At 45.6% G+C, this 144,179-nt stretch overlaps 1 protein-coding gene across 3 annotated transcripts; it reads right to left on the bottom strand.

The window, feature by feature from the left end:
- Positions 1-57,824: 57,824 nt before the first annotated feature.
- SENP5 (SUMO specific peptidase 5) lies at positions 57,825-100,170 on the bottom strand. Of its 3 annotated transcripts, none has more exons than XM_057400395.1 (10): positions 99,316-100,170; positions 91,152-92,721; positions 87,638-87,743; positions 87,339-87,486; positions 86,657-86,704; positions 84,681-84,758; positions 81,241-81,378; positions 79,468-79,551; positions 78,024-78,074; positions 57,825-58,299 (listed from the first exon to the last, which is right to left on the bottom strand). In XM_057400395.1, the coding sequence occupies exons 2-10, from the start codon at positions 92,104-92,106 to the stop codon at positions 58,261-58,263; spliced, it is 1,647 nt and encodes a 548-aa protein (XP_057256378.1). In that variant the 5' UTR covers positions 92,107-92,721; positions 99,316-100,170; the 3' UTR covers positions 57,825-58,260. The 3 variants fall into 3 exon arrangements, with proteins under 3 accessions (XP_057256378.1, XP_057256376.1, XP_057256377.1); XM_057400393.1 differs by lacking the exons at positions 57,825-58,299; positions 99,316-100,170 and adding exons at positions 76,833-77,933; positions 98,870-98,995; XM_057400394.1 differs by lacking the exons at positions 57,825-58,299; positions 86,657-86,704 and adding an exon at positions 76,833-77,933 and having other exon boundaries at positions 99,316-100,169.
- Positions 100,171-144,179: the final 44,009 nt, after the last annotated feature.

Below are 144,179 nucleotides of genomic sequence, written 5' to 3' on the forward strand. Positions count from 1 at the left end.
GGGATGCTACCACATGATGTTCAGCTCAGGAATGGGCTGCAGATAACAGTGTTATCCAGAGCTAACAGTGTGACTGTCAGAGCTATCCTGTGCAGACAACTTGGCTGCACCAGGGCACCCTAGTGCATGCATAGGTGGGTATCAGAAAAATGCTGGGTGCTGGGCAATGCAGGGGGATGAGGGAAGGTGCTGCACCACACTGGGAACCTCAGCTTGTGTCATAAGGCGTCATGTGTGGGACTAGGATGTGTCGGCTGCATGGTACTGAGTTACCAGCTGGGTCTAAACCATGACAAATGCTGGGAGCACTGCCAGCCTGGGAAGCCATGAAGTGAAGTCAGGGTCCCAGCAGCATGGAGGGCACAGCTCATGGCCTGAGTTTGTCCATGCTCCGTGGGTATTCCCGATGCAATGGTACAGTGTCACCTCTGATCACCGCAGCTCAGGGAAGGATGGTGCTCAGCCTTGCCTGCTGCTGAAGACCCATGCTGATACTTCAAGACCAACCTATGGGATGTCTACAAGAAAACACCAGCCAGTGAGCTGGGAAACCCTGACAGCAGGACATGCTGTGCTCAGTGTGCTGAAATGTCCCCAATGATGAGCACAGCTGGTCACAGGCTGAGGGGAGCCACAAGCATCTCCCAGCTCCCACCTCACAAGGCTGGGCTCAGTTTTGCTGGAGAAGCTCACATCCAATCTGGTTTCACCCACTTCTACTTCTTAAATTGGATTAAAATTGCATTTTCAAGAAGGGGAAAATGGATGATCCGGGGAATTACAGACCAGTCAGTCTCACCTCTGTGCCTGGCAAAATCTTGGAGCAGATTCTCCTGGAAGGCATGCTAAGGCACATGAGAAACAAGGTGCTTGGTGACAGCCAGCATGGCTTCACTAAGGGGAAATCCCGCCTGACCAATTTGGTGGCCTTCTATGATGGGGCTACAGAACTGATGGACAGGGGTAGAACAGTTGATGTCATCTACCTGGACTTGTGTAAAGTGTTCGACACTGTCCCACACGACATCCTTGTCTCTAAATTGGAGAGACATCAATTTGATGGATGGACCACTCGGTGGATAAAGAACTGGCTGGATGGCTGCACACAGAGAGTTGTGGTCAATGGCTCAATGTCCAGCTGGAGACCAGTAACGAGTGGTGTCCCTCAGGGATCGGTGTTGGGACCAGTCTTGTTTAACATCTTCGTCACTGACATGGACAGTGGGATTGAGTGCACCCTCAGCAAGTTTTCCGATGACACCAAGCTGTGTGGTTCGGTTGATACCCTGGAGGGAAGGAATGCCATCCAGAGGGGCCCTGACACACTTGTGAGGTGGGCAGATGCCAACCTCATGAAGTTTAACCATGCCAAGTGCAAGGTCCTACATCTGGGTCGGAGCAATCCCAGGCACAGCTACAGGTTGGGCAAACAAGAGATTCAGAGCAGCCCTGTGGAGAAGGACTTGGGGGTGCTGGTCATGAGAAAATTAACATGAGCCGGCAGTGTGTGCTCGCAGCCCAGAAAGCCAACGTATCCTGGGCTGCATCAAAAGGAGCGTGACCAGCAGGTTGAAGGAGGTGATCCTGCCCCTCTACTCTGCTCTTGTGAGACCTCACCTGGAGTATTGTGTGTAGTTCTGGTGTCCTCAACATAAAAGGGACATGGAACTGTTGGAACAAGTCCAGAGAAGGGCCATGAGGATGATCAGGGGACTGGAGCACCTCCCATATGAAGACAGGCAGAGAAAGTTGGGGCTGTTCAGCCTGGAGAGGAGAAGGCTGCATGGAGACCTCATAGCAGCCTTCCAGTATCTGAAGGGGGCTTATAAGGATGCTGGGGAGGGACTCTTCATTAGGGACTGTAGTGATAGGACAAGGGGTAATGGGATGAAACTTAAACAGGGGAAGTTTAGATTGGATATAAGGAAGAAGTTCTTTACTGTAAGGGTGGTGAGGCACTGGAATGGGTTGCCCAAGGAAGTTGTGAATGCTCCATCCCTGGCAGTGTTCAAAGCCAGGTTGGACAGAGTCTTAGGTGAGATGGTTTAGTGGGAGGTGTTCCTTCCCATGGCAGGGGGGTTGGAACCTTGAGGTCCTTTCCAACCCCAACTATTCTATGATTCTAAAAGGACAAAGAGCATGAAGAGCAGAACAGTGTACAAGGGGTAAACTAATCCTGGGAAAGTATCCCAGTGATCTCGTGGTGGGACGGTCCCCAGTTTCCATCTCCATGGCAGCACTGGTTTATCTGGCAGTGTGCCACATCCTTCCCCACAGGCGCAGGGATGCTCCTGAGTGGTTTGCAGCCACTGTTACTCCTATGGATTAGCGTTTTGGCATTGTCTCCAGCCAGCCTGACCCTGGTCCCCACAGAGGGGCTCCTGGTCCCCCAGGCATGACTTCAGCCACTGGCCGTGGGCAACAAGCGACCAAGAAGCCAGCACCTGCGCTCACCATGCACCCAGCCACCCCAGCCACTGCAAGCTCTTTCCAGGACATAAACCCTGGTTTTCAAGGCTGTTTTCTCACTAGATGAATGAAATAAACCAATGATTAAAAGGAAAAGTAGGAAAATAAATTGCACCATGTGCAGTCGTTTGGACACCCCAGATGGCTTGTCAGCAGGGTTTGACTTTCAGGTCTACAGCACAGATGGCTACCTCTGAAGCTGGGGGAAGAGCTGTTACCCGCCATACGCAGCAGCCCCAGGCCCTCATGGTGCTTCTCCTTGGAGGCTGGGGGCCATGGGTCAGCCCCACGCAAGCACTGGGGCCTCTTGTGTCCCACCACGGTGCACTCAGCCGTTCACTCAACATTCATGTGGCTGCTGCACTGTATGGGTACGTTTGTGCACTGCCTCTCATGCACCTATTTGCACTGAGTGGTGCCAAAATATTTTGAGAAGCCACTTAGTCAGGATCCATTTCAAGGGCAGGATGCAAGGGCTGACCTCAGGCAGGGAGCATGGTCCTGATGGGGAGATATGATGCTGGGGGAAGGCCACGGCAGGTTGGGGCAGCTCAGTGGTCACCTCTGTCTCCTACACAGCAATGACGCTGACAGCCTGCCTCTCCTCCAGGAGTCCACAACCCTCAGAGCTCCCTTCTTGCTTCTCCTCACAGATATATGGTCTAATTTGGAGCAGCAGCTCCCTAGAGCAAAGGCTGCATCAGTTTCTTCCTGGAACTTCCAGACACATCGGCATGGTGGCATTGGCACAAGAGAGTAGCAATAACCATTAGCACCGGGACCGAGAGGACCCTGTGCTGGCAGTGATGTAGCATTTCCATTAGGAGCCTCACACTGCTGTATTACTATGGCATTAGCAGAGGTGCTGCCATTGTGGCAGCAGCTGTGGAAGCAGGAGAGTATGGGGCTACGGTGGAGCTGCAGCTCCCCAGCAAACCTCCCTGCTGTTACCAGCCAGGATGTAGTGACAATGCTCATGGTATTACCCAGGGGTGGGGGGGCTGTCCCCTACCACACAGAGGGGTCTGACCTGATAGTTTGGCATTTGCTTTTGTTTCCTTTTCCTTTTTTACCCTCAGCTTTCTGGTTTTTACTGTAACACTCCAAACTTTCCCCTCCACTTCCCTGCTTGCAACGATTCCAACCCTCCCCTCCTCAGAGACTCCTGAAGGCTCCAGGAAGAGGGAGGTTTGCGATAAACAGATGGGAAATAGGGAAAACAGTCAAACAAAGAGAGGAATGAGAAGAAGAAGAGAACAAGGTGCAGATTCCTGGCCACTGGGGCGGGAGGGGGAAGCAGGAGGATTATTACGTTAGGAGCAGCTTCAAACTCCCAATTCGCAGGGCACGAAACCTGCACAATTTAAAGTAGTCAAAACAAACCCTTTGCCGCTATTTATACTTGAGCTGCCTGCAGGCGGCAAAACCTTGACTCCATATTCCAGGCCTAATAGATTCCAGGTGTTTTCCAATAAACTCCCCTCCTCCAGCGAAAAGCCTGAATAAGCTCCTGGCACCTTTTGGTCCCTCATCCCCCTCGGAGTGGCCAGAGGGAAGAGGCCGGCCCCTGGGGTGACCATCCTGGCCCCCACAGCGGGGAATCTCCTGCTCCCAACTTCCACTGCAGGGCTGGATACACAGGCTGCAAGCCAGGGCTGCGGCTGCAAAGGGGGCTGTTCCAATTGAGAGCTGCAGGGCAGCTATGGGTGTTACCCCTGGAGCCAGGCTGGCTGCTGGGGGTGACAGCCACAAGTGCCGGTGGGGAAGGGGTATTGCCTGGGACCAGCTTGGGGTGGGAGAGAGGGTTTGCAGAAGAGGGGCTGTTTGTGCCAACTACATCCCCATCTCCCCCTCCCCATGTCGTTATGATGACCATGAGAGGTCTGCTGTCTCTGGCTTTTGAGAGGGTCCAGCCCTGCTGCAATGCTGCATGATGCAGCCCTCGAGGGTGGCTCTGGCACTTTCAGCCACCAATGGTCACGGCCAAAGGCAATGTCTCACCATGGTGCTGAGCATGGAGCAGCCTGGAGAGCACGAGGGTAGCAGGGGGAGAGAATGTCCATCTGCACCTCTGCCTGCAGTCCAAGCTCCTGAAGGATGCTTAGCTCCTGTGGAGCTGGAAACTCCCTTTTTTAAAGCAGCCAGGGAGAAGAAGCAGTAAGACATGCTCAGTATCAGGCAGCGAAACCTGTGGCAGGGCTCAAGTACAGGCTGCATGTTCCCCTCTGCTTCCCTGCTGCTCTCCCAAAGATGGGCACAGCCAGGCTTTATCCCCAGCATGACTCCCGAGGCCTCCCAGCCAGCCACATTTTACAGATTGGCTGCTATTCCCCGTGAGCTGAGGGAAGTTCTTTTGCAGCTCCCCAGGAAAAGGAGGAGACCTGGCTAAAAACAAGGCATGCTTCAGAAATGACTTGTATGAGAGAGATAAAGTCTAACCCCGTGTGCCTTATCAGATTTACCCAGCTGTCTGGCAGGAGGGTACTGGGACAGAGGTGTGAGCAGGCTGAGCCACAGAGACACCCTGAAAACCCTGCTCTCACCCCCTCCATGTCCAAAGAAGTGTGCGTGAAAGATCTGAGAGCTGGTTTTGTTTTATTCATGTCTCAGAGCCAGAGGAGACCACAGACATTAGCACTGCATTGCATGTGGCAGAGAAAACTCCCTGTCAGTTCCTTTGACATGTGTAGGAAGTTAGACTTCAGCATCTGAGCAATGCCCACAGATTTAAGGACCCCATACTTGAAGGACCCACGGCATCCCCTTGCTTCAGCAGTTGATTTCTGTCCCAAATAGATATTTGTGCCTGAATTAATTTTTCTTTCCTCCTTTGAAATCCCCAGCTGTGGCATCCTGCTTTACCTGCTAAGCTGGAGAAGCCTCTGCTATCAGATATCTTTCCCTGGTGCAGCTCAGGTCTCCTCTCCTTTGATCAACCGATTGGGATCCTTAAATTTCTCACACTAAGCAGGTCTTGCAGCTCAGCCACACCATGTATCTCAGCCTGTTTCTGATCTTGTTACTGTTTTCCCATATCCTTTGTAGGAATAAGGTCACCAAAACTGGACCCCAGCTGCTCTCACCCTTACACCTTACATCCACTGCATCCACGCTGCACCCCAGCCCAGGCAGCATACATAGCACAGCTGCTGGCATTGCCATCATCTCTGCGAGATCCCATGGCTGCACAGCATCCCCCATGCTCAAAGACAAGCAAAACACAAACCAGGGCTGGAGCAGAAGCCTTGCCACCCTGCAGCAACACTCCTATGGGCAAGGGGGTGTGCCCACTCCTGCAACAACCACTTGGTTTTGCATTTGTGGTCGGGTTTGACTTTGCTCTTTTTACATGTCAAATTAGCAGGTTTGCAGAGAAGCAGAGCCACCAGCATCCAGGGCTGCTTGTAAGGGACAGGAGAGGGTCAGCACTTAGGGCTGTGAAACTGCCCTCTCCCAAGCAGGAAAAGGGGAAGAGCTGAGCCCTCTGGAGTAATTTAAAATGAAACAAATAAAAGAAAGTGTGGCTGTAAAGACAAATAGTTTTCAGCACTGTGTTGGCATTTTGGCCTAATGACTGATTAATCTAAAGTGGAGTCTCGTTACGGATTCAGGGGTGTCGATTAGATCAGATCTTTAATTCCAGCATCCACTGGCTGTGATTAGAAATCCAAAGCGGCAGAGCCTGCGGGGGAAGGATTAAAGGCTCAGGCCAGGAGGAGGGAGTGAAACAGTGGGAAATAGGAAGGCACAGTCAGGGAAGGCATTGTCTCTACAATGAAGGGAATGCAGTGTGGCCACTGAAACAGCTGGTCCCACTGAAACCTGCCATGGTTCCAGGACTGATTTTCTCTGCAGGGATGGGAAAGCATCTTCCCACTGGGAATGAATACTGACAAACACAAGTCCAGGATATTTCGACTATATCCCAGCCAGGCTGGTTGACCATTCTGAAAGGAGGACTCTGATGTGACCGGCAGGAAACATCACCCATTGCCACCAGCAAACCTCCTGGAGTCCCCAGGGAGACACCTGGTAGGTGTCAAGTGCCTTTTAACCAAAATGCTGACAGGACCATGCGTCTTACATCCACCACTCAAGGAGGGTATGAAGGGTCCTCATGGCAAGAGCAAGCTCAGCTGTATGCTGTCTTGTCTGCGAGCCAACCAGGCTGTGTGGTGTAAATTAATGCTCTCCTGTTCTTCAGGAGCTTAACCCATGGTCTCAAGCATCCCTCTGTGCAATGGGGCAGTTCCCATGACACCTCTGGCAGGGTCACTTCCACCTCCCATGGGCTGTTAGAAAACAGAGGAGAAAGCAGCAGACCCATGTTGGGGCCAGGCTGAGTGACGGCAGCAGTGGACAGACTCAGAGCGGCCCCTAGCTCTAAACCAGAGGCAGAGGTGCTTGGCTGGGTCCAGCACTGCCAGCCGGAGGAGACACAGCCCCGGAGCAATTGCCATCCACTGTTCAGCTGTCGGATGTCAACTGATTAATTTTGCCTGGGATTAATTACAGAGCAGCCAGTGACTGCTGTGCCGGCAGAGGGGCCCACGGTGACCTCCCCGCGGCAGGCAGCAGTGGGAAGCTGGGGTCAGTGACCTCCTCCATGGACACAGCCACTGCTGGGCTGGGCTCTGACCCCGGCGGAGCACTGCGATGTTGGCCTGGCGGCTGCCTGGGGTCACATTTCAGCCTGTGGAGACGTGGTGCCAGGGCCGGTGTCACTGCCACGCTGCACCCAGCTACCTCTTATGGGTTTTCCTCCACCTTGGTACTGGTTTTATGGCATGTATTCTGCAAGGCTCTGTGGCAGCAGGCTCTGCTGCTCAGCCTGGATGGCTGTGAGGATGCAGGCAGGTCACGCCAGCTGAGCCAAGCTTGCCACTGGTCCGCATAGCTGGCTTTTAAGCAGGCGCAGCACTGCCTCCCTGGCAGATCAGTTGCCAAGTGATTGCCTAGTTCAGGAGCTGAGAGCGCTGAACAGATATATTTTGGGGAATAAAAGCACTGAGGTTTAGGCAGACTCGGTGGAAACCTGCAGGCAGAGGAGGCAGGAGGTAACCAGTTGAACAAAAGCTGTGCGAAAGTGTCTCCTGGGAGAAGCACATGTGAAACTCTGCGTGTTCAGTGCTTCTGTGTTGGCTTGCCACGTTCAGCTGTTCACCTCCTGGCCCCCATTGGAGGACACATCCCCTCCATGAGGAGCAGCAGGTACCAGTGGGATAGAGGTGTTTGCTCCTGCTGCAAGGGGTCCAGATGGCTAATGGTAGCCAGCCCAGAGACCATGCTGCATGGCATTGCCAGATTCACTCTTCCCATGGGTGCTGCCAGCCCAGCCAGGAGTGGCCCAGCCTGCTACTCAACCTCAGTGCCCCAGCTAGGAGGGAGTGGATAATAACAGCCCTCTGTTCCACATAAACACCTGAGGGACATCAACTGGAAGATGAATCATCCTGAAAGCCAGTTCTACTGTCCCCAGGAGAAGCTGAGCTCCTGGGAGGTTTCACAGGCACAGGAGGTTCAAGTGACCATTAAGCAGGAATGTGAGATGCACCTTTGCCAAGGTCCCAGCAAAGGCATCCTCGCACCTAGAGACAGCTAACCCACCCTGTGCCTCCCTCTCTGCCGACGCTAGAAAGCATGAGGGGCTCTTTTCTCTCCACTGCAAAGGACTGGAGGCTGTAGCAGCAAACCTAGGCCGCTACAGCTTCATCCCCTGCAGCCTTCCAGGGCACCTTGCACTCCTGTTTCTCTCCTGGAACCAGCCTGCTGAGCAGCCTTCCTCACTGCCCACAGCAATCCCAGGTGAGACCCTTCTTCATCTGGGAAAACCTCCCAGCAGAACAGTAGAAGTCAGAGCAAAGGCAAAGGAAGGAGATGGCTTCCCAGGCACCCAGTACTCAGTCTCAAGAGATGTACATTAAAAGCTCTTGCAGGGAAATGAGCCAAGCTGTAGACGCTTGGGGACCACTCTGGCAGCACTGTGCACGTGAGTACAATTCAGTGGAGCCCTCCATCCCTGTGGTAGCTGCTCTGGCAAACTGCAACGGTTCTGCGCTGCTTCCAGCACCAGAGACAAAGATCCAATCCCCCTTCGCCTCCCAGGTGCTCTGTGCCCAGCTGCAAGGGGACAGCAGCCACTGTACATCAGTCCCTGTAGCAGGTAAGGGGTTGAGGGCCCATGCTTCTGGTGGTCCCCAGGCTGGCAGGCAGACCTGCACAGGGCGGCAGCAGAGGTATCACTTACAGGAGGCAGGCAAGCAGGGCTGCTTGGGGCTCACCATCCTCTGCAGAGCCACCACTGTATGGAAAGAAAAAGAGGAAAAGAGGGCAAAGAAAAGAAAAAAAAGATTCCCACCACAAGGAAGATTTGCTCCGACTCCCCAGCTGGGGCATTACCACCGCTATTGCAGGACATCCTGTCAGAGTTTCACAAAGAAAAACTACCAGGAGAAATACATAACCTTTTCTTAACATTGGCAGCTCAATTAACTAATGACAGCAAAGCATTCTCCAGTGTTACCAGCCCCACTCGCCGTGAGGAGGTGGGGCAAGGGGGCCACTGCGTATTTATACAGCTGCACCTGGCCTTTGGCTGGGGCTGGCTACTTACTCTTTATCTCTGGCGGGATCTCTCCTGACTTTCGCACGCATGCGTGCTCACATGCTTTCTGGAAGTGAGCTCCACTCTGCATGAGAAGGTTAACAAATACCAGACTGCCTCTAAAAATACCTCCCCAATCGATGCTGAGCATAAGCCAGCCCAGAGTGCCAAAAGCTGCGAGAAAAGCCATTTGTTCCTCGTAGGATCACCCCTTTCCGTCTCCTCTCCATGCTCTCTGGGAGCTCTGGATCTGTCCTAGACGATCATCGGCTTGTCCCCACCTAGCTGTCTCTAAAAAGCTGGTCCCTCTCTTCCACTTTGGCAAAAGCCTACATATTAACTCATTTGTCTGTGTCAATTGATTCAATATTGAGATGCGACTTGTAGCCACTTGTATCTAAATAGAATCTAAATTGTTATTACGGCTCCATAGTTGCAGCTTCTTCAGCATCGCCCCTCATCTTGCCAGCTCCACTCTGTTCTAATTGCCTTCAGTGCACTGAAAACATGAACGTGTACAATTTGCAGGAAAGAAATTATCATCGCATCTCCTTTCAGATCTTACTAAATGCTGTTGTGTTTATTCATTCACCCAGCGATTGCTCCCAGGGCAGATAGCAGCAGGCAGGCTAATAACAGGCAGATAGTGTGCACTTCTGATCAGAGGCCAAGAGGAACATTAGAAAAGGGGGAAACCCATTGCTGCACGTGCTACAGAGACAGACGCTGGCTGCTGGTGACTGCAGCGATCCTGGAGCACGGGCTAGCTCCATCCCACCCACTGCGCACTGGGGATGGCTGCTCCAGTGGCACCAGAGGTTTCCCTCAAGCTGGGCCGGGTATTGCACCAGCCATGATGGTCTCTGGGTTCTGTGAAGCTTGGGAGACTACAACTCATCTAGAAATGGGGAAACTGAGGCAGAGAAGACTGTGAAGGAGGCTGGGGTGAGAGCTTTGGTGTGGGGAGTCCTGCTCTTGAGGTATCTCTGCAGGGCGAGTTATTACCCAGGGCTGAACCAGGTCAGCAGTGGCACCAGCCACAGCCAGAACAGCCATTTCTGGGGGAAGGCAGCAGAAATGCTGGAGGCATCACCTCCGGGGAGCAGCCTACTGGCATGCTGTCCCTCCTGCCAGCACTTGGCAGGCGCCTGCTGCACTGGGTACCTCTGTCAGCAGCCCCAGGAAGAGGATGCAGGCCCAGGCTGGCCATAAATCTCCTGCTGCATGTGTGTCCCTTGGCTCTGACCTCGATGGGGCCAAGATTAATGGACTATCCGTTTAACCTCACTAGCCCTTAACTAGCCGTGAAGCGAAGGAACAGCTCAGCAACAGCACCAGTGGGAACAGTCCCGCTCTGTGGGTGGCTGGGATGAAGAGCATGAAGAGCCCCTCTTCTTTGGAGGAAAGCTGCCTGGGAAAGTCATTCTCTCCAAGCAGGGGGGAGCTGCCCTGCCACTTCTCCCCTGTGCAGGACATTTTTCATAATTACAAGGAAGATCTCAGCCACAACAGCTCCATACAGCTGCAATTAATACCCAGCCCCCTGTGGCTTTTGCAGTCAGTCCCTGCTTTACCTTCCATTAGGGAGAGGAACAGAGGCAAGGGCATTTCCATGGGGCACTGTTTCTCACACTTGCAGCACTAGCTATGTGCCAGGAGCCACGGCAGATGGGTGGTGCCAGCCTCTCCAGAGGGTCCCATGCAAAGCCCCACATGCTGTGGTGAAGGCATCCAGCTTTCATGGGCACAATGAGAAGCAAATTTGCATGGCTTCATCCCCACACCCCAGCAGCGAAGGGCAGCTTGCCCTCTCATCACCCTGTCCTCTCCTGATGGCTGCTCATCTGCTGCTGTCCAACACCAGAGTGAGTGAGTTTGGGGTTTCCCACCAGTTTCCCTCCTGGCCTCTCTGCAGCCTGGCTCTGGTCTTAGCACCACCCAGTCGTAAGATGCCTTTGCACCAGAGAAGAAGGCTTTGCAGCAGAATAAAACCCCGAAGGCAGAGCCAAGATGCCTTTGCAATTGCTGGCCCTAACAGCAGTGGGTCAAAGCCTCAGCTGCAGCACCGGTGTTCAGACCCTCCCAGCTGAACCTGCCACCATCATGCATTTTACAGAAGCAAAAAGGGTGGGGGATCGAACTGTTGTGTCCTCAGGCTTCCTCTCCAGTCCTGTGTAAGTTCACACCATAAGCCCCTGGGGCAGGGGACCAGGATCCTGGCTCTGTGTTGCAGCACAGTCCCCTTAAACAATGAGCTGCTCTGCCTTCTCAGGCCCCCAGTTCCTTCCACCATCAATTTGCCCTGCACACTCATCCATCCATGTCAATAGCCCTAGCCATGAGGGATACCAGAATCCCAGGGCAGAGTACTAAGGCATTTTGCCCATTTGCAGCCAGTCTCCTCTGGCTCAGCTCACAGTCCTCTTACACCACCTGTAACTCTTTTTGGGTTTCGAGACAACTGCTTTTTGGCTGCAAACACTGCAGGAGGTGAATGCAGCATTCTCATCAACAGCAGGACCCAGGTCCTGCTCCTGGAGAACAGGAAGGCAGAAGTGCTGTACTTCGTGCTCAGCTCCACTTTCTTCCCCAGCCTCGGGAAGACCTGAAGGTTGATGGTCACTCAACAGCACAGCATCACTGAGACCTGCAGGTGCCAGCTCCCCTTTGTGTGAGCTGGGCAGAGAACGCATGTGGGAGCCAGATGTCCCCAAAACTCAGTGCTCACTCTTTCAATATTGTCATATGGGATAATGGAGAGTAAATATAAATGAATTCACTATTAACTGTGTAAGATAGGATGCCGTATACTCACATGGTTAAGTAAAAGGAAGTAAATGGAAATCTTTATCACTATAGACTGCTGAATATTAATAGTTATTGTTTGAGTCGCTGCAGCGTGGAAAAGTCAATTATAAGCTAAGTATAAAACCATCCTGAATTATAGATAAACTAAGCAAGGAAAGAGACGAATCTTCACCACACAATACGAAAACCATGATAAAAGAAGAAATAAATGTGATAAGAACTTTAAAACAGTAGCTGTCAGAATGCAGCAAATGGTTCTTTATATTAGTTAATGTTATGTATAAACTGAAATCTTGAAAGGGTTAAACACCTGCACATTAAACTGCTTTATTTCTGCAGCCTACACAGACACACGGGTAACAGAAGGGAACTAACATGTTTTCATCTTCATTGAGAAAGCCTGAATTTTCCAAATAGCTCAACCACCACACTGGGGCTGAGGTTTTCCAGCACTCTTTCCAAGACCTTTTCCAATTGTCAGGTTTCCCACTCTTTTAAGAACTGTGAGCTGAGAATGCAAGGACATGTGCCTTGGTGGTGGCCGGCGGGCCCTAATTACCTGAGGAGACCTTTGCCTTGGTCTTTGCCAGGAGCAGATCATTGTCCCTCTGCTCTTACTAAAGGCAGAAGCTGCCTTTGGGATACTGCAGGTCACTGACTGCCAGCCTGGGAGGTGAAACAGCTGCTGCAGCCTTGGTCTCTCCTCACAGTCACACTTGTGACATTGCTTCTGGCAGCAAGAAATTAAGATACATGCCACGAGTACATTCCAGGAGACCCCACGGAGGCCTGGAAGGGGCTTGCTGCACCTCACCTTCCTTCTTGACCAGGAAGTGACCCACATTTCTTGCAATTAATTCCAGGAGAGATGGATCTCCCTGGGAGATGACTCTGCTCCCTTTGTGGACAGCCTCAAGCTGGTTGAAGTCTGCCAAGGGAATGGTGGGACATGGAGCTCTGCACAGTGTAGCAGGGGAGAGGGACTGTCATTCCCCAGCCATTCACTGCTGCAGATGTGTAGGAGAGTGATCCCTTGAAAGGTGTTGTAATTTTCCATTATAATTCCTGGCAACGGGCAGGCACGGGAGGAGGTCACACCTTCTTCAAGTCCCTCTGGGTCTCCCATCATCCCAGTTTGACCCACTGATAGCAATGGTCCTGGCTGGTATCCTCCAGCCCTGCAGCCATGTTACTCAGCCACATGTCCCACCTGAATTTCCACAGCCATAAGCAAGGCTTTTGCTGGACTAGTGGCCTAAGAAGCTCAGATTCCTTTGTGGCAGGAGAGAAGATGAGCCAGGTGATCCCTAGCCCCTTGAAGGGCCAGCATCCCTTTACTGCCCCAAATGGAAGTTTCTAAATCACATTAGCTCCACATGTCATTACTCCCAGGTGGTGCCAAGTGAACTGTTATAGCAGGAATAATTACACCAGATTTCCAGAACGAGGAGGTTTGACCCAACACCAGAGGTGATGTGTTTCCTCTTCAGTGACTAATCCATCCTGCTCCCACCCCTGGGTAACACCGCATGATTATTTTGCAATCTGGCTCCTTCAAACAAGTATCTCTTCAGTTCAGCAGTTCTCATCGGCATCGTTTATCCCTGGAAAGCAGCACTGGAGTTTATCCTATTGCCATTCACAGCTGAGAACTTCTTCCCTGGAGGAGAAGAGAGGAGAGGAGAGAAGAGAGGCAGGCTGCCAGCCCGCTCTCCCCTGCCTCTGCCCAGGGCTGGAGCTGAGCAGGGCAAGCCATGCTGTCTTCATGCTGGTACTTGCCCCTCCTTATCCCAGTGGGAAATTACAGCTTCTCCCAGCTCCCCTGTCCAGAGGTGCTGGGTGCCTGACTGCATATCCTGTGGCAGTGATGAGGGACTTGAAGCCATCTATATTCTTGTCCGAGGCAGAAACAAAGTGAAGCCCCAGCTCCGGATGGAGTGAGCCAGAGCTGCGGCTGGTGGAATTGAGGAACATTCCCCTTGCTGGCCCTAGCCCTGCTTTCTGAGACCCTCCTGTGAGTGAGCAGCCAAGGCCACCAAGCCCTCACTGTCCTCCTGTCACCATCCTCAGCTCAGATCTGCCTACACATACCAAACCCTCCTTCTGAGGTTGCACAACTATCTCCATTAGAAGCCATAATTAAGGTCAAAAACTATTTCTATTATAGCCCTGCTTTACTCACTTACAGCTTCCTGAAAAAATTCTCCTTTTGTTTTAATTTTTTCCATGCCCTGAGCCTAGAGGCAAATTGGGAGTTAATGTTTAAATTAAGCCTATTGAGGAGCATCTGAGAGACATGAGAAGCACACTGTCCTGCTCCTGCCATCACTCCGGAAACAGGCTGCATCCCCAAATGAGTACCACATCTCACTCTGGAGTGGGGGCTATGCTAGATCTGAGTGGAGGAGAAAGCTGATTAATATTAAGCTGATTAATATGGGACCATTGTTTAGAGATACCCCACGGAGTATTTATATTAATTCCACACTAGCACCGTGCTGTGACCCTGCACACCATGCCCCGTGCAGATATTAGTGCAGCATGGATATTAAAACCATTTCAAAATAATGAAATATTGGCCACAGCCAAGATCAGAGCAGCAGCAACTCACAGACCAAGTCTCTTGGCCACGCAGTGAGCTGACGTCTTTGATCAGCCCGGTTAACCATCCACAGCCGAAAGATGAACCAGCACAGGAACAATTTGGCCTCTAAGCAGCCATAAGTGTTTTGGTCTGGCAGATCACTCATTGTGGGTCCTTCAGTGCTGTGGTACAGGAGAAGAGTTGTAGGAAGGTTACTGTCATCAGGAACAGATATCTGGGGAGATCCTATCACATCTGCTCTCTGCAGGGACACAGGGGTTGTTGCAATTAGTGTAATTTCCTTTAGGAATCTAAGAAAACACCAGTTCTCCAAATCTGCTGAAATTCCTACCCTTCCAGAAAGGCAAGTTAGCAGCAGCCAGCCGGCACCTCCAAACCACCTCTGCTCTCAGACAGAATTTGTGACTCATTAAGGCAACAAATATGAACAAGATCAATATCAATATCTTGAACAACTCCAGGTACTATTGGCACAGAGAAAATCATCTGATCCAAGCTGTGGGAGGGGAAAAACATACCTGGGGCAAGATCCTGCAGGTATTCTGCTGGTACTAGGCAGTGAGGTGTAAAGGTGTAAGGGTGCTTTTTGCAGGAGGTCTCTATTCCAAGGGTAGTTTCTCCTTGCAGAGGGGCTGCTCAGTGTTGTCAGGCTGTGTGCAGGGACCAGAAGCCGGGCAGCCTGGTCTTGTGTGCATTAATCGCCTCCGTCTGCTCACCATACGGGCTGCCGTGGCCGGCCCCGGCGGGGAGAGGAATGCTTTTGTTAGCCCAGCACACTTGGCAGCCGGGAGGGATCGCTGGAAAGCAAAGCGGGCACTTAACGATCCCTGTCCTTCCATTATAATTAAAGTGAGACCCAGAAATCAAAGCTATTATCTGCTTGCCCACACGACAGGCAAGATGCTGCCCTCTGTTGCTGCCAAGCTGGGGTCTGAGCTGGCCCATGGGCTTTCTGCCAGGGAATGGCTGTGGACATGGGCCAGGGCTGCTGGTGAACCCCTGGCCCCCTGCACCAGCTGGCTTAATTTACAGGTGACCCATCTCCAGTGTGGGAGAGTGGCTGCAGGGTGGAGAGAGAACTCCGACTGTCAGACATCAACAGTGACAAGTCCCTTTTTCCTCCCAGGTCTTTGGATGCTGCGTCACCTTCAGCCAGGAGAAAAGACACAGGTTTTGTCAGTGGTTCCCAAAATAAGAAGTGTAAGCCTGGCCACTCACATGCTGCCTCTTCACACCTCCGTGGTGGGAAGACAGGGTGAGCACAGGGGGTGTGGCTGAGCCTTTACCTTGCTGTGGATCAGCAACAGCAATCCAGTAGCTCAAGGGCAGTCTAGCAGCAAGTTTTCACCCCAGTTGCCCCAAAAGTTGCATGCAGAAGTATAAGGAGAGAAGAAAGCAGCATATACCCCACACCCAACATCCCAGGCCATCCCAGGGGCATCAGCACAGCATCCCCCTCTCCACCATGCTAGGACAGCTCCTCTGCAGAGAAGACCAAACTCTGTGGGACCTTTTTTGTTGGATCAACATCTATGGCCACTTTGGGGGGAACAGCAGAGCTGGGGACAGAGGGGTGAAAGGGCAATGACTGATTCATAAACCACCCAGTCACCAAAACAAAATTCCCCTTCTAACAAGGCATGGAGCAAACAAATTATCTTTGTTGTTAGGAAATCTGTAAGCACTTATCATTATAATTACCATCTGTGGTTTTGCCATTCAGGTAAAGTAGCAGCAGCAGCTCTGATACGGGTTAGGCTCAGCTCCGTGAGCTGCTAATCAAAACCAACCCGTTTGCCTTCAGGTTGAAGATGATGTCAAACTTGATTGAACGTCCACCTTTGATGGCTTTACCTGAGACCTAACAACATCTGTGTCCTACTCACAGTAGCTCTGAAAGGTGATACGTGTGGAAGAATGAAGCTGCTTGCCATCCATGCCCAGAAAGGGAGCAGCAAGCTCTGACCAAGACATCACAGCCTTGGAAATCAATAAAACACAATTTAAAAAAAAAAAAAAGAGTGTAAACAACAGAGACCAAAGCCCAAAGAACCGGTCAGAAGATTTATATGCAGCTTAGTTCAAATTTCTGTAATCTATTTAAATTAATAGCCATGTCCCGTGCTAAATTGCTTCCAGAGACCAACAGCTTCCAGGTTATTTCATTCTTTGCAAGGGAAGTGCAGAGGGGGACCTTGCTGTAGGCTCAGCAACATGGTGCAACTCCTCTTTTGAGTGCTAAAGTCTGGGTGTGCAAGGAACCTGCACATGGCAGAGAGCTGGATGGGTCCCTCTTAGCCGCTGCCCAGCACCTCCTGGTGGAGAAATGCCCTGTGAAGCAGGTTTGGGGTTGCTGAACCTCGCTGTTTGCTGAGTTCTGTCGGAGTGGAGATGGCAGCATCCTCCCACATCCAGACCCCATCTGTGTCATGCCTAGCTGACTGCAGCGGCCAATGGCATGAGGGAGCCAGATCAGGCTCTCCTCACCGTGCCAACCCCTCCAACACTATCCAGGCTTGCCCAGCATTTTCCATTTTAAGATTTTCCCTCAATTCCTCATAACTGTGACAGCATTTAGCTGGAGTTTTCAAAAATAAGACACACCCCCCCCCCCCTGCCCCCGAGCTGGGGGCACAGCCTGGGCCAGGAAGATTTCAGCCAACGTGCCGAAAGAGGTCCTGGAAAACAAAGATGGCCAAATTGGGAAATTCTTGCAGCCGCTTCAAGGAGAAGCTTGAATGCCTCCGCGCTTGTGGTGGATGGCTGAATGTCCCCGGGGTGCTGCAGCAATTTTCCCAGTGATAATTCTTCCAAGTTGTGCAATATCTTAAGCTTCTGAAACTCCTAGGTTTCCTGTGCCGAGCAAGAAGCTTGCGTTTGCTGACTGGCAACTCTGCAGGTTTATCCAAGCCCTAAACTGGGGACGCAGGAGGGAGGTGAGCTTCCTCTGTGCTTGCACCTTGCAGCAGCTGAGGGGTCTTGCATTGCCTCATGCAAACTCTGTCCTAGACAGGTAGAAAAAGGAGAGGAAAATTGCACAGGAGCAAAGGGAAAGGGAAAAACTTGCTGAAGCTGCGCCTGGGGTGGGCTTGGGCTCAGCAGGGAAGGTAGACAGGAGCAGAAGGAGTGCTGCAGAAGTGCTTGGGCTGGATCATGGAATCCTCAGCCTCCTTCTGTGAGAAGGCAAGGCCATTTGTCAAATTACACCTCTCATTTGTGCTAGAAAGAAATATTTAACTCCCTGGGGTGAAATGCCCTGTGTCAGGGTGTACAACTTGCATGAAATGGAGTAGCATCAGACTACCAAGATCAAAAACGGCACCCAACTTTCACCCTGTGCCTGTAAGCTCTCAGGAAGGATGATGCTCACAGAAGATGCTCACAAAAGAAACAATTTAGGAAGGCAGGAGTCTTCTCCTCCCTCTCTCTATCACACACTTGTTATCTCCATGTAAAACCCCACCTGAGCAAGGTTTGATTTTAACTCATTCTCTCTCTACCACATTCCACCACTGGCAGAAACCAAACCCTGGGAATGAGAGCCCCAAAAGCTGAAAGGAGGAAAATCTCCTGGAAACCATTACACAACCCAGCACTGTTGCGACATGTCTGAAGCATAATAAACAAGGTGCTCGGCATACCAGCAATACCATCTCTCTGCCCTGCGTCACTGCCACCCACTTGCAGGAGACTTTTCTTGTCTGTCCCCGAACCTCTTCTGAGCCTCAAGAGCCAGTCTGAAATCCTGCTCCAGTGTTATTCTGGCTGCCTGGCCCCAAGGAACCACCATCCTCAGAGGGAGGTAACAGCCCTGGGAAAATGGTGTTGTGTGGATTTGTGTTAAAGCACAACTGGCTCATCTGGGTGTGACGTCTGCTGAGGTTTCACTGATATAATTTCTGTCTGCAAGCATGATAACCACTCTTATTGCAAATGGTAAAAGACCTTTCCCTTGCCTTGTTCAGGGATCATGGAGCCACACACAGCACCTGCAAAATCCTATGTCCTACAGCATCCCTCTCCCTATGGCCTGGGAGCCAGCACCATGAGCACAAACCAACTTTTCACCGAGGACGGAGAGGTTACCCCCTCCCAGCACAGCTGATCTGTATAAACCATGCCCCACAGATTATCATCTGAGGGTAATAATTTAACCACAAACTATTATTAGTTATCCTTTATAGAGGCAGGCAGGTGCAGGAGGCACTGACTAATGACCGTGTTAAGTTGTGGCTGGGGAGGTCAAGGTGCTCAGTGGCACCAAGAAATGCTATTACTCTTCACTTCTGCGTCACCTGGAGATCTCTGGAGAACTGCCCCAGTCTCTCCTTGCTCCCCCCGCCCAGCCTTTTAACGAGCCTTTCTGCTAGGCACAGGTTCCCTCCAGCCCCAGTTATTTCACACCTCCAGTGGGCACCAGCATGGTGCTGATCACAGCTGCCCCCCCGGAAGGGTCAGCTCCCCATGTCCCTGATGGAACAGGCAGCTCACAGGCAGCAGCCTGGCAGCTTTGCAGTCCTCATTCAGGCACCACTATGCCTGGGGATGGGGGATGCTGCAAATGTCCCAGACTGAATGTGCACTGGGGAGGGTGGCCATGGGCCCCTGTGCCAGGCTGGAGGGGGAAAGCAGGTTCTGGTCACCTCAACTGAGGCAAAGTGGGGTAAGCAGATGCTTCGGCATCCTGGCCCATTGCTGTTACTGATTCACTGGGGGAAGGGAAGTTTTGGGTTCAGACTGACGGATGGATGGAGGGCATGGTCTGGCAGCCAGCCCCATGCTGGTCAGTACGCTCCCTCTTGCACACCCCCAGACACTGGCAAGTTTGTTCCTGGAAATATTTGTAAAATGTAGGCAACTCTTCTAATAACTCCCACATGACACGCTTAAAAAAAAAAAAAACAAACTGAAAAAACTCAACCAAAAACCCCAAACTGAAAAAACTCAACAAACCCAACAGTGTCAACATTCCTTCAAACTAGTCTCATATTAATGCCGAGCATCAGTGAGTAATAGAGGAAGGTGCATTTACAGCAGACACACAAAGTGAAGCACCAAAATATCCTGTGTTTTGGTCGCAGCTCTGCCACAGACTCGTCTGCGCTGGAGATGTTTGTGCTCACATCTCCACAGCACTGTGCCTCAGTTTCCCCAACCAAAACAGGAGGAGAAAAGAGGCCAGGAAGCATGTCCATACCTACCAAGATCTGGAGGAGAGGTCTGTGAGGAAAAAACATTATTGATGAACTATCCCACAATGTCTGCAAGCCCAAGCAAACGCTCCACTGGTAGCAAAGTGCCTGGGAAAGCCAATCCTGCCGTGCACAGAGCCTGTGATCAGTCAGGGTCTAGTGCTTTGTGGGGGGACGGCAGAGGCTGCAGAAAGCTGTCTCAAGGGATAATTCCCAGTGTCTGTGCCTGGCCAGGGAATGAGCAAGAGGAGCTATTTCAGTCTCATTTATCAGGCTGAAGAAATCACACGAACAGCAGGGTCCCATTCTCGGCTTCCCCAGCCTCATTACTGCTGTTTCTCCTGCAGCAGCCCCATGAGAATCAGCTCTGCCCCGTGCTTACCAATACACACAGCACTTCTTCCTGCCTCAGAGGAGCTGGGGACAGGGGAAAGATGACATTCCTCAGCCGAGTCACCCTGAGGGGCTTGGCCCTTTTCACAATGTTTGATCCACCGAGCAACCTGGGATAAGGTGCCATCCCCAAACAAGGCTCTCCAGAGAGCAACCAGAAAAAGGCTTATATGCTCTGAATGGCACTCTCCATGCCAGAGAGCATGTCTACTCAGCTAAGCCTCCGACGCTGGGTGTCAAAAATCCCACAGTGTAAGCACTGCCATCCCCTTTCTCCCCAGCCTGAGTTTTCACACCACACACCACACACCTTCCACCCTGGCAAGAGCTGCTTCATCCCTGTCACAGTTTAAGCGCAGCCAACAGGTCCAGGATGGTGCAAGATGGACTCACATCTTCCACAGCACTGGTCTCTCAGTTTTTACAGAGTTATGACAGTGCAGATCCAGGACAGCTGAGTTGCAGCCTGCCCTGATGGCTTTCACTGGCACAGGGAGCATTTACTGTGGGTAACACGAGCACTGTGCTGGGTTCCCAGACCCCAAGATTTGCATGATGACAATTTGCATTCAGGAGTGCTAATAACTTGATATTTCCAATAGTTTGGTACTGCAAAGCAAACACATCTGATGTGGAATTATTAATAGGTAATAAATGCAACCCCACCACAATGCATTGATAGCTGCTGTTTTTCAGAACAGAATGACTTTGCTGAACAAATTTTAAACCCAAAGAAGCTTTCTCCTGGAAGCTGCCAGAAACCAGGGGTTTAGGGGGTTTCACTAGCTTGAAAGACTTCAGGGGTGCCTTTGTCAAGGAGCTATCCACCTTCAAACCTCTACAAAGGCATGAGCAAGTCCTGCAGGGCACAACCAGCATGGCAGCAGCATGGTGGGGGCATGCAGGTGGGCAAGCTGGATAAAGGGGGTTCACCCCAGAGCCTTCTGGGTGGGCCAGTGGCCTTGCAAAAAGGGGTCCTGCAGCCCTAACCCAAATGGGTGGCAAATCCATCCACCTGGGGATCTGGGGGGATTGTGCTTGGGGTGTTGTTGCAGGGTTGGATTTTTATTCCTCGGTTGCTTATATTCTATTCCAGAGACCTGGTTTTAGTCTGCAGGCTGACACTGGTTTTCGGCACAGACATCAGGCAGCACAGCTCTTCCCGCATCAGCTCACACCTGCTTCGCAAAGCTGCTCTCCATCCAACACACACAGCCTGTTTGCAAGCTATGCATATGTTTGCGTAACCTCGGGTTTTTTTGGCCAGAAACCAGGCTTTTGGGAGGATTTCTCAGGCTTTCAAAACCCGTCGTGGTGCTGGGGCCATGAGTACGTGTGCTTTAACCACACAACGTGACGGGCAGGAGAAAGGAGCGACAGCCGTGGGAGAGAAAGTTGGATCCATTCAAGCTGCAAAAGCAGAGTTTTTGGGATCACACCTTGCTTTTTCCCCCCCTCCCCAGAGATACTTTTTTTTCAAACATCATAAAAAGTATTGGATATTCTTTCAAAGATGCCCAGGAGAACAAGTAGAGGGAAAGCCAGCCTGCACTGTGGCTCTGCGGATAACTGATTGCCTTGCTCATTTTGGTCTGACCTAGAACAAATACATTTCATTTTTCCAATGAGCTGGTAAAAAAGAAAAAATCCTCTTATTTCTAGTTTACTTAGAGCTTGGTTGGTTTGTTGGTTTTTTTTTTTCTTTATTTTATTCCCTTTTTAATGCAGGGCAATTTCAGAACAAAAGGCTAAATTAGTGACTTAAAAAAATCACTTTTTAGGTTTTCTTATTCTTGTCAATACAATTTGTCCCTCTCAGCCTGACTTGACAAACCATTTCAGTCACCTTGAAACACCTTTTTTTTAGCCCTTCCACTGCTCACCACTGTCATCCTGCCCAACTGTGGTCTCCAGCACACCCCAGCCAGGATACGGAGGCACCCCAGCCAGGATGCGGAGGCACCCCAGCATCTCCTGTGTAGGATGCAGCCAGCAGTGCTGTGCTCCCCTTGCCTCTGCACCAGGATTGTGCTGGCTGCTCAGCTCAATGCTGTTTCCCCAGTGAAAGACACTTCAGACTAAAGCTGAGATGTGGTTTGCCAAAATATTTGACAACATGAAGCGCTGCTTGGCCAGGCTCCAGGAGCCCCATTTGAAAAGTGAAATTCGGCATGCTCTAGCCCTGGGAGTTGTTCCCACGCAGCCAGAGAGGGTGATGGCAGTGCCCAGGGATGGGGATGGGGCAGAAGGCCCATCATCTCCTCATTTCACTTCTGGTGGAGGATGAGCATCCCCGGAACTGCGGGAGGCAAGCCACACCTTTCCTGCCCAAACAGTAGGGTCAGGATGTTGCTAGCACCCAAGCACGCTCTGGCAGAGCACCAAGAGCTTGCCCAAGACAGGGCATGACACCAGGGCAGCCTGCCTTCCTCCAGCACAACTCCCAGCTGCAAACTCACCCTGACATGGCTACTGCCCGCTGCCAGCTCCAGCACAGTTTGCAGCTGAGGTTCTGGGCTGGGTGAATGAGCCTTCATCAGATGCCAACATTTTCCCTCCACTTGCATGTGGCTTGGGAGGGCTGTGCCAGGCTGTCAAACGGTCCTGGCACTGCATTGTTTGCTGATCCCTGTTTGGGAGCTGTGCGCCATATGCCCTCCTCACCATGGCTTTCACGGGACACCTGCCTGCCAAAAGCGATGGCTCATGTGAGGAGCAGAGCATAGCAGGCAGCAAGGCTGCCATGGGGTAGGAAAACCCCCTCATGTTGCTAAGAAAGGTAGAAGCAGCTCAAAGCTGCTGTGGCATCAAGGCAGGAGGAAGGCTAGGACGCAGCCACACTGCATCTTCCATTTGTAACTCGGTCAGGATTTAATGCCGGGTAAATCTGTCGCATGGGCCTCATCTTTCTCCCCGCATTGTAAAGTGCTAAGCCCACATCAGTGCGCTTTACAGGGTGCTGTAAAACTAATTAATAATAAAAAATAAAGTCTTCCAGGTTAGAAGGCTAACATGTTATCCTCAGCACAGGAAAAAGTATGATACAGGTAATCAGGATATTTAGGAAGCATCCCTGCCGTACTTTCACATTCTTCTCCCGCCCTCACTGTGTAAGGTTTTTGGACACCTTGGGCTCTCTCCCACCTCTGTCCAGGCTGTTGTCTCTCCATCAGAGCTCTTATGGGATGCCCAGAGCAGCATGGAGAAATGCTGCCCACTTCCCTCCCACGCCCCCGCCCCCCCCACCCCAGCCTCTGCTCTCAGGGTGGCCAGGGTTTGTTTGTCTGCAACCCAAATGATCCAGCCTTCATTTGCATCACTTCGACTTTGCGCCAGAAAGAGAACAAAAAATTAAAGAGCAAAGCACCGCAGTAAATACAAATACAAAAACCGTGAGCAGCATCCCCGGCAGCAGTAACACATGTCCAAGAACTCCAAATCCCGGCACATGAAAATGGCGCTTCTGAAAAGAGGTAGCAGAGAAGAGTAAAGTCTTCTTCGAGATCCCTGAAACATAAATCCCTGATTTGAGCTATGAAGTAGAGCATTAAGGCGAGGAAAAAAAAAAACCCAACCCTCTGCCAGTATACTGATGCTCATGAAAAGAGTAAATATCTGGAAGAAGAGTGGCTGTTATTGCTGGAATAACACAATCACAAAGGAGCACACTGCAAAGAATTACACTGGAACTAAAAGGGATGGACGCTAGCTCTGTACGCAATTAGGCACAGCTATGAGTCAGGGAAACACATTTTTCTAGAAACACTGCAATTCTCCGTAGCACAGAAACCACCTCCTGGACAGCAGGACAAAGTTAAGTAAAAAAAAAAAAGAAAAAAAGAAAAGAAAAAGGGATCAGAAATCAGCAGTATCATAACAGAAATCGCAGATCAATGTGTTTGCCCTAGGAAGTGAACAGATACAAATCAGGACTTGGCAGCTAAAGGAGTCTCCCAAACAAAGCAGAAACAGCTTAAAAGGGAAAGAACAAAACCAAGAGGGAGAGGAAGGGAAGGGAAGAGGGAGCAGGCTCTGGAGCAGACACCATCAATCTGCACATGTGGAGAAGGAGTCAGCAGCAGTACCTGCCTCCTGACCAGCAAAGGCTGCACATGCGAAGAGAAAATACAGCCCTGAGAAAATACAGATGATCTGCTTCCAAGGGCTTTTTGTTGCCAAAATTTACAGGCCTGCAGTTCTCAGTTAATAGATGGAGCTCCCCTTAGAGCTTCTAATGGAAGAGGCTGAAATGAAAACCACCCGCTTCCCAAGGGAGAGGGGGGTCAGATGCAACAGCCTGTGCGAATGTGTTCTGCATCATCTCTGCTGGGACAGACCCCTGGACACCTCATCACACGCCCTGAGATAACGAGCTATGTGGAAGTGGGAATGCAGATTTTTAAATTAAAAAAGAAGAAGAAACTGCCTAGCACAAAGGGATCATCACCAGGAGAGCGTATGGGAAATCCCAGCCTCCCGGTGTGCCCCAGGAATGCGAGGGGGGGTTTGCTCCTTCTCCCTGGGACATCTCCTGCCTGACTGCTGGTGAATCCCACTGGGTTTCTGTGCCTCATGTGCCTGCAGGGTGGAGAAGATAAATCCATTAAATCCATGTAGGTTGGCTATGCAGGGGGATACCTCGCCACAATACAGAGTGGTGCATGCTGCAATTCACCTGAGGTTTCAGCCTTCCAGCTCCTCTCCGCAGCAAAGAGTTTTCACTGACTTTCTAAGAAGGGGGGGGGGGAAGGAATAAAACTATTGGCATGCAGAGCTGCTCACATTTCACTTTGGTTCCTGTTGACACAAGACAGGGAGGGCAGATCGCTTCCCCACTAGCTGGGCTCCCTAGGGGCCAGGGAACCTTCCCAGGACCAGGTCAGGCAGATGAGCTTGAGGACCAGCAAGCGCTGAGCCTGCTGCAGCTCGGCACATGCTCACCATCTGGAGCAGGCACCCATCACCAGCACCCAGCCAGCGGCTACTCCAAACATGCTGTAATCAATAACTCTGCTCAGATGGAGACACACTCCCAGACCTGCATAGGCTGGCAGGCAGCAAATGACACGATGGTACAAAGAGGGACCCCAACAGCTATTAAACACAAAAGGCAGCAAACGCCTCCATCGATATTCTGGACACACAACCTAACTCTTGCAATAAATCACCCCCGATAACACAGAGAATACAACCTTTGCAGAATTGGTGAAGTGTCACGCAGCTCCACAGGCAGTGTTAAATGCAAACTGTTTAATTAACGGTATTACATATTTGCAGTTCACCTGCATGTGCCCTGTGTTGTTAGCTTGTTCTCAAACATCTGATGTGTCTGAGCTCTGGCACTGATGGATGCAAAATGGTGATGGAAAAGCAAGGCACCATGGAAGAATGAGGAGACTGGAAGCAGAATAAAGCTCAACTGCCCCATCAGCCAGGCTGCAACACCAGTTTTAAAAAGTCTGCAAAAGGGATCCTGCCCTTTGCACACCCCCTATTTACACATTCATACCCTCCTGTTACCTACAGCCCTCCTAACTTGTGGCCAGTCATCTCTCCCCTGGCCCCTGATGGGCAGCCAAGCTGGAGAGGGGAAGGGGACCAGAACAGAGCAATCCCCATGCTCAGTTCCCAGGGAACAATGTGGCCACAAAGGTGATTTACCTCCTCGGCCAAACTCAGGTGAATAAACTCCCACTGAAGTGGGAATATACAGCACGGTGTCATCGGGAAAGACTGAGTGTAACCCAGGAATGAAACCAGCACACAGGACCTGAAGGCATGCCGTGCAGTAGAAAGGCATATGCAAGCATATATATATAGCATGGTGAGTGCATATTTAATGTATTTGCTTGGCAGATGGAATAACTTTGTTAACAGACTATTTAAATTCCTGAGGGGGTACCTGTAACTATTAGAAATTTATTTTATGAGCCTGTTATACAAACATTGCTCTTCAAGGTCTAAAGCATATTGAAATTCTTCCTGTTCTCTCTCAAACAGATGGTGCTAGGAATTTTTCTGAACCTACTCATATCCATAAATACTACCCACCAATCCCTCTTGCAAGACAGAAACGATCCTAATTAGAACGGTGAGCCCTCGCCATCTTTTCCTCATCACACAGTTACTATAAAAATGCTCCAGAATAAGATGGTTTTGGCAAAACTCTCCACAGGCAAGTGACTGTGAGTATTCCTCTCTGCTTGTCATGATTAGGCAGAATGAAAAGGGCTTAGATGCCATTCACAAGCCCTAGAAACAAGACAGAGTGAATGTGTGGAATAGTAGCAGGAGGTGGCACCCCAGGCTGTGGGTAATGGAGGGCTAGAGCAGGGTAAGGATGGGGATGTGATGCTGGAAAGGTCGTACCTCCAACCACAGGTTCAGTAACACTCCCAGGTCTTCAGAGTACACCAAATTGCAGAGAAAATAAGTGTGTGTATCTGTGCGTGTGTGTGCGTGTGGTTGTGTGCATGTGCATGTGTGTGTGACCTACAACAGATTAAAGGGCTTGAGGGATTGATTTCTAAGGAAAAATTAAAAGAGCTCAACCTGTCAAACTTGAGTAGACATCAGCCAGGAGCAGGTATCAGGGCGGGGGGAGCTCAGTGGGGAGCTGTGGTTGCCCAGGGTATTTGTACATCTCCAGGAACTGCCTCCCAGGGCATTATAAGCAGGAGCAAAGGGATCAGAGGCAGGTTAGCAGTGTAAATAGGGCTCTGAACTCCTCCAGGTACCACCCGCTTGTATCTGTGACTGGCTTGGTGGGTGTACAACCAGAAATGAAATTTTGCTCACTGAGAGATCTTTTGGGGGTGGCAACAGATTAATTTAATCAAGAAGCCAGATTTGTTGCAGGGTGAAATTAATTTTGTTCTGGGTAGAAGTGGAGGTAGTTGAGGGAGATGAGGGCTCCTATTGAGGGGAGAGAAATAATAATGTGGTGTGATAAGGTGCCCAGCCTCACAGCATGAATAGCAAACTCTGCAGCTCAGATAGGCTGCCGGATATATATTTTTACTATACTGCCATTCATGAACAACCCCGAGCTCAAATACCATCATAAAAAGCATTCACTGAATGGAAAAAGAATCATTAAAAATTGTGGTCTCTTCCTAGACAACTCAGTAACAGAAAGTGCCAGCTACATTTGTTGAATAAATTGCTCGCAGGGAATAGCTTTTACTAGCTCTAAATGGGATGAAATTAAGCATAGGGGAATGAATGCCAAGTACCACAAAGCTGTTCCTGGGTGTGAGAAGTATAGAGGCAGGGAACAGCCTCTCCGGGCAGACCCCAATGAAAAGCTGTGTCCAGACCACCAATACCCGGCTCTGCCCGGCACTCCATCGGTTTCGGACCGCTTGGTCTGAATTTGGCACTTCCAGGTCTCATCAGCAGAGGGCAGGGGCTGGCCACGGAGTTAGAGACTGGGGCCACTGGGCAAGAGAGTTTAGGGGCCCTTGGGTGCCCCTCAACAGCCTGGCAGCAGGTTTGGCAGGTATCTTCCTGCCAGTCCCAGCTTAGTGCGGAGATCGCAGTGGATTGCTGGGGCTTCCGAAGATGGGGGATCTCACGCACATCAGAGAGGAGCAGGGCTTGCAGGAATAAGTCCACTCTTATTCCTCTTTTGCCTGCTTAAAATCACAGTGTTTTCCCTGCTCCCCAGCTGCAGCAGCCATTCCCAGTCTCCCACCCTCACTTCATCCTCAGAGCTGCCTCCCAGCCTGTTTCCTGCCCTGAGTTGGAGGGTTACCTTGGGAAGCACCAAGAGCAGGAGCAGGCCTGATACCAACAACAGATGAAGCTTTCCAACCAGTTATTTTCTAGGACTTCAGTGGAGGGTAGAGGGTCTTATTATAGAAGAGAAAAAGCAAAAATCCCCAAATGATTCACTTATTACACCTACTGTCTTATCTGGTCAGCTCAAAGCAGGGGCTATTGCAGGCTGAGGGCTTGTACCTGGTAAGTGAACATACGTTCTGGTAAGGTTATTTTACAGACTCCATCCTCCATAGAGAGGGAGCAGGTTTTTCCCCCTTTAAGACCCATTAAGGCACAAAGCAGCTGAGGGCAGGATGACTGTAGACCCCAGCATAGCAGTAAGCCAGAGACTTTCCAGACTGTCCCTCTACTATTCACAGACAGACCTCAGCCCAATCTGCACCTCCAGGACAGGAACATGTTAAGGGAGATACCTACAGGGATTCCCCAAGCTTTGTCTACTGAGTGAAAGGCATCTGTGTGGCTTTCAGGGAGCAACCTGGTGAACAGAAGATCCTGCTGTGCCCCTGCGGCGATCATGCGTAGCAAATTGCCATAGACAGAAGAGTGTAATGCGACCCAGCAACAGCAAAGAAAGCCAGCATCGTTCTTGGCTGAATGCACAAATACATTGTGCCATGGAGCAGTGAGGTGACAAACCCTCCCTGGGCAGACTGGAGGTGACACAGAGGTCCTGGCACCCCCCTGCAGGGAAGGGAATCTCTAAAGGGGGCCAGGCAGCTCAGTTTAAAGGTCTCCCCAGGATCCAAGGGCAGGAGGAATACCAGCAGCGCTGGCCTAGTCCCACCCTGTTCTTCCCTGTCAGTTTGCAAGCACAGAAACTGGAGTCACTTGGGAAGCAGCTGGAGGAGGATGGGTGCAGATGAGGGTCAGAGGACCTTGAGGTGACAGCTCACCTTGAGCCATATGGGGCATTTTGACCCGACACAGGTCCTGGCAACCTCTCAGGGACATGGAGTAACTATCCTGGGGTCCAGGTAGAAGGTGCTCCCACACAGCCCTGCTAGCGGAAGCAAGGAATTAGACCGCTTGAAAGAGCATCTCAGATGTCCTTGAACCATGGACTTCAACGGCTTCATATCAAGAAACACCTCCCTTTCCAAAACCAGTTTACCACCAGCTGTATCACACCCTGCTGCCGTAACTAGATAAAAATCAAACTGAAACTGAGAGTCTCACCACCTACCCACAAATCTCATTCTTCCTTGGGGACGAAACCCTGCAGCAGGAAGTTCCTACATGTGGCCACCTTTAGATGCCTCTGAGCCAGAATCACCCCACAGATGGGGGACACGGATGGGAGGTGCTGTGCAAACCCAAGGTGAAAGCACTGCTCTGGATCCAAAAAGCTTCCCAGGAACTGGGGCTGTTGGCAGGGTGTATGCCACACAGGAGGTCATGGAGCTGAGAAAGTCACCCAGGCGTTTCCTCACCAGCTCTGCAGCACAGTGAGGTGAGCACTGAGCATTTCCATCACACTGCTACACAATTACAGAATAAGCCAAACAGTTAAAGAGGCTGGAAGGTTTGATTTAAATAAATAATAATAATTTAGCTTCCAAATTGCTCCCACATTGAGGTGCTTCAGGCTTTGTGCAACGCAATAAAAGCCATCTCTGAAAACAACAAAACAACAAAAAGCACACTAAAATGTTATCAGAAAAACACTACCCATTAAAATTACAATTAAAACAAATTGGAAAGGCTCTACCGACATAGAGGGTGAAGAAGAGCATCCAAACGAGGAAAAATGCCTGGCAATTTTTAGTCACTGATAAGTAAAATAATGGTCTCATTTAGTACTGATTGCCTAGAATTATTTAATTTTACTTCAAATTATTCAATTTTTGGTTGAAGTTACCTAGTAATTTTTAATTACTGATACATAATGCAGTGATGAATTACTCTTATTTACCCCTGTCTGCACAGAAGCGTGCAAGAAATCAATAGGCATTTCTGGCAAAATATTAAGCAACTTGATGCAATTATAGGAATGTTTTCCCATTAGTGGGAATTGTCAAGCCCCAGCCTAGGATGAGCACTGGGGCTGGACAAGGGAGGAGAAGCCAGAGCAGCTCTAAGTGGGGGGAGACCCAGGGCACTGGCCCAGAGAGGTGGCATTTGGGAGGTGATGGGCTTGGAGCTGGGAAAAGGCAGACCCACCCCACTGCTCTCAGGAAGGCGGCATTCGGTCCTTTTTTTAGCAGAAAGCAGGCTCAGCCACAGACTCTTGGCTGCCTCATTGATTTTTTTTCCTCCTAATGGAAACAACCTGCGGGACTGAAAATATTTGCAAACCTTTCAGGTCAAAAGAGGGAGCAGCAATAACAACAGGGGTGGAAGGGAGGCTCTTCCAGGGCAGAGGCGTGCTGTGCCCCTTTCCCAGCATCTCCAGGATGGTTTCTCTTCCCCGGGCACACTGCCTATATATATATATATATATGTGTGTGTATATATATATATATATGTATATATTTAATCCTTAAGCAAGAGCATTCCCTGGCAGCAGCCTTGTTAAAGAGATGAGGGCGGAAAGGGTCAGAGGAAGAGAAACCAGCTCTGTCCTTAAGCTGTCCATGTCTCTAAATAGCCAAAAATCACCTCTTATTCACCTGCTAGAGAACTCATTCCTTGTGTCAGAATCATGATGCTCAGACATAGCAGGATTAGAGCTCAAAATGATCTTGGTAAATCAGAGAGAGAGCCAGGAAAAACAAGAGGGTGTTTGCAAAGACAAGTGCAAGGTTCAACTGAGCAAATATGGGGCAGGGGGAGGAAGCCTAAATAAAAACAGGGAAAAGCTGGTAAGATAGCTGCTCTGCAAGAAAGAGCTGGGGGATATAACAGACTGCAGGCTGAACACCAGGTAGAAGTGTTGTACTGTGGCAAAAAAACCCAACGAACCAAACAATCAACCAAAGATCAAAAAAGGAGCATTGTTGGAAGATTATAAAAGAGCATCTTGCCTCCAGAACCCTACCCAGCTCTGCCACAATCTTCCCTGAGAATATGGCCAGTTTTGGCTGCCACCCTGTAATGGAGGTGGGAAATAAACAGTGAGAGCATGGCCAACAACAACAAGACCTGCCAAAGTTCTGCAAAGCCATTCAGAGTGATTGCCTGGCTGGGGTCAACAGCCCTCCAGGGAGGGAAGCGGGAGACAAGTACCCAGGCCCCTTGGGTAGAGAGATGCTGCAGGGAGGAAGGGAATTGTCTCTGCCGGCCACAAACAACAAACTAAAGCTGCAGGAAGGAGAAACTCTGTTTGGATGCAATGCTGTCATCTGCAAAGTCCTCTGGGAGTCTGTCTCCATCCCAGAGGGGCTGAGAAACCTCCAGCAAATGCAGTAGGGGATAAGCTGGTCCTGCCTCTGTGCTGGGCTGGAGGTCTGGCAGCTGCTGCTCCCCCACAGCAGCTAGGAAGGGGACAGGGTGCCTTTTCCCCCTTGCTGTCCCATGGTCACATCCAGACCCATCTTGCCCCACCCAGTGCTTGTGAGCAGAGCTCCGCAGCTGGAGTGTTTTCAGCAGTCACTCCTATTATTTTTCTTTTTTTTTTTTTTTAAATGAAAGAAATAGCTGTGAAACACATGATAAAAATCTATAGCTCTTCCCACCAGCTTGTGGATAGAGTCCCACGACTGTTCATATTGGAAATTCAATTCCAATCAGTGTATTGGCAGGAAAGGATTAGGGTCAGTGCCAAAACCATTCATCCTGGCCCCTGCTTTTCTGAGCCTCTGCATGCTTCACCAGTCACTCTTGTACCTGCTGAGGGTCTATCTCTGAAGCCAGATGCTGGAACAGGTCTTTATGGGGCTCTGCCCATGCCAGCACCCTGTGATGTGCCCCATGGAGGGTGTGGGCACATTCCTTGGTGATGTCTCCACATGCCCGGGCTGTGCCTGCCTCCCTCCTTCCCTGCAGTGCTCCCATTCTTGGCTGCACAGGGGGTCAGTGGGCCCCAAGGGAGCTACTCTGTTCCTCTACTGTACAAGCAATGGGACCTGGTGAGTAAAACTTCCAACACTTCCCCTAACACTCCTCCCCTGCGTCCTGCAATGAGCAGTCCCTATATCAAGGTCCATAAAGACCACCTAGCATGAAGTAATCAGGATTTCACATACAGTGGGGGTCTCCAGGACCTCCTTACAGCAGCTCAGGGGCACCAGATTGTGCCCACCACACGCCGTTCTACCAAGTTTCCCAGCAGCAGTTCAAGTTGCTCAAGACACCATGGTGTACAGCTTGGTGCTCAGCAGTGGCCACGGCACCGAGCTGCCCTTGGGCAAGTGATGGTGGGCCAGGGACCATTGCACTAGGTTAAAGCAACACAGCAGCTTGTGTCTCGTTGCGTGCAGGAGCCTCACTGCAAAGCAGATATTGGAAAGAGAGTCAGGAGTGAAGGATTTCAAGCCACTGTTTTTTTTAGGAGCCTGGAGATAAAGCTGAATAAAAATGAGTAAGGTAGAGGTATTACCCACAGGGTCTTATCTGATCTGGCATCCAAACCTGTTATTGCCTCCACTTCCCTATCTTCAGGAGTTTTTTTTAAATGCACACAGCTACAAATCACCCCCTTCCAGTTCAAGTGTCAAATTAAATCAAGACAAATGTTCCCCTGTTCCACATTTCCTTTGGTCCTTGGCTAAGCCCTGCAGCCCTCTCCCAAACCTCCACCTCCCACAACCTGGCACAACCCCAAGCCTTTGCCTTGGGAGACATCTTCAGCCTGAACTTCCCATCCCTCTGGCATGCAGAACTGCTGCACTGCCAGCCCCTCTTTTCAGCAAGAAAATTGCTGAAGACTTTTTGCAAGAAGAGGGTTGCTGTCGAGCCCTTCCAGTTACTGTCTTTAAGCCCATTGCCAGAAAACTTCAGGCAAAACCAGAGCTCATCTTGGCATCCAGCTCACTCTGCATCAGGGATGGACTCTCATGAATGCCACAGAGAAAGCTCTACCGGGACACACAGCTAAATCCAAAGGCAGAAAGTTTAAAACTGGTAAGAAACTCATTTTTACACCAACACATGATTAATGCGTGGAACTCATTGCCATAAGATACAAAAGAAGCAGAGAGTTTTGTAAGATTTTAAAGATCTGACATTTATGTGGCTAATAGAAGTTTCTGTAGCTCCATGAGTCAAGGTAGATAAAAGGAAGATGCCTGGAAGGGAGATAAGGCCATGTGCTTCAGAGCATAAGCTAATGACTAATAGCAAAGGACAAAGAAGAAAGCACCCCTGGGAGGCTGGGTTTTTCCTGTGTACCAGGTGTTTGCTTGTACCTTTTCTGAAGGTCCTGGCACGTTACTGCAAGATCGGATACGCGACGAGCTGCATCCCAGGCTTGCCTGAGGACAGCTACTCCCCTGCTCCTAAATTTCTACGTTGTGTTTTGGTTTTAAATTAGACCCAGATCTCTTAAAGCCTGAAGAAGCCTCTATCATCAATCCTCCTGACACACAACCTGGCCACATGCACTGGAAATCATTGCTCAGGGGTTGGCAGGGGTCCAGGCAGAGGGGACTGAATGCTGACTCACTGGGGCCCAAGGGATGCTGACACCACAGGTAGGCACTAATGATGCCACCTTAGCTGTGCCTGCTCAAGCCACCCTCTGTCCACTGCACTTAACTTACACTGCACTGTAAGATTTTGTCTGAGCAAGAGCATGGTGCTGCCTGGATTCTGCCAGCTGCTGAAAGGACAAAGGTGATGCTAGTGAGACAGGCAGGTGCATCACTGGCGGGGCTGGACCCCATATCCACAAAGGGATCACAGACCTTTCTGTGCTCAGGTACCTTCATTTTGGTGGTAGCTGCAAAGCACAATGCCAGCTTGCCACAGTTCAGCAGGTATGGCAGTGACTCAAGCCTCTCCTTCATACCAGAGTTAGGAAAAATATCATATCCCAGGCTGCAGCTGAACCATAGATGCAAATACACTCATACTGGGTATGACAGCTCCAGGGCTTTGTGTGCACTTACAGCCACATGCTCCTGCATTCCATCACCATGCCCTTCCACCATACAGCAGCATTGCTATACATCCACCTCCCGCCTCTGCTGCTTTGCAGCCTTCTCCTTTGAAAGCCCTTGTGTCTGTATAGACATTCAGAGCTGTGGTCGGCTGCCTGCTGGCACGTGCCTCATGCCTTGGTTCAACATCTTACTTTTGCATAGCTTACATGATCTCAGCCTAATTCTCTCACACTTGTCCGTGGGCTCTGACCTGCCTTCTGGCACACAGAGCTCTCTTTACAGCTAATGTCCTCCAAAGTGTGGATGCTTAAGTCCCAGGTCACACGTCCTTCCTCTCCATCCAACCACCACCCCAACACACAGCTCTGGCACCATTAATACCACCTGCGAACCTTACCTTGAGGTTCAGGGGCCCAAGTGCTCCTTATCTCCAGACTATCATTTGCACATAGATGTGGACCACGCCTCTGGAGTCAGCCCACTGGGCTTTGCCTGGCCCAGCTCTGCAGGAGACAGGGCTGCTCTGCCTGCACAGCTCCTGGTGCTTCTGGCCACAGGGAAGGTCCAGATGCAAGGTGGACATGGAGATCAGAGCACTGGAGACTGTTGGCTTCTTGTATTTTGGCTTGTAAATGCATACCCCCCCCCCCCCCCCAGCTTATTGCTCTCTAAAAACACCAAAGTCACTGTGCTTCTGCAAGCTGAGTTGTAAAGGACCCAAAGTGCCTTTTCCTTTCCACCCCACGATGCTTGCCACTGAGCCTCCCTGCTGGCAGACCTCCACCAAGCTCCACTCATCACTCACACACTTCCTCAGAAATACTCGTGGAGGGGCTCAGCTTTGGCCCTGCACAGGCCCTTGCACATCCCATCCCAGCTGCACCATGGCTTCATCCCGAATCTTGCCCTTCCCCATGGCAAAGCTACCAGAGCCTGTGCTGGCCTCATTACCCCCTCCTGTCCCTGCCTGCCCCTCTTCAGTTCTCTCCAAAACACCTGCTGCCAAGTGTCTTTGCTCAGACCCACCATGTTCCTTGCCCTCATTGTAAGCCCTAGCCACCTCTGCACACCCACTTTTCCACCATAGTGGGCTAATCCCCCCATTTCCCTGCAACCTCAAGGCTGAGGCCGCCTTTCTCATCTTGACCAGCTCTTCAAGAGTGCTACTCCCTGCCTCACACATCCCTGAGCCCCCCTGGGCAGGAGACAAGTTCAGCCACAGCACTTTTAGTCTAAACAAAAACATGCGTGCAGCACCCTGACCTCCTCCTCCCTCCTTGTGCTCACCCTGAATGCTTGTTTGTGCCTCTCACAGCAGTAGCCTGTCATTCACTGACAGCGCTTCAGCCTCCCTAACTTGGAGCCAAGAGATATCCAGGGGCATATCGGGAATATCGGTCTTGTTTTAATTGCATATTTACATGGCACCCAGCAGGCACACTCAGGGCACCCAAGCATGCACAACCCCCTCAGGAGCCAAGTGGGTACCAGGTTTAGCTCACGCTTGGCTCCATGCCATGTTGCACAGCTGCAGACCAGTGCTGAGTCCATCTTGCCAAGGGCTACAAGCACAAAAAAAAGACGAGACCCCAGAATAACTCCCTCTGCATGAAGCTGCTTGCAGCCAGAGCCATCGGGGAAACCCATCCCACCCTTCATTAGTCTTTAAAAAAGCTCAGCTGCAGCTCAGCAGAGAGGGACCAAGCTCGGAGGAGCTGATGAGCCTTTTAGTGTCCTGGCAGTTTTGCAGTGAATGGGTGTGATTTGCTCCATCCTGATCTCGCCGAAATTTCCGATCATGGGTAGTGCTCTGGCATTTGTTACAAAGCAACTCTCTGCTCCCCACCCTTTTGTTTTTTCTTAAAAGCAAAGTATTTGCTTCAGACAGCATTTAGTGGAGCTCTGTGGTATCTGCTGTCCCTCCGCTGTCTCCAGCCCCAGCTGTACGGTGCCCATGGCCTTGCTGCCATCTTCAGGGCATCTCCCACCGGCTTCTGCTCCCCCTGGGTTATGGCCAGCTCTGCGGGAGGGCGTTCCTTGCTGTGGCTCCTCTGAGACCAAAGGCGGGGGGGAAAAAAGCCAACAGGCAAGTTCTGGAGGACTTTCCACAGCACGATCCAACAATTAAAAAAGCTAAACAGATTTTACATATTAAGACTACAACCCTTCAGTGCAACATTAAAGACTATTTACTTAAGAGGCTGTGGCTGTTACGCTGGGAAGTTTTCCCTTCCACAGATGCTCCGAGCAACGATGGCAGAAGCCTGCAACTAGCAATTCGTGGTGTTTTATCACATAGTTGCTGCAGCCAAAAGTGCTTGTTATCCTCCAAAAGCGGAAGTTTGCCAGTGCTGTCACGATGAGCAGCCGGTCCCTGCATGTTGGCTGTGGATGCTTTGCTGGACCAAAATGGTGTGCTCAGGGCAGCCATAGGACCACCAACAGCAACTCACTGCCCTTATAGCTATTCACAGATGGAGGGCCAAGAGGCGACCTGGAAGAGCATCCATAAATCCTATCCTGTGCCATTATCCCAGTGTGGCATCACCCAACCCTTCCCTATTTCCCCTCAATTTCTCCCCTCAGGGTAACCCTTGGGAAAGATGGGGGAATTAGGCATTGACAGAGAAAAATATTTAACCTAATAAAAAAAAATATAATCAGAAGCACTAATTGTGAGCCCAATGGGCTTTAAAACTTCAAATTTAGCCTCCTGACTGCAGGGAGCTGTTCCCACTCCTCTGCTGGAGGGAAAAAGAGAGCTAATGCCGTCTGCTAAATCCAGATAACCCCATCCATCTTCCATGGTGGATCTCTACAGTTTTTACTGGAGAGGTGCCAAACACCTGGAAATCCAAGCCTCACCTCCAATCCGCTCTCGGGCCACCTGTACTCGTGCTGCATGGCCACGCCGGCCCTGCATCGCCTCCTGAGCCGTCCTGTGGTTTCCTCCCATCCCAGACAGTGTTCCTGGAGCTCTATCTCTGATTCATTATGCTAATTGGGAGGAACCGGAAAGCCAGACTCCGGGTCAGCAGATTTTTGCTGGGGGAAGATATAAAAAAGCTATGGTTTGGCTCTCTCCAGACGTGCTTCCTGCTGCAAGAAACTGTAAGAAACACCAGTGGGGCTAAAAGAGCCATTTTACCCCAAGTTTTTGATTGTTCTTCTCTGTACCCACCGTGGATCTGGTGATGTCTCCCATGGTTTTCAAAGTTACGACCACCTGAAATTGTGTTTGGATGAGAATAACAGCTTTCATTAATGTGCAACATGTCCCCTGTGTGCCCAAAATGTTCAGACAGCTGAAGAAAAATTAAAAGCCATAATGTATTTTTTTATTCTTATTGATTTTTAAGCCTATCTCATTTTGAGAACCTGGCCTGTAATTTTGGAGGGCTTGTGGGATAGTATAAGTTCCTGAGGCCTCACAGCAGGATTGTACAAAGACTTTTCCTTGTTTTTTATTTTCAGTAACCTCGATAGCTAAACCCAGTCTTGTCAGGAGGAGTTTTTAATAGTCAGGCTGAAAAAAATAATTACTCTTCAGCATTATGCTCTAAGCCATGTGATGGGGCCGTGGCACTGTTGATCATGTGGGCAAGCTGGCCAGGTTACAACTCCGAACAAGCACAGGGACCAGCCACCCAACCCGAGGGTTTCCCTGCTTTTCCTTGGATTTTATTGCACCAGAAAACTGGGAGCTGCGTGACACAGTGGCATCTCCTGGTACTCATGTGGAGGTTTGGCGATGTGTGCAGGGCACACTGTGAGCCCAGCAGCTCCACGTGCACGTCCTTGCTTGGGAAGCCGTGCTTTAATCAAGTCTCTGGGATCCTTCCTTCAGTCGCCTGGGGCGGGGGGGATTTTAACTCTAAACACATTAGCGTGCCAGATTGAAAGGTAACGCGTCCTCCCGGGGCCACTGAACAACTGAAAGGAGCCTGGGTTTCATTTGCACAAAGCTCACAGTGGGAATTTCCCTAATCAAATAAAAAGAAAATGAAAAACTCGCTGTCTCCAAAAGTTTAATTCTCTTAATTACATTAATTGGAGAAATATAGAAGCCTCCTTTGCTCACATTTCTTCTCTGCAGAGCTACAGGAAGGGACTTTTTTGCAAAAGGGTGTGGGCTGGACCCGCATCTCCTGACAGGGTGGGATGGGAATGGAGGAGGTACAGCAGGGATGCCCTGTGTTCATCCTTGCCCCAAGAAGAGCACCAATAAATAATGTTTCCGCCACCTGGATCTAGGCCCAGGCAGCTCCTGAGCCATCAAATGACCCATTCATGCCTGGAAAACCAGCCACTGCCTGCTCCATATTTCCATGATGTGTCTGAAGGGAGATGGGGAACAGAGTGACTCCCTTTGCTTGCAGGCTGCTCCAAGGCATTTTGGCAGCTGGTCACTGCATGTGGCCTTGGTGGGGGCTGCAACATGGGCTGAGGCACTCTGTCAACACTGGCCATGGACCCCCTGCCAGGCGCTGCTACCTGCCTGTCCTGTCCCCCCACTGCCCTGTTTAATGTGTCCTTGGGGAGAGCGGAGAGGTGACATCATGGCAAGCAGTGGAGAAGGGGGAGCCTTGCTCTGCACAGCCATGGCCCCCAGACAGCCCCCGGAATTCAACCCCATCAGCTTTAACCCCTTTGCTACCAGAAGGGAGGGAGGAGCTTGAAAAGCTCTCTGCCACAATGTTGGATGCGTGTGCTGCCTGTCTCCGCTGCTGGCCCTCCTGAACCATGTAGGGATGGATGCTCATGAGATGTTTCACCAGTGGAGATCTTCAGTTTCCAGTCCTTCAGAGCAGGGAGAAAATGAGGAGCAACAACATAAATGCTTCAAAAATACCTGCAAATGTATATTTACTGACTCTGCTTAGAAATCATTGCCTTTGAGAAATCTGGGAGGAAAAGGGGTTTTGAACTTGAAACCTACACAAGGGTTAGGCGAGAAAGCAGCCCCCCTTCCCCCCCCCCCCCCCCCCCCCCCTTGCATCTCTGCTTGCTTTAGGAAAACAAATACTAAAGTAGGAACACGCACTGCTTTGCACTTGGGCAAAATGCCTTCATCAAAGGGTCATAATTCAGGTTTCCCAAGGCACCCAAAGGGCCCTGGGGAGGATCAGTGTTTGGGTGAGCAGGGGAAGAATGAGCCTGGTTGGACATCATCATCCCTCACTGCATGCCAGCTCCCCTGTGGTCAGCCAGAGACCTTCTCCCCTATGATACTGTAGCAGGAAAAGTGATTCTATAACTACAATGTTAATATATAATAGGAAAAGTCTGTTTGCTATATGCTCACTAAAAAAAATAAGAAAAGAGAATGGACATGGCCAGACCATTTGATCAACACTTTCAATTGGAGAGAAAGAAAAAAGGAAAAGGAAAGAGCACCATTGTAGGGAGCTCACATCTGCAAAATTCCAGCCCAAATGACATAAGTTATGAGCAACTGAAAGTTTGGATTAGAAAGGAACTGAGCACAGAACCTCAAGTACGAGCATCAGCATCCTGCTTGTGGGTCCCTGTTGCCTGAGCAGAGGTCAGCAGCAGGATGGCTCCTGGGATACTCTTGCATCCGGACTCATTAGGGCCTGGGATGAAGAGAGGAAACCAGCTGGGTCACAGCATCCCCCTGCCTGCAGGGTGATGGTAGAGCAGGGAGGCCAGGAGGACCCCTGCAGTGCCAGAACCTCCACCTTGCACTGTGGGCAGCAGCAAAGACCTGCTCTAAGGAGACATAAATGACTCACAGCAAAACCCTTCACCCCAAACACCTCCTGTTCTCTTCTGCCATCTCAGGGCAGGGTTGAAGTACAGCCCAACCTCAGGCTGCACACAAAGCTGAACCTATCGAACACTTGTTGTTTCACACTGGCTGAGCTCAGGGCAGCTTTGTGCCAGAAGTCTCCTAAGTGAATTTACTCCTGGCTTGCCGCAGGTCAGGCTGTGCCAAGAAACGCGCAGGTGCAAATTAAATCAATATACCTGGTGCTGGGGCAGCGGGGGGTTCTCTGCGGAAGGGTTTGCACAGCTTTCACCAGATTGACTTTAAAGCCAAGTGAAGCCAATATGCTGAAACTTCCGTTTCAAAAAAGCTGGGCGTCTGCAGGGCTTTCCCAGGCCAGCACAGCCGTACCTCCCTCTAATGAGAGCTGGAGACACAGCACGAGCAGGAGACCTCTCACTGTCCCTGCTTCTTGGGAACAGAGAGGTGCCTGTCTCATCTTGCGTAACACCGAGTGTGCTGGCACCTCCATTGGCCCTGAGTAGGACATGAGGAGGGTTCCTGCCCTGACACTCTGGCAGGACCTCTCCCTCTCCCCCCCAGCTCTGCTGAAGCTGGTCAGAGTGCCTGAGGCTGGATAGGATACAGGTGCTCTGTCCCAGCCCCACTCCCATCTGCTCCTTCCCTGGTAGCTGCTGATGCAGGAGATGCTCCTTCCTTGGGCTGCCATCCATGTCCCTCATTTGTTCAGTGTCCTAACCCGCTCTGTGTTTCAGCATCATCAAGAGGAAGAAGGCAAGATCTTACCATCCACCTTGCAAGCTCCCATGGTGGAAGGCCACACATGTCACAAGCCTCCATGCTATGAGACTACCTTGAAAGTCCCCATGGTAGGAGGTTACACTGCAAGCCCCTGTGCTGGGGGGCTGCCCCATCCCAAGCTCCAGAGGTCTCTAGATTGGGCAGAGATGGGACCAGGGTTTTATTGTTGCTAATACAGAGGGTCACAGCCCCAGATGGGCAGTAACAACCCCGAGCTCAGCTCTCCCAGGGCATGAAGGGATGGCGTGGCTGCATCCACAGTAATGAATAAAATGGTGCCAGGGAGTGAAAAATATTTAGCACAATTTGCATTGGGCTGCGTAGCTCTGCTAAACATGGTTCAGGGTGGTGCAGGGCAGGGACCACCCCTGGTCGGCAGGGTGGACATGGCTCCTACCTGGGATGCTGCGGGAGTTTGGTACCCTGGAGGTAGCGTTGTCTCTCTGCTTGGCTTCAGCAGCCTGTCTGGCCAAGCTGTGGTTAACAACCAGGAAACACCTGAGTCTCTGGGTCTGATGCACCCAGGCCAGCACCTACCCCATGAGGTTGGATGGGATTCAGCATTTGCAGCCAAGGTGTGTGTCTGTGCTGCTGCTGTGGCCCATTCATGGGGATTAGCCTGCCTGTGATGCTGTGCCCAAAGTCAGACAGATACCCACAGTAAAAGCCACACTATTCTCAGGCCCTGGAACAACAAGACCTGGAGATGTCCTTTGTCAAGTGAGGGTGCAGAGACCTCAGCTGGCGGCCAGGTCTTGGGCTGGGAGTCAATGAACTCAGCCATGGCCTGTCCCAGATTTAGTTTTTTTTATTATCAGCATTATTTATGGGCACCCAGACATGACCCCAACAGTGGGATGGGACATTGCACCACCCTGGCAGCGCTGTGCACCCCCTGCATCAGCCCCAAAAAGCCAGCAGAGGAGGGAATTCATGGACAGTATCTTTCCCCCTTAGCAAGGTCTGGGAGAAAGGCAGGATTGGTGGTGTTATTTTACTTAATTTATGACTAAATGCCCCCAGAAGAGTTTAGCCCTTATTACCGAGATACAATGGCCTATTAAGGGAGCAGCATTTCCTGGAAAGCAGCCCAGTGTCAGAGACTCCTTATTGTGATAAGAACTTAATAATCACACGTAGGGTGAGGACAGGAGGAAGCCCACAGCCTGGCCATGGCAGCAGCCTTGGGGCTCCTGCCTGCATGGGGAGGGAGGGCAGTGGGAAGCGCCGATGGGGGCTCTGCTGATTGAGGAAGAAACCCCCACACTTGTAAATCTGTAGTTCCTCACTAAATGCTTCGTAATGACAACAAATGTAAAGCAGTGCCAGAAACCTCTCATTTTCTTTTATGGTAAAGTCATGCCCTGAAGCCAAAGAGAAGGACCAGAGGAAAAAGAATTTCTAGCTCACTGCTTAAAATGTGAGCATCTTCAGCACCTTTGCAGCCTCTTCAACCATTTTCCATGTTGTCTGTGGGCAGGGTGGAGAACTTGAGCCTGAGTGTCTCCTACCCTTCAATCAATTTTACATGGAGCTTTCAGAAGAAGGGACACCCCCTACACACACACTTCTCAGCGCTTTGCTCCTAAGTGCGATGGTCTTGTTTGCTTCTGGGTTTGTTATTGAACAGGGAACATTTTCTCAGCAAAATGTAAGGCTGAGCGATAAGGACTGGGCAGGAACTGATAGAGACTTTGCAGATCGAATATGATGTTGTTTATTTGACTATGATGTATATTTAAAAGTCTCAGTTACAATTGGCCCCAGGCAATCTCTAATGAGCTGCAGCTGCCTGGACTCTCATTAGCTTTAATGACATCTTCTCAGTACATTTTTCTTGGGGTAAGACCTTGTCCTCTCTATGGTTGTGCACACACTAAAACCAAGAGACATCTCACCCTAAAAGGGCAGCCAACTCAAAACAGTGGAGCAATGATAAATGATGCAAGTGCCCAGAAGAGACAAACCTTTCCTGGAAGAGTCATTGTTTATTTAAGGCAAATGAAGTGTAATTTACTTTGGCACGCCTTAGAATTAGACCAGGAGGTATTTGCGTGGAAGCTCAAAAAATAGGTACCAAAGTCACTGTGTGTGTTCGGCAAAGATCAATTTGCAATTTCCCTGATCTTTTGCCATTTGTCTTACCCAATGGTCAACCATCCACCCTCCAAAGAACCACTTTTCGAGGCAGAAAAGCTGCAAGAAAACTCCTGGATTTGCAAAGGAGGCGAGAGGAGCAAACACAAGCCCCAGTGTTAGGCAGCACGTCCCCACTCCTGCATGGAGTCGGCAAGCTGCCGGCACTCCGGCAGGCTGCTGCCTATTGATCCTGCCCCTCTGTGCACAGCCCTGTCCTTTTGTAGCTCCGGGTATGTCTTCTGGTGCTCTGCCCTGACTGCCAGTGGAGGCCTTATCCGACTTCCATCTCTTCTTCAGAGAATTGAGGGAGCAGTCATTAATCATCCGAGCTGTCCCCTCCATGGGAGCACAATGGCCTTCTTTATCCCGTGCTTCAACAGCCCTGACATGTACAATAACAATCAGCCTTGACGTATCTGTATTGCACCAAAGAGACTTACTCAAAAGGTTCTTTTGCAACATTTTGGGTCGTAGTTAAAATATATTGGTTTTTTTGTGAGGCGAGCAGTACAGATCATATCAGATGTATACGGGTTTCTAGGTAGCAGGGCAGCATCTCACAAACATTTTTCTCGCTGTGTTGATAACCCAGCCAGCTGAGGTATAGCTGGCTGTTGCAGGGAAGGTGATACGTGCTTCCATGGGGTGGTTTTCCATCCTGTTTTCTCAGGGAATCTTTCTAACAGGGAAATTTGGCTGCTTCTCACTGAGACGTGCAGAGCTTAGGAAATTCCTCTTCCAAAGTGAGTGGTGCTTCTAACAAGCAATGAGCAAGGAAGTACCATCCCAGTGACGCCAGCATACCCCAAGAGAAATCAAATGAAACCTGTATATGCCAGTTGATGTCTGCAGTCCTGCAGCCAGGGATTTCTCCCCCCCACAACTGTGGAAATTTCCCCCCAAAAATCCCAGTAGAGACAAAGAAGTCTGCCTGGATTGATGCTCATTGGATTTCAGCATTCGGATCTTGCCTCACTGCCATATGTGTGCACCAAATGTCCATGGACATGGGGTGGGAGAGGACAAACTGGGTACCATATCCCCTGGGCATGGTGGGGACAAGGAGGTCAGGAGAAGGGAAGGGAGACACAAAGGACTGCAGAAATGCTAACTGAAAAAGCAGCCAGCTACCTTCACCCATGTTTACCCAGTTGAAAGCTGTGTTAAGAATTTCTAAGCCCTCCTTAAATTCCTGGGCTTCAAAATGCCACTGAACTAGCAGAGGTATTTCTGGACAAGTTGCAGGAGCTCCCAAATAACTAGGGAACACTAAAAAAATAAAGAAAGTTGGGGGTGGGGGAAATAAAAACAGGAAACAGGTGGGATTTACTTCTCCCTTTCCCCCTCCTTGCCATTTCACTGCCTTTTGCTGGGACAAGCTGTACTTCTGAAGCTCAGATTAAATAGTTTTCTACAAAATAAAAATGCAACTGAGTTAACAAGCTCTGAGGTTTAGGGAGACGCCACTCCGGGAGGTAGGTGAGTAGGTCACCGGAGCGTTTCTCTACTGGCTGGCCCCGTGGCTAACTGACTGCTCTGCCCCTTCCAACGCCAGTGAAACCTAAGCCTGTCTTTTATCCGCAGCGAGGCAAGCTGCTTTCGCTCAGCTGTCCCAGCAGCCAGGCCTCAATCCGGCTTTGTTGGCTGAGGACCCGGCTCCCTGCTCTGCCTGAAGCAGCCAGGGCTTTATAGGCAGTGGGAGCACAGTGAAAATTGGGAATATTTCAGATAAATGTCTTTGTCTGAAATTACAAACCAGTTTCAATCCCCTGTATTGGATAAATGGGCTGGCAAAGAAGTGCTGGGGCAGTTGTAGTGAGGTGAAGCTGACCCACACACACGCTCTCCCTGCAGAGACAATGACCCGCTCCCACCACAGGCAGACATAGCATCCTCAGAACCATGCAAACCATGTGAGAATAGCATACACACTGCCTTTTGCTCTTCTCCAGGATCCTGTATTTTTAAACACAGCTTTTCTGCTGGCTGTCTCCATTTTTTTTTAAGTATCTCTGTATTTTTTAAATTCCTTCTCTTTTCTTCTTTTCTCTTTTTTCTTTTCTTTTCTTTTCTTTTCTTTTCTTTTCTTTTCTTTTCTTTTCTTTTCTTTTCTTTTCTTTTCTTTTCTTTTCTTTTCTTTCTTTTCTTTTCTTTTCTTTTTTCTTTTCTTTCTTTTTCTTTCCTTTTCTTTCTTTTTCTTTCCTTTTCTTTCTTTCTTTCTTTTTCTTTCTTTCTTTCTTTCCTTTTTCTTTCTTTGTTTCTTTCGTTCTTTCTTTAGTTCGTTCCTTTTTCTCTTTTCTTTTCTTTTCTTTTCTTTTCTTTTCTTTTCTTTTCTTTTCTTTTCTTTTCTTTCTCCTTTCCTTTTCCTTGCCCTTTCCTTTCCTCTCCTTTCCTCTCCTTTCCTCTCCTTTCTCCATTCCTTCCTTTCCCTTCCCTTTTTTCTTTCCTTTCCTTTCTTCTCTTTTGGACATTTCTAAGAAGAAATGCAGGAAGAAAATGAAAAAAAAACAAACCCCAAATCATCCCATTTTCCCTGCTCACAGCACACAATGACCTGGCGAGTGTACCACTACCAGTGCTGGCAACTTCTGCTGGACCCAGTACAGACAGAGCTGCCTGGTGGCAGCAGTTCAGGAGCAATGCCTGGTGCTGTGAAACGTGCTCTGGGTGATACAAGCCCCTTGGCAGCTCCAGCAGCAAAAGCAGCTTTTCCCTCTGACATAAACCACACTTAGATCCAACCTCTCATCCTTTCTCCTGGATCCTCCCCTGACCCTTTTGCAAAGAAGTGATGGGTGCCCGTGGGGCTCTTGCTGCTGGGTGCTGCGGATGGACGTGGGTGATGCTGCTGGCTGCTACATGGTGGTGCAGCACTGAGCCAGGGGCCCGACATATGCTTTCTATTTGGTCATGTTTTGGTGCAGTGGTTCGATGTGTAATTAGAATTATTAGTTATAAATTTAGCTCATCCCTTTCCCGGCCACAAATAAGCCCTGATCTCCCAGCCATGTTTTCATCATTTGAAAATGTTTGTAGGGGTGTCTGAGTTTGAGGTATGGAGGGCTGCTCACCCCTGGCCAGATGGCATCATCCTGCTGCTCTGACTGAAGGAAAGCATTTCAAACCCAGGGGATGGCATGCCATGAGCAGCAGTGGCAGATAGCTTGGGCAAAGAGCCCCAAGAGCACTGGGTAAAGGCTGAAAGGACTAACTAGCTCTTTACCCTTCATGCTGCAAGCCACAGACCCAAGTGCAGACGTTTCAGCTGGTAGGGACTTTGCACATCAACATATCCATCCCTCCAGGTTTTGCTTTCCAGACTTTCCCCAAATAAAGGCTCGTGCCGCTCTGCAATGTGCTCAGGCCCCAGGCTTTTTATTATTTCCAAGGTCATTTGCTCTGCAGCAGGGCTGAAAAGCAGAATTGCCTTTCTTGTGCTGTTTATGTCTACCAGATACACACTACTTGCTTTTTCATTTGGATTCATTTTCTGTGCTGTCCTGAGAGAAAGGAGCAAAGCAATTTTCTATTTACTGCAAAATTCCAAGTGAGCAATTTTGTGGATCTGGAGATTGTCAGGAAGAGGTTACTGGACTGTGTACACAGAGGAGGAGGAGAGCAGAAGTGATAGGAGAAGCGCATGGAGCAGTATAGGAGATGGCTAAATCTTTGCAATCCCTCTGCCGTTTCAAGAAAGCTTTGCCTAAACACCCAAGACTGGTAACTATTACAGGATGAGTGAGTAATTCCTAGATAATTTTTTAAGTATTTGGAAAAAAACAATGCATAATGAAAACATTACGCTATTGTCATGCTGCTGACACTGTTGGCTAGATTCTCAACGGCTGTGAATCATGCTCTAGCCTTTGACTTGAGCAGAATTATGCCTTATTTATCCCAGCTGAGGATCAAATGCATTGGCCAGGACTCGTACCACCTTTGCCTCACAGGTCAGAGCCTAAAAAGCTGGTAAATCTGGCGATGCCTGCCCATGGCCATGCTCTGAAATGCAGCCAAGACTGCAAAGCCCCAGCTACAGCTGGTTGCTGTTGCCCCCAGCCTAACCCCGATGTGATGAGCATTATCTACATCTCCTGGGGATGGGCAAGGGCCGGCAGCTGCTTTGCAGGATGGGAGCCCCCATGGGGCAGCATGGCCAGTGAGTGAGGGCCAGGGCTGCCACCAAGGAGCTGGGAAGCACCTGGCTGGCAGGAGGGAAGGATAAATGAGGAATGGTTAGAATTTTACACACTTAGATTAATTTCTATATGTTTTTTTTAGAACTTAGAATAATTTATTGTAATTACTGTTGGCTGAGTTGTGTTTGAAGAAGGAACCGCCGTTTAAAAGGATTTTTGAAAGGTATTGAATTGGGAGGCAATTATTATTTTTTTAAAATATGTTTAAGGATTATGAAAGTAATTACTGCCCTCAAGCCAGGATGTCTAATTATGTTAAACTGTGGCTTAAGACAGCACAACTTTCAGTCTCTTCCTTGGATGGTTCACACAGGAGCAGAGCACACGTGGCACGGCTGGGGCAGGGCTTGGCATGAGTGGGGACATTCCCACAATACCACAGCAGTGATGCAGCTCCTGCAGAGACACAGAAGAGGCACAGGGGCATGAACATGGGGCCTCAAGGAATCAGGGAAAAAGGGGAGAAAAAAGGGAGAAAGGGGAAAATCAGGAAAGCTAAGGAAGTAAGGGACTGTGGATACCAAGCCGGTACCTCCATCACCCCAGTCTTTGGGCACAAGCAAGCCCAATGCCTCCAGGGAAGAGCTTGCTCTTTGTTTGGAAATGGGCACATTGACCCCTCAGGGGCCTCTTCCTGCCCTGTTTTTCTCTGTTTTCCTCTGGGAGCCCTTCATGAACAGCAAGAGAGAAGTATGCGTTTATTTTTCAAGCTTGCCTTTTGACTCCAGCTCCCCTCTGTTCTTCTGCCAACGTGTGAGAAACAAGTTCAGGTTTAAAAGGCAACCTGAAATGTGCATGCACGCACAAAACTGTTTTATTTTTATAATGCTGTGATTTATGGGCCATCTTGGAGCAGGGGGGGATTTCACTGGTGATTTCTGAGCGTTTGAAGGTTGCCCATAGCAGGAGAGACAGCCAACATCGTACGTGCTGGCAAAGCAGCTGCTGCAGGCAGGAGGACAAGCTGTGCAGGCAGTGCAGGCAGCACCAGGAGTGGTCTCTGCAATGGTACTGTGGTTGCACAGGAGCAGGGCAGGTCTGAATGTGATGAGGCAGGAGCAGAGAAGAGGATATTTCAATAATGGAGATGAGAGGTGGAGCTGTGGGAGAGAAAGGTAAAGCTGCATTTTAGGGATGTCTAAAGAGCTGCTGAGATTTGAACTCAGCTTGGAGCTCGGGGACCTGTGGGAGGTGGTCACTGAGCTGGGTGGAGGCTGGATATCTGTGCAGAAATTTGGTGCCCTCCTTCACCATCCCTTCCGGCATGCAGTACTGGCGATGGGTTCAAGCAGCTGATTGCACAGATCAATTTTAAGTACATATTACCCAGCTGATTCCTCTCACCCGACAGACCAATTCTCCCTCAGGCAGCAGCGAGCCAGAAGGCTGTGGGCTGGGAGCCACACTCCTCTTCCAGCACGTCTCAAAACAAATTCACCCCATTTAACCTGAACTGTCAAGTGGCATCGACCCAGAAAAAGCTGTCCTGGGTGTGGGACAGCAGGCAGAGCAGGCTGGCAGATGGGAGGGAGAGCTGTGTGCTGCATGGTGCTGGTGAACAGGTTGGGTGCTCAGCCCCAAGCTCAGGTGCAGGCAGAGAGCAGCAGCTGCAGCCTTGGCCATGGCACTGTAGCCCCAGGGTGCTTTGTGCTGCAGAGCTGCTGGCTCACAGGCACTGGGCAGCTTGCAGGGGTGTGAGGACACTGCGAGGATGGGGAGTGCAGTGAGAGACACTGGGAAGAGACAGTGCTGCGCTACAGCTAGAAAGCAAACCAGGAGCTGCCAGTGCTGGGAGAGGAATGGCAGGGCAGTTTCCAGCATCCCACGACAACCTGGAAGTCTGTCAAGTGTCAGGGCTAGATTTATCTCTGGCTCAACTACACTAGATAGACTGGAGAAAATGCAGTCTCAACACAAGGGTTTTTCAAACACAGAAAATTGTTTATCATTATTATTGTGGTTATTACTACCACTGTTATTATTTTTCAGTCAAGGCTGAATATCACCCAGTGTCTGTGGGTGATTTTCACCTGTGGAGTCTGCCAGCAGAAAGACTCAGTGGGACATTTTTCCCAAGGCACAGGTGGAAACAGTTGTTGGTGGTTTGGGTCCTTTGTATTCTGTGGATTATAAAAGGTCTGTCCTGGAAGGAGCCAGGAAAAGGAAGAGTACTAATTATTATTAACTCTGCCAAAGCCAATAATATCCTTGGGTAATTATTGGTTTACCCAATTTTCCTGTGAGCCTACTGTGTAAATACACCATTGTGAAGAGGCTATTATTTCTGCCATGCTCCACCTCGCCATAGCACTGATGGTTTCAGGCTAGTCGCATACTCGTTTTGATCAGGGTTGTTAATTTTGGCTGGTGATTGGCACCAATAATCAAACACAAGATGGGAAATGTCACAAGTTGATGTGCTCCTTCTGCCCTGCCAGTCCAGCCCCTTGCTCCTGCTCCAGCCTTGCCAAATGCCTCTGAGCCTTCTTGCCCCAGCTGGGGCCACTTACCACTTCCATGCAAAATCCAGCAGGATGCTTCCCAGGGACCGTGGCCACCCCTCAGTTCTTCCTGGGCTGGGCCAGCGGCATGGCACAGCAAGGACCATCCCCATTGACTGGCTGCCTTCGTGTCCAGCACCGAGTGTGACATTCCCTGCCATGATGAAGCGAAGAGCAGGCAGGGAGCCGGTGAGGAGGAAGCGTGTCTCACGGCAGGAGACCCAAGCTGCTTTCCCTTTCATCACCACTCATTTATTTGGATTAGAGTCAGCTCTCTTCTGAATCCTTTGTTCGCTGTTTGTTATTCCACATGCACCCAGTGCTGCGCGTTCATCTTTATTAGCTCTAATTGCTTTCCCGTTCTAATGGGATCTTGCTATTCGCATACAATTGAAAGGAAATGTATTCATTAAAATAATTCTCCTCCTGTTATTTAGGGCTGGTGCTGTCAGTGCTGCTCAACCGTGATCTTCTCCCTGCCCACTGCCGAGTACTGGACAGGAGCAGGACACAGGCAAAATTTCATTAATGATTTCATGTTAACATGAACTGGCTTTAGGATCAGGTCAGTTTGGGCAACGTTTATTGATAAAGGAAAGGTCACAAAGCCAGCTGGCTGCTCTTTCTGCGAAGCCTGAGGAGCACATGAACAGGTGGCACATGTATGCTCCCATCTCTGGGCAACCGATGAGCATTCCTGGTTGTGCTGGGGCTGTGCTCATCCATGTTTTCAGACCCACACACTAGAGCTCCCCAGACTTTGCCTGCAAGGAGAAGGAGTTAAATGAGAAAGTGTCAGAAGGAAGACGAAGCCAAAGATGCTTGAGAGCTGGGGAAACCATGCTAGGCAAAAGTCTCCAGTCAAAATGAGTGACAAGAGGCAGGTTCAAGTAGCAAACAATCCATCCTCCTAACAGCTTGGCTTTCTCCCTGGCACTCAGACCAACTTTTCCTCCTTATTTATTTCCTCCCACCACTGCTAGTTAAGTGTCTTTAGGGAACACTTTAATGACCCTTCTTCCTCTTCACTGTTTTATGCTTGGCTTTCCCTTCCCTACCTGAGGAGGCTGAGGTACCCTTGCCACTGTAGCTAAGCAACCTCCCGTTAGCACACTTGTGGCTCAGACCAAGGCACCTCCTTACCAGCTTTACACAATTATCTCTTTGGTTTTTTGTCTGCCTTGCCCCTCTCCTCCCCTCCCCACACCTCCAAACAGCTTGTTTCTTCAGCACTGTCCGCTCAAATGAATAGATCCCCCTTTCACTGAAGAAAAACATCCCCTGATTTATGACATTCCCAATCCTCTGTGAAAGCTGCCTTCCCTTGCCTGGCATATTTATGCCATAATTTGTTAAGACCATCATGTAAGGCCAGGAAACTGGCAGTTTCAGGGCTTGCAGAGCTGTTTCAGAGGAGACAGGCAGCATGTTCTCCTTGTAAGCAATGCAGATGTGCAGGAGTTGTCTCTGCAAATAGGGCTGGCAGGATCCTTCCCTGTTGGGTCAGACCGTGGGCCACATTTAAGTCACTGACAAGCCATGTGAGCACAGGCACGGCTGTAGGCCAGGAAGGAGCATCAGCGTGGACCAACATCACTGTTCTGGGGAGACCCTGGCAGAGATGAAACCTGCCAGCATCTCTTGTACTCTTGTTCCCATTCCGTGTCACTACTGCAGTGATACTTTGCAATCAGCACAAAAGCTGAGCCTATGTGATGTTTATTTTCACTAGCAGGGTATTCCTGGGTGTCCCCAAGGCTCTCCTAGTGCAGATACAGCCTTTCAGTTTTCTTGGAGCTGATCCTGGACTGAAGCTGGTCTGGGAGCTTCGTTTAAAATGCAAATGACTCAAAGTTGCCTAACAGCAATGGCACTAATGGGATGCAAGTTTGTGCCCGCTAATAGCATCCTGCAGTACTTCTGAAGTAAGCGTCTGCTTTGTCTCCACATTTGTCTGTCACACAAGAACATTACCCAGGCCCCGGCTCCCATTCTATTAATATATTTGCTTAATTATGCTGTACAGAGCGAGTGCCAGCTAGCCGACAGACTGCAGGCGCCCTGCTATCTCTGGAAGTGCTCTGCCGAAGAAGACAACAGTGACATCACAGGCGGATGACATCAGCCCTGTGACATGTTTCTGCTCTTCCATCCAGCTCCGCAAACCCTTGCCCTGACAATCTCAGGCTTGCACAACACAGATGGGGGCTACGAAGTTGCCCTCCGATAAAAGACACACACTGTGCTCCCCCACGACTCGTCCTGCACATCCTAATGCTGGCATCCAGCTGCCCAGTGCTGCCTCCTTCCCACAGAGAGGGCTCACCGTCTATCTGCATTTTAAAAGTTCCTATCGAGCCCCAAAAGACAGTGTTAGACAGACAGTAACCATCTGCCTGCAGGTCAAGTGGCCGTGACAGGTGTCCTCTGGCCACTAAGACAGCGAGACAGTTTTGAGACTGTCTTCTCGTAGACTCCAGCTGACTGCAGAAATCGCTACCTGCTCTGTCACTTTTTATTCATCCTTGGAATGCACTTGAGAGCTGTCAGCTCCTTGAGTCACATCTTGCTGAAACGTGTGCTCAGGTAGCAAGAGTGCAATGAATGCTTTTGGCAGAGCTGGGAGCCCTGCACTGGGCTGGGATGCAAGCAGCTGGCTTGCACACACAGTGTGTGGGGACCCCAGCCTCGATGGCCAGGAGCACCCAAGCAGCACCAGGAATTGCTATGGCCACCCAGTCCTAGAAGGCACATGGGGTGCATGTCAGCAAATGCCCCTTTACAGCATCACTGAGATGCTTGAGGAAATACCGAGGTGTAAACAGGGTGGGCGGCTGCCCACAGTGCCTGGTCTCAGGCTGGGAACCCATATACCCCATATCTGCTTATGTCGTGGTTTAAACCCAGTCAGGTAACTTGTTCGCTCACTTCCCCCCCCTTTCTTGCCCTCCCCCTGCTCTCGGAGGGACGGAGAGGAGAATCGAAAAGAATGCAACTCCCACAGGTTGAGATAAGAACACTTTAGTAACTAAGGTATAACACAAATCACTACTGCTACCACCAATGATAATAATGATAAAGGAAATAACAAGGGAATACAACACCTCACCACCAGCCGACTGATAACTTGCCCCCCCAGCCCCACCAAGCTCCGACCGATACCTCCTCTAACCCTGCAGTCTCCCAGCCCTTCCGGCTAACTCCCAGTTACATCCTGGGCATGACGTGCTGTGGTATGGAATATCTCTTTGGTCAATTTGGGTCAGGTGTCCTGTCTCTGCTTCCTCCCGGCTTCCCCTCCTCCCTGGCAGAGCATGAGGCTCACAAAGTCCTTGGCCAGACCAAAACATCATTGTTATCAGCTCTGTTCCCAGGCCAAAAGTCAAAACACTGCACTACACCAGCTACCAAGAAGGAGAAAAATGACTGCTACTGCTGAACCCAGGACAGGAAGCATTGCTGCTAATCTGGCCAAGCAGCAGGACAGCACGTATCCAGCCTGGGTGCTTTCATCTCTAAAAGCCCTATTGAAAAGGCCAGGTCTCCTTTCCTTCCCTTCTTGCCTTCTTCCCTCCTCTCCACTGAGGTCTTTTCCTGATCTCTCCTCTTCTTCAGTGCCTCACCTTGGACCCCTCTCCTCTTCCTCCATCCCTTCTTTAGCTCCCAGAACAAACTGCTAGATTCCTGCCTTTGCAGATGGTGCTGGTGGCTGATATAGGACATCCCCCACCCCCCAAAGGTTGGGAATTTGTAACAAGTCAGAAATGATCTTCCCTCCCCTCTAAAAAAAAGCCCCCAAAATCCCAAACCCAAACTTACAGGAACAATAATGCTATCACATGGCAGGAAAGACAGTGCATCACAGGAGGAACCTCCTGGCAAAGCCAACCTGGTTGCCACAGCAGCCATGCACTGGTTACCAGGGAAGGTGGTGGTGGTGGTGAGCTTAGGCACAAACTGCTGATGGCAAAGGCCAAGCCAGTGGCCATGGCAGCCCCAAACATGGGGAGAGACCCTCTCCTGGGCCCCAGGAGCCCTTGCAGAGACTTAATAGAACCAGTTCCTGAAAGATCCTAGGGTATCTGCAGGTCTGAGGATGTGCCATGGCCACAGACAGTAACACCTTCAGGCTCTGGAAACACATGGTAGCAGCAATAGGGTGTTTCGCCTCTCCTCCCAGCCTTGGGGAAGGAGGGGAGCTGAGTGGAGAGAGAACAATTCTTGCTCCAAAAAGAGTAAAGTGAGATTATTATTTTTTGGCCTTGTTCTGCACATAAACCTAACACTTCCTTTGAGACGGTCCCGGGGGACTTCCCAGACCCTGACTTCATCAAAAAGGAGAAAATTTTAAAAACTAAGTTGTTCCACCACAGTAGGTCTCCTGAAGCTTATAAACATGAGTGAGGTTAGACAGGGGCAGGAGAGATGGGGAAATACGGACCTGATCCTGCAAAATGTGGTGGGCAGAGAAACCCAGCAGTGGTTCTGCAGGGGGTTAGAGCAAACAGGGAAAAAGCAAATTCCCTGCAAGCCAGGCCTGCCTTGGGGAGGGGTGTCATTTGGGTCCTTTGAGAAGGGATACCTTGGTCCTGAAGGCAGCTGGGCACATCTCTGCATTGTGCAAACCTCTCCCTGCTCCTGGTCCCTTTGAAAAATCCAAGTAACACACAGGCACAGCAGCAGCAGAAGGGCAGGCGGCAGATACTCATCCTGACATGCGTTGGAAACCTCGGCTGCGTCAAAGCCTTGGAGTTTGGTTGTTTTCTTGGATCCTAATGCATCTACTCTCCAAGCTTCACTCCAGTTACAAACATGCGTAGGTTGTCACTTGCCTTGCTTTACTATTTTTTACTATTTGCCTGTTTTAATTTCCCTGCCTTGTCTAACAGCCTTGTTCCCTTGCTGAGGCATACCCCTAGTCTCTGCCTGCAGCTCCTCGACAGCACGCGGCTCTGCCTGTGCTCCTCACCGCCATCACCAGTGCTCACTGCCACCTCAGACAGACATCTCCAACTGACCTGACAGCTTCACAGCATCCTGTCACATTCCCCAGATGAAATAATCCCCCCCACACCTCATCAGGTTTCCGCACCAGCAGACCCGCTGCAGTTTAATTAAGGCAAAACCTCTCCTCACTGTAGAGACTTTTGCTCACCAGTGCATTTCCCCAAGGCCTCATCAACTGAAACACTTCTCTATACCTGCTCCTCGTCTAGCAGCAGAACAGCTTGGCTGCCCAGGGAGAATAGATAAGGTTCCTCTGAGAGTACCTGTGTGGGATGCCCTGACACCCAGGGAGGCACCCAGGAGCATGTGCTCATTGAACTGAGGCTGGTCTTGTCCTGGGAAAAGATGCTTCTGGCCCAAGCCCTGGCTTTGCTTTAGGCTCAGTGCATTGAAATTTAGCTCTCGTACCTGTACTGAGGGCTAAAAATTGCATGGGCTGGAATTTGTGTTTGTTCCCTAAAAATCTGTAGAGCTCTCGAAGGTTCTGCAGCTGGAACAGCAGCCAGGATACCCAAATACCGGATTTTTCTCTCCATTGAGCTTGACAACATTTGTGAAAAATTCGGAGAGGGCAGGGCTCTTCCCCTCGTGGAGGAGGAGAGAGCCCTGTCTGCCATAAGCTTCCACATGCCGGTTTATATTTTCAATAAAACTTTATAGGGAACCCAGCTGGCCCTGGAGACACAGTTTGAGGAGCAAACAGTGAATTGTCACTTGGCAGAAGCAGTCACGCAGCACGAGCCAGTGGTGCCTCAGTCTGCACGACGGCAGGCTGCCTCTCCCCGACAGCGGAATGCCGAGGCTTCATAGCCAAACCAATACTGGCACTGGCCAAAGCCTGTCCCCCACACCAGACTGAAGGGGGCTCAGCCTGCCGGTGGGAGGGCAGCATTTCAGGAGCAGGATGGGCTCCTGTGAGCAGTGGGAAAGGGGATGACCTCCTGCTCTGTGCTGCTCCTGCTCACCAGCTTCCCGCACCCCTCACTGCTGCTGGTTATGGTACTCCTCCAGCATTGCAAACTGCGTAGGAGCAGAGAAGGTAGCAGGATTTGCCCCTTCTCTGACTTTGTTTCACATTTTCAGGAACATAAATTGCCATGGTTACCAAAGCCTGGGCTCCTCATTAGCAACATTTGCTCTCAATGTCAGATTAAAGAAGTTGTTCCTTCACAGTGCTCGTGGGTGCTGCGGCTGTTCCAGCTCCTTTCACCAGCACAGGCCATCACTTCACCTGCAACCTTCCTCCCAACTGCATGAAGGGAACCCAGCTGCGAGGACTCAGCTGCATCATGGAAAGGTGGCAGGGGGACCCAGGATGAAGGCTGCTTTCCAGAGCCCACTCTGCTGCATTTCCCCCAGACCCCAATTATATCCACCCATATCACATAGGCACCTTCACCCCCTTACCGAGCTGCAAGAACATATCAGCTTTCATTTTCCCTAACGCACGTTATTGGCAGTAATGTCTTTGAAAGTATAAAACGCATCCGCTGTTCGTACCATTGCTTGGTGATGACTACGCAACATCAATGCTACAGCCAACGTGCCTTTTTGACCCTCTCTCTCTCTTTCTCTCCAAAAAGGAGCTATTTAAAGCATCATATTGAACCATTTCATCTGTCTATAGAGGAACTTCGAATGCTCCTGGTATCTTAGCTTTCATAGCTTGCTGGTGCCAGCTATGAAAAAGCTTATCTGTGTGTTCTCATCTGCGAGGAGGGAATGGCTGCAGGGATCACCCACTCCCTGCCAAGGAGAGGAGAGAGAGCATGCCTGGGAATGCACTGCTCAGCTTGGCAGCCCTGGGATGCTAACAGGGAAGAAATGTCAGCTCATGCCAGAAACTCTGGACCTGACCAAATGTCTTGAATGACATCAGCATGTAAATCGTTACCCTGGTAATGTAATGTCATCAGGCTAATCCCCAATGGCACGTAATCTCCTGTCACTAGGACAACAATGAAAGAAAGTAAACCTGGACCAATACCTCCTCATTTACCCAGACCTACCTAATCCCAGAGAAGCAAGTTAATAACATACATCAGCTCAGTATCTGCTAGTTTTTTATTAAAATCCTCACAAAACTTCTATATTATTTTCATCCTTGCCAACTCAAGCTGCCCTGCTTCAGAGCCAGCAAGGACGTGCTCGCAGGAGATGCTTTGTGAACAAACCTCAGGCTAAATCTTACTCAATCTCACCATCTGATGAATTCTTATGAATAATAAAAACATTTGTTTAAAAATATTAAAAAGCCCAACCTGCGTCTGATCCCAAGCATTCTGAGGGCAGAGCAGTCTGAGAACAATTGACTGAACAATTTACAACAAGTCATTCAAGCGGCTTGTTTGGTGAGCATCTCCTCCTGGCATCCACTGACTCCCTGGTGCTCACGGGGCCCTTCCCATCAGTGCCTGGTGCTGCGTCCATGTGAGCACTTGCCCGTATCTCTATCGTCCTGCTATGGCTGAACAGCCTTTTTCTTACCCAGCTGCGGCTTAATAAGCTTCTTCTGTGAGCAGAAATCTGGAAACAGCGGTATCAGTTATTCTGTCTGACCTGCAGGACAAAATTGTTTTCCTGCTTGTGAAGGAAATCTTCAGAGCAGAGCTAGGGATACACAAACACAACCCCACATGGACCATAAATAAATACATATAAGTGCACACACTCTTTTATTTTGCATGCCTGAAAGCTAGAAATAATGTCTGATGCTCAGAAGAAAGGAAATATTTAGCTAAGAGAAAGAGAGAGAGCTGTAAGAAGGCAAGACAAACACAATATATTTATTTTTTATGGCGCAAACGGCAAGCCCGTGCTCTCAGCTCCGCTGAATTATTTTATGGCGGATCTCTGGCAGAAAGCAAAAAATCTGCTCTCTTCCAGCCCCTCAATTATTGCACCTCTCTCTTCCGTGTGCCAAAATGACATCTTAAGAACTGGCAGAAAGATTTGCCTCCGCGCTCTCCCTCGCACACAGGAAGGCTGCTCCACCGTGCTCAAAGGTGTCGGGAGACTTTGCAGCTTAGGTCAAAGGATGTTAATAAAGCACTTGAGTCTCCATATGGTATTTTGGCACTAAAATGTCAGCTGCTTTTCAGACACTGTACTTTAATCATTTCAGACAGGCCCCTTTTAAATGGTTTGTTTAGTTTGCTTAGAGAATAATATTTGTTATTTGGTTTTCAGAATGACTAATAAATGAACTGTCTTTGCTCGGGGAGAATAATGCCACTTAAGCAAAACCTAGTACTGCAGTTCAGAGCTATTTAATAAGAAATACCTGTCAGTGTCAGAATATATTTACTGTGCATTAGCTTTGAAGAACTGCAGAATTAGTTTTCCCCTTGCTAAGTTTACCTTATGTAAAATGTAACACATGAACTGTGAATATGTGGACAGCAAACAGACTGTATCAACGAATTCAGCCTCCCTTGGAAAATGCTGACAGTGGCAAGAGAAACACCTCTTAACAGACACAACTGACACCATCAAAAGCAAAGCGTGTGACAGCTGCCAAGGAGCCGCAGCCTCCCTCCTCCCTCCCCTTGTTTAAAAAACAAAATCAAATCCAAAATAACATGCTGTAGTCTATTTATCCTCTTGTTTAATCTGCTGGGAAAGCAGCAGCATAATTAAACGTTTTTAACCTTTTGGTTTTAACTTGCAATCAGGCGGCAGTGAAACGAAAACGGTGCTATAGAGGAGCAGGGGCTTTGCATCACTGCAGAGGCAGCAGCCCCCAGCACAGACCCCTCTGCCCCAGCCTTAGTGCCACCGAGCACCAGCCCGCTCTGATGGACCCGCACATGGGGAAGCTGCACTGTGGTATCCAGCAGTTCTTCAGCCTGGATCCAGAGCTGCAAAAGGAAAGTATTTGCTCTACCATGCTGCAGCCGCACCATTTCTATTATTCATGCAACTTGGCGCTTTCCTTCACGACCCAGGTACCATCTTGGACGCTCCAGCCATCTGGGGCATCTGGTTGGGATGCTGATGGTAGGTTGTGTGAAGAAGCAAGTTATTTACTTAGAAACTGTCTCTGTGGCATCTTGACCATCTGGAAAGAATATGGAAATGAGACTTTTAGCGAGATGGAGCTTCTCAGTTGATAAATTAACCAGGCATCTCCAGAAGTAGGCGCAGCTGATAAAAGCATGCATTTCTAAGCACATCCCAGCACGCACAAGCATATATAGGTGTGAGCATATGCAATTTCCCATCTCACCCACATATCTGGGGACCTAAGTCACACTCCTGCAAAGCTGCCCAAGTTTCTAGGTAAACAAAGCCCCACTTCCAGCTGTAAAATTCATGTGCAGTGAAGCGAGGGGCCAGGCTGGGTTATAATGCTGTGCCACTGAAGCTCTGCTTGCATGACCAAACCTGCCCATGGGGACCAAGCCCAGTCCTGCAGAAAGAGTTGCAAGTGTGCACCCCAGCACAGTATGATTACCTACACCCCCGAAAGCTAACAGCAGTGAGGAAGAGCCTGGTGCAGTGGGGGAATAACATGGGCAGCCTGGCATGCATGCAGGAACCTCTCAGTTCTCATGCCAGCCTCTTACTAATCAAAATATCATGCTAGGCTGGAGTGGATCTGGCTTCTTTGAGCATGAGTCATATCATTTGCTGATTGCCAGGAGAGTTCCCAGGAACTGGGGGCAGCAGGACAGAAATTACAGCCATCCTCTGAGCACTGTAATTTGTGCCAGAGCTAGAAAGCTCCCCGAACCACCCCAAGACAGGACAATTAAGGATGGCTTCAAGCCAGATGCAGGTTGCTGGGATCAGAGCACAGAGCCAGGAGACTACAGAAGTTTGTGAAACAGCAAAGGCCCTGGAACAACCGTCCTGGCTTTCAAATGCAAATGCCACCTCAAGGAAAGTGTTTTGTTCTGTGAGTGCTGACTTCTAATCGTCTGAGCACAGGAAATACTCTCAGGAACATGAACGTGGAGGAAAGCCACAGGGGCCTGGCTCGGAGCAGGTCAGTGGGGCAGGGAAACACACTCCCACCAGTTGAGTCAATCCAGGGGCGCATGTTCAGTAAAACACTGCTTTGTGCGTGCAGAGGGACAGTGCTCGTTCACATGGCCCTGCCACGCTGCCCGTGTCATAAAGTTAGCCCATTCTCTCTATTTGGGCATCAGGCAGGTGGATGTCGCTGGTCCCTGAAGCCTGAGAAGAAGAGACCCACCACAAGCTTCAGGAGTGCCTCGAGGGGGCTGGAGCTGCCTTGGCAGAGCACTGAGCAGGGAGCAGCATTCCAGGATGACAAACACAGACTTATCTCTACAGGGCAGGCAAATCTTCTGGTGAAGTCCTGCTGTGCACAAGCTCTTCCAGTGGTCAGCAAATGAGCAGTTTCCTCATTTAAGGCTCAGTGTGGTCTGAAGGTCGCCTTCTCACAGGTATCGGTGATTCTTGTGTGCCGAGGGACAGCATGAGATCAGCAGCTGAGCATCTGTTCCCTGAGCCTGTGCTGCAGCTACAGCAGTCCAGTGAGATTTTTAACACTTCTCTCTAAAGAATTTTTTTTTTTTTTGCCTCTACATGTAGGGATACACAAGCTCAGGTGTGCCCAGATGGCTCCGAGAAACCCATGGGACCTCACAATGGGATTTACTGGCCATAATACTATGCAAACGTGTATGTATTTTAAAGTCTGTTATTCTATTTTGTTAATTGACTGACAAAGGCAATAAATTAAAGCAAAACTAAGATATGAGGAACTGTCAGATGACCTTGGATACCTGCAATACTAATGGGGCTTGAAGCTGGAGTTGCCAGAGGCTCAGCCCTCCAGCTACGGAGCTGAAGGCTCCCTGCGTAGACTCATCTGCAAACTCATGGCCCACTGCAGCCCCTAAGAAATACAGGGAACAAAAGCCTCTTCAGCAGGAAACGTCCTAAGAGGTTCTATCCCAGATTCTGTGCTGTGCCCTCGTACTGAGTGGTGACTTGGCACTGAGATTGTGCCATTGCTGGAGTTTCTGCATCCAAATAGAGTCATGGTCCTTGTACAGTGACAGGCAAACCCTACACCTACCAGTGCCCTGATTTTCTTTAAGGAGGACATGTTTGAGACGAGACCCTCTCCCTTTTTCGTCCCAGGATAACAGGCAGCAACACTCCCTTTCTGATAAAAAAGGGCCCTTTTAAAAGCACTCTCAGGTTTAACTCCCAAGGCATTCGGTAACCCTGTAAAGACAGGAATTAACCTGGGTTTCTAGAGTCTAATGCTTTTAAGCAGCATTTCAGAGGCAGAAATGCTCTTCAAAATGTTTTGACTTCCAGTTTTGAGAGAAACATTTTTTCCTTGAAATTAGCCTAATTAAAGGATCAGAAAATTAATTAAAACACAAAATGAGATGCAATGCTTTGCATCAGGTCAAATGAAACCTTTTAACATGCTTTAAAATGAAATCAGAGTTGGTTTTCATTTTGATTACAGAAACCTCCCTCTCCCTCCCCCAGCTATGGATAACACCGATCCAAAGAAAATCCACCTCTTCCAAATCTGCCCATCGCAGCTTGCAGAGAGGTTCAGCTCTCCCTGCCCCGAAATGTCAGGGACCCGAGCCTGCACTTTGTGCTCGACCCTCAGCTCCCACCAAAGACACTTTGGCAGGATGATATTTTAAAGAGATCCCGCTTGGCGGAGGCAGCTCGTTTAAAATTAGCAGCGCCCCTAATTGGGAAGGGGGGGAGCTCTGCCTGGCAGAAATGCCACTGCTGGCTCCCAGCACTGCGGGGGCTGCCCGGTGCCACTCTCGATCGCCATCACTGTCAGAGGCAGGCTCCTGGCCGCAGCTAAACTATCCACCCGCCTAACAGTGCAAGTCCCCCACATGTCAGGGGTTTTGAAGGCAGCCACGAAGCAGCGGTGTGGGGAAGGCAGGGCCTGGTGCTGGCTCAGAATCCCTCTGATGTACCGGTGGACATCTGAGCCTTAATTGCTGCCAATGTGGACTCATCCTGCTCCCCAGCAGAGCTGCAGACACAGCCCTGTCTCCAGCTCTTGGCACCAGAAAATACATTTTCCTCCGAGACCAAAAATTTCAGTTCACTGTAAACATCAAGAGAGCGGCTGTGATTAAGTAGTTGGGGTTTCACAGCATCCCAAGGATGTAAAGTGCTATTTAAGTGTTAACTGGTTTTACTGTTGTTATTTATTACGTGGAGCTGGTCAGTGCTGGAGTCTGTCCCTGCTCTGCACGGCAGGTGTTCCCGTCACGAAATGCGGGTGTAATGCTGGCAAGCCTCAGGCAAGCACTGCAAAAGCAGGTGGCTGCCATCCTCCTGCTTATTCCATGAGCCCCTGAAGGCAAGAATCATAAGGGGAGACATTTTGTGGCCCTTAGGTGGGTTGTTAAGCCCAGACCCTAAGAGACTTTCAGGTTGGTAAACCCATGGGGAAACTAAGGAGATGCTATCCCACAGCAAAGCCCCGAAACACTGCTGCTTCTAAGCTCCTGCCTCGAAGGGTGCATCCCTACAGAGGGGGTGAGGCACGATACGGCACTTCTGAGGGAAATGCTCCATCATTCTCCCCCTGTGCTGTGATCTGGGCAAGTGCAGGCAACTCTGTCCATCCCACAGGGGTGACAGCAGGACCACAGCCCCCAGCTCCTGGTGCCCATGCTGGGGCTCAGGCTCACAGCTGCAGCGGGTTCAGGTTTTATGGCTTCCCACTGGCTGCCCTACTTTGCTGCCAGACATTACCTCCTCGGGCAGGCGGGTGGGCAGCATCCCAGCACAGTGGCTGCCAAAGGGGGCTCTGCATGGAGGGACTGGGGGCCAGCATGTGCATCATCCTCCCTGCAGCTGGCTGGGGTGTGAAGTGACCGTGGTGCTTGTGAAACCTTCTTTGTACACAGAATAACATTTTTCAGTTTCACTTGTGCGTTACCGCAGCGCTTGCAGTCATTAAACCTGGAGGAGCCAAGACTCCCCTCCACCAGGCACCATGCCACCATGGATCCCAGGCAAACATGGATACTCCAGCATCGCAGCAGGGTGGCAGCCCTGTTCCTGACTATAGCCATGTGTCCTCCTCCCCAGATGGGATGCTCTCTGTGCTGCGAAAGCTGGAGGACAAGCTAAGCCAAAGCAAATCCCTAGGCAGCTTCCAAGGGGTTAAGGGCTGTGCACAGCCGCTCTCCCACTGCCTTTCCAACCTCATCCTCCTCCTCAAAAAAGGCAAACAAAGAGGTTCTCCTGAGCGAACAATACCCCACGTGTACATTGCCTGCCATAATGGCATTAGGGGAAGGGCGGAAAGAGATCCTAGCTCTCCGCTCACATTTAAGCATACAAAAACAAATAAGGGGAAAAAAAAAGGAAAAGTTAAAGTCATCTGAAAGTGCCTCCCTTTCTCCCTGAAGAGTGATAAAGGCTTTTTGGCAGAGCGAGGTGGTGTTTATTTTGGTTTGTGTTGTGTTGCTGCTCTGACCTCCTCAGCTGTTAGCTGGCAAACTTGACAGCCTGATTGTTTTTACTGGACCACGCTGGAGTTTTTCGCTTTGCAAAAGTGATCTGGGAGCAGTTTGCACTGATTGCTTCAGAGGGCTCTGACCAGGGACCATCGCCTTGTCCTGCGCCATGCCCCATGTCTCAGGCGGGACCACAGCCGGGGCTCAGCCCGCAGCTGGTTTAAATCATCACTTTCTTCCCATTTCACTGCGCAAGGCAGCGCTTGAAGATTTTCCTTTCCATTCCGCTGAAATGTGACTCTAATTAGATGATAACAAGGCTCGGACATTTTCTAATCGTAATCCTATCTGTGCAAGGGGACGTTATTAAAACGATTAAAATTATCGATAAAGGGGAGGAAGGATGCTCGGTTAGAGAACTCAGTATTTAGCTCATGCTGCAGGTGGGGGAGGACAGCTCCCGGGTCTGCCCCCTGGGATAAAGTCACCGCTGTCCCCGAGGATGTGCACTCTCTAAACACTTGCTTAAGTAACACAATGCCTCCCACCAAGCTGGAGCCTCCCATCATGACCAGGACTTATAGGAAAAGCCGGTTTGGTGACAAAAGGTGGACCTTGCCATCACAAGATGAAAATGAAAGACAGCTTCATCAGACCTGAAGCTACCAAGGAGGCAGCTGGATGCAATGTTTTTCACACCCATTTGTGCTTATGTAGGAGTCCCAGTGCAAACACTAACATGACGTGGCTTTCTGACCCACTTTCAGGAAGGTTTTTGCTCCATGGGGGACAAGCAATTAGTCCCCCCAGGCAATTAGTCCCCATCTGCTCAGGTGAAATTAAAGGGTGCCATGTCCCTGTTCAGAAGGTGAGCAGTACTTCTTAAAGCCAGGCATCCCCCTGCAGGTAAGAGTCAGAAACAGAGACAGAAAAGTCCCAAGGGCTAAAGTTTCCACAAAGTAATGGTGAACAGGACAAGGTTTTATCTTTACCGCCTTTGAAACCCCCCAAGGCAATGCAACAGTTTTATCTATACAGGGGACAGTCTACCCTGTGTGACATCCTACATCACCTGTCCCAAACCAGCTGTCAGGCCCCACATACTCAGCAGTGTGCTCACAAGGGACATCCCAGCCATCCCATCTGGAGCCTACCTTGCAGTCCACGAGCACCAGGGCCAGACCCACCATCACTTGCCTCGGTGGTCCCCAACTCTGCATCGCTTTTGCAGGATCGCATTGTTTTGTCTGTGGGATCCTTCCCTTTGTGGGGCTCCGTGCCCAGCTCCACATGAGCCCTGCCTGGTGTGCAGGCAGGCAGCTCTGAGCCAGTTTTCTGCTCCAGAAACCTTGGGAATCTCCCTTGGTGTTTCCCAGAATAGCCCCAAGGCTCCTCTAATTTCCTACAGCTGCTGCACACCAGCAGTGAGCTGTGGCCCCACCCGGAGCATCCCACTCATACGTGGCAGGGACACCGTGGCACAGACCCAGGAGCTGGGGATTCCTTGTCCCTGGGAAAGCCCCTGCATCTTCAGAGAACAAGGTTCCTTGTTTAACACCTAAACAAAGCAATACCAACCTAAAGGGCACAGAGAAACTTAGGCAGTGAAGCTTGTTAGCCAAGACACTGGGGGACAGCTTGCAAGCTCCAACACCAGCCCTCCTTGCTCCCCAGGGGAAGGGAAGCCGCACAGCACTACCCAACCGGATACACATGTATCCCGACACCCATGTGTTTCTGAGGATAAAACAGATCATGAATTTTCTCAGCAGAGAGTGACCCCTGATCGTTGCTGCCAAGGCCTTCAGCCCTGCTCAGTGTGGCTACCTCCACCCAAGGGGTCCAAGCCTCTCCAGCAAGCACACTGCCAGAGACAGACTGTTGGTGGATTGGTACAGTCAGTATATGCCAAAGTACGGGGCATTTAAGATGCTTCTCCCCAGCATTAGTTTGTAGATGGGGTCGAACAGCCAACACAGAGGGCTGACAACACCAGCAAGCTGCAATGCTTCTCGAAAAGTCCTCCAGAGCTAGCAAGCCATTTGCAAAGAGCAATTTATTCATCCAATTTACACCTTATTTCTTTTCGCAAGCAGATCATAGTCTCCATGAAATTGCTCATTGCTAGAAATTATGCATCGAATATTTCAGGATACGTATCTCCAGCAAACTGCCGGTTGCGAGTGCTATTTCCTATTTGTAGTCAGAAATCTCAGCTGTTTTGAAAGGACACAGAACTTCCATAGCATGGCTCGTTCCCCGTCACGCAGGCATGATGCTCTCCTAGCCTGGCACCAACAGGCAGCGCTTCTCAGCTTATAAATAAAAAGCTCACAACAGAATCAACCTTACCGTGCAAATATTCATGATTATGAATTTGAAAATCACTTCCTATGAATAAGCCTGCACAGTTTGCATTAAAATATGCTGCTTCAGCATCATTCCTGACAGTTTACATGTTTGCTAGAACAGCCACAGAGAGTAAACCTGAAAAGGTCAGGAAGGGAAAGCGAACAAATTTATTGAGAAATTGAAACATATGTTTGGTACTGGCTTAGAAAAAATCTGTCACAAATACATAGATGGTGTCTCCGTCAGAGAGGCTGCACAACACAAAGCTCGCTGCATGGGCAACAGAGGTCTCAGCTAATTGAAAAAAGGATTAGTTTTTACACCGACCAACTTTGATATTTTGACGGTTTTAATTTCTTTTTAAAATGCTGAGGATTTCTTTGAAAAAGATTTAGAATTCATATTGGAAACCCACAAAGGGGTTTTTAAGACTCTACCTTCCTATTTTAATAAAATGTAGTTTAGATTACTTTTTTTTCTTGGAAATATCTTCATTAAATACAAGAGGAACTAAAGGGCATAGTAATATAATTCACAGACGATACTAAATTAGGATATATTGTACACGGCAGTGAGGACTGAGAAATAATACAAAGGGCCCCAGAGAGATTGGAAACCTGGGTAGAAAATAAATGAGATTCAATTTGGAAAAATGCTGTCGATGCCTCTGGGGAAAATAATTTGAAACACGCAGAAACCTGGGAAGCAGGAATGGCTAACAGGGAGTTTAGAACAACAACAGACAAAAAATTGGTCTGCAAAGCATTACGGACCCCCTCTAATGCCCCTAGAGTCAGCAGAGAAATTCCTGTTCACTGTCGCAAGGCCTTGGGGATGGTCAGCGCCATGCTGATTGCAGAGGTGCAAGCAGAAACATGACCGAGAACAGGCTCGTCACAGCAGTCCTGGCACTATTGTGCAAAAACCACACTGGAGAGACCAGGGAAAGGATCAGACCAGGGTAATTCAAATGACTGTGACAATGACCGGGGCTAGGAGCTGTATCTGTACTAGCTCTTGATGGGCTGGACACAGAGGCACAGGAGGGTGAGGATGCTCTACAGGACTGTGATGAAGGTGGGGGAGAGAAGGGCAAGAGACACAGAAGCTAAACTTTGAACAAGCACTTCAGAGGATGCCCCATCAATAAAGACCAAAAGCACAAAGAGCTTTTTGACTGCACAAAGCTCTGCAGACACATACATTCCTGCATGCAACCTTCTTTTGAAAGGAGACTGGCTGGGACCCAGGTGGTCCCTACCAAATGCCAGTGTTTCCTCTTCTCTCTGGTTTTCTTTCAAACCTGCATATGTTTATCACTGCTGCAAAGAAGGCAGAAAACAGGAGCACAGAAAAAGCATGAGCACGAGAGAGAAGGCAAAAAGGGGCAGGAGCAGCTTGGTCCTCAAAGAACATGCACCAAGGGAGGAGTTGGACCAGTGCTGGATGTTCACACCTCTGTCCAGACTCACAGCAGCTCCAGTCTTGTCAGCAGATGGTACCACCAGGTGCTGTTAAGTTACCAGTTCAGAGAAGAAAAGCTTTCTCTAATTTCACTCACTCCTGAGGCTGGGACAGGATCATCACCTCCCCTGCTCAGGAGGGGAGGTAACTACTAACATTGCAGGCTCACTGTCCTCACTTTCCCAAGAACCCTTTCTCCCAGAGACACCATCTCTGACAACTAACTCGGTCCTTGTGAGCTAGGGCAGGAGTTTGGATATATCACCCCAAAAATCAGCAAAAGCACTGTTTCACACAGCACTTTTAGAAAGATACTTTATAGAACAAATTCCTTGGAAGAGGTTACCTGATCCAAGCCAGGAATCAGCTTAATTTACAGCCAAATACAAACATTCTGCTGAGCTGGACCTGTAATATTTGGACATCCCCATGGGATGGATCATGACCTTGAGTATGCCCTTTATTCCCCTTCCACAAACATGTGCTTCTCCATCTCTTGGTATCACAGTTCTGAGAAAAATGAATTGGGGAGCATGAGGCCTCCTCACCCACCTTGGGCCCTCACTTAGAGGGCTGCAGGGAAGGGGCCTGGCCCTGGAGCATCTCTCGTAGACAGAGGGCACAGCTCAGCCTCACGCCAGCCCCTTCCTGCAGTTTAGCTGCACCAGCTATTGAACACCGCATACAATCTGGCTGTGCAATGCCTGAACCACCACAGCCCAGCCCTCTCATGCAGAGCTGCACTGGGTCAGCCTTCTTGCAGGATGCCAACTCGTTCAGAAGAAACGAGGAGGAAAAGATCAAGGACTCCTGCTTTCCACTGCTATTTTTCTTGCTTCTGAAAGGCATGCGCTACATTTATGAACTTGAGTATCACATATATATTTTAAAAGGTAACAGCACAAACACTTGTTACTGTATCCATCGTTTCTTCTTGACCTTATGAAAAGTAGGGCTCGTCAGGTAACAACGTTTCTGACATATTGAAGTTGTTTTCTTTCACCTTTGGGACAGAAATAAAATCTTTAAGCATTCTGTTGAATGAGCTTTCAGAAGTGTGGCTTTGGAGACACCTAACCAGACTCTAACAAAAGGAATTGCAACTAAACAAAATGTTTTTGTTTAGATAAGGTTGAAACTACACGAGACTTTCCATCAAATCTGAAAAAACAAATATCCGATTTTAATTCTAATTCTAATAAGAGTGATCATTTCCTCCAAGCATTTCAAATTAGATGTAGTCATTGTTTTTCCCCAGCTGAAAACTCTGGCACTGGGCTGGGACTGAGGATGGTTTTGATGATCCTCCCCAGAGGTATTCACAGGCTTTTGGAGACATTAATCTCAAATCAGAGGAAACTTGTTTACACTTTCTCCAGGACTATTGATTTTTAGACAATTCTCTGAAACAGCTTATATCTGGCTCTCACAAGAGGGGTCCTTAGGAATGAAAGATGTGGATATATACCACTGGCTCTTCAAGTCTTGGGAAACACCAGAGAGGAGGTTTGAAAAGACATTTTCCTGCACGCTAGGTCTGCCTCAACACACTGGCTCTTCGGCCAACACCGAGTTTCAGCCAGCAAATGTTTAAATCTTCAGCTGGGGCCAACAGAGAAACAAGGTGGTCTCGGGAACCAGGCCATGTACAGCACAACAGCAACCAACTTGCAGCCTTCTCTTGGGTCATCAACAATTAGATTAAAAAGAAAAAGCCTAACTTCAGTGATTCAAGGCAAATATCTACATGCCATTTTAAAAAATAACCAGTTTCTAAAGTTGAATGCAGAAATTTAAGTTTAATGTTACCTAAATAGAGATACACTGCCTTTGCTCCTTAGTCACCACTGTTTCAGGGAGGTGGGATGGTTACAAAACCAGAAAGCAGCATCCTTAACTTTAGAATATGTCTAACACTTCGGTTACTTAACTGCATTGTGTCCCACACTAAAACATTGTGTCTGTCTTTAGACTGGAACAAATGATGAATTTATATACTTCAGTATAAGTACCTGCACATTCTCTCGTACAGAAAGGTCATTTAACGCTACCAGTTTCCAGTCCAGCTACCAAGTGTAGGGCAAGGTGATCGTCACCCAGCCCAGCTTGGAAGCAACTGGGAAACTGGGGAGTCTTCCCATCCCTGCTCACTCAGCAAATGAGAGTCTGCTAGGGAAGGGTAAGCGCTACAGAGGGCATCTAGAATTTCAGAGGAAAAAAAAAAAGCCACACAAGCCATTTCAAAAAGCTGTAGGTACTAACCCAGTAAATGTAAGCCCTTGGTGTCTCATAAGTGACTTTTGGAAATCCTCTCCATGGCTAGAGAGGCCCTGGGTACTTGATGAAAGACATCATCATCCTGTTGCGACCAGAATCTGTCACATCCATTACCTTTTACTCAATCACTTTGAAATGCAAAACATGGTTTGACAAGCTTCATTTCTGTATTTAACCAGTTTTAAAGTATATTGTTTATTTTAATTGCATACATTCTTCATCCAAGTGGAGTTCAACAAAATTAAAGTTAAAACACATAAAGGTTACGTTCGCTTTTTCTAAAATGAAAAAGCTAGGGTTTTGAATAAAAAAATTGAACTATGTAATTGTTTAAATGAGCATTCCTTTACCATATCATCCTCCCTAGGAAGAAGTAGTGCCATATTTAATGCAAGCAGCTATATTTGGTTACAAATCATGTTTTAGCAATTATACTACACAGCAAGAATGAACAACTCTGTAGTTTTTAATAAAATACACATGAGAAACAGGATCTTTAATTTACATTTATTTTTATCTTGCTTGTCCATGGAAAGTCATGTTCAAAACCTACTTTGTCTTGTCTTTTCATCAGAGCAAAGCGAGGGTTTGCTTGAGCTCAATGCGGCTCCAGCATCAGGTGAGACGTAACTGTCCTGCCCAGCTCAGAACTGAGCTGCATCAGGAGGTCTTAACTCAGATGTCACACCTCCATGGTTTGCAAAGAGAAGAGAGCACCAATATTACAAGCAAAAAAGCACTCTTGAAATGTAGGGCTGGAAGGTACTTACGCAACGGGTGGGAAGGCACTACTGCCTTTCTTGGAGGGCAGCACCCTGCTCTCAACACACTTCGCATCTGTTGCCTACAGTGGGTTTGGCAGTTCTCAGTCTGGCAGGTTCCTGAGACTTCATGCACCCAGGGCCTGGCACCTACAAGGTGAGAGCTACACCTGACAGACACCTTGCCATCTTCCCTCTTGATGTGTACCATGACAAACTGAGTCTTCCTGGTACTAAAATGAGCCTGTAAAGCCAAAATTTCTCTCCTTGTTTTGAAGCCTACCAAAAGCTCCAATTAATTTCCATTGGCAATGGACTGACATCTTAAATCCACCGGGGTTCAGCCTTTAACTGGCTGATTTATCACTAATCCTAAGAGGAGGAGTAAGGAGGGAGGAAGAGAGGGAAAGGCAGAATAATGAAAGTAACAGAGCTACCTGGGAAACGAATGAACTGCTAAAGAAAACACCTACGTAATGGGCAGTAGCCCACTACTGTCTGGAACACCTTGCTGTCCTACTGCTTCCGTGGTTGGTCAGGTGTTGGAAAGGATCCCCACGAAAACACACTTAGCTCCTGCTCTAGGACATACAAGACTTCACCAACCCCACTCCACCTATCCTGTGCAGCAAATACACAGATACACAAATATTTTAACATTTTTTAGTAAAGATGATAAACCAGATCAGTAACTTGAGGAAGGCAGTGACTTCGATGGATTTGGGACCATAGCGCTGGCTACCAACAGCAAGGTCAGTATGTTCAGTATTTTTCTAATGGGCTGTTTGAAGTTTTCCAAGCCAAAGCCTTCCCTAGACCCAAACTTCAAGAACTGGGATGAGGATGCTGCAGGTCTGTCAACCCAAGAAATCCCATCATCAAAGTAGATGGAATCAAAAGGATACAAGGGCAAATCTATTTCAGCACAGTTCTTTTTCCATCCACCTCGTGGATTAGCATAATTAATTAAGTATTTAGAAGCTTTAGGCTAGGAAGCAATGCCACCTAGTGAACAGGATGGCACGTGACAGAGAGGGGACACTCCTGAAGGTTGGTCCCAGGGCATGGTGCAGAAGCAGTAAGCTCCCATTGCTGCCGTGGGGCTCAGCATCCAAGCCAAGCAGTGCATGTAACACGGCATCTGTGTAAGGACTAACCAGGTATCCCACCATCTGCCCCCCTTGTCTCACCAGCTACACAAGTGCAAGTTCAAAGACATTTTAACCGATGAATAATTTAAAGAAAAATGCATTTTCAGGAGGCCTTGAATTTAAATTTTCCTTCAACACAACCTTTTAAAGCTAGAAAACATATAGCTTAAAAGTGACAGATGGCTTTAAAATTAGAGATCAGATTATATGGGAATTTATAAAGGTATTGCAGAGAAAAAGCAGCACTGAATGTTACTAAATTTAGGATAAAGCCTGAGCAGACACCAGCAATTAAATAAAAATTCAACAAAAATTGACTGCCCCCCAGCCGTCAGTGTTCAGCAGTGGCTGACAGCCATATCACAGCCTCAACTGCCTAACAGAGGGCAACTGGTTCCCATTCCTGCTCTGAACCATTTTCCATTAGAAGATCCAAATTGTGAGCAAGTCGAACTCTCCACACAAGATATTTGATGCAGCAGTTTTTTTGATTCTCTCTTCCTCTCTCCTCCCCCCCCTCCCAAATTCCTGGTTTTGTTTAGTTATTTGCAAAACCATGTCAAGTTATAAGCATATGACCACAAATCAGACAGAAGTTGCTACTGATGTGGTTTTGCCCCCCTCATCCCCCTCGCCCCAAGCATTTGCCATGGTAATAGAGAGTTATAAAAATAACAGTTGTGATCTACGGTGGGACAGCAGTTTGATCAGACTAAAGACTTCTGGTATGCAAGATTTCACTACCAAAAAATGTTTCGGCCAATTTGTAAAATTGATGGGACTCTGGAGTAATCGTGCCAAACCAAACACAAACATGTTTGATACAGAGGGATTTTCAGTGGATTTGCTGGCAGGTGAAAGGTGGCAGGAAGAGGGGTTTGGTTTAACACACACATTCTTTTTGCAAGTGTGGTGCAGACTCTGCTGTGAAACGCGTGAGAAGACAACCACCAACGTGGCAGGCAACAAGCAACCAGAAGACGTTGTTGGTCAATCTATCAGCAGGAAGCTGGAGGCGCTGCAGCAAGCGCTGCTCTGATGGTCCTTGCGTGACATCTGGTGGTCAAAGACTACCCCGAGAAGAAGCATCTGACACACTGCACGCAGGGTACCCCCAGAGACACAGGAAATGCCATCAGCTACAGCCCTGCCACTTACTTCACCAGGACCTAAACGCTCAGTTTCTAATATGTTCTGATAGAAAGATCAAATGGTGAACTTGTGGGAACTGAACTTGTATGGTAAATAGCACAGATGCCCTCAAAATACACCCCAGTCCCTTCTAATGACTAGGGCATCCTGTCTGGGAACACTCAAGTGCCTACAAGAATCCTAAGTGGCCATAAATTTAAGGCACAGTGTTTCATCACCCTGAAATTCTTAAGCATCTTGCAGCTATGTTTATGTTCTAAAGGGAAAAACATTCATCTGAAGTGTGATCCACCAGAAGACAAACCCCAAAACTCTGCAAAAATTCTACCCTGAAGTCTCTTTACTGGCCATTAATAGTAGCATTTAAAGAGTGCCTTCTTGTACTAATTGCTTTAGAAACAGAAGCATTTCAGAACATAAAACTGAGAGCAGATCTCCAAAGACAAGTTTCCTGAATGAGAACGTGATATACTCATTGAAGGTGTACCTTGAAACTTCTCTGTACCTAAGACTTCTTTAAAAACAAAAAATCCACACCCCAAACCTGAAACCCCAAAGAAGCCAGGAACTGAAAGGTGAGCTGGAATCGACTTAATTTTTAACAGCCTTCGGGCAGCCGGGTGTATGCAGTGAAGCAGAAGCACGCTTGTCTGCTTTTCAATAGGTTGGAGCTGTCAGAGATGCTGCAGATAAATTGTCAAGCCCTGACTGTCCTAAACAAACATGATGTTCAGCTGAACCCTGTGGAGGCAGTTTCTTCCCTTGCTGCAGTTGCTGCCTGCATTAAATTGATCAAGAATGCACAGGCTTAAAGCAAGAGTTAGCCTGTCCCCACGTGCACAGAGGACCAGCCATCCCTGCAGAAGGCATCTCTTCCCCACATTTCTCTCCCACTTACCCCAAAGGTTTCCCATAAACAAGATGGCTCCTTGTCTGTATCAAGCCCATGTACCATAAACATGACCTGACCCACATTATCGAGTTAAATTCATTTTATTTAAAGCTCAGTTTCTCCCCTGCCCTTCCTCCCATGGCACATTTATCAGAAAGCAATGCAAGCAGATTCCCTGATGGATTTTTGATCCCTTCTCACAGCGACTTCCCAAAGTTGCCCGTAAAGAGCCTGAGGTAACCTAAACATTAGGTAAGGTCTACAAACTCAAGAAGGTGCCACATTAGGGGAGATGAGTTACTGACAATACTGAAATCAAACACAAGAATTAAGAACTTGTCAGAATTTCAGGCAGGAGCTAGAGCTGCTTTGCACATGTTCTGCTTAATTGTATTGAGAGACAAGAAGCCAGTTGATTTCTCAAGGTATTTCACTCAGTTTGCAAGGTTTTAGCTGTATAGTTTGCAATATTACATGCTCTGAAAACGAAATTCAATCCCCAAATCCTTCTAGCTGGTTACTCATAAAATCCATTAAGTTGAGGCACAAGCAAACCAGGCTCATCTCTTTTCCTCTCAGTGCCTATTACATATAAATAGTAATTATTGTTCCTGGCAAGGCTCTGGTGTCTCTTATGATTCTGCACTTTAATGATCTGATTTCTTAGTACTTTCCACTGAAGAATATATTTAACAAGCATCCATGCTTCCTCCTCCATGATAGGATTTAAAATTATGAATGTAATAAAGACAATGATGTTGCCAATTTCATGATTAATAGCTTAAGGAGACATTCACTGAGCCCTCATTCCCCCCATTATCACAAATTCACAAGCTGCACAGCTTTGTAAAATTCAACACAGACAAGACTTAACTCTATAGTTACACAGCTAAATCAATAAGCAATACAAGGAGGACAGTAATTTAGTTTGATCTAGAAAAGCAATTTAAGTCCTACCTGTTCTGTTGACAGATTTGTGTTTTTTAAATGCCACCTTAGTAGAAAGTGTCTAATGAAAGATTTCCACCTTTATTTATGCAATATGCAACATCTCAAATCTTGTATGTTGTCACTACTCAAACCACAGTAAGTTGTATCACTGTGATACTACAGAACAGAGAGCATCATTAGCGTACAGTTCAGTTATAGAACTGATCAACTGGAGAGGCTTCTCCTAATAATATAGATGCCAAAATAAGCTGCTACAAACGTTCCCTCAACCATCACATCAATTGTTTTTAAAATTAAAAGGAAGCCAAACTGCTGATAGAAAATAGTGTTTATGGTAAAACTCTATTTTATTACTTCACAGGAACATGGACTTCATTAGATGCAAGAACACACCCAAAAAACACAGTTGTTGCTCGGTGGAGTTAAGTCTGCATCACTTCCCAAGGTTTAAGTTTTCACACTGACTTGAATAAATGCTACAGTAGAAAATGCCAATCAAAACTCTGAGAAAGCAAAGGCAGGTTAAGCTTTACGCTAGAGATGCAACCCATGCCAACTCCTCTTTGTAAGCCTGTCTGGCTCGGTAATCAGTGCAAGTGAAACATTCAGACTTCACAATCAAGAGGGCCATGTGGAATGAAGCAACAGCATATTAGATAGTACAAAGGTCCAGCCTCCACTGTGCAAGTATCTAACAGCTCAGCAATAGGCATCTCTCTACTTACCTTAAAGAACCAAGGCCACATTTTGCATTTTTTTATTTGTATCAGCTGCACAGTCACTTTAAACTACAGATTAAAACAAACAAAATGGAAAGTAATGATTTATTTCCAATTGTGTTTGAAGTTTGTTATAGCCCAGGTAGCTTAAATTTGTTGCGCACAAGATGGAGGCTTTACCAGTTCTGGACTATTTGTATAAATCAGCACAGTGAGACAATCTTTTCAGAACAAGTCGTGAAATTTAAGCATCAGCCAAACCAGTTCAGAGTGATTTATGAAATTCTGAAGATCACATTAAATGGAATTGCTAACAGCCATAACTACATCCACATAAATGCGCCTCTCATAATAAAAACATTCTACATAGCTCTGAATGTTTCAAGAACCAGTAAAATGACTACAGATTATGGAGTCCATCTCCTTTAAGGCATCAAAGACATTCTCAAGGAGGAGTTAATTAGTCCAGTTTCACAGGATACGCCATTACAGAATCCGAGATTCTCACTGCCTGTGATTAATTTCAACCCTGCACCAACATACTTTGCTTGCATTAGCTCTGTTTTCAATTTCCCCTCCTTTTTTTCCAGAGGTCTTTCACTGGGGTGTTCACAGCTGGAGACTCAAGTGTAGCTCCTCTGTGCTGCCCCATAACCAACTGTAGCACTTGTCAGCAAACCTCTAGATGACAAGGAAGCACATAAGAAGTACTTTCCAACATGCATGTTTCCCCACCCTGTTCTCCAATTCACAAGACAGCAGATTCACATGCAAGCTCCCCTCCCCTCCAACGATCTGGTACACATATGCACTTGCTTCAAAGCATCCACATTCCCATTAAACACAAAGTTTACAGAAACAAAAAAAACCAAACCAAAAGTTCATTGTGCTTTTACTGATACCACTGATATACGGATCACGATTAAAGACTCCTTCCAACTTCTTATATAGAGGAAGATAGATCCCTACCAACCAGTAGCAAGCACCAAGCTTCAGGAAAGGACTACCTGTGGTCCAGTGCTCCAGCACATTCCCAAGCAATTAAAAATATCCATCAGTGAGGCAACTTCCACAAAAAATAAATGTCCTCCTTGGAAGCACTGAATCTCCTGCGCTGGCACACTGTCACAGCACACCTTTCAAGCTTCCTCACCAAACAGCTTAAGTTCTGGAAATAAATGCAACTTGCTTATGCAGTTCCCTTTCTGTATTTCACTCCCTTTCTGCAGGGAGTCTTGCTTGAGGATATAGCTTCTATTGCATGCATCCAAAGCTGGCATCACTTTTGTGTCTCTTCCTGGCCATCCAATTCTCCCTCTTTATTCACACTAGTATGCACATTCAGCGACAAGTCACACTGAAGTTACTCTGGGTTAACAGCAGCCTTTTGGCTGCATTAGTTTTAGCCTGGAACAGTTCAGCTGATCCCATCACATGGCTGTGTTAGCATTTGGACCATTCATGTGATAGCAGTGCAGAGAGAAGATAAGAATGAAAGCACTGGCTTGCATGTTCTACCCTAGGACGTAAGAAAGTACATCCCAAGTTTCAGTTTCCATGGAAGTCACCCTGCACTGCTCACAGTCACTCGCCCCAAGAAGGTGCTGCTGTTTGTATCAGTAACACTTCAGGGAAACACAAACAAACCGTATGCAGCAGGGTGTTCTGCACCATACAATGGGCAAACAAACATTTAGTCCATCTAAGTCTTCAAGTTATTTCTGATTCAGTAAGTTCCTTGTTTAAATTATCTGAGCGCTTTAGGCCTTTCTTATCTTGCTAAATTAAGCCAGTCCTTGCCAGCTGCCAACAAGGGGAAGTGGGAACACACAAGGATACCACAGGACCTCCTTCTCCAGCACAACACCGCTTGCTTCCACCTCCCAGCCTGACTGCACTTGGTGCTCCCTCACTTCTCCCTGCTCCTTCCTGTAATCTAGAAGGGATTTGCACCTGGATTAGTGTAAACCTGAATTAATTTGCAAGACATGGAAGTCGAAGTGGTTTTCCTCCATCAGAAGTCAGGGCTATGGACGGACACAATGTGAAACTGTGCAGCAAATGATGTTTAGCATTGAAAATAGCTTTCCTCTCACTTCTTTATCTGGCAGAAAAACACAGCAAAGACATTCGCTGGTGTAGCAGTCCCATGCAACCATCCCTTCAAACAAAAGCAGCTCTCTTCAGCAATGAGCACATCATAGTTTACAGACCAAGGTGAAAACCCAGGAGTCTCAAGATCCACTGCTCTCACTCATCCCTACCCAGTGCAACAATGCTGCCAGACTTGCCACCTCCTGCCCCTCCAGAGCAGAATGACATAATCTTGTTGTGTTTGTACAGCACCCACCACAAGTTCTATTATATCCAACCAGACTCATCTGTGCTACTGATCGCAAACAAAAGTAGGGGTGTCTGAGACAATAAAACAACAGATGCAGCAGAAATGAATTAATTTATATTTGAACAAAGGCAAAAGCGAATAGGAGGTTAAAGACAACAAGCTTGACAGAAATTCATTTGAAGACAGAGCTGAAGGGACAGATGCTGAAATGGTACATTTCACTGCATACTGTGGAACTGAAAAATGACTGAAAGTCATCTGAGATTTAAACAGTTACAGCAAGGAGTTCATCTCAGTATCTAAGCTGTGACTCTTCGGGGCCAGCTTTATAACTCTCCTTAATACACACATCATGGAGACTTCTGCAGCATATAGGAACATACCATTAATCAGACTGACTGAACACCTTTGTACTTTTTATTATACAGACAGGTGCTGAAGCTTTTTTGTGCAAAGTCTGCTTTTTATCTACAGGGACAGGCTGATAATGACACTGGATAAATGTTAACAAAGCAAACTTTATTAGCAACTTGAACTATTTAGAAAAGGGGTCTCCACAAATTGAACCTGTAGATGAGTTTAGCCACCCTAAAAAGTGATTCAGTATTATACAGCCACAACAGGGACAATGGAACTACCAAACAGATTCTATCTGTTCTTTTTATGGGATTATTTTTTTTTTTGATACATTCAAAGCATTATTGCATCAGAAAACATATCATGCATCTTTATGCTTCCAGACAAATTCACCTGTATTTGTCATTTCTAGCTACATCTCAAAGGTGCACCAAATCTACAGTTTTATAGTTTTAGTTGCATGCTTTGCCTATATGCATGCTGAGATAATAAATATTAAATACAGGAAACAACATAAGGGAACCAAACTGACATTAGGGATATTTTATGGCAGCTCTGTTATCTTCTGCCAGTTAAAGAACGTGTCAAAAAATTGAGGTAACAAGTGGCCATACCACTCAGCTGAGAATCTTTCAAAATTCACGGAAGTTTTCAGAAATTCAAGTACACAAACACCAGCTGCAACTTGTCAGAAATGCCAGAGAAATTAGGTTGGCTGCATTCTATTAGTCTATTAGCTGGCATTCACACAGCTCCTTGTAAATCCTTTTTCTCACTCGGGGCATATCTTCCTGGGAGAACTGAAAAGGCTGGTCTAAGGCGAGGCACTTGCAGTACTGAGGAAAAGGAAAAGTTTTGATTGAAAAACAGGGCATTTACGATATTAACAATATAGGCCACTAATGTTTAAAAAGCAGTACTCTTACCTGGAGCACAAAAACCCCACAGTCACTGTCATTTTTCTGTTGTGGAATGCACTAAAAGGAAAAGAAGTAAGAAGAGACATGTTAGATTTCTACTTATTATTTTATTCTCTGACTCCTGCTTAAAGTCCAAAAGTAGATTTTTCATAACGAAATTAGCTCATTCTCAGAGCTAGCTGTTCTGCAGCACAAGAAACTGGAGCTGTAATTACTTATTCTGATCCCAACTTTTGCAAGGTGACACTCAACACCTTGTTAGAATAACACCTAACATTCAGAAAAATATATAATACATGACAGAACACAAATTACAAATCTTTCTTTCAAGTTTATTGTCTTTTAGCGACCTACACAGAACAGCACCTTAATTAGTTTAAATAAATGTTTGTACAGCATTATCTGCTTTACACAGGACCAAACTATATCAGCAAAGTTATACAGGCCTAGAGGAAGATTAATCTCAGCACCCACGCTACCAGCAGTGGCTTTCTTCCTCCAGCCACACCAAAGGGTCTTGAAGAACATTAAGAGTGATACATTGCCAGGCAACAGGACTGAGCAAGGCAGTCTCGAGCGATAACTTTCAACCTTCATTATTTCTCCAAATATGCTCAATTTTGATATATGGAGCTAAAAAGTCCCACTCGTTAGTGCTGCTATATCTCTGACACTTGAAGAGTAAAAGTAATTATTTTTCCTCAACTCCCAGATCTTCTACCTCATAGAATGCAGGACAAACTCTGAATGCACAGGGTGTGCATGAGTGCAGAGAGGAATCATTTAATGATTATATCAGCATCTAAAAATAAACCTGTGCGAGGAGGAGCTGTTGGGAGTATGTCTAGTGTGCAATGACCTGTTTGATATCCTTGGAGCCATTACGGTATGGCTAGGCAAATCACATATTCCCTCATTTACACTACACACAAGTAAGTTATTCCCTTCTACAGTTGTCAGACTTTGTTTACTTGCTATCAAACACAGCGTGTCACAAACAGCCCTGGAGACCAAAGCCCTCTATCCATAGCAAATATAAAATATAGGCAGCAGCAACATTAGCCTGGTCCCTCCCTCACCAAGTCCCATCAATGTGGCATAATTCAGAACAGTTGTTTGGGAGAAGTGAGGAAGCTGAGTCTTCAGCTCATTCAGTGCCTGATCTCGTGCCAGCCTGGGCACCAGCTACAGATTTTGCTGCACAGACATTTAATTGTCCAGAGATTAGGCTGAGATCATCAGGTCACTTGCGGAAAGTATTACAGACCTGGTGGGAGCTGAATGAGCAACAGAGCTCTAACTCCCATGTGTGACCAACTCTGTTACTTCTAGCACCCTCCACATGATCAGCATAAATCAATTTACTACTTGCATAAATATTCGGGTTTAGAAGCAGCCTCCCAATATCTTAAGGGAAGTCAGACTCCAGAGATTGAATACTACCATTTACCTTTGTAACAGCCGTTTGCCAACCCTGAAGAAACTCAGGATGATTCTTCTCTTTTGCTTCAGTCAGCAAATACTTTCGAATATTCTTCAAAAAGGAAAGGAAAAAAGCAAAAATATTATTCACCAGCTACGGAATAAGAGACATTGACATCTTTGCTGGTATTTTTTTTGACAATGAGAACAAACTTCATGTGAGCATTAAGCATCAGGATATGAGCTCCAACTTAGAGGTAAAGAACTCTGGTGGGTATTATGCCTTTTACCATCAAGGCTCATTTAGGTCTGTCAAGGGAGCTTCAACATGCCCCAGCACTGCTGTACACTGATATACTTAATACTAGGCTAGCTGTGGCACTGGGGCAGAGAGTCAGAGTGCTCTCACATGCAGAGACACACAGCACAGTCTGGCATGTGTTCTCTCCTGGATTACTTGGCTGGCACCAAGACCCTTACATGTGATACGATAGCATTTTCCTCCTTGAATCTCAATACAAAATACTTCTGAGTTCTGCAGCTAATCAACAAAGCTCTAGGGAAGAGTTTTAGTGACATATAAGAAAAAATAGTCTGACACAAGCAAAGAAAAGGAAGCAAGATAAATGAGCCTATGGTCTTGGGTTAAGCAAATCCTATTTCTCTGTAAACAGGCTGGTACTTTATAGCGCAATTTAAACACACTCTACCACACTAACAATCATTTCAGTGGGTGGATCACTGTGGAGTTTTAGGTATTGGCCCCCCCTTCCACTAGAAAGAGCAGGAATAAAGGTGTCTCATATTTGTGAGATATTTAAGTGCAAATGTTTTGCCAAGAGCAGAATGGGAGAGGCCACTCTGCAAGAGACTCCAGGGCTGCTGAGAGGGACCCCCAGTTTATGCTGCAAGTTCAGAAGCTGGAGAGCACGAGGTCTCTTGCTCCCAGAATAAACATTAGCTTCATCCTCAGCAAATGCCAGCTCGAAACTAGTATCTTCATTCAGAAGTTCTAGCTGGGAACTCTCCTGGGTACAATAATTACTACTCTTCTGTAAGCCAACAACTACAGACAGTTAAAAGTAGAGGGCTGCTGCATCAAGCAAGCAATTAAGTTGACAAAATTAGCTTTTGTAAGAGGGTCATTACAATTTACTAGTCCCAGCAAAAATTTCCTGGCTACTGCTTACCAGAAAAACTGGTAATTTAACTCCAGTGTTCAGGTTGCAGCTCTGAAAGGTTGCTGGCTTATAATTGGAGGTACACACCCCATACCAATGCAGACAGAGGAGAAAGGAAACAGGGTGTTAACAGCACAGCAACACATAAACCCCACTGGACAACACCACAGCATCTTCAGTCCTATTCTCTCACCCAGGCAACCTCCCCTAAAAAGGATTTATCATTACCACAATTTATCATTTCCTAAACATGCATCTCTTAACAGTTCAAAGAACTGCCTTTACTTTCCTTCTGGCTTGTCTGCTTCCCTGGGGCACTTGGCTTAGAGTCCCTGCTTTTTGTGGAAGTGGCAAGACAGAGCCACGAAAGGTGTGTGCTGATTTCAGAGTCAGGCTTATTAGCCAACAGGCAATCCGGTCTCAGCTCCCCACTCTGGTGTGACCCTCAAGGTCTGTTCTTCAGACTCTTTAGCAGGACAAGCTGATTCTCATTTAATATATGGCAGGACAACAACAGACTCGCTGCATTTAAAATTTAAGGCTGAACAGATAAAGGAAAGGAGGGGTTGGTTTGTTCAAGAAAACAGTTCAAACTTTGCAGTCACAGCTGTCACTCTTACCTCTACACAAAACTTAAAATGAATGCCTTGGGAATCATAAAATGAAATAATTCGATTGGGGATGTTCACAGTAATGAGGGACCAGTGGACTTCCAGGTGAATAGGAATTAACAAGAGAGTCTTTTTAAACAAGTCCACCTGTAAAGAAGAACAATGTATTAGACACAGTTCCACAGGTACAACACAGCACAGACTAATCATACCTCAGTTGCTTCTCCACCACCCTTCGAGTCTTCTTTTGCCCGCTCCACTCTTTCACCACATTCTTCATGTTTATCTCATACAAAGCTTATTAGCATTCACAAAAACACAGTTACAGCACACAAAGTGGCTAAGGAGCCCTGCCCAGTATCATACCCACTACTGTATTTGTGACAAAATCCTGCTCGTCTTGTACATTAACAAGTAGGATTTCTCGAGTCATGATGGTAATATTATTGAGCCTCAGTATGGGTTGAATAATGACACTCTTGCCACGTGAGCACCACTGTTTTCTGTGAGAGCTGCACCATGGATAGCTGACAGTCTCAGTGGTGTTGGCCGACACGAACTTCACCATGAGCCAGCAGTGTGCACTCGCAGCCCAGAAAGCCAACTGAATCCTTGGCTGCAGCATAAGAAGTGCGGCCAGCAGGTCGAGGGAGGTGTTTCTTCCCCCCCACTCTGCTTCTGCAAGACCCCACCTGAAGTACTGTGTCCAGCTCTGGGGCCCCCAACCTAAGAACGATGTGGACCCATTAGAGTGAGTCCAGAGGAGATCACAAAGATAATCTGAGGGCTGGAGCACCTCTCCTATGAAGACAGGCTAAAAGAGCTGGGCTTGTTCAGTCTGAAGAAGAGAAGGCTCCAAGGAGACCTCAGAGCAGCCTTCTAGTACCCAAACGGGCTGATCAGAGAGGGACTTTTTACAAGGGCATGTACTCATAAGACAACAGGAAATTACTTTAAACTGAAAGAGGGGAGATTTAGATTAGATATTAGGAATAATTTCTTCACTATGAGGGTGGTGAGACACTGGAAGAGGCTGCCCAGAGAAGCTGTGGCAGCCCCACCCCTGGCAGTGTTCAAGGCCAGCTTGGATGGGGCTTTGAGCAACCTGGTCTAGTGGGAGGTGTCCCTGCCCAAGGCAGGGGTGATGAACTAGATGATTTTTAAGGGCCCTTCCAACCCAAACCATTCTATGATTCTATGAAGCAGTGGTGATTACAAACATGCTACAAAACCAGCAAGCTGATGCAGTTTGTCTTCCTCTGCTATAACGCAGGTTCTGTGCCTTGTCAGATGAAGGCAGAGGAGGCGTGCATGATGCTTTGGTGAGCACAGGAAAGGAGAGAGTGAAGGCAGAGCAGATCCATCCTTTCCTGAACTTAACTTTGTAGCAGATGTACTGTGGTCACAGGCAAGCAAACAAGGGAGAAGGTCTTAAAGTACAGAACAAGTAGATCAGATGCAACACCCCCAGTGTCTGTGTGGCAGATGAGTCCTTATGCTTTTGGAAGCCAGCCAAGCCAGGGCCTTTCATGATCTTCCTTTTCCCAGCTCCTCTTGAAACGAGCATCTAATTACTGGGTTTTTGATGGTACAGTCCAGAAAATAAGCTAAAATAGAATACTGAACTAAACAAACTCATCCTGTGGGAAGATTTCCATGTTTGTTTTGTTTTGCTTTGTTTTTTAAGCACTGTGCAATTTGAACAGTACATAATTGCTGCAGCACTGGTAAAGACAGGTCGTTTGTAGGAGAGAAAAGTGTATTTTTTGAGTAACAGTGGGAAGCTGAAGACATGTCCGAGCATTCATAGCAGCTATCAGCCAAGCCTTCCTCAGAACAGTATTCCAAATGTACAAACATTGACAATCCCTGCTCCCATCTGCAGAACCTGCTTCCTGACCAGACTACAGCATACTCGCTACACAACGATCCATCATTCTTGGAGGGAAGCAAAGAGATGTCACCCAGCAGCAAGTGGAGCCCATAAAGGAAAACTGGAATAAGATAAATGAACCACACCTTCTGTGATGTCCAGCAACAGCAGAGCAGTGCTAAACACAAGGGTCCTCATGTGACCCTAGTTGTGGGATTGCTGCAGGTGTGCAAACCTGTAGCAGAAAAGTCAAAAAACCCAGAAGCTGTAAGGGTCTTCAGTTAAGACCTGATGTGCAGAAAGAATGGTGGCAACCTAGATTTGCTTCACCATGACAGCGCAGTCAGCTAGCTGACATGAGGGTGGACCAGAGCAAGAGAGCCAATCTGATCAGTGGCCAGAAAAGTGAGACACAAACAGGAGCCTTGAAACCACTGCAGCTAGATGCAGAAGAGCATGTCTTACTGGGCTCTGGCCTCCCATATCCTGGGAGAGAACATTCATAAAACGTGGTACAATACTCTGGTTTGTTTAAAAAGCAGAAACAAGTTCCCCTTAATTGCATATTGCTGGACAAAGCAGTGTACTGAAACCTTCCAGTATAAACTGCTTAGTTCTCATTCTTGCTTTCAAGATTCTTCAGGAATTTAAGTGTAAATGCCTGAACAACTGCCCTGCTCTCATCTCATCCCTCCTCAGCAGTGACAGGAATACAGGTTGTGCTTCCAGAATCTACCTTCACTTTGGGGTTTTTTGCAAAACTTGGGTTGCTGGAGAAAAAGAACATTAAAAAAGTATCTGGGAATATTAAGCACCAATATTCAGTCTCTCTTGAAAGAGATTTTAATAAATTATATGAATAGACTTTATATTTGGATAATGAGTTCATATCTAGCATTTCACAGATGTGTGCTATTTAAGTGCTTCTGTAGAAAGATCATACATTCAAACATGGTCCTTGATTAGTTTTGCCTCATCTCCCATATTAGAAAGGATAAACATTCACAGAAGAAAAAAAAAAAAAAATAAAAGAGTACTGCTCTTTGTATTAGCTGCCTCAGAAAATCTCACAACCCATGACCTGGTATGGGTCCTGGAAAGCAAGGAGAATTCTGTTCTTCTCATGCAAACAGCGGTTCAGCTTATTAACTGTGGGTCTCTAATTTCTGCTTTTCAGTACCTGTATGTGTTACTCAGGAGTAACAATTTTATGAAACAATCCCAGTTTGAAATAAAAGGAAGAATCAGAATTAAGCCTGCTCTCCTGTAGATTAGTGTACCTGGCACTGTTAGGAGCACCAAGAGACATTTCCTGCAGCTAAATTAACAGCCTGCATGAACATACACGAAGAGATAACCTACCACACCACTGAAGAATAAGCCATTCAAAGTACATTTTCACAACACAACCATACTAACTGAATAATGCCACCCAACTATTTTTATTAACCCCTGCCCACTTTGTATAGCTCCTCTGCAAACCCATCCTTTGCCAATAACACTTTGTAAATTCAAGTTAGTGATTCAACCCAGCCCCAAAGAACCAAAGCATTGATGACATGGAGCTAAAGGATACCTTTTTAGTCCATCGTTTCACCCCATTATATCCTTTGGTTACGAGCTGTCTATGAAAAAAACTGTTAAAGAAATGAACCTAAAAAGAGAAAGAGAAGGAATGAGCACAGAAATCCATGCACAATCATTCCCCCTCCCCCAGGATAATTTATACAAAACAATATGTAATGAGGCAATATTTAATGCAGGTTTAGAAACAGAACCCTGGTAGGGACAAACAGAGGCTCTGCCAAGCCTAAACTATTGCTGTTCTTCAGCAAGCAAATAAAGCAAGACTTATTTCCATCTAATTTATGATGTGAGCCACTGCAGTATTTATATTTACACTTTTGTATCTCCAGGCATATCATGTTTAATTTTTTATTGCGGATCGACTTGCAAGATGAACACCAGGATAAGGAGTTGCAGGTTTTGTTGTTCTTTACAGGAATTAAGGAAGAGAACACTGGACTGTCAAACTGGGGGTGACGGAAAGAGAGTTCTTTGTGATTTTAGTTGTTGGAAGCGCTGAGATTGAAAAAAAAATAAATTAAATTGATCAAAATGGTTATTAAATTCAACTCAACACCATGATCATTTGTATTCAACTACTATGACCAGCTCTGGATAAAACCAGTATTCTGCATTCGTTTTGTAACTAGAGGGATGTAGTATACTTTGTATACAAACTAACTGTTGTAAAGCCCTAAATTTATGGCAAAAAATGAATGCTTATGTTAAAAAAATATTTAGCTCCAGGTTAACACTATTATTCCTTGTGATTAGCTTCTTGCAATTACAGGAACAGATTAGTACAAATGGAAATCTGCAACATCTGTTTTAAACAATTCTTCTACTGTAGAGGCAGTAGAAGGCTTGAAAAAATGTTAGAAAATTCAGTATCTGAAAAGACAGTCTAACACCCATTAACTATGCCAACAGACTTCAAAACCACATTCTGAGGTAGCAGCACCAAATCTCCCATGAGGATTTCAATTACGCACTATGAAGAAAAAGCAGACACAAGCAAACAGATACAATCTCCAACACCCCAACCCTAGCACACACTCAGGAAGTATAGAGAATACTAATGAAGAATCACCATCACCACCAATCAAAGCAACAACACTGCTTTTTCTGAGCTTGAAGATTTGAAGAGTTACGTTCTGCAGGGCTCATCTAAAAATGGCTTTGTTTGGTTCTTCCTTTGTGGTCTCACCTGAAAATTGTTCAGCTCTCCTGGTAAACAGATGGCTCTTTATAATTGCCACTGCTGCAAATTTAGTCACAGAGAAGGTAGGGGTTGATTTATTTTTTTTTTCCAATTGCCACCAACAGTTACACCCCAAAGCTGGGAAGCAGTAAGCATTCTGTTCAGGATGCACAAACCAAAGAGAGTCCTGTAGAGTCACTGCTGCCAAGGAACCAAGCAGCTCTAGCACCAGTTCAGATTCACTAGGCAGGCAGCTGACACAGCTGGAGCCGTTACAGCCCCACAACTACAAGGTGGGCAGGTGGACAAGTGCAAGCAGCACATGTGCATGGTTCAGATGCTACAATTCATGGTTTGTCATCTCAGCAGAAATTCATCTTCATCAGAAATTTCACCTGAAACACTAGACTAGTGAGCAAGGGCATGGAAAAAGCACTTTAGAAGCAGAAAAGCTGGAGACAGAAAGCACTAGGGGAGGAAGGAGCATGGGATAAGCAAAAACAGGTCACCTGTCTTCTACAGGTACATTAGTAACATCAGCCTACCACAGAGATCACCTGCAGAGCTAATCTAATAAATTCCTGAAACAAGGGCAACAGCGCTGAAAACTGTATTTCAGCACAGGAAGAGAAGAAAATTTGAGTAGCAGATAGCAACAAATTATAACAGAACCACTCAGATCATCATTGAGCTAAATCTCAGTTCTGTAGCTGAAATACTCAATGTTTCAGCCTTCTCTCGAAATCTCTCACTAGGTACATTTGCATAATAACAAAAAACCTCACCTTTTCAGGGACTGCATCCATTACGAGTTCACCATACATGTTAATTATCTGTAGGAATTAGTAAATAGTTGAATACATACAGAGTAATTTTGTAAACTGCAAGTAAGTTCATAAGTTCCCATAAAATGTAGGACCCTTCACAGAAAAAACAGCAGTAAGGAGGTGAGCAATTATAGTGATTTTGGTGCAGTCTGAAGGACAAGCACTCTGGAACTAATCGTGGTTGGCACAGAGAGAGACTGTAACTAGCTGCTCTAGGTCTACCTTAATCTGAAATGCAGTTTAAGTCAATTTAAGTCTACTGGTGCATGCCATGGGCACTGCAGCCTTCATGGGATTTTGACTGTGTGCCACAGGCTGCTGCTTCACCCCGCTTTTGTTTGTTATCTGCTCAAGCTTGGGGATGGGGGAAGGTGCTAACACCTCTATGGGTAGCCACAATTTTCTCAAAATAGTGCAACATGGTTTCTTCAAAAGACAACAGTTCACTTGTGATACCTTCCATCTTCCAGACTCATAACCACTATTATTGCACCTGCCATTGTAAAAGCTGCTCACCACTTCTTTTAGTGTACAGTAAGGACAGTTCACCTATAACGTAGCAGAAGGTAAACAACTAATATCCTAATATTAATGGGCTAAAACAGGTTAAGGAAGCACATAAACATCAAGCATCTCTGACCTGGTCATTCAGCCAGTTTTGGCCTTCCAGTGTAGCTAAATCATCCATGTCTAGCATGTGCTTATTATAGAAGACCCGGAAATTGCACATGGAGGTTTTTGGATGTTTTTCCCGATACTTCACGATTTCCCTCATAATAAAAGGTTTTCTAAAACAGGATTGAAAAGGTAGAAAAAAAACCATACATCAAGGTTATGTCAAATGAACTTCTGTTCTGATAGGTGTTAGACATGGAGCATGCAGTAGCAATGCAAGCAATCTGTCCTTTACAAAGTCTAAAATTAGATAGTGCTACACACCTATGGGAGAAATCTTCATTAAAGACTTCATTTAATCTTCCCATGACATCTTTTTCACACAGTGGTACTAAACTGCCATACTTCTTCATAACTTCATCTAGGAATCCTTCAAATATATTAGAAAAATGAAAGTGCAATCATATAAAAGAACCTTCTAAGTTCACTACTCCAATAAAGCAGTCATTTCTTCCTAGTATGAGCAACAATCATTCTGCACCCAACCAACAAACAGCACCACACATGGCAAGTATATATCTAAGAAAACTGCACTCAAATTGGCAACATTAAATAAAAGCGAGGGAAGGAGGACAAAAATAAAAAAAAGCAGCAATCTGATCACTCATCTCCACAGGAAAAGATCAGACCCCATTCTTGCCATATACACACATATATTCATCAAACTAATTATACCAGTGCTACTAGGAGAATCCACACCCCTGCCTTTTTCAATTAGCAACTTAAATAATTTTACTGCAACAGGAAAAGCCATCAGTTTCTGCAACAGTTTTCATTGAAAAACCAGTATCTTGTCCTTATGGTATGCGAATTACTCTTCTCAGATGTAAGCAGCCTTGGCTGGCAGAGAGTTTGCCGTCTGTTCAGTTCCTCTGCTGCCACCGTAGCAAACAGAAAAGGCATCAGACAGATTCTCAGCAAGCTTAACTCACTCAACCTTGCATCCTAGGGATGGCATTTAAGGTGACACAGCCAGCCGTGTCAGCCTGCCATTGCCTGGGAAAGCACTGGGCAGCTGTACCACCAGAAACAAAAGATACAAACTAGGAAATAATGAAGAGATGAATGCTGGAGGAATCTAAAAAGCCATGAAATAGATTATGTTTTCCTCAACCACAAGACTGGAACACTGGAGACATAAATTCCATCCAAGCATCCAAAACTAGTTCAAGAATGAAATAGAATGGAAAACAGAATTTCAACACTTGCTAGTGAATAGGGGAAAAAAGAACAAGTTGTCCAGCTTTCTGAAAATTAATTTTCGAGTGCTGCAGAAAACACACCTTTTGTATACAGAACGCTGGATCTGAGATCAGAGTCCAGGGATATCACACCAACCCAAACTACAGCGCTCTTCTCCAGCCAGGGTATGATGGCAGAGAGCATCGCTGGACAGTGTATGGTCAGCTATCTGCTTACTAAGACTTTAACAACATTTCCTGGAAACTTTTGAATATCATGATGGGAAGAAGCAAGACAAGAGAAACGTGTGACATAAAAAAGTGCCAGAAGAACAACAGTAAGAAAAGAATTAGAAAAGAAAGAAGAGAGACCAAGAACAAAACTCCAAAAGCTGAGAAAAACTGTGAAGTATAGCAAGAAGTACATCTGGATGCATGACAGAAGAAGGGAGGACTGAAGAGAGATCAGACAACAAGGAAGTACTCTTGATGGGAAGATAACCTTCCTCACAACACTGACACACAGCTGCCTAACAACTTTTACCCCTTACATCTCAGCAGACTACGACAGGAAGGATATTTCTCACTCTGGCTAGAAGTCTAGATAGACGATGCCTAAGGCGTATAAGTGTACCTTATTCTCTTTCAGCATATCTAATTTCTAAAAGCTTTTTATTCATACACCCAGAGGAAGGACTGTTCTCGTAGCTACAACTAACAGCAGCAGAGCTTTGGGAGACTGCTAGCTAGGCTCTGACTTCACTTTAGCTTGTGTAACTGAGTAACTCAAGGAGGAAAATACAAATTTTGGACCTAGTGCATGATCAGACACCCATCATAAACAGGATTCACCATGGAGCTCTGTATGATAACAAATATCACATCAGAATGCACTAAATATTGCAGCCCATTAACATCTGAGACCAGCTGCTGCACAGAAATTGAAAAACTGAGAGCATCCCCAACACTTACATGTGCTTCATGCATCAACCCTAGCAACTCTTGCTACGTTAGCAGTATCTTTAGGGTACAGTTAATTATTAACATTCCTAAAAATACAAGAACTCCTGTACATAGTTATACCAAAGCTAAAATTCTTTTTTATAGCTTTTCAGCTGAGAAAACTCAAGAAGAGCCATACAATCGGTATGAGTACGTAATGTAGACGTGGCTTAAATCCTCAGGGAGGAACCCTCAACTCTGAAGAAAATGGAAACTGGTCTCACCTACCTTCATGCAGAAGCCAGGTAAGAAAAACATTACTGTGTGGGAAAGCTTGGTGCATTTTCTGCCTTTTAATTTTTTAAGTTACTCGAGCCTCCTCTGAACAGGAATATGACTGCCTATCAGCCTGGAAAACAGTAACCTTTGCCAATCTGACAGAGTCTTGGTTCTTGACTGTTATGGAAGGACCACATATCTTTTTCTGTTGGACAAACTTTAAAACTCCACTGCAGAAGTGGTCCGTTCACTATGGTACCACAGTTTCTCTCCATTTGTCACATAGTGCCTGCTCCTTGCTGGATCATGTAAAGCCAGTCGTAGAGAAACACATCCCATACTAACTTGCAGATATGGATGTGGAAAGCTATACCATCTTTTGAGGTTCAATATCTCCTTCCTGATGTTTTGCTTTAAAGGATCAATTGAAAAACTGAAGGACAAAAGGTCTGCAGAAAAATCAGAGCATATCAAACTTCAAACAATCCCTTTAACACTAACACCAGCTTCAGGTTTATGGGAATCTATGAAGCAAATTTCTCCAAAGGAATACTTCAGTTACCAGAAAACCACTGATCTTGAACATTGTATTAATGGTACTAGGTGGCACAATGTGTTAATTTGCTGTTCCATACTATGTGTATGGTATGCTGCTAGACATAAATAAGACACTGATTACTATTTTTACCATGTTCCTCTTTAAAGAGACTATCTAAAACCGCATGCTCAGCATTGAGTACAAAAATTCCAGTCTTTCTGCTGAACCTTTGCTAAGACTATCCTTGCCTTTTTGAAAAATGTTATCTAATAAGATTCATTAAGCCTACTTTATGAACAATTGTAGAGAAAACTAAGTGACAATGAATAATATGTTATTGGCTATTGAAACCTGAGATTCATCAAGTGATTTAGTTGCACTATAAGAGCAAGAGAAGAAAAGATAAGGCTGGAAGTATTGGAACACCAGGGATTTTTCAAAAACCAAGCTGAGCAATAACTGTCAACCACTTATACCATTGGTAGTTTTAACCCCTTATCATCATCTGAACCACATGATAAAAGACATTAAAAATGCTTATCAACAATTTTTCATAAAGATTCCAATTAAATTACATTGTATTCTCTAAAACAAAAGAAGCAGAGGCACTATTCAACTATCCCTCAAAACAGCTTGTCAGATAAGCATAGATTTGTCCTCCCTTCATGCAGCTCTCCTCTTTGCAGCCTCATTTCATTAAGTGTTATGGTAAGTACTCTTTACAGTTCACAAAAAGAAACCATTTTAATAAAGGAATCAACACAACATGTAAACTCCACAACAAATCCAGCAGTTTTCAGAAACTCCTAGAAGCCCTAAGGTATGTAAAAAGGTGTACCACAAAGCCACGTCGCCAACTGCTCATCAGCGACCCGAGAAGTTTTCTGACTGTTCCTTTTGCCTCCTTTATGAGTTCCGGATTTTAGTCGTGTGCTTTCTGGTGAAGGCTCCTCAAGAGGACTTTTACAGTAAGGGTGATCTAGTAACTCTGCACTAAAAATGTCCAGGTTTAAGGAGCCTTCTACTTCCATTTGGCTAGGGCTGTCCTCCTTTTGTGCAAGCTCCATGGATAAAGGTCCATTTGAAAAATTATGATTGACATCGGAATCCTGTGAGGATTGCGACAGTATCATTCCATCTACACCCATAACCTCTTTAGATTCAGCATCATCTTGACCTGAAACAGAAATTTCTTTTCCTGTCACAGAGATGAAAATGTCAGAGCAATGCTCCTCTGCCACAGCCCCGTTGGTCTCCACCTGCTGCAAGGTCTCTGCCTCTGGAGATGCTCTAGCATGCAGTTCTGGTGGGACAGCATCTGCACTGCCATCAGGCCTTCTGGATTCTGGCTCCTCAGAACACCGCTCAGCACATGGTAACGCATCCTGTGTAAAGCGGACCTCATGTGTGCATGGTTCACTCTCCTCACCTAAAGATTTGGGTGTATTATGGTTCATATCTGTTAAGCTGTACCGGTTCCAAACACGGTTACTTTTAGATTTCCAGTAGGAAAGCCAATTACACAATCCACTTTCAAAATCTCTCTGAAGCGTCTCTGGATGGTCCCCCCTAACTTTCTTCACCCACCTTGGCTTGATTTTTCTCAATTTGCAGGTTTTGCCTCTTGCTCGAAGTTGTGGAGATTTTATAATTCTATAGCGAAATCTAACCATAGAAAGTTTCTTATGCATCATAAATAAAGATCTCTTTTTTACAGTATGATGGTTAAATTTGGACCTCTTTATAGTTGTCAAGGGTCCACAAGTTCCATTCCACTCCCTTTTCAACACCATTTCCTTTTACAGTTGTTTAAAACTACGAGGACTCTGTTGCCCTTACCATTATTGCTCTCCTCCCTGCTATATACAAAACTACCTTTCTTTACAGGTAAGGCAGCACCATCCAGTGTACCACATGAGACATAACGGCTGTTGCCAGAGATGCTATTAAGAATTGCAACAGTTTCAAATTCTTCATTCAAGTGATCTTCACTCTGAAAGAATTCATTGTTGAGTTTTCTTACTACTTTTCCAGATGGGCTTTTGGCTTTGGGATAGGGACAGGATCTTTTTGCTCTCAGTACGAGGAAATCTGTACGGTTCAGTAGCAGGCTTTTGATAGGTTTCTGCATTTAGAGGCGCCTCAAGAGCCCACCTGCTCTGGAGCTCAAGTGCCTTCCTTCTGCACTGCAGTCTTCTGTACAGTTTGTTGTGATTTAAGCTCACAATTAGCTGAGCACTGTGTCTTTTCTTCTTAGCTAGGAAAAATTGCTTTTGGAAGCAGTATTTCCCAAGCTCCCCAAATCCAGTGGTCCATCTTCTAGACTGGGCCAGCAACTGACTTCTTTTCCAGAGCAAATGTTGCCTGCAGTTTTTCATTTTTCTGCTGCATTTTGATCTTGAAAACAGCTGAAAGAGTAAATGAAATGAATTCAGAGTTACCTTGACTGTAACATAATAGCAAAACATTAAGGCACATTCCTCAGGCAACATGCCTATCTAAAATTCCACCTGTCCTCCAAGCACAGTGCCACATTCCCTAGGACAGTCTCACTTGCAACAAGAGGGAAAAGAAGCAATAGTTGCAATGGCTTGGTGCATAAACAGGCTCTTCTCATTTACCTTCCCTTGAGGTAAAGCAATAAACAGGTAATCCCCACCCAGCCCATACTCCCTGTATATAATTTCTGACTTTCTGGCCTGAGGTTAAATCTTTCTCAATACCCATGCTGTAGAGCAAGCACAGTTAACTATCTTGCCTCAAAAAGCTTTTGAAAAACAAAACTTTGAAGTCCAAGTTAGTCAACAAGTGTGTGCAGGTACCTGATTCCATCAGTACTGTATAGAGGGAATACATATTCCTGTGCAATAGATGTTTGCAGGTACCCTGATAACACTTCTTATGCTCACACAAACTCTTCCCTTAACGGAACAGTCATAGACATGCTGCCACAGAAATTTTGATTCTCTGGCTAGATAAAGAATGACACAGCTTACTCTGTGAAACAGTTCCTCCTTATCTGCAGTAACAGGTCACTCCACAAGGCAACACCACCATCACCTTCTATAATTAGTGTTTATCTTTGCATTGACAAAGCAATATCAATTCAGGACACCAGTTAATCAGCTTAAAATTCCTTTCCCCACTAAAAACCTGCATCTCGTAAGTGTGCAATAAGAGACTAGACAGGAGTGTAAAGCCTGCAGAGTAGTATCTATTCACCTTCACTACATAATTAAAAATATTAATTCAAAGGTAGAAGAATCCAGGAACACAAGGGGAAAGCACCAGCTGCACACATAACATAGGATCTTTCATGTGACTTGTCCCAGACTCACCAGGTACATCACATCTCACATCTATATTTTACAACAGCTTTTCTTTTTCTTAAATTCAGAAATGGACTTTGCTCCCCTCTGTCCAACTGATTCTGACTTACAGACTATTATAACAAATTTTCCTTTAGCCACATCTGTCCTGGGCATTACACAGAAGCATCACCTAGCTGAAAATAAAGGAGCCTATAAGTGGAAATAAAACATTAACACTTGGACTTTGAAGGCAAATACGAATGCTAGATACCTGCAAAGCCAGGTATTTAGAGTATTTAAAGTCTGACTTAAGAAGCTCTGCTGCATTCTTCACTCTACTCAGATACAAACATCAGGTGGCTTTTTTTTTTCCTCTATTAATTGTTGTTGTGGAAGAGTGAGAGGGGAGTAGAAATGCAGAGGGGATGAAGAATATCATTTAGCACTCGGATAAAGTATCCCTACCACAGAGGAAACAGTCCTTAGAAAGGAACCTGGCTACCTCCACTGACAGAGCTGTGCAAGATAGTATAGCTTAACAGTGTAAGCACTGCAGTAGAGTCCAGCTCTTTTGTAACCCTCTACTAGTCACCATGCAACTTAGTTATCATAAAAATCAAGACATAACATCTAATCATGCCGACTTTCTCACACTTGCTCTTTCAGCACTTACATATTTCTCCATACTAGATCCAGTTTACTACTGGATTTTTTATTTTTTTTTTTTAATGTGACAAACTCTACATTTCTACCTATTGTGTACAGTACCTACAAAAGATTCCTTGAGTGGCCCCAGGAAACATCAGCCAAACCAGTGTCTTGCTACGACAGCTCACTGCAGCCACATTTCCATTCAGGTAAAACAAATCAACCCAGCAAACCCACATCATTCTGAGCAGAGCCACATATAGCAGGTGCTTCTGCCAGTGCAGCAAGTCTTGAGTACTCTAAGAAGAGCACAGCACATACATGAAGGTCATGGTTTCACTGCTGCTCCGCCTCAACAATATGTGCCCAGGAACTGTGCAATATACAGGCCAGGTTTTAAGAACACTCCTGAATTACTTGGAGTCATCACTCTTCTCCTTCCTCTCTCATTGCAAAGTCCAACAAGAAGCATCCCCTCCACGGGCATTGTCATGAAACTCAGTCATGGAAGAAGGCTGAGCAACCACCGATTTTGTGAACAGCCACGGATTACACGGGAGCTGAAACACCTACAGCTGCCATTGTTTCACCCATAGTAGACTGAACTACTAATCACAGTGGGAAAAACACTGAACTAGATCCTAGCAAAGATAAGTCCTGACAACAAAAAGAACCTGAGGCAAACTGGAATTGAGAGACAAGAATGGTGCCACAGTTTCAATGCAATCAATTGCAACAGCAGCAATCAAAATAGCTCATTTGCTTGTTTAGTGTCATGAAATCCAGCTTCTTACACTGCAACAAAAGATCTTACGAAAGCTATTCTACCCACATGTTCTTCTGCTTCATTTTTAACTGAGAGCATAAAAAAATGTTTCACATTATAATTTACAGGATTAAAAAATACCTCATGTTTGACTGTGATGCACACACCAATTTCTCCACATTGAAGGTTTTTTCTGCACAAAAAATCTTTAAAATGGGAAAGTCCAAGTCATTTAATCCAAGCAAACCTTTCTTGTTCTCTCCTCTTCCTTTTCAAACAATCAGTTTTGAGTCTGGATCCCTTTAAAGCAAAGGCCTCCAAGGAGTAGCTAATCTCAGTTCTAGGAGCTGAAACAGTTCACTTTCCTAACAGCAGTATTACTTTGAATGACAAAAGATAATCCATGTGCAAATATTTAATTAAAGGTGCTGCTTGAAGAACTTATTTTCCATCAGTGCTACAAGGCTATTACTGGTTTTACTCAGCAACATAAATCAGCAAGTCAAAAGGACAGCTTAAAAGCGTGTTGCTAGAAAAGGAACTGAAGTGAGCAACAGAAGACCAAAAATAAAGTAAGCACCACCCAAAGTTTAAGAAGCTGAAGGGAAAGTCACATCTCCACCCCATACATCGACAAAGATGAAAAACATCTCTGAAATGGAGGCACTTGCACCATTAGGAGACATTTGCTTTGTGTAAGGCATACCTCTACTGAGCAGAGATGCTGCTGAGACTATGCCAGCAAAATCTTAAACCCAGAAGAACCCAAGATGTACACCTCCCAGAGACCATGACTGAAAGAAATTTACTGTCATTAATGCTCACCCCTCTGGCTATGTTTAACATACCACCTGCAAATGATTAGATACTAAATGGCACAATCTCTTTTGCACTGGACAAAGACAATCCCAAACCATTACAGCTCTCTACTAACAGCAGATTCTGGTCATAAATTTGCTTTGTATGCTAAGCTTTAAAAAATATATTTGGGAGCCACTCAATTTTTTAGAATAGAGACTTATCCCTAGAGCTCTGGTAAGTTACAAGCAAGCATGACCATGTCAACTTGACATAAAGCTGGCCTAAAATTCACTGAACACCTACACACGAGGAAGAGAGGAATGTGAGGCCCGTGATCCTCTACTGAGTAATAAATTCAGCATAGATACATGCTATATTTTCCTTTAAGCAATTAGCAACTCATGCCATTTGCAATTTACATGGTTGCAGCTTATGCCACCTTTAGTGAAATTAAGTACTGTAAAAGACACTACACATTTAAATCTTTCACCAATTTTCAGCCTGTTATAGTTTGATCACTAATTAGTCCTTGGCAGCCCTGTTTATTTTTGGCAGGTTTGGAGAGCTCAGATTTTCACTGAAGAGCACAGAAATGGGAAAGGCAGTCCCAGCCAATGCTGCTGACAGAAATCTAACCAAAGGTTTCTTACTGACACTCGAAGTGTCAGACCACAGATATCTTTTGTCCATGGGGGCGCAGAACAAACCCACAGCGCTTGAGCAGCACAACTACTCCATACTTAGATCACTGCAAGCTATCTACGGCTGCATCTGGATGGCCAGCAGATCAAGAGACACACAGAGCTGGCAATTCAAATACAGCTCACTTGCTAACTCTTAGGTTGTTATTTCCCCCACCTCTCCCCTCCAACTGTCCAGTTTTTATTATTGCTATTTATGAAAGAAGCTTGCTTCGAAGAGCATCAGTAATGTAATCAGCAAACAGCCTTGGGAGTGTGGCCTTGTGTGGGCACGAGTAGTTCATGCATCACCTGCTCCCAAGGGAGGCAGCAGTTCTTGCAACACCCTGCAAGTCCAGTCTTTCCCAGGGGAGATCAGGGCTGGCTCTCAAGGACAGAAGATAACTGGGAAAGAGAAATCAGGCCCGAGGTTAGAGAGCTGGGCCGTGCTGTACAAGAGGCCCTCCCCCAACCGGAATCCAAAATTAGAAAGACAGAGAAAGGAAACTGGGGAAGGGTGTCTCTCTTTAAACCACAGTGTGGCCAGAGCTAAGCTGATAATGTCAGGAAGTCTGAAATGATTCAATTAGCCCATGCAGAAGCAATACAGATTCACAGCACTGGGAACTATCTCCTCTTTGCTTTCTTTTCTGACCTGCCCAGCACAGTTCTGTGAACTATCAACCAAACATTTTTGTCCAGAGGTGAAACAAGCCCTAAGGAAATGCACTTTGACAAAACATAACATATTAACGCAAGACCATACAGAAAAGGCCAAAGTCCAAAGTTACCAACTCACGGGAACACAGCTGGACACGCAGCTGATGACCTCAGCTATCACACTGCAAGGCTTAAACTGGTACAGTTACTTTGGTTTCTTCCCTTCTCCCTACTAGTGTTCCGGGAAGTAACCCACACTCTCACCCATTTAGCTACACATCTGCTAAATTTATTTCTGGCAAGATGATTCTAATTTACTTACAGAAACATCCTCCTTCAGGCTAAATTAAATTAGTGGAGATATGGCTATCTGATAAAATAGCATTTAAGAGAAATGCTGTCACAAATCAGAGTGATGAAAAATTTCTAAATTAAAGAACCCAAAGTTACTTCTGTACAAGCAAGTAGTAAGGGCATACCTAATTTTTCATCTTTACACTTCTGATTGATTTTAATGAAATATCAGTCAAGCTTTGTGCCCTTCTTCCTGAATACCTCTCCAAGCCCTGTGAAGAGAACAGAAACTGGAATTTCAGTCAAGGTCATTGCACATGTCTGGGCTCAAGGGTCTCCCTTGTGTTTTCTAAAGGCTTTCCTCAAAGTGTATTTTCACAAGCATTAAACACATATTACTGCAGCTTTGAAAAAAAGATGACTTCTCTACTTATGCAGTGACACATACATAGGTAAGTAAAGGTAAGGCTATTACCAAAGGCATTCTTCTTCTGAGTGGGAGGTTTGGGCTAGAACAAGTTTCATTTGCAGATGGCTGCAGGGGCAGCACGTTAGTTAAACGTCCTCACCTGAGAAACACAGCTCTGCCTGTTACTGCCCCACGGTCCAGCACCCCACCTGTGACAGCCACCCCGCTGAGCTTCCCCGGCCCTGACTGACCAGCGCAGCCCAGTTTGGATGGGTGGGGAGGGCAAACAGCGCTGGAGCAGATGAACTCTGCTTACACAGCAAAGAGAATGGGAGTCTTGGGAGCAAAAGGGCAGAGAAGTGGGGTCGAGAACTCAATGATGGAAAAAAACAACAAAAAAAATCTCTTAACTGAAAATCGCTTTTTACAGCTGCCCAGCTCCACCAACGCCCTTACTCTCACAGTCTTGTAGTTACGGACAGTCTACCCCAGCCTCCCAGGAGAGGCTGCCATTGAGGGACTCCGCGCCGCCCCGGGGTTTTCCCCTATACTCCCTGTTCTGGCTAGCGCAGTCAAACCCCGGTGACGACGCCTGGAACCAGGCGCCAGCACCTGTCCCCGGCACCCACTGAGTGACAAGGAGAAGCGGCAGACCCAGGGAAAGGGCCGGGGGCAGCAAAGCGGCGAGCAGGGCCCAGCGACCTCTGCCCGCGGCTCCGGGTGACTGTCCGGCCGCCGCCGCCGCTTACCGGTCCCCCGGCTTTCCAGCCACTGAGGTGGAGCCAAACCCGGGCGAGAAAAGCCTGCGCGCAGCGGGGGTGGCTCCGGGCGCACAGGAGGACCAGCCGGAGCCGCCCTGCAGCGGAGGCCCAGCAGCCTCTGACCAGGCCGTGCTGCCCCGCACTCGCGGGACCGAGCACCGGGCGGGCCAGGGCCGCCGCTCAACCGCCGTAACGGCCCTCACGGGTCCGCCGCCCCCCACCTCACCTCCGCCCGCCGGCACCGCCCGGCTCATCCCGGCCGCCGCCAGGGCCGCGCTCCGCCCCCGCCGCACGCCCGGCCGGAACGCGCTGCGCCGGCGCCGCAGCCGCCGCGTCAGCCCAACGACGGGGCGGGGGGCAGCGGCCGGCGGGGCACGGCGCTTGCGTCCGCCCACGAGTGGGGCAGGGTCGGCTGCTAGCGGGGCAGGGCTTGGTCTGCTCTGCTCGGTAGTGCATTTCTTTTCCGGGAAGTCCAGGCAAGGTATGCCTGGGAGGTATAAGCCAGGAAGGCAACAGCGGCCTTTCCTGGTGCCATTGTCACTCTGCAGCAGACCCCCCCCCGGCTTCTGGGTCCGGGGCCTGCGGCTGCCCGTCTTCCGTGGCACAGCAGCAACAGCTGCAGAAACGACGGGTTTAATAAACAACGTGAGTTTTAAAATGAACCACTAATACCTCGATATATGGCTATGTTTCTAGTGGACCCAAGTTAAAAAATTCCGTTGTTACTCCGGCGTCAGCCATATGGCAGCAGCGCTGGTACAAGTGGAGCCGCAGGCAGGGCTTTGCCAGGCTGAGGTAGCGGAGCTTGCAGGCTTCGCTTCTCCCTGCGCTGTCCTTTGTGGGTCGGTTAACATCTCTGTTCCGTGGTTCCTCCACCTGAAGAATGGGGAAGAAGATAGCGGCCAGTTCCACTGCTATGTTGTGCTGTACAGAGACATTGTGAAAATGGGAAGTGCTCCAGCACCATTGCATTTTTGTTGCTGGGTGGAGGAAGGTTACACTTCCTCTCATCAAGTAGCCCCTGTGAGGAGAAGCTAAAAGAATTTCCAAATTACAAGAAGTCAGTGAAGCAGGGAAGATTGGGAAACAGCCACGATGCATCAGTTTTGCTACAGCTTTGCAGGAGGTGAACTGTTTTCCTCCAGGAATTACACAGGCTATGGTTTGCGAAATGCTATAACAAATGGGAAAAAAAGGGATTGAGAAGACAATGGGGTGGTGCAACAAACAAACGGGCAGAGTCCACGCCAAACTGAGAGTTGCTGGCTTTTATTTGTTTGAAAAAAGTCCAGCCCAGCACTCTCATTATATCCACTGCTTTCCTAAGCAACCATTTGTTCTTCCTGTATAGTAAATCCAGCCAAAGATGGGCTAAGCACTTTCAGAGCAACAAGATGAGTCCTCTGGCCTTTATGAAACACACAGTGAACAGGCTGCACAAGGCAAGTGCTTAGGCCATGAAGTTACAACAGGAATGTATTAAATAGAAGGAAGATTCCTCCCCCAGTCCATCAGTACTGCAGTGCTCTCTGGCACCTCTGCACTGAAATCATGGCATGACCCAGGCAATCATTAGTACAGTCTACACTGATCATTTGAGACATATAAATGGGAGTCCAAGTTCATGAGATCCTCTTTAAAAACTCATGATTTGAATTCTTAAATGTGGTGTTTTATAAGCCTTCGGGTTTTGCCTGTGAGGATCAGCCTTATCACGTGTTCATGCTTTGTCTCTGTCCATGAGGGCTAGTAGCAGATCTTTAAAAACTGGAAGCTGAGATTCTCAGATGAGAAGATGCTTGTAAACACTGAGGCTTTATGGAATGAAAGAAAGACATGAGACTTGTGAATATTAATAAATAAATAAATAAAAGCCAGACTTGGCAATGCCGAGAGAAAGGACTGAATACCAGCTGCATTACTATAACATTTTTGTGGCCAAACTTGCAGCCCCAATGTTTTAATGATGGCAGCCTTTGCTGTATTTAACAGAAGCCTGGATCTGATTTTTTTTTTTAAGAATAAAAGGGCTTTTGAATGCTCTGTAAAGGCAGTTTCCTGACTTCAGTGATTGCTGACACAAACACCAAAACTAAATCTCCCACATCTTGAGCTAAAGCAACAATTCCATTAATTTGGACAGCAGTGAGCTGTACAGGAAGTGGTTGCTGGAAGAGGACACGTAGCATGAACTGAACCATGTCTCATGTCGCCAAGCAAGGACAGGGCCAAGGTACATCTCCATACAACCATGTTTTATTTGGAGGCTGCTAACAGTCAGTCTGAATTCACAAAAGAATGCAAATAGCCACATCAGGAAACTCAGCAAAAGATGATTTGCACTGGCAGAGTTTGTTGTCCCTGCCTATTTTTCCACTTCTGAATAGGAATAAAATTAAGGTCCACTCCAAAAGCTTGCACATTCCTTCGTATAACTTCAGGTTGTGATGTAAAAACTAGACTAGCAGAAATATCTGTACATCTATACTTATCAATAAATACATCGAAAGGATTGTTGTTAATTGCAACAAAGTAAAAAAAGCTTTAAAAAAGGTACATTCACAGCAGGTGAATTCAAACCTGAACACAACTACAGACAATGGAGTGTGGCTACTCTTTGGCCTACAGTTCCTGAAGTTTGAAGGTTCTCCAGGCTGTAAGAAAGTTCATGAGGACAATCCTTCTATAGCACAACAATACAAGGGGTGGTAAGGAAGCAGTAATGCAACAGAGATACCCCAGACTCCCCTGTGAGGAAATATGCTAACTACATAGTTTAGTCTCTGTACTTTTGTTCCCTGCCCAGGTACTGAACATAATCTTGATCAGTCAGAGCAGCTTCGCCCGTGCTGCCAACCTCCCTGTAGACACCCCCACACCCTTATATTCTGCTCATGATTCCACCCCTGTTTGTTAACTTTGTCCTCCCAGGCAAGGACAAGTGCATAGCAGCTCCTGGAAAGAAGATCATTTCAGCGTATTTCGGAGGTGAATATTCTGAAATTTAAACATTGACTTCTATCTCACAGTTTACAAAAGTGGCATTTCTTCTTCCCTCAAATTCAATGGACTTGATAAAGATTAAGCCTTGTATCAGTACAGCCATATAGATAGGCACAAACCTCATTTAAAAGGTTGCCAATTTTCCAGCTGCTCATCTCACTACGTATCAGTTAGCCCAAAGCAAGGGCTGGCAATGGAGCAAACTCCAAATTGGATCTGCAAAGTGACCTGATTTAAAGAAGAGAAAAAAAAAAAGACAACCAACCCAACCCCCCCAAACTCCCACAACATTTTAAAAGCAGGCTTCTCGCAGCTTGCTTAGAGTGCGCTCCATGGCCTATACAATTCATCCAGGGCAAGTTCTGCCAGAGGTGGGGGACCTCTGACATTTCCATCACATCAGGGTGAGGTTTTGAGTTCCTCCCCTGTGATTATAACCCAATTATATAAATACAGGCAGAACTTTTGAGGTACAAAACAACTGCTACTTGCACATTTACTCAACTGCATTTAAAATATCTGTACTTTCATAATTACAACATTGACAAGGATTTCAGAGGGAAGGCTAATTTTCTTGAGGAAGAGGTCATACTAAAGTGATTGAGAATAATGTGCATTAATATCAACAATACAGACTGCTCCACCACAAACTCCTAGAGTGAACCTCTCTGTTTCTGACATTTCAGGGTAGTGCTTCACCCCACAGTGACCAGCAGTGCTTGCCAGTTAGAGGCATTTATATCTCTAGCCCAGGCTGAAGGGCAGAAAATACTTCTGTTCCCTGTCCAATTGCAAGTCAGAATAGCTTGGGCAAACCTCACTGGTGGTTTAAGCATTGTGCAGAAGGGTGAAAAGCCACACAGCCCATCAGCTCTGCTATGCCGCTGATGGCTGCCCTTAAACAGGTGGGAGCAGTGAAGTCCTAAGTGATTCTTGCTGCTTGCAAGGATAGATGGGTCTGAGTGCTTCTTGGAATTCGATTCTACAGGACACGGACAAGGCTGCTTCCCTGCCCTGCAGATGTGTTTTTTAAGTAAGCAGGTTGAAGTCACCAGGCCCCAGGTGTAACTGTAGAAGCGACTGTGGAAGTGAAATAGACACCCCTAACACAGTGTTTAGCTTTGCACTTGGATAGTCCATAATTCTATCTTGCTGTATGTCTGCACAGACCAGAGCTCACTGACACCATGTAGAAGTTATATTTAAACTGCTATTCCAGGTACCACAGGCAGTGTCATCATGGCACTGATACAGTGCAGGCTGTGGAGCCCACTTATGAAACCGAGAAAATATGCAGGTGACCACACTCTGTTGCACTCTGTAGCTCACTAGGGCTGTTACTCAGCTAGATAATTTAAAGCTAGTTCTAAGTACAATTCCGCATGCTTACTTAGGCAGTGAAATCAGCTGGGGAAGTTTCTTGCCTCCAGTCACTCTTTTTCACTTATTTTCTTTTCCTGTTCTCTTTCACTGTCCCTCCAGGTGTGCCACTACTACTATCTGTGAAACTCAGTGGAAATGGAATGCTTGAATTTATCCACATCGAGGAGGAAAAAAAAAAAAAGCAGCAATATCCAAAAGTTTTTCTCTGGAGTTGCACAGTGATGAACAGAGGCAGGGACAGGCTAAAGCGATCAAGGCTGGAAGGATATGCAAAATCCAGTTAACCACTAGCAAAAACGTACATGAAAACATGGTCTCAGAATAGGTACGCCCAGTCACTGCTCTAGTAGTGAACAACAGCCCTTAAACATGCAGAAATGATGCTAGTCCAAATGGTGTTACAGAAAGGATAAATACAATCTCTTCCTGCCAGTATTCTTCATTAAAACATGTTTGGTTTGTTCTAACAGTGACACACTAGAGGCAAGATCTGGAAGAAGGCTGCCTCCTGGAAGCACACTGCTGGTGCACAACATCCTACTGGTACATTTTGTCTTTTCCTTGGCAGCCAAATGTGGGACTTTCTTTTGACACTGTGCTGCCTTTCACTCATATCAGATTGCAAGGGGCTGTTTTATCAGAAATAGAAGAGTGAAATGGAATAAGGAATAAATTAGAAGCAGGACTAAGCTGTTGTTGCAGTTCTTAAAATTTGAAAGAAAAAGAGGTAAAAACCTCATGCAGCAGAGATTTGATTATTAGTTTTCTCAAATGATACCATTATTGTAACTGCCAGCTCCTTCTATATCACTCTGTAGCTACAGTCATTGCAGCACGAGAATTGTACATGCAGAAGGATGTAGAATGTGCACTGTAGGACAGAAATAAGGATGTTACCATCAGTGAAAATCTTTGTTATCATGAGAAGCTGGAGAAGTTGATGGCCGTCTTCAGAAAGAAAGGAGAGTGCTGAAGGGGCCTTCCTACATATTTTCAGATCAGTGAAAGGGAATTGTGTTTATGCATTACCCTTTGCCTAGGAGAATCAACTAGGAGAAAGTAAGATCGAACGAGGAGTTCAAAATGAAGTAGGAAAGGATGTCATTGTTTCCCAGTGTCTTACCAAGACATTCATACAATATTGGATCTGATCTGCTATATCTAAGGCTTTTGAGACATAATGAACTTGCTTTTCAAAGTAGAACTGGCAAATAAAATAGCTTATTCACCTCTACTCAGAAGTCACTCCAGGAGGGAAAATCCAGGCAATATAGTTGGAGACCTCACACTCACAGAAAATGTTTGTGATGACAAAGTTTTTTATTCAGAAATATGCCCATTTTCTGAGTTGAATCTGCAAGCGAAAGGGGAATGCCTCAACCTGAACTGGGGGGGGGGGGGGGGGGGGGGGGGCACTCCAGCTTGGGAAGTACAGTCTCATAGAGATTGGCATGGTTTGATTTAGGTATTTCAAGAGATGTAGCAGAAGACCAGTACTCGGTCAATCTCTGCTTAAGAGACGCCAGTTCATCCTGTGTCCTTGAAATTTTGTAAGCTAAGCAGATAACCATCCTGACCACACGGATCCAAAATGTTCAGAAACAGCCTTTGATACTTACAGTCTTTGGAGGAGCTACAGAAAAAAAACACATCCCACTAGCAAAAGAGCTAAACTCTTCTGTGTGAGTGCCTTTAAAACAAATGTAAACTCTCACATAAGCAGTCAAATGAGAAATTCATGTGCAGGGCTGAGCCCCAGGTGAATAGCCAACCTTATTAGCGTGAAGCATCAGTTGCTTGCATTTGAGGGGTATCCAGTGTGGTTGCATTCGTAATACAAACAAAGCAAATTTGAATAATTTTTCACAATACAGTGTCTGACTTCCTCTTAGAAAGAGGAAGGAATCTCAGAGTTTAGGACCTGGACAACCTCACTAGGCAACACATTGCAATTTAGTTCCTAGCTGGTAAAACTGGAATAATAATTCCCTAGCAAAGTGGGATCCTGTAAAGATGAGCATGTTCTGGGCACTCAGCTAGCAGAGATACCATGGCTGAATACAGAGCTATTAGAAGAGCTGAAGGGGATCTTGCTCCCCTTGTCCCAAAGTAGTATCAAGGTAGGTGATGTCAAACCTACCCTAAAACATATTTACATCTACCCTTCCCAGCCTGGTGCCATCTCTAGGTTTAATATGGACAATCCCTTTCCAGGACTCACCTGCACAATCAAATCTTTTTTTGTCACACATTTCCTGTGGTTGCTTGTGATTCTTAAAGAGCAGATTCCTCTCCTTTTTATTATGACTCAGAAGTTCTCAATTTGCTCCCATCAATCTGCCAAGGCAGGCATACTCAGATGAGATACTTCAAGTAATACCTTATTCCTTTTCCTCCTGCCTGTTCTCCCTAAGCAGTCTGTACATATAGAGAAGCTTTAACCAGCTGATGCCTTCAAAATGCAAGTCCAACAAAACTTGTCCCCTTCACACTGAACCTGAATGAGTTGCAGAGCCTCTGGAAGAATAAGGCCTTGTCTGCTGGAGTTTTTCAAACTATGCATCTCTTTGATCCCTTTCCCAATATGCAAAATACTAAAATTCTCTCCTGAATTTCATTACACATAAAGACATGAAAGTGCAATTTTTCCTTACTCATCAATAACTATCCACCAACCCTAGCTCCAAGCTAGACCATTCTGGCTACTTCAGAAAATGGGTTTAGAAATTTCCATTTTCAGATTGCCCTGGCAGGTATAACTGTGACTTTGCAAACAGCTACAGCTGTGTGTGCTAATTGCTTTCCTCTAAATTATTTATGAGGCACTTTTGACTGATGAGATTTCTCACAACAACGTGTGCTAACCATTGGCAATGGACTCCTGAAATAGCGGGAACTCCATCACCTGCTGAGGTGCAGAAAAGCCAGCTGTTAGCAGGCACTGCGTCCCTGGCAGCATGTGCACTGAACTGCTAGGTCAAGCTCTACCTGCTTTCATCTCCTTTTCCAATAACTGCTCAATAGGAAATTTATGTGGAAGCATTATATCTGCACATAACATTCCCCCTTTACTTTTGGGATTAGATCAGAGAATACTGGAGACTGCCTAATTTAGATAAAGCAGAATATAGGGTGTCAATGACCCATGGAAGACAATCCATTTCACTAAACAGGGCTTTTCAAGCTCTGGTCCCAGATGCAGTAGGGCATCTGTAAAATGCAGTTAGGAAAGTTAGAAATCAATAGGCTTAAATTCACCAAATAGAAGGTAGCAGCTTTACCAGAAAAAATCCTATAAGATACACAAACTGAAAAAGAGTTGAAAACATGACTATAGACAGTGCAAAATATTTATCATGAACCTTCTTCACTTTACCATTGCTTTTTCCTGGCGGGCTTATTACTGCTATCCAGCTAAAAACTACTTAAAAAGCTATGGCTAAAGGTAACCATAAGATGTATCAGGCAAATGAAAAACCTGGTGTTCCATGGACCAGTACATTATGTCAGTATTTTTCCTTTCCTTTACAGATACGAATAACTGATACAGTAAAGCAGTCAGAACCAGGTTACCTAGAAGAAAAACTTCATGTCTTTTGTTGCAGGAGCTCGACAAGGAGCAGCCGGAGGAATGAAGCAAAACAGTCTGTTAGAATTACTGCTCACTATTGGTGTTTTTATTGCCTTCCCAAGAGACTATAAAGGTTGCTGGGTAAGCAAGCAGTGTGACTGCTTCATGAGTTTCACAGCTGTGTTTAAGAACTAAATTTAAACAGGATTCCCAGCCAACCTGTAGATGACATTGTGTGTTGGACCTTTTCCTAAGCAGTTATATTTACTTTGCCCATCCCACAGATTTAAAAAAAAAATTTGAACTAACCTTGTGCTTATTTCTTCTACATATGCGAGAAGTTTGACGGTGTTTTCTGTACAGAAGTCTTCTGACAGGGGTTCAGGCAGGAAAGAAAGGGTGACAAAGAGAAGCCATGTTGCTCTGCTGAGGTGAGCTGGTATTTCAGAACCAGGACAAATATTCCTCAACCACTCTGCTCAATGTAACAAAGATATAACATGAATTGATGTGGGAGGGGTGCAGAGTACAGCACACCATAATCCAGCTTGCATAAGGTCTGGAGGAGGAAGGCAGGGTAGAACATGCAGTTGTCCTAAGAGCACGCAGAAATTTAGTTTCTTGACTGACTTTTCTGCCTTGCTCTCTGACCATGTACTGGTCAGTGGGTAAAACTTGGGAGTTAAGCAGCTTCCAAGCCTGCTTCTTCAGAGAGATGAGACACATGGACTTCTTGTAGTTCCATGAAACATCAGCCTTGTGATAAGGACATAGGTCCTCTATAGAAGAACTGGAGGAAGTGGGGAGGAAGATGATGTTCCCAACCTCCCATTACAGATGCAGGAGACAGAACAGAAGGTATCTGTCTGGATCTGACACAGACTAACAGCATGGCAGAGGTAAGGCTAGGAGGTCATTCATGCCTCATATCTCCCACCTGTAAATTATTCCTCTCCCTTCATCCCCACAGGTGCATCATTATGATTGCTCAATTAATTAAAAGTTTAAAAGATCTTTTAGACATACAGATGGAAGAGAATTTTTTATTTTTATTTTTTTTTTAATTTCTTCTTCTCCAAGGTTGGATGCATAAACACTGAACTTTGTAAGTCTTCTGCTGATGATGAAGAATTACCTTCAGTTTATGGATGGGAAAGTTAAACCATGGAAATGTTAAAGCACACATTTTGAGAAACAGCCTCAAGTTCCACAATCCCCCTTTCTGAGTGCCCAGCTACATACAAACACCCCCCAACTTTCACTCCCAATCCTGAGTGTGAGCAGCCACAAGTGAAGGCATTCATACACTGAAGATTGTGTGCTCAGGATCCCAAATCAAGTATCTCAAAGCTAAACCCACTCTAGAAAACTTAAACAGAAACTTACCCAAGAAAACCTGACTGGAAGCAACAAATTCAAGTGCTATGTCTGCCACATCAGACAGAGCATGCCTGTATTCAGCTAGAGCTTCAGAAAAGCTTCATACCATTGAGGAACTAGAACAGGTGATCAGACTTTTGGAAGCATCTATCACATGGCTCTCCAGCACAGTGAGTTGTAAATGAAAGCATTACCAAAGTGAGTTTCCCTGACCAAAACAATTTAAACTCTCACATAAAAATAGAATGCTGAAAGGAAATCTGCACTGTTATTATGTTTAACAGAAACCCCAAGTTCTTGTCAAAAACAACAGAATAGACAATCTTCAGCCAGTTTTAATGACGATCTTTTGAAATAGCCATCTGTCACAGCAGGAGTGCTTGTTGTTCAGTCCTTCTGAGAAATTTGGCCCCTCTTTGGGAACATGCTGCTTTTGAAACTCCTCTCTCAGGCCCCTCCTTAGGAACAACTTCTGCTCTTTTTGTGTCTATCAGTACTGTTCTCAGTGTGATGGAACCTGCCAGTAAAGCACATAGATGGGCTCGAACTGCAAAATGGGAAAATTGCTCTGAGCTAGCCGTAAAGCCAAGGACAAGTGGGTATGTTAAGTCCAGAACTAATTGTACTTCCATTTAATGTTGCTTATAAAAAACATTGCAAACATATTTTAGCAAATTTCCAAATGTGTATATCTCATAAAAACTGCTCACTGAATACTCCTCTTCCCTTAGAAAGATTTTCCCCTTCTGTTGATTCTTCCAGTCCTTTCTCTTCTCTCTCTCACTCGTTGACACCTTGTCCCAGGTAAAGAAAAGGTAACAAAGGACTCCAGTCACCTAGCAATGGAATGAACTGTTCCTTTGCTCCTAAAAGATTGTTAATAATGGGACCCTAGTTTGGGATGGAAAACCAACTTCCAAGTAGGCCTTTCTGGAGCTTAATAAAATCTGCTATACGAACAGGAAAATTCAGCAGCAGGTGAATCATCTCATGTGCTGGGACCACTCAAACAGAGATGGCATGATGCACAGTACTAGAATAAAACAGAAGTATTATCTTGCTGTAAATACCTACACCTGGAACCTGCAATAATTCCTCTTCACAGAGCAGACATTTTAAACTAATGATCTGAAGACAGTCCAGCAAAGTAGAGCACTAATCTGGACATTTGTCCTTTCTTCTGCTACTGGTGTATTAGAAGAATATGTTTCTGGTCTCCATTAACAAATACAAAGCTTTTATGTATCTCTCCAATAGAGACAAAATCCATGTTTCTTTCAATGGAACAAGACCTCCAACAAATCAATGAGATTTGGAAGAACACTTTTTATTTCTGATGTGGGCCAAGAAGTTTTGGAGTTACACTGGCACCTCCAGATAAAGAGCAACACAATCCCTCATGCTGCAAGGGAAACCTCAGTAAAATTCTGGCTACATGAAAGTCAACAGCAAAATTCCCACCAGTCCCACTGTGAACAAGGCTTCAGACCATGAATCTATTCTGTAGAGGGTTTCCTACCAAATTATTATTTTTTTTTCCCCCAAAGAAAAAAAAAGTCAATTGTTTTATTGTATTTTCTTCAAAAAGCCGTAACCAAACATTTCATTTTAGATTGGGGTCAATAACAATTGAAACATTTCCAATTCCCACACGTCTTCATGAAGCAGTAGAACTGTATTGGCTGACGTGTTCTGATACTGTCTGAACTGACACACAACAGCTTAATAATGCCAGGCAATAGGTTTTGAATTTTCCATCCCCAGAAAACAAAAAAATCAGTATATCAAGGCTCTTCACTATCTCCCCTCCTGAATTTGGATAGAAATACATATGGTAATGCAGTTTTTTCAGAGTTCCTTTTTTTAAACCACAATTTGCCTCAACAATGTCTACCACCTGGCACGACCCTACCAAAGTTAAGAAGTTACTCTGGAATCATAAGGCATAATTCATAACAGAATTTGGCCTAAAGAGTTCCACGTCCCAAAGATCCCAACAAAACCTTCCCCTTGGCTCTACTCATTTCTTTTGAGAAAGAAGCCAGTGGAAGGGAGGCAGCCAATGTGACTGCCAGTTTTGCAGAGTCCATGAAGCTCCTGGGAGACACGACCCTGGTTCTCTAGCTCTTGGATTTCCAACAGAAGACTCTGTTGAAAAAGAGCCTCTCCAGGGCCCCAAGATCTTCACCGTTAAATTTTCTGAGTCATTAAAGAAATTCAGCCCATAATATAAAAAATACAGCAATCTTCCATTTGCTACAGCATAGAAATCTCAGAAGCTACTGAAACATTATAAACTAATGGCCAAGACCTTGTTCAGCAAGGCTGAAGCCCCAGGAATGGAAAAGGACTTCAGCACTTGCTTAAATTTAAGCACAAGCTGAATGCATGGCTGAATAGGAATGGCCTGAGGAATTATGTAAATGCTCAGATGAATCTGAGTCCAAATATGAATTACTTTAGAAGACAGAGAAGCAAGCAGTGCTATTTAATAATTTTTATCTCCTTACCAAGAATGCATAAGTTCTTACAGCTAATACTACAGCATCTTCTGCTGCTGCCAGAAGCCAAATGACCTATTCTTTAGCAGTCAAGCTCTACTCATTTTCAAACTGAAGATTAGTCCATTTATGCTGAACAGTGGCACAGAATGACAATTTCATAATACACAGACTGAGTGCTATTCTACACACGTTACATTACCTTGCCCTTGCTTCCACTGTGCTTCCATTTGCAATTGACTATCATGGTAATAAGCTGGTGCTGCTTCTAATCTCAAATTGTATACTTTCTGGGATGCTGGCAATTCATTAGATACCGCTACAGAGTGACCAACTGGATCTGATCTTAAATAGGAACATAAAAAACTGTGGAGATATAACTTACTCGCATTAACAGCCTGCATTAAAGTTATGTGAGTTGGCCACTTCCTCAAAATGCTTAAAAAAATGAACCTGCAGCAATAGCACTGAAAAGGGCATCCAGCACCTCCCAGCAGACTATTGGCACCATCCACAAGTGATCCCATAATCATGAAGGGTGATTGTGAAAATGCTTCTACACATGACTAGTCCTTACTGCTGCAAATACTCTCACAGGCGTGAGCATTTTCAGGGTCAGATCCCATAGCCTTACTGCTAATATGCAGTGCAGCAAGCCAAATACAGATTCCAGTTTGCCCTCCTTGCAGAAATATCAGTGAATCTATAATATAATCTCTGAGAACGTCATATGGAAAACTAATGCTTTACCATAGCATATCATGGCCCCTCCGCAAACTAAACAAAGTCCTTATTTCACTGTGATCTGATCAGAAATACATAGGAGAAAGTGGACAGCAATTAATAAATTCTGCTACCAGAAAGAGGATTGTTGATAATTACAGTACAATCGCCACAGGAAGATACACAATAGAGCTCACTGAGAAAACATCCCAATTTAGACTGTACATCTCCAGGGACCACTTACTAACAAAATACAGAATATTTTACTTCTAGGTCACTGAATACAATCTGGCCAAAGGAGAAAATGACTGAAAGTTAATGCCAGCTGACAGTGGTGTGAAAGCAGTAGGGTGGATCTCAGCCCACTTTCTAGAAGGCTGGAGGACACAACCCAAGTGTTTTTTATTTGTGAAAGTATAAAGCTAAACATTCAGGCTGTGACTCAGCGATACAGTAAATCCAGCTGCAGGACTCCCAGGACAAGGAGCTAAAGTGGCATACATAATTCTGCTGATTCCAGCTTGTCTGAAACCTTTTGACAAGTTAGCTGTGTACAAACAGGTGCTAGGGCAGATCATCTATCGTTAGGCTTTTTACAGTTGGAAGAAAAATCCAGGTTGCATGTGCCAACTAGCTCAGTATAAATACAGGTATGTGCCCTTAGCTCATTAAGATTGAAACCTCCTGGTGTCAAGAATCACCAAACTGTGGCCTCCAAGCTGCATCCTTCAGTGACAGCAGGTGCAGGCTGTGTTGGAACAGGCCCATCAGAACTGTACTGTTTTATTGCTGCTGGTCACTCTCTGGACTGGAGACAAATGAAGGTGCTGTCTACATCTCCGTATGCCTTATGAAAGGGTGGAGGGTGCCAGATGGTTAGCAAGTCACCCAGGACACATAAAGGCATACAGGCATTAAATAGCATAAATAGCAAGGCATTAAATGACACCATCCCTGCTGGCACCACATCCCTGCTCATCAGTGCTCCATTCATTTAGACACTTTAAAGAGAGTAGGGAAATAGGAGATTAGAGAGATGTGCTGCTGCCTTTGATAAGCCTGAAAATAGGAGCAATGTTTGTTTTAATCCTGTAGCAGTAATACAGAAAATGCATGATTAACTGCAGTTGCAGGAACAGTCTAGTGCAATCTACTTTCCCAGTGAATTCCTCCATGGAAAAATGGGTCACATGGAAAAAAGGGCACACCTGCAAAATGCATCCAAACATTTGCATCTGCACAGTGTCCACAGCCTGTGCTCCAACAGATGGTTGGCCAAAGGACTTGTTTATTTTATTTCATTGTTGTTTTTTTTTCCCTGAACACACAGGAGCAGAGCAAGACCTCCTGCCAACAGCATAGTAAATGCAGTGCATTCAGCAATGAAGTGGTGACCTTGATTAGTGTCTAATGAGTAGAAACCAGTTGCTTTTCAGCACATAATGAAGTAGAAAACTTCTGCTACGGCCTGCCAAAGTTTCTGATGCTGCTCTGGGGAATGCTGTTGGAGATGCTGTCTATACAGTCTCTGCTTCAGGCACCATCTTATCCTTGATCCCACCACAAGCATGGTACCTCCTGCTTCACTGCAGGATCACTCTTTCACATAAAGAAAATTCTGTATTGTTGTACATAACATGCTATTCTTTAACTAGCAGCACAAGTATCAGGGCAGCTCCACCTGATTTGTATTTGTACCTTCAGATAGAAAATGCAGACAGCTGTGGTTTAGATTCCTTATTTTCTTTCTTATTTCCCTTAAAAATTGTTATGTTCTTCAAGTAGCATTTGACCCTCATTGCTGATAGCAATGAAGAGGAATGAGTAGCTCTATAGGTAAGTAAGGAAGAAATTCTGGATCCATGCATATCAAGGGAACATCTCCTTGCTCAGTGTTCCCCTTAGAACTCTAGACCTTTGGGAAAGATGGCAAAAGAGGTTGGATTAGCTGGAGTGAAGGTTTGCAAGATTGCAGCTTGGAAAGGCAATACTATCATAAAGGTGCTACTGAGAATAAAGAGGGGTTAACATGGTCATTGAATGCATCCATCAAGACTTGGGACAAGGAAACACAAACAGTATTGGCATCACTTGCTGGTAATAATAATAAAATCAGGGGATAATAATAATAATAAAATGATGGGGAGGGGAAAAAAAAAATGGTACCTCTTTCTCTACTACCTAACAAGAAACAGTGCTAGCAAGAAGGCTACAGTCCCTGTATACACAAACACTTTTCACTGGAAATGCAGAGAAAACCAGCCATTCAGGCCACAAACACTACTCATTAGCAGAGGCCATATAGAAACAGAAACCATGAAATGGAGGTAGCAGTACAGAAACAGAATAAGCCAAGGAGTTTCCATATGATTTAAAAACTCAGGGCATTTGCAGGGCAAAACTTTCCAGGGGACATGGGAGGGGGTAAAATCTGTGCTTTGAAAGGGAGAAAATTCACAGTTTATAAAAAGGAGGGTGGAGTCACAGATCTGGAAGCCAAACACATACAGGGTTTGCGCTCTGCATGCAGGGGGAGTGGTTGCAAATGGGAGTAAAGATCTTGTGCTCTTCAGAGGTTTCTAAGCCCAGAAAGCTACAGCCTGCACTTCCTTAAGGTACTCCATGTTAAGCCTGAGCTCCCTCTCTTTCATGTCAGATTTTAGCCAGAGAGGAAAATGTTAAGCTGTTAGAATTAAAAAAGAAGGGGAAAAAAGTTTAGATATTTTTAATTTTAAAAAGAAGAAACTTCTTTATAGCTGCATAATCAGTTAAAACTTGCCTGTGGTGTTATGTCCATGTGCTAGGTGTCCTTCGGGATCCATTTGCATCTGCATAATCACCTATTTTAATAACATGATGCCATAGGGTATATGATACTGAATGGACAAGTAAAAAGACAAGATGAAGGTGGGGCAGCAAATAGAGCTACCACATTTCCATCAGGCAGAATGACTGTTGCATTCAGTCATGTGCCTGGGATGGGGGAGGGACAGTCATGTGAAATGAGTTACTTCAGTCCTTCGAGTCCCCAGAATAAATTCCTTCAGTCACTTGTGAGGCAAATTCTCTCTCTGCTGTATATCTCAAACCCAGTATAATTTCCTGCCCCAGATGTGGCAATACTCTTCAAGCTAGGGCATCTATCTTCTCCACACTATGACCCCAAGCATCTGCCATTTGAGAAGCCCCCACCTCACAGAAACCCCCTCCTATCCCAACCCAGGATCCTGCTCTTTGAGAAGCCCCCTGTTATCATTTATACATATATAAACAATGACATCTATGCACCTCTCCAGAGACCAGCAAAGACAGTGGTATGTATGCTGGCAACATACATACATTAGGATCTAATGATCCTTCTTAGCTACTCTGGCCCCCATAAGCTTGTGCAGATTTTGTAATGATGGATTCTTAGGTCCCTTTCAGGAGGTAAATGCCAGCAAATGACACCTCTGATGGAGGCATGAGGTCCAGCGGTGAAGCTGTCCCACCTGAGACTCTTAGGGGTACCAGGAGGTGAAACATCTACCTGAAAAACAGAACAAGGCACAGAGAGGAGTTTGCAAAAGTGAAAATAAGTGTAGCAGAAAGACAGCAAGTGATATGAGTAGGCTGAAACAACTGCCAAGAAGCTAATCTTTCCAAGGTTTGGTTCTAACTGTCAGCACATCACAACCTGCCATTGTAAGTCAGTTTGACAATATCTATTTGCAGCTTTAGAGGTTTTGTTACACCTTGAGACAGGCTTGGCTGGAAAGAAGTTTTCAAACCTGAAACTGCAAGGGCTCAAAGTTAGGTACAGAATGAGACTAATTAAGCTGTGACTCCTGCAACTGTAAAACAAAAGATGCACAAGGCAGAACTGAGCAGCTTGAAAAAAATATGTCGTGGGACACAATTTTGTAAAGAATGATTTAATGCTACCAAGGTGAAAGATGATCCTAAAAAAGGGTAAAATATATTAAATTGGGAAAACAGTGCTAGCATTCTCCATAAAGAAAATACTCTGCAATTACTAAGAGTAAAGATGTGGGTAAGCAGTTTTCAAGAGGAAGGCCCCTCTATCTCATTAAACAGCTACTTCACTCCTGCTTTTTTTCCCTGTTCAACTGCTCACCTTTAATCTGCAATACTCAGCTACACTGCACACACCAAGAATGCAAAGCTGACAAGCATGGGGCCTCCTTTATCAGCTTAGGATAAAAGCAAGAGATTGAAAGGATGGATTGTCTGTGATTTTTCATTGCAGACTGGTAGATACCTTATGCCTGTTGCAGAAAGGCTAAAGATTTGGAAACGTGAAGATTCGTTTATCTTTAAAGATTTGAAGGAATACTGGTAGAAAATGACACATGAAATTCTACAGAGGAAGGAAACAAGTGCCATTGTGTTCACACCACTGACCGGTGAGATAGCACATGCCTGTTGCTGCTGTGTGGTAGGAGTTGGGGGCAGCATGGCGATGCTGTTGCTCCCCCCAACAGAGGACAGAGCACTCACAGTGCTAGCTGGTGATAAGGGGAAAATACAAATCAATGAATCCTGTCTCCCCACAGGGGTGCTGGAAAAGAGTATCTGCAAGTATAAAGTCTGCAGTAATACACCACCAAGGGAAATTTCTTGCTAATCTCAGTGACTGCCTTGAGGTCTGTAGAAAGAGGATTTAATTTTTTTCTGGAGGACAGCAGGGAAAACCAGAGCACAGCTGAGCCAGTGCGGCAGGCTTATGCCTGCAAGAGGAGCACAGAGACTTGCAGAAGCTCTCTCTTCCTTGCTGTCTGAATAAAGATCCTGAGTACAGAAAAGACAGCTTGGTCAGGGCCTTCCTTATCCTCCCCTCCCTGCTGTGATCACAGGGAGCTCCCACTCCAGCCCTCTGATATGTTGGCAGCCTCTATAATTTAGAGTAGCTGTGATTTATAGCTTGGACAGAGCCCATACTTAGGGAGTACAAAGGTAGGGCTGGCCTGACCAGTATAGCTATGTCGTTGCTGGCCCTTTGTATTGATCAAATGAGTGATAGAAGTGAAGGATTAAATTGCATTTGCTGTCTGTAAAGATCAGCTAAGAGACAGAGGGCTGGGGGGCAGGAAGGGATTTAATTACCCCTCACACTCAGCACCAGCAGCTAGAAGTGTGATGATGACACTGTGTATATTGATGGGGGGGAATTGCTCTTCCCCATGTCCCTCTGCACCTCCTCTCTCAGTGAAGAGGGAAACAGGAAAAAAAGAAATGAAGAGGAATTTTCTGAATTCTTTGTCCTACATTAATCACGTACCACATCCTTCTCCTCATCTTGTCTCTAGGGGAATGGCATAGGCACTGGAACAAGAGAAATAAAGGGAAGTTTACAGTTGCCTAAATCTAAGAGAGAGAGGTGTTTGTGGCACACAGCATGCTGCTGCTCCCACTGTAAATTCATGGGCAGATCTCCAACAAGTAACAGGGAACTGAATCCAAACATACTACTCAGTGAAAGGCTTGAGCAACCTTTAATCAGACTCCTAATTGGTCTTTCCCTATGTTTCAACATTTGTCATTTGAGGAAACCAACAGCAGTACCTAAATGAACTTTTTTTAAAGTAATATTCAGGACATAATCAGGTCTCTTTGAAAAGGGATCGTTCTAAATTAGTCATAAATGTTTGAGACTAACTGTTGTCTGCCAAATTTAGCAAATGGTTTTAGTGGGGATCTGTATTTATCAAATTACCACCTTCAAGATTCCCATAATGCTTATGGGGAATTCATTATGCTCAGCCTGCTTAGACCTTATTCTGCTAATGAGGGCATGCCCCATCTTTTCCAAAACACCACTTCTAAGACAATGGTCCAGTTTTTACATTACAGCCTTGGCTGCCTTGTACTGACTGAGTAGCTGTCATTTAGATTCCTCCTATCAACTCTAAATTCCCTTTCATCTAGGGTCTGTGTTATGTGATGGCAGCCCAGAGCAGTGACCTATAACTATGCTTGACTTCTTATCCCATGACATGTGGACTAACTTACAAATGCAGGTAATTAGTCAAAGATGTTTCATGACAAATTAGACTAATGGAATTGTAATGGTTAAATTAACGTCTTGGGGTCAGTTTTGAGGTCCCTTGTTCGGGGTGATAGTTAAAATGCAAGCTGTCAGACTCTGGGAAGTATCTTGTTTCTTTTAATAAAGTGCTTCTTTTGCAAGTGAAAAGCCAAGGACATAACTGCTGAAATAGGGCCTGATCCAAGCGAAACAATCTGGTTGGCTGTTTCTGGATAAGGCAGTCTCCCAATCCTGCCCCTAAACTTTGTCCTGTAGGCAAGATACACAATGGAGCAGAGCAGTAAGCATGAAGAAGGATCAAAGTGCATAGCTTTGCACTGCTATGAACACTAATCTCTCACTCTCTCCTTGCACCTTTCAACTGAACATTTCATCTGACATCTTTCTTCATGGAGGAAGTTAATTTTGCAAAATCAAACAGTCCAACATAAATTAAACAGATAAATCATGTCCTTTTATCTGCATCCTTCCTTCAGAAGGAGCCTGCAAGGCTCTCCCTATAGGCTCTTCTAACAATAGAGCTACTTGTTAACTCTCACGCAATGCTAAGGACAAATGGGAAGGGATAGACAACAAAATGGAAAACATCATTCTGCAATTCTGTCAATCCCTGCTGGTGTGCCTATGTGCTCAGCACTGCATGCAATTCTGGTCATGCCATCTCAAAAAGCTATGGTAGAGTTAAGGGAAGCAGGAAGAACACCAGAAGTACTAAAACTGAACTGAAGTACTAAAACTATAACTGAAAAGACTTCATGCACAAGGACTCAGTCACTTAATAGACAGCTGAACTGGATGTGATTGAGGTATTTATCATGGAGTGCAATGGAGAAGGCAAACAGGGAAGAACTACTCTTTACTCCTTATAACATAGAAGCACTTCTTACATAGTAGGTAAGGTCACTGATGTAGGGTTCAAAGGAGTAAGTGGATTCAAAAAAACTAGATCATTTCATGGGAATCCAGCAGCAGCCACTACATACAGCAGTTCAAATACAGCCTGGAGTTCAGGAAATGCCTCCATAGAGAGCACCAGAGCCTGGAAAAACATACCAGAAAAAGGACTCCAGTCTCAGTGCCCCATTTTATGCTCTTTTTATATGCTTTCAGTACTGCACTCTCTAAAACAGGACACCAGGGTGGATAGGGCTTTGTTCTGCCTCAACAAAGCCACTATCATCACCTGATCTTGGTTGTCACCTCGTTGCAGACAACTAATTAGTCACAGATAAGGTTAAGTCCACTTCCCTTCAAAGCAGCCCTGACCTCTGATGGTCATCTAAAGGAACAGATTGGTCTTCAGAGACCTCTTTCCTGCCCCAGGTTCCAGCAGCGATGCGAGGCAATGGTACGTCATGTAAGTACACGTATATACGCACATGACTGGGAATGAGATGAGGTCCCTAATCACACAGCTTCCATTTTTAACTCCAAGCACATGCTTTGATCTTTCCTTCTCCAACATAAACACAGAGCAGAGTACACATTTAGACAGACATTCCCTGCTGAAACAAACTGCACTACTCCCTAGCAGGGGAAGAGAACAAGACAGCGAATGACAGAAGACAGCTGTTAGCTCTGTTGCTGAATCCGCATTCTGGATATAGTGGCAAAAAGCACAGTGCAAGGACCCCTATAGAACAGAAACAGTAATGTGGGTATCATTCCAGAGCCAGTCCAGGCAGCTCTGGCTGGCACAGCACCCTCTGCTGCTGTTTATTTCTTGCAATTGCAATCAGTCTATTGAGTTCACCTTAAAAAAATCCATCGTAAAAGAATGGAGCCTACTATGATTTGGTACCATCTGCTTGGTCTTCTGTGTTTTAGTGACCTCCCCAGTCCCACAATGATAGTTTGCTGTATGAGATGAAGAGCAGCTCAGCCATGATATGCTCTCTTCCTGACTTGTGGCACTACCCACGTGTGCCCTTGCACGTAGCTCTATCTTGGGTCAGCCCTGTAACAGCCCTTTCTCATGGTCATGTCTCCCTCCTGGGGAATCTGCATAGCCAGGAAAGCCATTCTCCTTTTGATATGTCACAGGACAGCAGAGCATGCACCTTTCCCTGCATTTCATGAGTCCTAGTGGCTGAGGGAACACAGGGCAGTGGGGTCCCAAGGGCAGTGCATTGCCAGCCTGAAGTGCAGATGAAACAAATCAACTTCAGTTCCACTTGGGAGCCAGACTGCTGGAGCTCCTGCTATGGCAGCTTACACAGTCAGCTCTGGAGCTCCTGGAGTATCAGCCAAAATAGTGCTGCCATTGCTTCTTTTCTTTCCCAGCCTCTGGAGGACACAACTCAAAGGGAAGACTGAAGGCACTCAGTCCGCAGCCAGCAGAAACAGCTAGGGATGGGTAGGTTACTTCCACTTTCTGCCAGCATACACACATGAAGAGGGAAGATTTAAATTATCAGATGAACATCAAAGGAAAATAATTATTGTATACTACACTTACTACCTTTTTTTTTCTTCAGGACAAAAACTGGAGGAATGGAGGATTTAGGTATTTAATATGTATGTAAGACAGCAGTTGTAAGATGACAGGAGGAATAAGCCAAGACAAACAAACATTTTGCAGTGCCTTGACGTTCTGTATCTTCCATTTCCCTAATTCCTGACATGTGTCATTCATACCTTTTTTTTCTCTGCATCAGGACAAAGTGACAGACACAAATGCAACAATTTTCCTCCACAGACAAAGCCAGGATTTAAAAGCCCATTAACAGAACTATGCAGAATTCATTACATTGTGCATCCTTGTAAATATGCATGCACACTTTTTTATATCAGTTCATATATGTGAAATAATAACAAGTAGTAAACATAAAAACATAAAATGAGAACCTGATGTTATTACTACGCTACAATTCTTGTTCTTTATGTGAGAGCTTTTAGCATTAATAGCTAGAGGAGTTTACACACAAGTCATTCTGAGTTTTGGGAGTATTAATTAAGGTCTGCTGGTTTCTCTTACAGAGACTGGAATATTTGGACCTTGAACATAAGACAGAAAGAAGTGAATAATGATTTATCTTTAACATAGGAAAGAGAAAATACTTCCCATTAGCAGAACAGTAGCAGCTGTTAACTCTCTAGAGCATATATGAATTAGTTTGAAAAGTCTGTAGGTAGAGAAGATACTTCAGCCTCAATTATCCTCATAAGACACTGACCTACTTAGACTGTATTTTTCAACATATTTGTAGAGTTAATGCTTGGCAATTTTTTGTGTTAGTATTGTTATACAGAAGTGATATAAGTATGATGTTATCAAATACACTATTAAGTAAGGTACATAACCATATATATATAATATATGGATATAATATAAATATAGTTTGAAAAGCGGATAATTTACCTATTCTAATATCTATCATTAATCTTGCCTTGAGAGAGCCAGAAAGCAAGGCTATTCAAAAGTTTGCGTGTGTTAGAATACTTAATACCAGTAATAAGGGATAATAAACACTGAACTTGTTTGCTTCCACACCACAAAGATACAGGTATTGCCTAAAATAAATCTGATATTTCCACATGGGACAAAGCTAATTAGAAATACAGAATCACAAAAAATGCTGTTTGGAGGGGACTTCTGGAGATCCCTGGTCCAACTTCCCATTCAAAGCAGTAACACTACTGCCAACACCAGATCAGGTCAATCATGGCTTGGTCTGACAACATCTTAAAAATATACAAAGACAGATATTTCACAGCCACTTCAGGTGACATATTCCAGTGCTACACCACCCTCCTGATGAAGAAATCAAGCATGACAAAGTTATCAAGAGTCTCTTTCAAAAGACTAATGAAGGTCAAAGTAAAGTTTGGTCTTATGAAAGAGACTGTCCCTCCATAAAAGTCCTGTCTCCCTGTTAATTCTCAGAGATTGGGTAAAACCCAATTAAATAATAGTATTTAACTGGCCTATGTCTATTTTACCCAATAACATGCAGTATTTTTATCTCTCATCAGTGAGAGATAAAGGTACTTTCTGATGGTATGAAAATGTTCTTTGTTGTATCTGATGGGAGGAGAACCAAGGTGAACAGACACTGCATTCAGTTACACAGGACATCCAAAACAAAGCCAGGACCTGAACCCAGATTTTCTGTGCACTGCTTAGCTGAGTTAACCACAAGATCACTTTATTGTTAGTCTTCCTTTCCCACAAGCTACCGCAAAGGTAAGTTACAAAATGTTAGAACAACCCTCTGAGGGCAGCTTTAGTGATGACAGCATTTGCCAGGATCTAAAATTTAGACACTCTCTACTTTACTACCTAAGAAAGAGTCACACTTCATTATCACTACAAGTAGGGAGCTCACCAGGATCTCAGTCTGCCACTCTTTGGCTTCATCTTCACTGAGATGAATTCTGCAGTTCCTCCTGGAGAATGTAAAATGTAGTCACTGACTGACACACACACTGACTTTAGATTTCAATAAGATTTCAAAGATGCCACTGGAGCCTTTAGGAAGGGTTCAGTCTTTAAGGAAACACCTAAAAATGACAAGTGGGTGATGGGAATGAAAATGCAGCAGTAGGGGTGGGGAAAGCAGGGCTCAAGTGAATATATTTACACACCTAAAATGAATTATTTGGAATCTCATTGAGCATCTTACCTGAAGAGCAAGGGAACGGCCAGGTCTCTGTGCTCACTTCCTATTGTTTCATTTCCTATCATTGTTGTACCGCAGTACCAGCTCATGTAACAGTAGGAATTGACTTTGTGGAACCAGGATTTACTCCTGAGAATGGGACCACTCAAGCCCCTGCTGAGGTGCTATGCTGTACCTGCAAACCTTCTTTGCATTCATCTTGAGAGTGATAGCTGAAAGACGCTGGATCTCATTACTATCTCTAAACACAGAGTCCCCTGTTAGCCAAGATCATGCAGTGCCCCTTTTACTGCAGCAATGTAAACATTTACCAGAAGGAGACAGGGAAATATGATCTGACACAAGAAGATTAAGCTGTATGGGTTTTCCACAGGAAGACAAGTTCTTCAGCTGTCAGATAGAAGCCACAAGGTGACGCCTATTGTTTCTTAAAGAGTAATTACTTCTGATTGCTTCCGAGTACACTAATTTGTCTTGATACAGAATGACAGCATAACCCAGAGCAGTGGATAACTGCATTACTTTACCTGCGTACAGGTTTTCTGGGGCTGGCAAGTATACCCACAGTGGTTTGAGCAGCACTTCTCACCACTTCTGAGCTAATATTGGGTCCTCCATCATCTGTCAGCATGTCACAGTCATGCACCCCTGTCAATACAATCCCCAGCTGAGTAAAATGTCAGCTTCATATGCTCCTTAAGCGCCCAAAGCATAGAGAAGCAGAGAAGAGAGGCCTATGACTTGTGCAGAGAGATTTTTGAGAAGTTATCTCCATGTGTACAGAAACTTTGAGTGTCATCAAACCAAATTCTAATTACAGTCAATACCAGCACCTCTCCAGTGTACAGCATCTATGGTATAGCACTCCAAAACCAAATAGGATTTCAGAATTACTTCAGTTATTTACTTTGAAAATTTTGCTAGAGCAAAGAAAGTTGGCTCATGAAAGCATAAAAGGAATCTCATGTATAAGTTTTAGTAATTTATTTATCTAATTCCGCCTACAACTAGAACATGAAATTTAATTTTCCACTGGACATTAATTTAGGAATTTTCTGAATTAGAAAAGAAAAAAAAAATATCCAAATGTGGCCAGGTCTTAAAATAACCTATAGAAAATAAAATTAGACAAACCTGTTAAAAATAAATGTGTATTTCTTCTGGGAAACATTATTGCCAGGTTTGAATTAGACATTGTGAAATAAGAAGAACATAATAAATGTATCTCCTCATTTGTGTGGGCTTCATGGTAAAAGAACTGATAAATAGGCCAAGATTAAAAAAAAAAAAACAACAAACAAGTGGATACTAGGGTTTGGAAGTATTGTTTTGTGTTCTAGAAACAGTACAGTAATAAATCAGCATTAATGTAAACATGTTTACTCATCCTCTCCAAAGGAGTTAATTGTTTCATGTTATCAATAAATATGTAACATTATTGATGGCATTATCTTTTCTTAAATCAATCCTGAAGTCATCCTATCGATTTCAGCTGAGTTCCCAAAGAACAGCTTAGACTATGTCCATTTAAATATATAACTCTGGAAAGCACCTTTCCATAAGATCTGTGACATAAGCTGCCATCATTTGGTGTTTCTAAATACAGTTCTACCATAAAAATTATTTACCAGCTTCTTACACTGCAGTTTATCACAACCTTCATTATTCCCTATAGGAGTTGCACTATATCACCCAGCTGACAGCTCAAGTGATCCAGTTCCCTGACTACTGGTGCTTCTGAAATAATCAAGGTCCAAACAACCTTCTATAAAGCTTCCATTTAATCAGTGCTGACATGCACCTTAGATTGCACTTGAGAAGGTGTCAGGAGTGCCTCCAGGGGTTTGTGGCTTATCACCAAGAAGACAGACCGTTATTCTGCTGGCAGGTCATAGTGATGATCCTAGCCATTCACATTAAAATCACAGACTAGTAGGGGGACTTACTTTACCTACCAAATCTGCCTGTACCTTTATAAGTATATAGGGGGTGGGAAATGGTGTTATTTAGTTCTACTACAAGGGAACAAGAAGAGCGGAAAACTCTTTGCAGGGCTAGCCAGGTGGCAATCAGACCAGATACCACATCTGAGCCCTTGCCTGCGCATAATGTAATGTGTCTGGTCATATGACTGGCTTGGTCAGAGGCTGGATTTTTTATTTCTTCTGACAAAAGCAGTGTCAGCAGGAACTAGTTTTCTTCCAGGCACAGTTTATGCAGTATGGCAAATTAGTTTGAAGTATATTGGCAAAAGATTACTATTATTCTGCCAGTATAAGCCATGTCTCCACCAGGGAGCTCTGCCCCCAGTGCTCAACCAGTCAAGAAGCCCTGTGGATAGACTGACATATATACAAAGAAACTGCCTTCCTTTCAGTGGCACTAGCAAGGATTTATCCTGATAAAACTACAAAATAGATACTGGCCCTCTGTTCATTCTTTGGCACACAGAACAGTATTCCAAAGAACCACAAGTGTCAGTGCTATAATAGTGAGCCATAAAAAGAGACAGAAGATACAAACACATCTGTCCTATATCCCATAAAAATTAACAACATTGCACTAAAGAAATACTTTCTAAAAGTTTCAGGCAAAAAATGTATTCTTTGAATGATTTTTGATTAAATAAACGTGAAATTTTCACACCAAAGACAAAACTTTGAGCAAAATGATTTTGTCGGGAATCCAATTTTCCACTGAAAAGCATGATAGACTATCCCTTACAATAAATAATCACAGTCACCACTGCCAGTGTGCTGTAGATGAAGCAGTGAAGCAAGAAAATAGCATGTTCACTAACAGAACAAAAAGAATAGGTCGTACTGCCCTGGACACCATGCTAATATTAGTTTTTGATCTTGTTACAGCAGTGTTTCCTGCTACAGAGCTACAGCTGACATGGAGCACTGCAGGCTGCTTTTCAACACCTTCACACTTGCTGCTCTCACTCAGAAAACTGTTGAGAGGAAAACCACCACATACTGCAGAAGGATGAATTTTAATTCCAGTTTTATGAATTTGCATCAGGAAACAGTGGAGAACTGATGGAAGGAGGCTTATCAGTTTTAGGAGTTATTGTCAGATAAGGTGGAGCAGGAAAAGCCACTCCTTGTGCTAAGGACTGCTGTTTGCAGCAGAGAAAAGCATTAAAAAAAATACATAAATCAAGATATATCAGTTTTTGGTATATAGAAGCACACTTGCAGCAAGACACACAAGATTTGGAGCAGAAGATGGGGCAGAAGAATGAAATGCTTTTTCAGCATGCATTTTCTGGTTTAGTTGAGGTACCAGCCAAAAGATATTGACTGTAGGGCTCAAAAGCCCTAAGATGAACTGCAAAGAAAAACTGATCAACTTACAGGTCTCTGAGTAATGTCCATAGTGGTAAAGAAAGAGAGGCAGGAAATAAAGCTATTTTGTTGGTGGGTTTTTGCTTTGTTTTGTTTTGGGGAGTGTTGTAGATTAGTATAGTTTTGTGCTACTAAGTAAAAAGCAATTATGTTTTAAAATCGTGTGCAAAGCTGGTGCATCCAGTGCAAAGCTGGTGCATCCAGTGCAAGTGCATATTCTTGCATGCATATGCTGAAAAGTTCTGAGTATCCACATGTTAGAGTCTGGGAAAATCTGTATTCAAGTGTGAATATACACCTCATACCAAGGCTGAGCAGAGACTCTTCAGAGCACACACTTAACACTCACAGTGGCTAAAAAGTCAAGCCTCTCCCAGAGCAGTGTAGGAGAGGTTTGAGGCCACTGCTTTGTGTGTGCAACAGAAGCCTTTCAATATTTTAAGTGCATGAACATTTAAGCAAGCTTGACCTGTAACAAAGCCTTCCAGATTACGCACCAGGAAGACTGCATGAGGATTTAGCAAGTACCACACAGCTGTGAATACCTGTGGCTGATGCTAGTGTGGTGGCTTAACTCATTGTATGGACATGAATGACACAAATCACATGGTAGCTGATGGGGTTTTCTCTCTGATTTGAAGACTGTAGCTGGAAGTGCTTGACACAACTGTCGGATCATTTCCAGGCTTTGCCCATTTTCTATGACATATCTGCTTGCTTTGTTGATTCCTACAAAATTTCCTACGCAGTCTTGTAACCTGTTTCACCTGCTGACAGCAGCAATAAATTGGTGACTGGCTCTTCAGAGTAACCTGGAGTCCAATCTAGCACTATCTGAAAACAATGGGTATTCCTCCAATGAAGCCACAAGGACCTGGGATGAGCTGAAAGGAGAGGGAAGAGGTAGATCACTTGGTGCACCCACTTTTAAAAATACCTTTTAATCAAGGTAGGGGGTGCAAAACTGTTATCTCAGGTTTACAGATGGAAACCACTGTATTGTTTGGGAGCAGTCCTGCACTGTGGTGTCTAAAGGTAGGTCTCTGCAGCAAATAGGCTTCTACAGAAAGCCTATATACAATTAAAGACCTAAGCACTCAGAGGCAGATAGTCAGAAGTGGCAAGCAGCCATAATTCCTCCTGAAACCAATGCGGTTTTATAGATGGAACTGAGGAAGCACTCTTTCCACAAAAGAGCTTGCTGACAATAAATCAGCAGCAAGCATTGCAATTACTGCCCCACACAGTGTGATGCCTTGCTTGATGCTCCCTCCACAGCAGAGAAATTCTGTTGATGGTACTTCTCACAGTGGCAGTGGAAAAAAAGCAAACAAAACCAGCTTCACAGCAGTTTTGGCACAAGGAAAGATCCAGACAACTGCCAGTCTGCACTTCAATACAAAATCCTGACCGGGAGGAAAATGACTCATGCAAAGTCTGGAGCAAGACATGGTATAATGCTTTCATATGGCCCCAGACACAATTATAATTCCTCCCATCAGCTCTTCCTGCTGACATCAGCTTTCACATTGGTTTGGCCTAATAATTAGAAAAGTTCTTAGAACTTAACCAGAACATCATTGTTCCCATGGAAAACACCCCATTGCTCCTGTGATGGGAAATAGCTTTTTTCCTCCTTCCTTTTGAAAATTTTACTGCTGATCTGGCTAGGCCAGGCTCCAAGTTTAAGTTAGGTTTCAGTGTGCTTTTACAATGTTGGCTTCACATCGGCATCTCCCACTGCTTCTTGAAATCAGCCAGAGAAAATGAGCCTTTGTAGGGAGCAAGGAGAAATGTGTCAGAAAAACAGATTAGCAGCATGGACTATATACTGGAACAAGAGCAGAAGGTGGAAAGGTTTCTCACACTGTCCTCCCTGCCGCATGTCCTGTCCCCTGGCTCTATCCTGCTGGGGAAGAGGAACCCTGGTGCCACAGCAAATCCATGCAAAAGTGACAGTGGCCATGGAGACAGCCGTGGAGAGAGGAAGAATGAGCAGTTAACTAATGTCACTTGAAATAGTGTGAGCTGCTCCTGGGGCTTGCTCTGTGGCAAGCAGAAAAGTGATCAGAAGTAGCAGCAGCTAACAGATGTCTGGCAATACTGCTCCAAGGGAGCCTTGGTATGGTGGAGACAAGGGAGGGAGAGACATCCTTTCGCGGACCAGTGGGTGGTACCTATTCGCAGGAGGCTGCCAGGAGATATTCCTGCAATCCTAACTCATCCTTAGGGGAATGAATTGGGTTGGACTTCTCTGGGAAATTCCCATCTCCCACCTTTCCCCCATGATGTCCGTATTTCCTCTTAAAGACTTCAATTGTGAGAGGCGCTGTCACACTGCAACTGCTCAGACAGACACCAAAACGGATACAGAGAAGGTAAGGGCTGGCCCTTAACTGTGTCTGGTGGAGAGGACATAGCTCCACCCAAGGCTACTGTAGTCAAACTATGCTTGCCTCAGGTGATGATGGGTTTTGGTTCTATGCCTCCACAGGCAGGATTTTAGTGTCAGGAACTTGCATGAGCTTCCAGTGAGTAAGTTATAACAGTGTCTGTCAGTTAACTGTCCCATTTTCTTTTGCATGATGTTACAGGGAGACTGGAGCTCCCAGCTTTAAGATGGTAATAACCCTTCTGCAGCTTAAAAAAAATGAACCCAGTAAACCCAGTAGAGGATACAGTTAAGCAGTAAACCAGCTTAAACTCAGTACATTTAATTTGCTTTTTTCATCATCCATCATATCATATTGGGAGAGCTGAAAACATAATAACTTAAAGAGAGTTTTCTGAAAGGCTATTTCTTGAAAATAGATTTTTGACTCCTGGGCTATAGCAGTATTACAAAACCACTCAGATTGCACACTGACCCTTTGCCATCACAAAGGAATAGTTGTTAATTTTCACTTTAAGTGCTCAATTTTAGATTCTTCTAGCCACATAAGCAGCACTCTCCTACCCTAGCTATTCCACTGTGTTACTCAGACCATATTACAGATTATATATATCCATATATATGCAATACTGCACTACAAAGCCAGAGTAGTGTAAAGAGGAACATCAGCCAAACTGAGGAGCAACCCAGCCATGCACCACTTTAGCAGACACTTTCAGGCATAGTTACATACTCTGTTTTCATCAAGAGTGAAATGACCCCTGACTGTTTATTGCTACCTCTGCACAGTGGTTTGCTTCCAACAGAGATGACCACTTGAGGAACTGTGCTCTGTTACTGAAGTGAGCTAGGGATGGGAACTCAAGCTGGCATCACTGACAAATATTTTATACTGCAGACCAATGGTCTTAGATCCACATGACATTACACAACATGGATTTATGTGCCTATCTTCAGGAGAAGAAAAGGTGTTCCTAACTTTTATCAATGTTGGAAAGGGATTCTTCCCTTCTGCTGATCTTGCTGACATGTAGAATATTCTATCAACAATTTGTCTTGCCTATACTACAGTCTTAGCAACAACCCAGGCATCATGTAACACCCACTTTTTTTTTTTTTTGTTCTGTATCATAATTGATACATAACTGTATAACAAAAAATAAAGTCAGACTAGTGCCAGATAAGGAGCCGGGGCTGCTATTGCTTACTCCAGCGTTACTTGCATTGGTCTCTCTGAGAAGCTGATGTGAGTTTTAACTGAATACACATAAGAATGCACTCATGCTAACCTTACCCAGTAATAAAAAGTCAAACTGAATTTCAGAGGCATCCAGACAGCAGATTTTAGCCCTCCATGTGGACAGCTGAAGAGTTTGCTGCATTGTTCTTGGGAATTGTGTGCTTTGTCTGATGAGGGCTGAGAGGGAGGATTCCTTGCTGGGCCACTTAACATAGTAACAATGCCGACAGAGTCATCAGAATAAACAACATTCTTCAAAATGAAGTGTAGTTTCCCATTGTGAACACAAATTTGGGTTTTCATTTACTCAAGATATCAGAAAGAGAACAAAAAAAAAAGGTAATTCATATGAAGTGCAGTAGTTGCCTGTAACTCAGCACCAGGGAGATCAGACTCTACAGTTAGCTCTCACAGTCCTCCTGCTGTGCAGATCATTGTGCCTCGATGCAGATACTGAGGCAGAGATGGTTGATATGCTCAAGACTATGTAGTGGGCCAGCAGCTAAATCAGGAACCTAGGAGTCCCTGCCCACCACCACTGGTGTCAGTGAGGCTGAGGAGCTACTTTAGGATCTTTGTCAGATGTGCTCTCTGCAAATTCAGGAGTGGTCACTGTCTCCAGCTACCTGCAACTGCCCTGATCAGCAGGCAGGTCACACAGGCTCTTAAGGGCTGATCTTTTAAGCATTCCCAATCCCTATCAATCAAAACAAGACAGGTTTACTTATAGATGGCTTAACTAATAGCTCTTTGCTAACCCAGAGGATTTTGTCAGAAGCAACTTAAGGACCCCCTTCTGAACATCTCTGCAAACAATCTGAGGATGTGGTAAGATCTGGCAGGGAGACACGGACAAACTACGGCAAGAGGAGGAAAGACTGGGAGACAATAACCCCCCTTTTTTTTTTTTTTTAGTACAATTGGATTCAGAGATGGATATCTGATCCTGCCTTAGCACAGTAACTGACCTGAATCACCTGGCAAGAAAGGTCTCATAGAGAAAAAGAAAGGTTTTTTGAGCACTTACCTAAGAACACCTCCTGTGGCCCACACACTGGGTCAAAATTTTATCATATTAAACAGAAAACACAGTTTGTTAATTTAGTTGGGTTTGGGTTTTTTAGGGCAGAAAAATACCCAGAGATGATGTCTCTTTGAGCTCCGACAAACCTCTCAGACACTAGAATTAAAATGTCCACATAAATTTTCACCCAACCTTAAATTCATGCATCACTTTAAGTTGATCATGAGGGGAGAGGAGGGGCAGCCATGAGGGGAGATCGTGAGGAGAGATCAGTTTGCCCTTAGTGGCATGGCTTAGTGGTGGGTTTGGCAGTCCTGGAGTAATGGTTGGACTAAATGATCTTAAAGGTCTTTTCCAACAGAGTTGATCTATGATTCTACCCTGTACATATCATATATTTTGAAACAAATGACACTGTCTTCCACTGCAACTGCAGCACTGATAAGCAGATGCAGACACAGATCTAGCTTTGATTCTCACTGTGCCATGGAAAAAGTATTGATCAATTAGTGTCAACTAAAAAGAAAAAAAATCCATGTAAACATTTCAGAAATTATTGCTGTGCTTTCCTAACACTGGTGTTAGTCAAAAATAACTCAGAGGAAAACTGCATAATGCTGCACAGAATCAGGCCTTTTATCAGTATTGAAAAAGGATGTTGTCTTGCTGAGTGGATCAGTGAGGCTTTACCCAAGGTCAGGAGTTTCACTAAGTGTAACTGACCTGAGTCATGCTGCTAGATAAAGCTGGTTAACCAAGGTAAGGAATGAACCTGTGAAGTCTCCAGAGGTTGGCCACATTGGCATGAAGCAGAGAGATTATGAAGCCCAGCTATTAAATTGCTCCAAGTTTGGGTTGCCCCTTGGATGACCATGAAGATTAACACACTGTTTTTTCCGGGCTGACAGTGCTCATTTGCAGGGTTACTTCTGAAAGACTAGAAGGTGCAAGCGTGATACAAGCACTGAAAAGATTTGGAGCTGCAGTAATTAGAACTGCCTTTCCTCCAGGAGAGCAAAAGGTTGTAAGAGCTTTGGTGGCACACCCTAGGGTAGCTCTGCGGTCCTGCTGTTTACAGTCACTCCAAGGAGAGTCACTCTGTCAAAGGAGCCAGTAAACTGAATTATTCTGTACTGAAGGGAGCCACTGTTTCACCTAATGGAGAACACAACTGCAGAAGCATGAAAGGCAGCACCTCCAGGTCTTTCTTGGGAGTTCAGTTGTGGTGAGAACTTTCAGAGCCATGTTTACAGGATGAAAAGATTGATTTAGGGGTGAGTTGTCAGTACCTCAGAGCTCATAGGAGGACATCTAAAATCTCTAGTCTGCAGAAAATCTGTTGTCTTAGGGGACAGCTCATAACTACTGAAAGCATTTCAGTCACTGACTTCATCTCTCAACTGTGTTAGCCCAGTTCAGGGCCTAGTCCCTCAGGTTGCTACTCCATCAATACAGCTATTGATTTCATCAGGAGTACTGTCTGCATCAGATCAAATGCTAAGGAGTTCACAAGTTGCTAGACTGATAAAGAGTTTCTCCATGAAAGAGTGATTCTCCGATGTTAACTGTTAGTGAGTCAAGCAAAGCAGAGATCTAGGTGCATATGATATAAAAAAGTGATTTATTAGACATATGTGTTGCAGCAACAGTCTGAAAGGGAAAACTCCAAGTGACATCCAAGTGACATAAGGAGGTGGTAATTAGGCAGTAACTAGTGCAGTTTTGCTATACTCTACACACCTGCAGTTTGTCCACGTCCACTCATACTAGTTCAGAGCCTAATCTTATATTCTGTTCTGGCCTGAATCCTGCAAATCCTGGCACCCAGGTGCACTCTCACTGAGCACTATGAGACATCACAGCATGCATACAGCTAATAAAGCAGAAAATGTTTTCAGCAGCAGACCTTGAACTAGAAAGCATCCATTCCACCATCCTTTCAGTATGATGCATGCATTTAAAATAACCACTATTAGACTTACAAAAAAGAGCTGAAAAGTCTGCCTGAAATTGTAGCTATGTACTTCTCAGACTTAAAATATGTCAGTGGGGAACTGATTCCTCATCTTAGATTTTGTACGCTCTGAATCTCATTTGTGTTGCAGTATTCATTTTTAACAAAATCTTAGAGGATAAGAGAGTCATTAGTAGACTGCCATCAACCTTGACCAATTCCAATCTCAGTATCTGAAAAACACTAAAAAGCTATTTTTTTTTGTTTCGGGGATTTTTCTCTCCATCAGACTTTATTTGGGGTAGGGACCAGTCCTCTGAAGAGTTTGGAAAGTACATACTGATTTCAGACAGCGGTTGCAATAAGTATCATTGACTCTGGGATATGTCTGAACCCTGATTAATCTTTCCACTGAAACATTTTTTCCAAATTATTCATAAGACTTAAGTATATCAAATGCCAGCAATATTTAACTGATTTGAACTGCATAGTTATGTGTTTTTTTTCTCCTTTTAAATGTATTTTGCGTCTAATAAATGGTTCTGCAGGGTTTATAAAAATCAAGAACTCACATTTTCACAGTACAGGAGCCTTGATCTTCTGCTGATTTACACAGGTGTAAGACTGACTACGAAGTGAAATTCTGGCCCCACACAAGCCAATGAAAAAACATTCATAAAGCTAAGACATCACCCATACCACACAGAGTATTGTCTCTCTTTAATGTGAATGATCTGTTAGATAGCACTGCATGAAGCAGTAGAATGGAATACTAATAGTAAATATGTATTGTTATTTAATAACAATACTAATAATATTTTGTAGCTTAATTGCATTCTGCAATTCAGCTACACCTCACAGCACCTCCTGCTCACGTTTCTGAATTAAGCTGCACAGCATGCTCACAACAGATATTCTCTCTCCTTTTCAGGTAAAAAAACTGAAGCTACAGACAGGTTAAGCAACTTGCCCAAGGCTACAAAGGATGTCTGGGATATGATCTTCAGACATGTTAAAATATTGCCAGTGGCTTAAGGTGTCTAATTTCTGAGAATTACAATTTTGGAGAGGCCCAAAAGACACCAACAGAAGTCAGACTGTGGGGGAAACATTCAAGAATGTATCTCTAAAGCATGAGACAGAGAAGCATGGTGATTATACATCCATCAAACAGTGCAGACAACACTGAGTTTCAGAGTCTGTGAATACCTTCTGAAAAGTCTGGTGTAAGGCATCTAGAAAAATGAATGATCTGATGAAGTATGAACAGCCTTTTGCATTAGTTGTCATTCTAAAAATACCAAGCCTATACACCATGGGCACTATCAATAAAGTTCCAGTGGGAGACAAGGTTCCTGAGAACATCTTGAAGAGACAGAGAGCCTCACATGCTTTATGCGATTGTCTCTTTCATGCCTAAACCTGTTTAGCGAAACATGAGTTTCACTTTAGGCACAACTCCACCTACGTCCAAAACCTTAATGTAAATGTGCTTACATGCATTCTTTTATTCTTTACTGAACTGGAGCTGATTTCACTCACAAGATATAGTTCCCACTGAAATCAGTTTATTTCTTGCATCCTGCAACAGAGAAAATTATGAGGACAAAGAGAGGCTCTTCTACAGGCTTTTATAGGATGAATTTTTACAAATGTATTGGGATGCCTCAACACGAGTTCAATATATTAAAAAACCCAATATATTCTTTCTTTGAATTAGTTCCACTTCCTTTTGTAGAAAGAGCTGACTTAAAAAGGCTCTCCAACATCAAAATAAGTAACACCACTGCCAGACTACCAAATCATGAGATTCACAGTGTAAATCTTTGAATGCTCAGTTTTAGCTACATGCTGAATTTACAGCCCACTTCCTCATGTGAAGGCTTGCAGCCTGAGCCAGCAGTGTGCTGCATTCCACCCATAAATGGCTTTAAAAGCTCACATCTTTAACAGCACCTGGCAAGGAGTAGTGAGATAATGCAGTCTACAAAGTTTCAGTGCTATATCCCTCATGCAAGAATCTCAGAAACCCAGGTAAACACCTCATTCTGCTTATACTGACAGTTCCACACACAGCATTACTTACTCTCTTGAGATGACAGTTCCCAACGAGCATAACAGTATCCACATCCAAAAGGCATGGGTTACGTTTGTCCAAGAGCACTGCAAGCTGTGAGTCTTCATCAAAACAGCAGAATTCACCTTGTTCTCTTCCTCATTTCGTAGGATTTCTTTCCTCCATTAACAGGACATTTTTTTTCTATTTATTTCCTTAAACTATCCTTAAGGTTCCTTTAAACTTCAAAATTACTAGGCAAATTCAGAGTTGCTAACATTACTCTTAAGTTAGGAATCTGAGGGAGTTCATTCTTTGTGCTGGCAAGCTTTCAAACTATCTTGATTTTATCAGCTATAATTCATGATTTCTTCACAGGACAAGCTTGTTTCTTTTGTATTACTTTGAGTCATCTCTGGAAAAAATCACCTCGCACTAAAATGTAATAAAATATGAGAAGAGATTATAACTTATTAAATTAAGCCAAAGCATACACTGTATTTTGGTATAGTACCACCCCTGGAGGGAAAGCAAACACACTTTCAAATGAATTCTGCTTCTAATTAGGCAGGAAAACAAGTACCTAAATTTTCGAAGGGGCCCAATGCACAAGGTGCACAATGAGCACAGGATACCAAAAATCTCAGCCTATAGGCAGCACAACAGAAACTGCTGGGTGCTGACAGCTTCAGCCAAGACTGTGAGCTGCACAAAATGTTATTTGTCATTTTTTGCTCCAATCCTCCCCCTATAAACTCTGCTTGCTCTGCTTGTATTTTGCTACATGAGTGAATCTGGAAGAAATGATAAAGCGTTTTTCATAGGCATCTTAATTCACACCTATAAACACCTTAAGAAGAAAATGACCTCCTGCCTGTTGGATGTGTGCCTCATATCACTATGGGTCACTTATTTTAATTGTTTAAATTTTCAACATTAAATCCTCCACCACTGGAACAAACAAGGACTTCAGCCATTGAATTTAACAGTAGCAGGATCAGACAGGTATTTACTTTCAGGCTCACAGGAAAACGAAATAAGATAAAAAGCCCTATCTGTTGAGCATGCAGTGCCCCAGTATTGATAACCTTTATGTCAAATATACATGGCATAGGAGATGACTCAGCGGCTACTAGATTTTCAGAGCAGATGGAATATCAGTGCCCCCATATGAGAGATTTCTGTACACCTGCTTCTTGCTGAAGACACTGGTTCCAGTCACGGAAGCAGAGATTTTCTCTCCAAAGCTGGCTTTGCTAATAATAAGTGTGAAATAAGGATATTTCTCAAGGGGATTTTCTAAATTTAAAATGTATTCTGCTTCTTAACACCTCCTATCCTACTGAGTGCTTTAGCCTACCACAGTCTAAGTGCAGTAATTAAACGTAAGTGTAATTGTTACAACTGTCTGCGGTTGGACAAAAGTAACTCTCAGGGAACTGTCATGTCTCCACACTGTCCTCCTTCCAGCCTGTAAGTCATGGTTGTGGGACCAAATTATTCCTCCTGATTCCCCTCCAGTTCCACTCCAGCATATTTAACTTGACTAGTGGTACCATGACAAATATTAGTTACAGTCCATCCAATCTCAGTTCAGAAAAAGCAGGAATATGCCATATTTCTCATTACATGACCACAACAAAATCTCAGACAGCCCCACTGATATTTTACTCTCTCAATTCTTTTACTCCTAATACTGGTTAAGAGGAGACACAGAGCCATGTCTAAATGTGAAGCTCAACATTTGGTGTCTTTATGGTTTTTACACCCTCTGCCTACTCATATACAGAACAATGGCCACTTCTACCCTAAAAATAGAACCATCAGCCAAATTCTTTGACAGTACTTATGTTGATCCATTCTGGCTCTGTAGCTTTCTGATTTTTTATATGGAATGACTACAGCATATAGCCAGAAATGATTTTCAAGGAGTAAATAGTAGAGCTGGGAATTAATCACAGGGCATTTGAGATGGGCCAGTAAGCTCTCTTTCTTTGCCAGTGAGCACTAGCTCTGCAGGGCTGCCCCCTTGCCATGCTGGCAGTGTCTCCAAGCCCCCTGGCTACACTGCAGACTGAGCTTTGCCAGCCCAGCAAGGGGCAAGCACTACCTGAGAGCATGCCAGTATCTGCAGATAGTTGCATTTAAGGAGGGGAAGACGGAGCTTGTAACACCAGCAAGAAGCACATGTAGGCTGGTCTCACCTCCATGGGGAGTATCCAGTGTTTTGGGAGCAGACTGGTGGGCAACTGAAGGGTGGAAATGGCCTAGTGCTAGAGGGTCTGCAAGCAGCACTGAGGTCCAGGGCTGAAAAGGCAAGGAGGGTGGCATGGCTGGGTACACATGGATCAAAGGACCCTCCCCAGAAACCCCCACCCTTAGGTGGGCAGGGTCCTTGCTGCCTTCTCCTTCCCCAGTTTTCTAGCCCCCATCTACTCCCAGCACCTCCTGGACCCTCATACCTTGCAGGGCTCACCAAAAGGGCAGTGCACAGGGCAGAGCCTGTGGGAAAAAGTGTTAACTGCTGTAAGAGGCACCAAGTCATGGGAGCTGGGTGCCAAGGGTAGGAATAGCTTCAATTGCTGCTAGCTGCAAGATGCTTTGGACCCTGCAGGGACCAGACCCAGGATCTGGGTTGCTCTTCTGGTCTGGCCAAATTAGGCCATCAGCTTTCTTGTTTCCTGCCATGTCACAGGGGCTGGCAGAAGGACAGAACTTTTCCCCTGTTCCACAAAAGCATCCAAATGAAAAGGATAAAGCAGGCTATCCCATCTTTGTGCTCTCACAAGACCTTCTTTCCCCAAGAGCACCTGGGAAACAGTGCTAATGGCAATACCAATTTGTGCCCTCCATCTTTTTTCAGGAATTTTGGAATGATCCTGCTTAATGAGTCTCAGTGGTAGATCCAATCATCCATCCTTATTCCATTAGTTTTGCTGCTCTGAGAATGGCAGGCTAGATTTTCCTGTAACCCTTCTGAATTTCATACATTCTTTTAACTCTGAGCATTTATTTTCTCTCTGGAGTCTAAAGTAATATGAGAGAGTAACGAGCCACTGCACCATTATAAGCCCCAGCTTCTCTATCAGCACAGTCCAAATATGTTTCTTATTCTGCTCACTTCTGTAATAGACAGAGGTTGTACAATCTACCTGGCAGAGACGAATGGTACACAGGATAGGTAATTTCTGCCCAGAAAACAAGAAACATTATTAGGCAGTGCACAGTTAAGAGTAATACTTGCTAAGATTCAACTAAACTTTGCTAGCTTCCCCATTTAAGGTGACAACAAATACAAGGGAGACTTTTGTTGCATGTATGCTTCACCACTGATGCGGAGGCGACTTTTGGGTGAGATAAGCTAGCACATTAATGTGAAGAAAGAAATATTGGTCAAGGTTGACTTGATACAAGTTTTTGCCTTATAAGTGCATTAAAATTCTTAATGTTCACACAGATAAAACAGACATCACTTTAAGTCACATTTGGAAACTCCCTGCCTACCAAATTGCCTATCACTTGGTCGTTAAAGGCAAAGTTCAAGAACATTTTCTGTAAGTCCAGTGAAATATTATTTCAGAGCTTTGGTGGTTTACTCAACAAAAACAACTTTCTCATTTTTAAATGCCACACCAAGTGTTCTAACAACTGTAGCTACAGATCATGTAACTGAAAACGTTCCTAATGTGAGCTTGAGAATTTTTACTAGCTCTGAAAACAGCTGGCCATGAACATACTAGCCAGAAAGAATACAAAACAAAAGTAGTAAAAAAAAAAGTGTTGATTGGTAGTTCTCTCACGGGTATATTTAACCATTTCTTAAATACGTTTTGCCTGTCTGAAGTGAGAATATTTACATTATTTATTTCACAGCTATCTGGGGAAAAAAATGCCCTAAATTCCTAATGAAGTACATTTGTTTCTGACAGATACTTCTAAATTGAAACCTGGTGTATGTACTTAGACAAAGAGTTTATTAATTTTGACTGTTCCAGGATGAAGCAAAAACTCCTTGAAGATGAGTCCTAACCTCAAAAACATTTTTGACTAGATTTCAGGGATCTGTCTTCTGTTGTTCTACAAGTGCACACATATGCATGTGAGTGTAAAGGTGAGGGTGCATATGTACAGAGGGAAGGCAGACCCTGCTCATCCACTATTGTGGGTAAGCATCCTTGCACTGAACTCAGTGGTATTTGATTAGACTTTACCAACCTGTTTGCTCATAAAATCTATAGGAACCTTTCACTGACTTCATTGGGGTCTGGATTGATTGCTAGCGTTGGTTTTAATCACTAAAATTTTTAGCATCAGATACCTAGATACAAGTAATGACTAGGAACCAATACTATATGTTCTCAGTAACCATAGCTTCAAGAGCAATACAAAGACACACTCAAAACATCAGTTAATAGGCATTGGTAAACTGGCTTTTATCATATCTTTGCCAATTACTGTGCAAATGAATCATGCACCTTTTTACCATGCAAAGCTGTATTAGACTACAGCAGAAGACAGATGAACAAAATATGCATTCTGTTCCTATCACTGCCACAATAAAAAGAAGTAGATTTATTTTTTTTCTCAGACATTTTAATGACTAGTTGAAGTTTTGCTATAAAATTTATAAATCTAACATAAGCCCATTCCCCAAAGGCTGGGACAGTTATTTTCAAGCCATTCCTGGTCAAAACAAAACCTGTTCTTTAAGATGTTAACCTCTTTCGATTTATACTGTACATGAACTTCAATAGCTGGTAGCAATGGAGCCTTCAAACTAAAACATAGCTCACATTATCACTAAAGAAGCAGAAGAGTCTGGGTGGTTCATATAGGTTAGCAAGTATCTGACTGACCTTTCACTGCCTGCTGAAAGGAATTGTCATATTGCAAATCTGATTTCTCCCTTTAATCAGTTCTCACTGAAAATTTCTGAGGGTATGTCTAAGAAGAGTACCTGAATATTTGAAATTCAATAAGGAAATAGATTAACACTAGTGACCTCTACCAAAAAAGGTCAGAGGGAAAATTCCCTTTCAACTCCTCATCAGCTCTTAGCAAATGAGTGCCAGACCCCACACTTTCAGCTTAGCAGTACCATGGAAACTGGTCCAGGTGAACTGCTACCCGTGACAAAAATCTGTGTTAATCACATGCATACAGATGATATAAAAGTGCTCCCTGGGCTCTCCTGTGCAATGAAACAATGAGACGTAATGACATTTGCAGGATCCTATGTGCAAAGGCAGGAAAGAGTAGGATTTCCTTCAGAGATAATTAAGATATGGGACAGATACATCAGTAGGGAAAAAAGGTTAAAATAAGGAGTAAAAATCTATGCTGCTGTATCTCAGAAGTTTTCCACCTTGGCCTTTCACATCTTTGCAGTAATTTTTCAGAGTGCTTCCCCAGTGCAGGCCAGAGAGAATTTTTTATGAACTCCTGAAAATAAATTTAAAATTCACAAAGTCTCATAACAACCGCTATGCTTCCTGCCATTCTCCTATATGGTCATTTTTCAGCTGAGAACTCAGCAAAGCTCAACAGACTGACGTATGGCCGTGACTGGGCTGCTAAACACCCTCTGATGTTGAGGAGATGATATTCTACAGCCTTTGGCTTGTGTGATTTTTAGCGGATTCAGATATAAGCCTCTTTAGGCCTTTCAAATCCATCAGAAAGATGACGTTACTGGAGGTGCATTAGTACCATCTACTGTTAGGAAGTCAATACTGCACCTTAGGCCGTTTGTATGCCTCCATGCTTTTTGTGCTTCTGTTTATTTATCTTTCAAGATTATGTTATGTTTATCTTGTAAGGTAAGATTAACAAAAACAGAGGCCACTTAGGCAGGTCTTGTGACATCAGTGCTCAGGAATTCACAGGTGGAAACACACTGCTGCAGCCAAACCACAGTTTGGCCTTAGAGAGCAGGGGAAATGGAACAAATACAGCCTGATGGCTTGGGAACAACTTTCTCACTTCCCCAGCAAGTACTCACACAATAAAGATGTCCCCAACTCATGAAATGAGGAAAGACTTCTTTTTTTATCACTAATTTAAGCTCACTGAAAAATACAGCTAGCTCTTTTACATAATGAAATCAAGTGGCTAGGTCAGAACATTTTCTGGTAAAAATCAGCATAGCTCCAGGGACCTCCGCTTGAGTGGATCTGAGCCAATTAGCTGAGCCTTGTGTACAGAGGTCTGATAAGTAAGCCTGTGCTGGGGATTAAGTCACCAAAAAGAGCACAGACAGGGCCAACTTTTATCTGCTGCTGTTTGCGAGCAAAGGTGAAAAGATTCAAGCAAACCAAACCAGGCTAAAAGCCAGCTGGTATAACCTCACTGACTCCAGCAGTGTTAGTCCAGATTCATAATGGAGGCTGTAACCTAGACTCCACCCCCCCACCCCCGCAACTCTAAGGCATCTGACTTCATGCATTTGTTTTATCTGTTTGTGATGTCAGATCTTGAGCAAGCCTTTGCAGTAGATCTCAAGTTTTGGCTGTTTTATCAGCATCCTCCAACTCTCCTTTTTAAAGGACACAAATACCTAATAGTTCTGCAGTCAGTGCACACCAGCCTCCCACAGAGGGGAAACAGAATTATCTCCATATTGCTGCTCCTCATCTCTGCAGTTTCACTTTTTTTTTTTTTTTTTTTTTTTTTTTTTTTTTTTGAGATGGGCCTTATTAGGGCTGTCTTTGCTTCAGCGAAGGCCATCAATGGGCCTGCAGGGACTGGACCATGCCTAGATCTGGAAGTCCACAGCAAAATGCAAATATAGGCTGTGGAAGCACAGGTGAACTGCGTTCTTTCAGACAGACAGACTGGTCAATCTGTCCAGGTTTCAGTGCCTGGTAAAGTCTGACTATAATCAGGCTGTACTGTTAAAAAAAAAAAAAAAAAAAAAAAAAAAAAAGGCCTTCTTTGCTGTTACCCCCACCTCAGTCTTCATTTCCCAATAAAAGAGCTACTCTTCCCTAGTCTGCTCCTATACAGGAGATTCTCTGCTCATCTTAGAAGCCTTTTCCTACACCCACCTCCACCAAGTTCAGCCCAGAGCAGAGTGACCAGACCAGAATACAGCACTGCAGATGTCATACCAGTTCCCTGGACAAAGGCATTCACGCTTCCCTGGCCAGCTGCTCCTCAAGACACCATCAGGCACTGCATTTCTTTTCCAGATGCTTCATGCCAACAGTCCAATCATCCTGAAATCAGGCTAAATGCCCACATTTTCCTCTCCCCTATGCTACTGATGAGCTTGCAGCACCATATTCACAACCACATGGCCACACATTTTTCTTTGTTAAGTTTCATGCCACTTCTGTTACTCCACTTCTCAAGGTCATCTGGCCCTTCGTCTAGCATATCCTGATCCTCCTTTACTAATGGTGCCCTCTAAATGCTGACAACAACTTACTTAAATGTGTCCCTACCAGCAGTGTGTATAGATGTTGCTCAGTGTGCTGAGGACATTAATGAATATATTAAAGCAGGATCAGTTTCAACACTAACCTGAAGTATCTGGGAAACGTCACTATCTGTTTTCCTTCAAGCTGATACTTTCTCTATTTATAGTACACATTTTTGTCTCCCCTTAGCCAGAATTGTAACATGAAAGTTAACACTTTAGTAACTTCCCAAATGGCAACTATCAGATACTTATTAAAGCCTAGGAGATCTACCACGGTTTCCCTGGCTATGAAAATTTACTATCTTAAAAATTATGCTGTGATATAACCCAACACTGGATAAAGCTTGATACATTTTATTCAATATTCCTCTGTCTCTCCTACCTTCCCTTTCATACTGCTCTTCCCTCCAAGTCTGTAAGTAAGCCTTACGTGCTACTGTTACAAGTCTAGCAACCCTGTTGTTACTATTTGTAAATACAGGATTTTTTTTTCCTGTTCTCCAATCACAAGCCTGACGTCCCATTCACTCATTCGCTAGATACTCGTGGGATAAACAATTTCATGCGCCCAGTCTGAAAGACTTCTAGGACAAAAAGTGCCTTGTCCTCAGTGCCCACTTCCCACTTCCATCCATGAAAGTGCACAAAGCTCTCCAGATTTTGCTGGACCATTTTCTCTCTTCTACTTCTGCCAATAGCTTTTATATTCTTTAGGGAAGGAGAATGCAGGCAGTTTGCTGCTAATTCCTGCGGCAGCCAGAGCAAGGCTACAGATTATGACATAATGAAGAGATGCAGCAAAATTTATTATATACCATTCTTATTGGGCTTAAATGGACTGGGATTGTCCATTGTATGGACCACAAACTCCTTGTGCATGTCCACAAAAATCAAGATCTTTTCATGACATAGTCCTCTAGTTAACTCATACTCAGCCTCAGACCTGCTCTGCTACTGAAGCATCCTCTCACCAGCCAGCAGTCTCCAGTTCTGAACCCACGCAGTGTGGGCTTGTTTTGGGGAGGTCCTCCTCCCCTGAAAGGAAACCAAGCTCTGTTTCTTCCCTAACACAGGATTCACAGGCAAGACCCCTGCCATGGGCTGAGGCCACTAACATGGTATTTCTTACTTCCTCCACTCCTTTCTGTTCTATTGCCAGCCTGGCAGACCTCTTTTTCAAGAACCCCATAGTATCTCTCACCAGGAGAGGATTCTAAGTCTTTCTCTTCTAATTTTCATTTATTTATAACATTTTAACACAATTCTCCCTCAGACCTCTCTAATAAGATCAGGCTCACCCTAAGGTGTATATATGCACTAATACTTCCTGCCTGCAGTTAACACTTTCAAGGCCAGTGCAGGATTTTTTGCATGAGGTTCTCAAAAATGTACTGAAGAACAAGGTGAAAGAGACTGACCATGAACTTCTCCTTATTGCATCACAGTGTGATGGTCTGGGTATTTACTAGAGAAAGCAAGTGCTTTGATGTTGACTTAAATGTTGTTCATTAACTTCTTTTCCATCTCCCATGTTTCAAACTATGCTGAAACAGTATTTGTTCCTTTGGAGAACATGTTATGTAAACTTCTGATGAAAAGTAAATATTTTGTTTGAAAGGACTGTTTATAACTGATCCAGTCTGAAACAGCTACTATAAAGGAGCAAAGAAAATTTCTCTTTTCTGACATCATTGTGTTTAGGTAGGCAAATATGACAGCCATTATCACATCAGGAATAGCTTCCAGGCAACCACTGTTTTTATACCTTCTGAGAAACAGATGAATATTTAGTGCTGTGTATCATCCCTTCTTCAATGACATATGGTTGTATTTTTTCCATAGTCTGTGAGTAGAAGACTTAATATTTGAAAAAAATCAGCCTTACATCTAAAACATTAGTCCACATCACAAACATTATACAAAGGCCAGGAAAACCACAATTCCTATCCTTGGCACCCAGCAGCACTGCATGGTCTTGTAAGTCCTTCATTTCAAGTCAGTGCTTGTCACCTACAGATCTCCAGATGCATCACCAAACAGTGATCCGGCTTCATCATGGGGTAACCCCTATTCCAAATGCAAAGAAACTGTCACTAAAAGAGCCAGTGCTGCCAACCACCACTGTAATGCCAGTGTTAGTCTTGCTTTGCAACAGCGGTTTGCCCAAATGATCTCCAGAGATCTCTTCCAGATGAATTTCTATGATTCGGTGACTCGATTGGTTAGATTATCCACGTTCCCCACTGGCTGCTGTTTTTTCCCATGTGCCAACTCATTGGATCTCTGTTAACCCAACTCACGCAGAGCTAACCAAAGAGCTAACCTTACCATAATGAATGATTCATTTTCTGCTGGCATAGCTCCTTGCATCAGCTCACCGCATGGTCAGATGAATGACGGAGGAATGCCAGAGAAGGGTGAGAGCCTGTGGCTAGGAACAGGGGATGGGACCTCCCCTTTCTGCAGCAGCTAGCAGCTACATCAACTGGACTGGTAACGTCAACCTATGCCTCAGGGGCAGACATGGGAATTAAGCCTGATCCATTCTCCACACCTGCCCCATTTCCACAACCTGTCACAGTGTCACAGACGTGGTTGAGTACCTCTGATGGACATCTGCCAAATTGCCCCAAGTTTCCTGCAGTTGTGAAGCATTAGGCATGAATTCTGGCATTCGGTCTGCAGGCACCAAGTGCAGTGGCAGTCCCGGAGTCCAGTGCTTAATACCTGTTACTAGCACCATCTCCTTCACAGTATCATAGTATGCTAGAGATTGGAAGGGACCTCGAAAGATCATCTAGTCCAATCCCCCTGCCGGAGCAGGAACACCTAGATAATGTTACACAGGAATGTGTCCAGGCG

Source organism: Pezoporus wallicus, unplaced genomic scaffold (genome assembly GCF_028554395.1).
Source record: "Pezoporus wallicus isolate ANWC-B61680 ecotype Strahan unplaced genomic scaffold, APGP_CSIRO_Pwel_v1 contig_6897, whole genome shotgun sequence".
NCBI classification, from domain to species: domain Eukaryota; kingdom Metazoa; phylum Chordata; class Aves; order Psittaciformes; family Psittacidae; genus Pezoporus; species Pezoporus wallicus.

Bases quoted from the DNA above. Each gene is read 5' to 3' on its own strand.
- SENP5 (XM_057400393.1), bottom strand. From the start codon at position 92,106: ATGGTGTTGAAAAGGGAGTGGAATGGAACTTGTGGACCCTTGACAACT. The intron at 87,487-87,637 runs GTGTGTAGCACT...ATCCTGTTTTAG, and splicing joins AATGAAGATTTCTCCCATAG to AAAACCTTTTATTATGAGGG. The intron at 81,379-84,680 runs GTATCCTTTAGC...TCTTCTTTACAG, and splicing joins TGAAACGATGGACTAAAAAG to GTGGACTTGTTTAAAAAGAC.